Below are 112,924 nucleotides of genomic sequence, written 5' to 3' on the forward strand. Positions count from 1 at the left end.
CTGGCTGAGTCGATGGAGCATTCTACTCTTGATCTTTGGGGTTGTAAGTTTGAGCCCCACGTTAGGTGTAGAGATTACGTAAAGTCTTAAAAAAAAAAAAGAATAAGAATAAGGAGAAGGAGAAGAAGAAAGGAAGTCACAGAGGAACCAGAGCTCAGGATGAGCTCAGGGGACAATGAGTACGCAGCCTGGCACATGACAGGGAGCACGGACAATAAATAAGCTGGGTTCACACTGGAGAGGCTACAAAGTCTGTGCTTAATCCCGTAGGTGTCACAGACTTTTGTAGAGGAGTGACATGATTGGAGTAGTGCTTCAGGGCAATTACCACGGCAGCTGGTGGGGGGGATGGGGCAGCTTGGAGGGATAAGGGGAGTGCGTGCTCCAGTGGGGTGAGGGCAGAGCACGGCCAGGAGATCCTTGCTCCTGGACCCGTCACCTGCCCTGAATCTGAGTCCAATGCTGCTAAAGGAAGGACTTTCCTCCTAAGCACTTACACATTCAACAGTTAGACTTAGCCAAATCTAGTTTTGGTGGGCCTCTTTTCCAAGCTGAGTCCTGGCTGCCCATGAGAGCATGAACTTCCTGCAAACGGGGCCTTTGTTCTGTTCTTCACGCTCCTCTCTGCACCAGCAAACTGATGCCCTCTACACTGTTGTCAGCGGGAGCCCTCAGGGCCAAAAGATTGCTGCTTGGCCTTCAAACCCAGACTGCAATTTCCCTCTGTTTCCCTAAAACATCCAACTAGTTCAGGATGAAAAAGGAAATGGTAGGCAGATGGGGGAGGAGGGGATGTCCTGTGTCCCGGCAAAAGACTAATTTGGGTTATGGTCCTTTGAAAAAATCCAAAGACCACGTTCGTTGAGCAGTAATTATAGTGTCAGGCATCCTGCACTTCAAACTCATCACTCCATGACATCCAGTTGGCAAGCCTACGGGATGGTTACCATTATTTCACAGATGAGAAAACTGACGCACAGGGTTCAATAGTTTGGTCATTAAGTCCTAACAAGGGACAGAGGGAGCATTTGAACAGTGTCTCTCTGCTGTCAAAGTCCATTATCTTAGGGGCGCCTGGGGGGCTCAGTTGGTTAAACATTTGACTCTTGATCTCAGCTCAGGTCTTGATCTCAGGGTCACGAATTCCAGCCCTGCATTGGGGGCTGGGATGTGGAGACTACTTAATAAGAGAAAATAAGAATTAAAAAAAAAAAGTCCATTACTTTAACCACTGTGGTCTATTGGTCCTTCTGCATTATGGACCTAGATACCCAGGTCAGCGTTTCTTCAAGATTGCGATCTGTACCCTTCTCCTCCACACAATGTCCCTGTTACTTGAATGTTTACTGAGGAGTTGATCCCTTTGGATTAAAGACTTTGTTAGTGGAGATTACATTGCAAAGACCTAACCTTTCACTGTTACATAGCTCTCAGGGGTAGATCTCAGTGCTTTGAAAGATTTTAACCTGCCAGATAAATACCCTTTATTGATTAATTCCATTTCCCATAAAACAATCAGGTCTATTACACTGAGTTGACGGGACACCAGATTAAAACAAAGGAATCTGAGTAGCCTAAAAAGAATTGACAATTTCTATTAGCTTCTGAAATGGAGAAAACAGCTCTCAGACCCCTTTGGACCCTTCAGGGTAATGGGGGTGGGGTGGGGGAGTAAAATTTTGGCCTGGACCCCTGTTGGGAAACCCTGCTCCTACCTTCTATGGTAGAATGCATTTTAGAGAGCTCTGTTTGATGGTCAGGGAAGAGAGCAGAGCCCCTGAGGAATGAGGGAGAGAAGAAGGGATGGTGAGAGGAGAGTCAGAGCACCTTTCTGGTGATTCTCCTGCCTTAAGTATGCTTGTAGCTTGTAGCTAATGAACTAAATTAGAGCCAGCCTTGGTTCATTTGGGAAGGCATCCATGGAAAGATCATGGATTCTGAAGAGAGGCACATGTGGACTTTTTCTCACCACCTTGCCTAACTTCTGAATCCCATGGAATAAAATAATTACTTTTTAGGATTATTGTATATGAGATAGGATATGTTTTCAAAAAATCCTGGTATCGGAGTGCCTGGGTGGCTGAGTTGGTTAATCCTCTGCCTTCAGCTCAGGTCATGATCCTGGGATCGAGCCCCTCTTCAGACTCCCTGCGCAGTGGGGAATCTGCTTCTCCCTCTCCCTCTGCCCCTCCCCCTGCATGTGCATACTCTCTCTCTCTCTAATAAATAAATAAATAAAATATTTTTAAAAAACCCTGATATGGGCGCGTGGGTGGCTCAGCAGGTAAGTGGCTGCCTTCCCCTCTGGTCATGATCCTGGAGTCTCGGGATTGAGCCCCATGTCAGCCTTCCTGCTCATCATGGAGTCTGCTTCTCCCTCTGCCCTTCCTCACTTGTGCTCTCTTTCTCTCTTGCTCACTCTCTCTCAAATAAATAAAATCTTTCAATAAATAAATAAAGTCCTGATATTAATAGGCATTGAATAAAGGCCAGTTAGTAAAAATCCTGAGAACTACCAGGGGCGCCTGGGTGCCTCAGTCGTTAAGCGTCTGCCTTTAGCTCAGGTCATGCATGATCCGAGGGTCCTGGGATCGAGCCTCGCTTCGGGCTCCCTCTCCATGGGAAGCCTGCTTCTCCCTCTCCCACCCCTCCCCCACTTGTGTTCCCTCTCTCACTGTGTCTCTTTTTGTCAAATAAATAAATAAAATCTTCAAAAAAAAGTCTTGAGAACTACCATTTTGTACTGATTTAAGAGGTTTCAGAATCAGACAACTTGTATAATTCAGACTTTCTTATGAATTTCAAGTCTATTATCACTAAGAAGTAGTGGTTGAAATAAACTAGAAAGACCTCAGATATTTTTAGTAGACGAATGGCCAGCCAAACAGAAGAGCAAGACCTTAATGAATTTGCTGATCCTCAGGAAGACAGAATGCTGAGGAAGCCGCCAAATCGTCAGAATTTTTCATGCAGCTTTTCTAACACCGTCTGGATTGGTTGTAGGCTGAGAAATAATTATTTTCCACATGAAGATCACCAAGGACATACTAAGTAGCATTATTTCAAGTAAGATCTTGAGACATAATTTTTGTTTATTCCTGTGTGTAGAGTCCTTCTTCCAAGATCTGCTGGGTTGGAGGCTTGATATTTCGAGGGTCTAGTTTTAGCTCCTTAGCTTCTTCCTGACTTTCCTGTTTTATTTTATCCCCTGACAAATGGCCTTATCTCTCCAATCTTTCCAGGGACTGTAGGGAGGAAGGCGAGGGGGGGAGGTTGTCTCTCTTACTATAAGTGCCTCTTAAGCCAGGCTTAAGTGGGGGGGGTTTGGGAAGGGGCTGGTTTTTAATTTTTTTTAAGCATCCTGAGTGGTGACAACATTCACAGAGTCAGTGGATATTCTTGTTGGATTTCTGGGTTCAAATAATTTCAGAAAGTGTAACTTAATATAAAACAACGTACCACCATTGTAACCATTTTAAAAATGCAAAGAATGAGCAAGGTAGGTGTGTGCCATCTGTCTTCTCTACTCCACATGAGGTTTGTCCCTTCAGAAACTGGTTTGGGCAGATAGGGGTTGTCCTATCTCTCTCCAGTTCAGGTGTATTCAGAGACAGGAATTGAAAATCAGTGTATGTTTAGCAGATTTCCCTAAAATTAGGAGCCCCACACATGAATGTTATGAAACAGCGAGACCACCCCCTGTTTCCGGCAGGGTCTCTCTGCCTGAGACCTCCTTCCCTTCTTCAACTGGTGGGAGTCAGCTCAGCCATCCCCTCCTCAGGGAAGCCTTTCTTATCACTTTTTTCTTCATTGGTCTGGGTTAAATACAGGCTTAAATTCCTTCTCATAAAGCCTTAACTTCTGTGTAGCATTGTAATGGACCACTCACAAGTTGATTGCTTTGCCAGAGTATATTTCTTCGGAGATTTTTTTTTCCCCCATCTATAGAAAGTATCACAAGATCTGGTATATAATAGGTATTTAATAATATCAGTTTGCTCGTGGAAGGAGAGAAGGAAAGAAGGAAGGAAGGAAAGGAAGGAAGGAAGGAAAGAAGGGAGAAAGGGAGAAAGGAAGGTCAAGGAAATCCCATCCATACCCCTCCTCACTCCCTCTACTCCACTTCTCCCTCCACCCTACCACCTACCCAGCTCTGCCTGATGAGAGGACCAGTCTACCTCAGTTACCATCAGGGAGCAGCAGTAGAGGTCCTTGAGCATAAAAAATTAAAAAAAAAAAAAAAAAAGCAAATGCATTTTGGGTTCCTAATTCACCCACGTTTCTCCATTTGCTAGGTGTCATTGGTCTGGCATCAAATAATTGAGATTGGCAGAGAGCCCACACAAAAACAGGCAGGATGTTTATGTGCCAAAATAGTATATTTTAAAAATCCTGTTCCAATCAAAGATTTTGTTCCAAGTGGAATCTAGCTCCATGCAGGAGAAGTTGAGAGTTCTAGCCCTGGTTTTGATGCTGGTGGTGACCCGGGGTCTTGCCTTTTATTTTAATTTGTTCATCTGTAAAATGAGTCTGTGTTTAAAAATGAGTTGTGAGCCATTAGTAGGTCGTGTTATCAGTTTATCAGGTTGCACCTGGCATTTTCAAATTGAAACCGTTGACCGGTTGTGGTAAGGTAAGGGTGGTTTCCTGAAACTTGGTCTGGTTATATTTTGTGCCTGTGGGTACTAGGTCAGGGTATAAAATGTACTTCTTACTGTGTTGGCACAGTCAAACATTTGGAAAGAATTGGGTTGGTGATAAATGAGGCCCTTCTAATCTTCGAGTGTGTGAATTTGGCAGGACTGCAGCGGACCCACCAAAAATAGAGGGAAAAGAGGGGCTGGCAAGAATTAAAGAGAGATCAATTGGGATAGCACTAAACAGGAGGTCAACTGCAGTCAGGAGAAGCTGACACAGAGCGCCAGAAAGGTAGCAAATAGAAATCCTTCAGAGAACTGTGCAGCTTGGCTCTTCCCCACCTTCCTTCCCGGTCTTAAGTCTCTGAACTGTCTGTTGCCTTTATTTTGTTGGTTGGGAAGAACATTGGCATTTTCTGGAGCTGTTCCCTCCAGCCCCACCCCTACCCTTCTCCTCCGGTTATGTATAACTCCCTTGTGCGCCTCCTCCCGACCCCATCCCGGTGTGCCCACCTCTGTGCACAGGCGCTGGGCCTAATCACTGCTGGGTGTCTGGCTCACACCTCTTTCTATTCATCTTTGGTGGTCTGCCGCATGTACCCTACACACTCTTGGAGCCAAGAAGCGTGTGTTGGAATGTGGGGTCTGGGGGCTGTGGATAAAGGGGTGGAATGTTCCTCTGCAAGAGCCCAAATCTTCCCAAGGAGGCAGATCAGTATAAATTAAAAACATATATTTTAATCCCAAACATTGTTTCAATTTACATTAAAAAAAGGCATAAGACTTTATTATTATTAGTTTTAGTCAAAGGAGATCCTGAGCTTTAAACATTGGAGAATCACTGCTCAGTAGAGTCAGCAGGGCCTCCCATTCCCCACCAACTCCAATCACCTGGCTCTGCTTCAAGGTGGCAAAGTCGGCAGCATGGGGGAGAGATGGAAATGTTCCCCTGAAACCCTGTTGCAGAGTGACTTATGGGAGAGGTTTGGGCCTCAGAGCAGGGACAATCCGATTTCTACAGTCCCTTCCAGTTATCAGATTCTTAATTTTTATGATTTAATGAACAAATGAGAAGTGATAGGAGATTTTAGCGGGTACCTACACTTCTGTGATTGGGGGAGTCGAGCTTGAGGACAAGGAGATAAAAGACCTTCGTGTACAGCCTAGGCCCCCTATTCTGGCTACAGATGCTCCTTGGACAGTGGTTAACACAAACCCATCAAAGAATGGACTGTTCTCAAGGCCCGTGTTGGGAAAAGATGTATGGACCATGCCTCTAGATTCTTTGACAAGCTTTGAGTCACCGCCAGAAAGCAGAGGTCTGGAGGCTAAATGCTAGCATTCCAGGGTTCTAGTCCTTGGCAACTGACCTATCAAATGACCTTTGACATCTGGCCTGACCTCTCAGTTTCTCATTCTTCCTTTTCTGTGGAGTATTCAGCGAAACAACAATGGATTCCATTGCCAAACATTTCTCAAGGTAACGTACATAAATTCAAAGTAGTGGTAGGAGTAGATAAAGAAGTAGAAATAGAAGAAGCAGTAAATATTACTGCCATCCTGTAACTTAGAGAACTGAGGCACGGAGGGGTTAAGTACCTTGCCCAAGGCTGTGCAGGTATTGGTGTACGTGACTGACTCTGCAACCGCCAGAGGCAATGTGACTGGAAGGTGACTAACTGGTATTGGTTGCTGGGAACTGGGGTAGAAGTTGCTGAAGGGGAAGACTGGTCCGACCCTGCCCTGGAGGAATCTTGAAGTGATTCTGAGTCACAGCCCTGTGAGGTCCCCCTCCGGAAATGACACTGACTGCAGCTATAATCCTCAAACATTTTTGCCCCTGTATCTTTTAAGAGAATTTTGGGAGAAAAACCATGTGCCCCCTTGGCACCTAACATTTTTTTTGTCTTTAGTTCAAGAGTTGTAAAAGTTGTAAAACACAGTGACTGGCCTTTTGTAAATATTAATTAAACTATGAAATCACTCTTTTAAGTATATCTAAAGATTTCATATTAATATCAGTTACTTGATATTATCCTGATGGATTTAGCTAATTCATAATGGAACTCTCTAAATTGGAAGTGCCATATTGTTTCTTTTTTTTCTTTGAAATCATATTTCGATTCCTCTTCCATGTAATCTTAAGATAATTTAGTGATTGAAGGCATTTTATTGGTCCTCTACTATACATACTTTTCTGCAACAAAAATGCATGAATTAAAACTCATTTAAAAATATCTTTCCAGTGACAGAGGTTCTAATTGTTCAAAAATATTATGATTAGTAACATTTATCAAAACAATAGATTTACGGGGCACCTGGGAGGCTCAATGAGTTAAGTCAGACTTTGGTTCAGGTCATGATCTCAGGGTCTTGGGCTCGAGCCCTGCATCAGGCACCCTGCTCAGTGGGGAGCCTGCTTCTCCCTCTCCCCCCACCCCTGCTTGTGCTCTCTTGTTCGCTCTCTCTCTCAAATATATAAATAAAATCTTTCCCAAAAAAACAGATTTATTACAAATGTTTATAATTAGTAAACATGGGTTCACTTCTTTTTTTAAAAAAAGATTTTGTTTATGTATTTATTTATTTGAGAGAGAGAGCACGAGCAGGAGGAGGAGCAGAGGGGGAGGGAGAGGGACAAGCAGACTCCACGCTGAGTGCAGAGCCCTACTCAGGGCTGGATCCCAGGACCCTGCGATTTTTTTTTTTTAAGATTTTATTTATTTAGGGGCGCCTGGGTGGCTCAGTCGTTAAGCGTCTGCCTTCGGCTCAGGTCATGGTCCCAGGGTCCTGGGATCGAGTCCCGCATCGGGCTCTCTGCTCCGCAGGAAGCCTGCTTCTCCCTCTCCCACTCCCCCTGCTTGTGTTTCCTCTCTCACTGTGTCTCTCTCTGTCAAATAAATAAATAAAATCTTAAAAAAAAAAAAGATTTTATTTATTTATTTGAGCGCGCGAGAGAGACAGCATGAGTGGGGGGAGGGCAGAGGGAGAGGCCGAAGCAGAGTCCCCACTGAGCAGAGTCCGATGCAGGGCTTGATCTCAGGACCCTGAAATCATGACCTGACCTGAAGTCCGATGGTTAACCAACTGAGCCACCCAGGCACCCCACTGGTTCACTTCTTAAGAAGTGAAATTTTATTGGGAATTTGTCTCTTAAGGAGATGGAAAGAATGGGGAAATGTTTATGTTTCCTTGATTAGATTAATTGTGGACTTGTCCCTTTACTGTCCCAGAGATTTTTGTACCTTAGAGCGATGCATCAGTTAGCAGGAATAGAGAAGAATGAGCAGTAAACTTTTCAGTGTGTGAAGTGGGAAGAAGGCAATTGAGGGATGGGGCGGGGGGGCGGAAAGGAGGGAAAAGGAAATCAGGGCTGCAGATGCCCTCTGAGGCATGTCGGTTTAGGGAAGAATATGAATGGAAGCGGAGGCCCTGGAAATTGATTCCGTTGAAACTAACCACCATCCTGTAGCTTTTGCAAAGTTTCTGTGCATCGGAACCACCTGCGTATGAGCCGTATGAGCCCTGGGGGAGAAACTGGGCCAAGATGGCAGCAACCAAGCAGTGCTCTTTGTTCTCCATCCCAGGGATTTGCATGACCTACAGCCCCTCCTTCAAGGTCTTCCCGAGTCATTCTGGAGCCGCTGGGGGTGGCTTTCTTGTGCTCACAAGCTGGTCTTCTTCGCTCTTCTGTGGTTTCTGCCCATTTTGGTCCATCTTCTGAGCAGCAGACCTGCTGGCCCCTTAACTGCCAGAGCTAGTGTAGACAGTTCCATATGAGGAAACTGAGGTTTGGACCCCATACCCATAGGCTTTTACTGGCGCAAACAGTGGCTCTCTGGGGTGGGGGGAGTGTCCCCACCTTGACCAACCCAGCATCCCTCCCTGGGATGAGGGGGACTTGGCAGGGAAAGCACCTCCTGCTGACAGTTCTTACAGGGCGGGGCTGGGGGGAGGTCGGTGAAGCATATCATCCCATTTGGTCTCCCTTTTGGTTCTGGAATTGTGATAAATGCTCCAAGTGGGCCAAAGTACCAGGTGCTAGGAAAGGGGCCCCTGACCCCAGTCTGTACTTTATATTTCAGCATTACCCCAATTTTCTTCACACCCAAGACTCAAATGGCTCCTTTTCTTGGCCTTCTAATTTGTCTCCTTGGTGAACTCATATTCACCCTTCAAATGTCAGTGTAACCCCTCCTTTCAGGATGCCTTCCCTTTTCTCTGAGGGCCTTGGGAGGTATTTGCTATCTCCGTGCACTTACTATCTTGGTACGTATCTCATACATATGTGTTAGTCTTTCTCTCTAGGTAAACTGTGGGCTCCTTGAGAACAACATCTAGCTTTATCAGAGACTATATACATCCCCAGTGTCTGCCATGGGGAGTGGACCAAGTAGGTGCTCAAAGGATGTTTGTGGAATTGAATGTCATGCCATGTGGACAAACTTAGAGGGAAAAAGGACAGTAAAGGCACACCACTGATTTTGGCCTATGTCATAAATGGGGATGCGTAGAGGACAAGAAGTGTTCATTGATACTTTTCTCTGTCTTGTTATGTTCTGGTGCATAAACAGAAGTAAGTGGCTCTCTTTCAATCACTGGACATGCCTTCGGGTGCCCACCTCTCTTGAGGACAACCAGCTCATTCCATGGAGCCCTGTGATCTAGAGGCTCTGGAGTCTGGAGGATGCTGGGGAAGGGACAGAGGCCTTTGGGCACAAGCTGTTACACACAGCAGGGTTCTGTAGATAGAGTCTCCATCTCCTGACCAGAGGTGAAGGAGGGGCCTTCTGTGTTTCTCCTGCCAGTTGGGATGAAAGAAACAGTCAATGGAGAACCAGCTTATTATCTGAACTCAGCCCCCTCCAAACAATGCTCTGGTTGATACATTCTCTGCTCTTTTCTAAGGGGAGGGAACAGCAGTAGGCTGATCTATGAGATCTTCTGGCCCAGACTTAGAAGGATCTGGACTTACTATTCTAGGGGGAATTCACCTTTTTTTTTTTTTTTTTAAGATTTTATTTATTTATTTGACACAGAGAGAGAGAGCACAAGCAGGGGGAGCGGCGGGCAGAGGGAGAGGGAGAAGCAGGTTCTCTGCTGAGCAGGGAGCCCAGTGTGGGGCTCCATCCCAGGACCCCGGGATCATGACCCAAGGTGAAGGCAGTTGCTTAACCCAGGTGCCCTTAGGGGGAATTCATCTTAACAGAATTTTATCCAAGCAAGCCAAACAGTATTCACTGCATTTGGTGCACAACAGGGCTACTGAAAACGTGGTCCACCACTGACAGCATTAAAATATCTTGGGAGTGTTAAGAATGCAAATTCTTGGGCCCTTCTCCAGACCTACTAAATCATAACTCCTGGGTGAGGCCCAGGAAACTGTGTTTTAATAATCTCTCAAGGTCATTTTTATGTATATGAAAGTACACATACACACACACACACACACGCACACACACGCACGCACACGGACACACACACGCAGGGCTGCCTACAGCTCCAGCAGCTGCTAATGACACTGGATCGTTTCCCTGTGGCTGCCCTCGGCAGGGCCCTGGGATTTGTTTTCTCTACTGTGGACCTTGTTCATTTCCTGCTGCTTCCAAGAGGTTGGGAGAGGAAAGAGGGTGAGAATGAAGGCCGGAGGGAGGGGCAAGGGGTTAGCTAAGGCAGTGGAGCTTTCCAGAATGAAAAGGAAAATGCTTGGTGACAATGTTCCTTTGTCAAGAGTCAGCTTTATGTTGATGGAGCTGCAAATCATTAGCAATCCAGGCACATGGCAAGAGTTGACCCGGTCATTCTCTGGGGCCAGATCGCCCTCTGCTGCCTACTGATAAATAACACTCTGGGACTCTGGAACTGCCAAGGAAAATGGGAAGAGTCAGTCCCTGGGGCTGGGGTGGGAGAGAGGACGTGACTAAAGCCGAGAGGTCACAAAGTCACCACTTCAGGCTAGAAGAATCTTGTTAGGATCTTGTTTGCAGGGAAGGAAGAAGTAGCCAATTCAGTGGGTGTTTCCAGGATCCATCCAACAAACAGTGGGGTTCTGCCAAGCTCTCCAGAGGCTCCCATGATTCCCAGCTCCCAGCTTGATTTGGCTCTGCAGCTGCTTTTCCCCTTCTTCCTCACCCTTACCTCACCTTGAAAAGAAGGGGCGTTTAAAATCAGAGGAATACAAAACAAGATGGAATTTTTTGGTGTGGAGGCATCTAGGGGCAGTTAGTCAACGCTCAGATCTTTTTTTCAATCTCATTTTCTGAATCCCTTGGTTTCCTTTGTCTCCATGAAAGCACTATGTCTTTCTGTCTTTATTCCCTTGCCAGGGAACTCTTACCCCACAGTTGTGGAGTCAGCCTTTCTTTATTGCCCTACTTTATTGCTGTTGGGAATTATGGTTCATGTGGGTCACTGGTGAAGAGAGCAAAGATTTGTTCCCAGAATAAAAGCTCAGGCACAGCAGTTGCTCCTGCCAACCATGGGGCAGTGACCCACTTCCTCCTGGTTCTCACTTTTGCCCCTTCTCGGCTCCAGTGGGGGCTGGCCACTGGCCGGCTGTCACCCCCTCACCGCCTACCCTGGGATTTCCGCAGAGTGTAGGACTCCTGCTGGGGGAGATAACTTCAGGGTCAGGTCTGGAAAATTACTTAAACTGCCCTAAAGGGGCTCAGATGGAGTTGAGGAAGGGAAGGGAGGAGAGTGTGGGAGACTGAGGAGATGAAGAGTAGGGGCCAGAGATGGAAGTGCATGTGGGGAGGAGATAAGAGCAGTGGTTAAATTTTTCAGGATGTTGTGGTGTCATGAAATACTCTAGCCTCTCCCCAAAACATCTTCATGTACAGAGTAAGGCTATCGATGTGATGCCAAGCCTTTAACCAAAACAGATATTTTTAGATAAAAATGTGGTTGTTTGCTTGGCTTTTGGTCCACATGGGACCAAATATCTGGATCTTTAGATAACCACATTTATATAATTTTATGTATATGACCACAGATATATGCCTGTTGTGTATTTGTATTAAAATCACAATACCGGGGCGCCTGGGTGGCTCAGATGGTTAAGCGTCTGCCTTCGGCTCAGGTCATGATCCCAGGGTCCTGGGATTGAGTCCCGTATCAGGCTCCCTGCTAGGCGGGGAGTCTGCTTCTCTCTCTGCCTCCGCCTCTCTCTCTCTCTCTCTCTCTCTCTCTGACTCTCATGAATAAACAAATAAAACATTTATAAAAAAATCACAATACCTTTTGGGTGCCTAGGTAGCTCAGTTGGTGAAGTATCTGAGTCTTGGGTTTGACTCAGGTCATGATCTCTGGGTCATGAGATCGAGCCCCGCATCGGGCTCCACACTCAGCACAGAGTCTGCTTGGAATTCATTCTCTCCCTCTGCCCCTCCCCCTGCTCATGCTCTCTCTCTCTCTCCAAAATAAATAAATTAAATCTTTAAAAAAATAAAATAAAATCAAAGCACTGTTACTTACAGTTATAAAATAAGTTAAGACCTGGAGATACAATGTACAGCACAGTGAATACAGTTAATAATATGTAATAACTTTGTATGATGACAAGATGGTAGCTAGCTTTAGTGGGATGATCAGTTCCTAATGTATATAAATGTTGAATTACTATGTTGTACACATGAAACTAATATTATTTTTTTTAAAGATTTTATTTATTTGACAGAGAGAGACACAGCGAGAGAGGGAACACAAGCAGGGGGAGTGGTCTGTGCCTACGAGCCGAAGGCAGACGCTTAACGACTGAGCTACCCAGGCGCCCCTATATATATATATATAATATTATATGTCAACTACACTTCAATTAATTTTTTTTAATCAAAGTACATTTACACTGCCTTGTGATTATGATACTTAAAAGACAATTTCATCACTCATAACTAACCTACTTGGTTGTGTTCATTGTGAGCAGTGTTGCATCTCTGGAGCAATTTTGTGCCTGGAGTTGGATCAGAACTCCAGGAAGAAGGGGCATAATCATAAGTACTTTGGCTGCAGACACAGACAGGCCAGGGGTTAAGGAGAAAAATGGTATTTAATAGAGGGTGTGATTGTGACAAGGTATGGTGACAGATGTTAATTAGACTTACTGTGATGATCGTTTTGCAGTACATACGAATACCAAATCACTATGTTGTGCATCTGAAACTAATTTAATATTATATGTTGATTGTATCTTAATAAAAAAAAAGAGAGTGTAAGTAGCTACGTAATTTGCTGGGCTCAATGCAAAATGAAAATGGAAGGCTTCTAGTTTAAAAATGATGAAGAATTTCAAGATGGCAACAGCAGAAGTATGGGGCCATTGTAAGCAAGGGGCCCACAGAGGCAGCTCTGGTAGAGGGTCCCGTAGGGAGGGTATGGATTAACAAATTCAAGGAGGAGTGATGTGTCTCCTCCAGTTTAAGTTTCCGTCCGTTTCAGTGTCATTCCTTCTGCCATCCTCAAGGCATCTGGCAGGTTTTTTTGACACCCACTTGCTGGTCCTAGCTGTATGTTGGGAAGGGAAGGCTGGAGTCTGTGCCCAAGTTGGGGAGACACAGTTGGGGGAGAGCAGCAGTAGTACCAGGGAGGAGCCAGTCCCCAGATGGCATCAGGTGGCCTCAGAGCTGTGGAGACGCACCAGGGTGGCAAATGTACTTGGGCAGAAAACCTGCAAATGCCAGGATCACGCTGGCTTTCTTCCACAAGCAAACAAAGCAAAGGGGCAATCCAGTGAGACTTACAATGAAAATCAGCTTCTCATATTCCAGAGAAGACAACTTGAGGTCACTGAAATGTGTGTATGGAAAAAAGGTGGCCTGATTCTGTAGTCTTAGGCTCATGAAGTCTTGGAACACTTGTTTGCATGATCAGGCATAACTGGTATGACATGCTTCATGGCTTGGGGTATAAACATAGTCTTATCTTTTAATTTTTCATTAATCACTTGAGCCCCCCCCCCCAATGTCTTTATTTATTTTTAAAATTGTTTTTTAAGGTAATCTCTACACCCATTGTGGGGCTTGGACTCACAACCCTGAGATCAAAAGTCACGTGCTCTACTGACTGAGCCAGCCCAGGTGCCCCTCCTCCACCCCCTCGCCCCTGAATTGTCCAAGAACAGGGAGCTTCTGCAGGTCTGGCCAGGTCCTTGCTTGTGGGGGGGAACAGCAGTGACGAGTAACTCAGAGAGTGGAGGAGGAGATGACGTTGTTGTCGGGTGTTCCCTGAGGTTGAGAAAGCAGCTCCCCTCAAGCTCTACTTTACTTCCTTCCCCTCCTGGACAGAATCAGTGCTGTATTTGTGCCGGAATGACCCAACTACATCCTTCCTGATTTCTTTCTTAGAATTACGAAGCCCTGCCTAGCATTCAAATCTCACTTTTCATAGACGTCAGTCATATAAACTATCAAGACCTAGGCAACACACTGATGAAATTTAATATTAAGGAAGATAATAAAACATATTTAAATATGTTTAAAATGTGTATTTTAAAATGTGTTTAAAATATGTATTTGAAATGTTTATTTCTAAGTTTCAATAATTAAAATTGGCTGTTGAAGACAAGAATTGATTGTTGCTGCTTCTTACTGCTAAGGGAGGTGATGAAATGCACTTTGATATGGAAAGAAATCTCTCTCTTGGTCCCTGATCCTCCCAGGGGCTATTGAGGAAGGAAAGAAAAAGATTTCTAAGTGGCCCTGAGGCGTTGACTCTGGGGAAAATGCTTGCCGCTTAGCTGAGCAGAGTCTGCAGAGAAAGGCTGGGGTTGAGTAGGGGGTGAAGAGGTCAATTGTTTTGTATAATAAGGTGAGGGGGAACTGAGTTTCCCAGAGGTCAAAGAAAGGGGGAGCCTGAAAATTAAATAAGCGAGGAAGCTTTGGGGAAGAAATGAAGATCAAATTCAGTTTGTGTTGTGTTTAAGTAATGTAAATCGCTTCCTGTCCTCACATCTTCAGTAAAGTCTGCTAAACACGTAGGTGCCTTGGGCCTACAGTTAATAAAACAACACATAATACTTGCTGTGTATCATATACTCTTATAAGAACTTTACATACACAAATTTCTTTAATCCTCATAACCTTATCAAGTTGGTACTAGAATTCCTTTTTATATGTATTTATTTTTAAAATTTTATTTATTTGACAGAGAGAGAGAGAGAGAGACAGTGAGAGAGGGAACACAAGCAAGGGGAGCGGGAGAGGGAGAAGCAGGCTCCCCGCCGAGCAGGGAGCCCGGTGTGGGACTCGATCCCAGGACCTCGAGATCATGACCTGAGCCGAAGGCAGACACTTAACGAATGAGCCACCCAGGCGCCCCTCCTTTTTATTTTTAATTGGAGTGTAGTTGACATGCAATGTATTAGTTTCAGGTTACAACATAGTGACTTGACATTTGTATACATTACAAAATGCTCCCCATGCTAAATGTCAACATCTGTCATACAACGCTATTACAATATTATTGACTATATGCCTTATGCTGCGCTTTTCATCTCTGTGACTTATTTATTATATAACTGGAAGTTTGTGCCCTTTAATCCCCTTCACCTATTTAGTCTGCCGCCCCATCCCACCCCCTTTCACAATCACTAGTTTGTTGTCTGTGTTTGAGTCTGTTTCAGTTTTGTTTGTTCATTTGTTTTGTTTTTTAGATTCTACATATAAGTGAAATCATATGGTATTTGTTTCTCTCTGACTTATTTCACTTAGCATAATACCCTCTAGATCCATCCATTTTGATGCAAATGGCAAGATTTTGTTCTTTTTTATGGCTGTCTCTATATCATTGTGTATCCGTATATCTATACACCTCCCCGACACACACACCTTTATCCATTCATCTCTGGATGGATACTTGGCCTGCTTCCCTATCTTGGCTATTGTAAATAATGCTGCAGTAATCATAGGGGTGCATATATCTTTTCTAATTAGTGTTTTCATTTTCTCTGGGCAAATACCCAGTAGTGGAATCACTGCATCATATGGTAATTCTATTCCAGTTCTGGGGGGGAACCTCCATACTATTTTCCACAGTGACTACACCAGCTTGCATTACCACCAACAGTGCACGAGGGTTCCTTTCTCTCTGCATCTTTGCCAACACTTCTTATTTCTTGTGTTTTTGATTTTAGCCATTCTGACAAGTGTGAGGTGATATCTCACTGTGGTTTTGATTTGCATTTCTCTGATAATGAGTGATGTGGAGCATCTTTTCACGTGTCTGTTGGCCATCTTTGGAGAAATGTCTGTTCATGTCTTCTGCCCATTTTTAGTTGGATTATTATTATTATTATTTTTTGGTGTTGAGTTGTGTAACTTCTTTATTATTTTGGGTATTAACCCCTTATCTGATATATATCATTTGCAAATACATTCTCCCATTTGGTAGATTGCCTTTTTGTTTTGTTGATGGTTTCCTATGCTGTGCAAAAGCTTTTTATTTCGATGTAGTCCTAATAGTTTGTTTTTGTTTTTGTTTCCCTTGCCAAAGGAAGCATATCTAGAAAAATGTTCCTGTGGCTGATGTCAAAGAGATTACTGCCTGTGTTTTCTTCTAGGAATTTTATTTTTATTTATTTTATTTGTTTATTTTTTCTTCTAGGAATTTTATGGTTTCAGGTCTCACATTTAGATCTTCATCCATTTTGAGTTTATTTTTGGATACAATATAAGCAAGTAGTCCAGTTTCATTCTTCTGCATGTAGCTGACTGGTTTTCCCAAAACCATTTGTTGAAGAGACTTTTTCCCATTGTATACTCTCGCCTCCTTTGTTGTAAATTAATTGACCATATAATCGTGGGTTTATTTCTGGGCTCTCTATTCTGTGACATTGATCTATGTGTCTACTTTTGTATATCACATCTTCTTTATTCATTCATCTATTGATGAGCACTTGGATTGCTTCCACATCTTGGCTACTGTAAATAATGCTGCAATAAGCATAGGGGTGCATCTATCTTTTTGCAATAGTGTTTTTGTTTTCTTCAGGTAAGTACCCAGAAGTGGGATTCCTAGATTCTATGGTATTCTTACTCTTAATTTTTTGAAGAACCTTTATGCTGTTTTCCATAATGGATGAGTCAATTTCCATTCCTACCAACAGTGCATGAGCGTTATTATTCCATTTTTATGGATGAAGAAACTGAGGCTAAGAGGGTAAGTAATTTGTCTATAATCACTCATGGTTAATATATTTTGAAATATCGCTAGATATTAATATGCTATCATTTATTTAAATTCCAGTCATTCAAAAGTTTCAAAAAAGTTATATATCAAATACCTGGTGACTAGGTTTTAGGTTATCACGTTTAAAATTAATGGAGAGATATAACAAGAAGGAATGTGGGCCAGGACTGATTTTTATTTGTTTGTTTATTTTCTGTTTTTCTTTTGCAAACTAAAGAATCACTGAGGTCAAAACTCTGACCACTTCAAAGTAAAAATACATTAGCATAGCAAGTGTAAAGACAAAGAACAACGCTAAGAAGAAATTGGAGTTAGAGAGAATGAGGAGATAGTAAATAAGCTTTTTAAAAATGCCTCTCAAGGGGTCCTGGGCTGGCTCAGTTGGTAGAGCACACCACTCTTGATCTTCAGGTAGTGAGTTTAAGCCCCAGGTTGGGTATAGAGCCTACTTAAAATAAATAAATTTTAAAAATGCCCCCCCCCCCCAATCTCTGGGCCCAGAGAGTTATGTTCCATAGTAGTAAAATGATTTGTGGATGGGATCATGGATCTACCAGCAATTTTCTATCTTTGAGCCAGAAGTTATACACATTTTAACTTTAAATATTCTTGAGAAGTTGTGGTGAAAATAAAAGGGTGTCCAGAGCCTGGAAAACATCATAAATTTCATAAATAAGAGAAGGGCAGATTCCAGAACTTCATACCAGGAAGTAGGATGTTGTTCACAGGGAAAAAAATCCCAGAATAGTGTCTTAAATAGTTGTTTTGTGGATACTTCATAAAGAATGTTGTTGACATTTGGAATGAGTTTGAGTTTTCTAGGAAGATTTCACGTCAAATTATCTATATTTTATTTTATGATAAAATTATCAAATATGTAAATTAGGGAGATGTAATAGTTACACTCCATCTTGATTTTAGCAAGACATTTACAGAGTCTGTTGATGTCATTATGGAAATGATGAAAAATGTGACAAGATTCTAATACGGTTTGCTGGGTTACATGGGTTAAATCGCTCATGTCAACGCAAACTGATTCAGAGCCTTTGATCCTGTCCCTCATGGTGTTTTTATCAAGGACTTAAGAAAGCATTTTTTTTTTTAAGATCTTATTTATTTGTTTGAGAGAGAGAGAGAGAGACCACACTATCTGGGGGAGGGGCAGAGGGAGAGGGACAAGCCAACTCTCCGCTGAGCAGGGAGTCCAGTTCCGGGGGCTCCATCCCAAGACCCCAAGATCATGACCTGAGTGGAAGGCAGATGCTTAACTGACTGAGCCACCCAGGTGCCCCCTTAAGAAAGCATTTTTATTAAATTTCTACATCTAGAAATTTGGGAGCAATATTTAATGAATTAGATAACAGAGTCAGGATTCAAAATTATCTTATTATTTACTCCAAACCAACAAGAATATTGTTGAATCCTTCAATTAAGTCTAGGACTAGATTGAACAGGTGTGAGCGTTTGGATAATGGTGCGAAAGAAAATCCTATGAAAACCAGTGGGGGCAGTGGGGTGGTCTTCGTTATTTTTAGTGTAACTGCTAAAAACAAACCAACCAACCAAAACAAAAAAATTAAAGAACTCTTCCTTTGGTGGCCACTCCTGGAGCTCTGTATATGGTTTGGTGTGCCATTCTTTAGCAGGATCCTTAAAAAACTGGTGGATATTCAACGATAATAACACTGTGCAAGAGCCTTTGGTCTCCATTTTCTTGCTTGTTCTTGCAACAGTCCTGCGCGATAGCTATTACTATCCTCATTTCACAAACGGGGAAATGAGGGCATAATACGATTAAGCATTTGCCCCAATTCATACAGCTATAATTAGGATTTGAACACAGTCTGGCAGGCTTCCCCACCCTTATGCTTAGCCACTATTCATACTACCTTTCAGAAGAATGACCGGTCAGTATGGTCTTAAGTTAAACTGTGCCTTAACAGAAATGTTTAAAGAGTTTGGGTCTGTATTTTCACGTATTCTTAATTTCTTGTGGAAAATGTGGCTCTCAAGGGCTTAATTAGAACAAAAAAGGTGATCAGTATCTGCTACAGGTAAAGACTTTGTAATCATTAGAACTTCCCCAAAATGGAATGAGCTGCTTAAAAAAAAAAAAAAAAAAGTGTGTGTGTGTGTGTGTGTGTGTGTGTGTGTGTGTGTGTGTGTGTGTGTCCAGGCTCTGGGTGCTGGAACATGGCAGAGACCAGTGTCTGTCCTTAGGGAGTTCTTGTCAGTGTTTCAGTTTCTTACAAAATGTGTTCAAGATAGCTCGTGATTCTCACTGGATTCCTGCCAGAAGGGATGACATTTTTTAAAAAAAGATTTTATTTATTTGACAGAGACAGACACAGCGAGAGAGGGAACACAAGCAGGGGGAGTGGGAGAGGGAGAAGCAAGCTCCCCACTGAGCAGGGAGCCCAATGCGGGGCTCCATCCCAGGAGCTGGGATCATGACCTGAGCCGAAGGCAAACGCTTAATGATGGAGCCACCCAGGCGCCCCTAGAAGGGATGACATTTGAGTTAGGTCTATACTAGGTCGGGATTTGGACTGGTAAATCTAAGTTTGCAATTAACCCAGTGATTCCTATTTGTAAATATTTGGATAGTTTGATATTTAAGATTTTAGACACATGTTAACTATACATACTAACAAGAAATAGCCCACAGTTATTGCTATCATTCTACGCACATCCCCTCCTCAGTCACTCATAGCTACTGCTGTTGATGCTTTAACCATTACTCAAATCGGACTGGGTTATATGTCTTCACAGACTCGGACACAAACATTCAGAGCAGTTTTTTTAAAGATTTATTTATTTATATTTATTTATTTATTTATTTGACGGAGAGACAGACAACGACAGAGGGAACACGAGCAGGGGAAGTGGGAGAGGGAGAAGCAGGCTTCCTGCAGAGCACAGAGCCCGATGAGGGGCTCGATCCCAGGACCCTGGGATCATGACCCGAGCCAAAGGCAGACGCCTAACGACTGAGCCACCCAGGCGCCCCCAGGGCAGTTTTATTTGTAAAAGATCAAAACTGGAAATGGCTCAAATGTCCAACAGTGACGAATGGATAAACATAATGAGGTACATCCATGGAGTATGACTCAGCAATAAAAGGGAATGAAATGTGGATACAATAATATGATAATGTGATGGTTCTCAAAATAATTATATCGTGTGGAAGAAGCTACATGAAGAGCTCCTGTTGTGCTATTTACTATTTAATTATTCACATGGACAAAAAATCCGGGCTGTTTTGAGTCCAGAAATTAAGGGATTCAGAAAAAATTCTCAAAATGATTGCGTAGAAGACAAAAAAGGCTGCTTTAAGGAGCTGCACAGAGGTGGCCTAGTTACTGAGATCCTCAAGGCTGAGCTGTAAGCTCTCAAAGCTTTCCTCCACGGTCCTCTTCCCTTGGGGTCAAAGTCTTCGGGACTCAGCAGTAACCAGAGAATAGCGTTCTGCCTCTCTGGAATCAAATTAGAGGTCTTTGGGTTAAGAAATCTGGTTATTGTTCAGTTTTAACAATGTGTACTTAGTCCTTGGAACATGCAGGGCACCAGGATGGGTGCTAATTGTCTTTGCTGTCAGTTATAATCATCTCTGTCACAGCTAACTTGGGCAAAGCACTCTGCCGGAGGACTTTAGATGCAGTATCTTCTTTAATCCTGACAGCCGTCTATGATGTGGAAGTTTTATTTAATCCTCAATCTACAGTTAAGGAAGTTGAGGCCGGGAGATGTTAGATATCTTCACCAAGGTAATAGAGCTAATAAGGGGGAGAGCTAGGATTCTAATCTTGGCAGCCTTCCTCTGGAACCGGTGTACTTAACCATCTCTTTATATTGCCCTACTGGGGATACTGAAATGTAAAAAGGTAAGAGTTGCTGCTCTTGAAGCACCCATGATCTGGTGGGGGAGATAGGCACATGGACACATGGAGCCCAGCATGTGATAAGCACTATAATGAGGGTGTGTACTGTGTACGAGGTACCATGAAAGGACGGAGGAAGGGCCCCTGCCCTGCCTCGGGGAAAATGGGGGAAGTGGCATTGAAGCTGGACCTTGAAGGACAGGTGGGATCTGCTATGGAGAGAAGGGGGAAGGAGTATGGCAGGCAAAGGGAACTGCCTGTACAAAAGGCAATGGAAAATGAAACATGAGGGGCGCCTGGGTGGCTCAGTCGGTTGGGCGTCTGTCTTCGGCTCAGGCTGTGATCCCGGGGGTCCGGGGATCGAGTCCTCCGTCGAGCTCTCTGCTCAGTGGGGAGCTTGCTTCTCCCTCTCCCTCTGCCCCTTCCCCTGGCTGTGTGCTCTCTCTCTGTCTCTCAAATAAATAAATAAAAATCTTATTAAAAATATTTCATTAAAAAAGGATTAAAAAAAAGAAACATGAAAGCAGATGAGATTTGGAGAAGAGTAAGTAGTTTGAAACGAGATGGTGGTGCAGGGGGAGGTGAGCATGGAGGCAGCTTCGAGAGGCCTCCACGGGAGCAGAGGTGCCACAGGAAGTGGGTGAGCAGAGTAACAGGGTCAAGAGCTGTGGCAGCGGGGTGCTGCTTGAACTCACCTCAACAAGTTAACGAGGAGAACCGAAGACTTTTGCCGCAAGTTCAAGGGACCCTGAGCTCCCACGGGTTATGACTTTGAAAGAAGAGGAATTATTGCTCTGTTTATTGTTTATTTGCTTCTGCCCGGGCTGTTGGTTCTAGAAGGGGCAGGAAGAGGCCCTAGCCAAGAACTTGCTGTTTTCCTGTGAGATAGAAAGAACACCAGGTACGCTTGCTTGCCCGAGGTTACTGCTACCCACATAGGGAGTACCCTGTTGGGATGCTTTTAGTTGCAACTAACAGAAAAATAGAGCTGCGTAAGGAATTTATCCACTCATGATGTTCAGAAGTCCAGAGGGAGCTAGTTTTAGGTGAGGCTGGATCTAGCAGCAAAAACAATGCTTTTCTTTCTTCTCTGCTGTCTTCTTACTAAAGCTGACTCCCTTTGGGGTCCCAAGGGGGCTAAACCCAGCTCCCAGTGCTACCTGCTTTCTCATTCACACTCAGCAGGAAAGACAGCATCTTTGTCTTTGTCCAAGGTCACACTGATTACAACAGCTTTGGTCACAGCACCCTTTAAACCACCCCCAGTGGCAGTGGATAAAATGCAATGATTACCTTAGCTTTCAGGATCTACTGCTTGACCTCAGAGGTCAGGAAAGGAGTTGCCTTCCCTCGGGCTACACAGACCTCCAGATAAAACAGGACTACTGGGAAAGTGGAAAGAGGTCACCGAAACTCCATGCTCAGCAGTCAGGTGTCAGAGCTTTGGAGGACTCGCTCATTTAAAGTCTTGATTTGCACAGAACCTCATTCATTGTTGTTAGCGGCCCGTGCAAACTTCATACTCCTGGCAGCCTCTGTTTAATCCAGTGGTTCCTAACACCCTCAGAGATTCTGATTTCCTTGACCTAGACATCAGTATTGTGTTTTCAGCTCACCAGAGGATTCTAGTGGGGACCCCGGGGCTGAGAACCATTGCTTTTGTCTTTCATTAACGCCACTTCTTCGGTCACAGCTTCAGTTTTATGTACAGCTGAACTATGTTGAATTGAAACAAATAAGAATAGGGGCACCTTGGTGGCTCGGTCGGTTAAGCTGCCGACTCTTGGTTTCGGCTTAGGATCGAGCCCCACATCAGGTTCCCTGCTCAGCAGGGAGTCTGCTTGGAGAGCCTCTCCCTCTGCTCCTTCCCCCACGAGCTCTCTCCCTCTCTCTCTGACTCTCAATTAAATAAATAAATCTTAAAAAAAAAACAAATAAGAATATAGGCAAACACATAATACAAATTAGTAGTAACTAACACTAATTGAGACTTACATGTTCTGTGCCCATGGCAAGGTATTTTGCATGCATTATCTCATTTCACCCACTCAACCATCTTATGAGATAGAAAATAGTATCTCGTTTTGACAAATGAAAAAACTGAGGCCCAGAGAACTTAGTTCAGTTGTCCAAAGTCATGCATCTAGAATGTGATTAAAGTAGGACTTGAACCCAAGTATATCTGACTCCAAAATTTCACACACTTAACCTGTTATATATTGTTCCAGAATCATGACTTTTAAGAGACCTCACTCATTGTTCATTTCCTAACCCTTTTCAGTCCCTAGTATACTTTTATCAGGGCCTGCCAGTGACATTTAGGTGGGGTCTTAGTGTCTCTTGCACCATCTATGACATTTTATGCATATCGTATTACACTTACAGAGATTACACCTAGTATATATCTGTAGGTATAAAACGGGGTGTGATCTAAATGTGTTCAGAAATTACACATTGTGCATTTAGTGTTTATATCTATACACACACACACCTATATTTTACACACATATAAAAGTTGGGGATGTTGTATAAGGGAGGGAACATGGACTAGCCCTGTGACCTTAGGCAATCACCTGAATTTGTTAATTCCTTTTTTATCATCTCTAAAATGGGGAAATACCGCTTTGCTTTTTCTAACCACATGATTATCTGAGAATCAGTTGAGATTCCAAACCTAGCAAGGAGTCTTGAGCATACAATTTTATGCTGGCTAATGAGCTATAACTACATATGATGTGTTGGCATTACCTTTTAGAGAGTAATGTTGCATCTCTGTGTGTCCCAGTTGATGAACCCTAAGACCCCCCCCCTCTTGCTTTATTTTTTAAGATTTTATTTATTTGAGAGAGAGAGAACATGAACAAGGGGAGGGGCAAAGGGAGAAGCAGACACCCTGCTGAGCAGGGAGCCCATGCAATGCGGGGCTCTTTCCAGGACCGGGGACCCTGGGATGGTGACCGAGCAAAGGCAGAACAACTGAGCCACCCAGGTGCCCCTCCCCTTGCTTTCTCATCTACGGACAAAACTTTGGATTCTGTGTAATATGCATGGGTCAGAGGTCATGAATTTAATAGAGAGCAGGGGAAAGCACAGAAGGAAAGGGAAAGAGTGGGAGAGGCATTTTTACAAGTTTTGCAATTTACATGGTGGCATCTTGTTTTACTCCAAAACAAGTCACTGTTGGCTCAGATGGGAGGAAACTGGCCCTTTTGTACCCTCTTGATGGGATGTAAATTGCTATAACATTTTGGAGAGCTAGTTATCACATTGAAGATCAGTATAGCAATTCCATTTTGTAATAAATAATAAAAAAATTTAAAAATGAAAGCTCATATTTGTACCAAGATTTAGCAGAAAAGGGCATGAAAAGATAGACCCACCAGGGATGGCCAGTGCTTACTGGAAGTGTCTGGGAGAGGGAGTTTCACTTTTTACTTTATATTCTTCTGTGTGATTTGAACTTGCCTACAAGCATTTATTTATTTGTTTGTTTTTTTGCAAACAAAACAAAACAAAACAAAAACCAAGAGAAGTCCAGAGCAGAGGATAGCTAGATATGCACACATCAGCTGTGCTCCTGTGTTCTTAAGCCTTGGTTCCTCTCTGCAAGGCAGGCCCGCAGTCCCAGAAGGGCGCTGACCCCGGGCCGGCAGGCCCTCCTTGTGCTGTGCTGTTTGTAGCCCGCTATGGGCTTAAGCAGCAAGTTCCTGGTGGCTGGTCAGCTGGAACTGCTTCACGAGGACAAACAGGAAGGACGCAGCTGCCGGTGCAGCTTACCGCATTGGCCTCATCGACAGAAAAAATATATCAGTCCTAAAATGTTGAGGAGAATGTCATGCTATGAATAAGTCCCTTGAGCCTCTGCTAGGAGAGGGGAGTGAGGCGGCGTGAGGTTGCCCAGAGGAAACCTTGCACACCCACGCATTTACAAGCCTCCAGTCCCTGGTCCTGCCAACTTGCCCTCCACACTTGCTGAGGACTTCCGTTCCACAGGCTAAATCTCATGGCGATCCTGATCCCCTCCGTGCAACTGGAACCTCCTCTGTAGCCAAATAAACCATCCCACCCTTCCTTCAGCTCACCTTCTCTTATGCAGGATGCCCTCGGGAGCTCAGAACAAAGAGAGATTAAGGGAGGCAGGGAAATAAGGTGAGAATTCCTGGTAGATGGATAGCAAATCCCTGCTCTGACACTTCCTGTCTGTGTGGCCTTAGGCAAATTACTTCACCTCTCTGAGCCCGAGTTTCCTTATCCGCAAAATGGGGAAAATAAACCTACCTGCCTTATAGGGTTGGAGGTGCTGCTACCCATAAAGGGCTTTGTGCTGTCTGCCTGAAAAGAGGAATGCTCAGCAAGTGTACGTGTGTGTGTGTGTGTGTATGTGTGTGTGTTGCCTCATTAGCTTTCACTTCCCACAATGACAGTGGTTCAGAGTTTGGACTCTGTTATTTATTACACGTGTGACTTTTGGCAAACTCCGCTGGGCTTCAGTTTTGTCATGGGCTGAATGAATAGAAGGACTCTCCTCTCATATGGCTTTTGTAAAGATGAACTCGGATCATGCACATAAAACAGTAAAGTGCCCGGGTGGCACCTGGGTGGCTCAGTCGTTAAGAGTCTGCCTTCGGCTCAGGTCATGATCCCTGGGTCATGGTATCGAGCCTCACATCAGGCTCCCTGCTCAGCGGGAAGCCTGCTTCTCCCTCTCCCACTCCCCCTGCTTGTGTTCCCTCTCTCTCGCTGTGTCTCTCTCTGTCAAATAAATAAATAAAATCCTAAAACAAACAAACAAACAGTAAAGTGCCCGAACACAGGCATTCAGGAAATGGGAGTGATTACAATTTGCTGATGAAAAATTAGCATGTTTCCTGTAAAACATATGAACTTTGCAAACCAATTCCAAATCCCCCTGCCTACTACCCCCCGCCACCCCCCCCACCCCCCCACCCCCCCCCACCCCGCAACGCTCAGGGAATGAACTGCCCGTTCCAATCTGAAATCTACTCCTGAACTCCTGTGCTGTGTGATGTTCCTGTCTTCATCCCCTTCTTTCTCTCCCGGCCGAGGCCTCTCATTAGTCCAATTAATAAAATGTTGCTGTCACTTCAGTTCAGCCCCAGGACCAGGGTCCCTTGTGGATGAGCCGTTATGCTGGGGAAGTGAGGCGATGGGGGAGTTGAAGGGGGCACCCTCATTTCCACGGGGGGAGTGGAACAAGGAACCGGGCTTGGCAGCAGATGGACCTCCCTGGGCCCCGGTCTCTTGGGACATCAACAGGATAATCAATGAGAACTTCATTATACAGAGTGAGAGTCTGGTTGTTTGGCAGAATACCAGGGTCCCATTTAGGGACTGGAAGGTTCTGGCCTGGAGATAATGATCAGCCCCAGGCCTCTGGCTTTCTTCTGTGCACTAGCTTTCAGCTCCCCCTTGAACGTGTGCATGCACACGCGCGCGCACACACACACACGCGCGCGCACACACACACACGCACGCACACACACACACACACACACCCATACAGGCTCGCACACAAGTTCCCTGGCTTTTAGTCAGCTAAAGAGTTTGTGGGTACGTTCCAGGCCTGGAAGGCTGGTGAGCAGGGTGAAGCTGGAGGGCCCAGAAACGCATGACTGCTCCTGCTGATTGCTGAGAATAATCAAACCCTGAGGTTCCCAAGGGCCCATTAAACCATCCCAAGTGTCTCATCCACAGTGAGAGCAGGTCCCCCCCAACCCCCAACCTGGGGAGGATAAAGGAGCAGGCCTGGGGAGTGGGCCCAGCCAGCTGCAAACAAGACAATTGGACTGAGGCTAGCTCAGAGGCTCCCGAAGCCCAGGAACAGCCTGGTTTGCTGGATACACAATGGAGTCAGCATTTTCAACCTCCTCCTCCCCAACCGTGGGGTGTGAACCTGGAGTTTCTGCTGAAGACAGGGGACGGGAGGGGGCATGGTTTGATGGGAAGTTATTTCCCCAGCCAGTTACATCATACGTACCTGTTCAGGCAAGTATTTAGGTAAAAGGGGGTTCCTATCAAACTCACTGCACTGACACCTGGCTCCCACCTGCTGCGCAGTGGGCGCTTCTCTTTGCCACCTAGAGTTCTGAGCTTCCACGCTGGCCTCAGCCCAAGGTGAAGGTAGAGAGTGCCGCATTTTCTTTCACTGCTTTGTCTAATTCCCCACAACCACAAAAACACATGGGCTTCGTGTAATAGATTTCCCTGTAGGTCTCAGAGTGTGGTTCTCAAAGTATGGTCCGTGAGCCAGCCACAGCAGCGTCACCTGGGACGTTAGAAGTGTGGATTCTCGGGGCGCCTGGGTGGCTCAGTCGTTAAGCGTCTGCCTTCGGCTCAGGTCATGATCCCAGGGTCCTGGGATCGAGCCCCGCATTGGGCTCCCTGCTCAGTGGGAAGCCTGCTTCTCCCTCTCCCACTCCCCCTGCTTGTGTTCCCGCTCTCGCTGTGTCTGTCTCTGTCAAATAAATAAATAAAATCTTTACAAAAAAAAAAAAGTGTGGATTCTCCAGTGCTACCGGGGACCTACAGAATCCAAAAGCCAGCCCAACAATCTGTGTATTAACAAGCCCTTCAGGTGATTCTGATACCTGCTGAAATTTAAGGACCCTTGCTGTACGTTTGAAGATAATGTGAAAAAAATTAAAACAGAGGGAAGGGGACTAAATTCAAACAGAATTGTAAACAGGACTGTTTAAAAGCCTATAGGAATATACAAAGTATCCTTCATGGAGTTTTGCTTCCCTCTTTGGAGGCCCACATGCAGAGGCTGATTTCTGCCCATATAAAAACAATCTAAAGCATGTGCTCACACACACATGAACCCATTCCCTACCTTCTGTCCACAGAGGCCACAACATTCTCAAGAAATTCAAATTTGGTGTTTATCATTCACATGCTTTTACTACATATTTACTACATAGTATTTTTTGCATAGTTAAAACTTGGTGTATTTTGGACATACCAGACCTATCTGCTGGCAGTTTGCTTTTTTCATTTGCCATTAAGTTTTGAGATTTATTTGTGGTGCCACTACATCTATCTATTTTCTTGTTAGTGGACTTTCAGGTTGATTCCAATTTTCTTTTTTTTTTTTAAGATTTTATTTATTTATTTATTTGACAGAGAGAGACACAGCGAGGGAGGGAACACAAGCAGGCGGAGTGGGAGAGGGAGAAGCAGACTCCCTGCTGAGCAGGGAGCCCGATGCAGGGCTCAATCCCAGGACCCTGGGATCATGACCTGAGCCGAAGGCAGACGCTTAATGACTGAGCCACTAGGCGCCCCCCAATTTTCAACTATTACAAATAATGCTGCAATTAACACTCACGTATATCAATGCACAAGAGTTTCTCTAGAGTATATACCTAGGAATGGAGTTATTCTATTATAGTAAGGTGCATCCTCAACTTAACTAGATCTTTCCAAGTTATTCTTCAAAGTGGTTATATTAATTTAAGCTGCTACAAAAACAGGGTGCAAGAGTTCCTGTTGCTCATGGCCAACATTTGGTATTGTTAGACTTTAATATTTGTGTTAACTTTCACAATTTTTGGATGTGAATTGTATTTTTGGGGGGGTAGTTTTAATTTACATCTATCTGATTACTATTAAAGTTGAATATTTTTTATAATGTTTACTTGAGCATTTGGTTTCTTCTGTGATTTCATGTTTATTTCCTTTATTTGTATTTCTTTTGGGTTATCTTTTCTCCACTGATCTGAGGCATTTTTTATACACTCTGGATATGCATTATAAATATCTGCTCTCATTTATAGCTTCTATTTTTGCATTATTTTTGGTGCTTTATGGTATAGATATTTTTCATTTTATAATGTAGGCATATTTATCAACATTTTTCCAACTAATTGGTGCTCTTTAAGTCATGGTTACAAAATATTTGTGTCTGTGAAGACGGAGATGCTATAACAAAGAGACGCCAAGATGGTGTGTGTTAAAGAATAGGGACATTTGTTCCTCTCACAAAACAGTCCCAAGATGAGTAGTCCCGATTGCTGAGGTGGCTTTGCTGTATGTAGACATTTGGGGAGCCAGGTTCATACCATCTCGTGAGTTTGCCATCCCCTTGGGCATATCACTGTGTTGTGTAGCCAAAGCTGAATTGCTGCCATATTCAAATTCCAACCAGCAGGAAAGAGAAGGAAAGCATGGAGAAGGCATACCTAATGTCAAGTTCCAGAGCTGCAAGTGGCAGTCAACAGTTCTGCTTACATCCCATTATAAGAAATTAATTTCCTTATGAGACCCATCTGCAGGGGAGGCTGGAAAACGTGCCCAGCTATAATGTGATTATTATGGAAGAATGGGGGAATAGATTTGGTGGGCAAAGAGTAGTTTCTGTCTACTTTCTCTACCCCGAGGTCTTTATTCTATTAGGGTTTTATTTTCATTATAATGTGAGTTGGGGGTTCCCTTTTATTTTATTTCTTACATTCCAGTGTATTTGTTGATTTGTAATATGACCTGAGTCAAGTTTCCCCGTGGGCATGACTTGATTCCCTGTGGGCATGACTTGATTTCTGGACTCTCTATGCTGTTCTTTTTAAAAATTTTTTAAATTGTAATTAATTAATATAAAATATTTTATTTATTTATTTATTTAGAGCATGTGAGCAGGGGGAGGGGCAAAGGGAAGAGGGAGAGAGAGCATCTCAAGCAGACTCTGAGCTGAGAGTGGAGCCCAGTGTGAGGCTCAGTCTCATGACCCTGAGATCATGATCTGAGTCAAAATCAAGAGTTGGGCGCTCAACAGATTGAGCCACCCAGGTGCCCCTCTGTATTCTGTTCTTGTTGTTTATCCCTATGTCTCTCCCCCAGTTTCTTAATAACTAAAGTATTATTATAAGTCTTATTATCTGGAAGTATCAACCCCTTGACTTAATTTTTTTTTTTATAAAAATAATCTTGTTTTTTCTTGGCCCTCTGCTCTTTATGATTTTAGAATCAACTTGTCAAGTTTCATAACATTCTTTTTTGGAATTGTGCTGCACTCTGGATTCATTTTGGCAGATTTGTCAGTTTTAATCTTTCTTATAAAATACAACATATAGAAAAGTGTTAAAAGATAGAAATCCACATTTTGGTTGTAAAGCAAAACCCATGTAACCACTCTCTAGGTCAAGAAACAGAATACTGTGGGAACGTTCCGGGGTGTTCCGTATTATTCACAATCGTCCTCTTCTTGCGCAGGGATCACCGCTCTAGGCTTTTATAGGAATAATTGCCTTGGTTTTCTTTATAGTTTCACTGTCTGTGTATGCATCTCTAAATAAACATTTGTTTTTAAGCCTTATATGAAAAAATAATATAGGATGTACTCTTGTGATTTGGATTTTTGGCTCAGAATTATGTTTGGGTTGTTTCCAGTTTTTGGCAATTGTACTAAGGCTGCTGTCTACATTTTGGTGCATGTGTCCAGTGCATAAGCATGCCTGTCTCTAAGGTGTATATCTAAAAGTGGAATTGCTACATTGTGATATATGTACATTTTCGGCTTTACTAGATAATCCCATGCTGTTTTCCAAAGTGGTTACACTAATTCTGATCCCCATTAGCTTTGATGAGACACCTCATTGCTCCATTTTCTTACCAACACTCAGGATTGTCAGGTTTTGTAATTTTTATCCACCTGATATCTATAGTGGTATTTCATTGTGGCTTTAATATTCCACAACCCTGACACATAATGAGATTAAACAATGTCTCATGTGCTTTTTGGCTATTTGTACTTTCTTTTTCTTTTGAAGTGTACCTTAAAATTTTATGCCCATTTTTCTTTTAGGTTGATTGCCTTTATCCCATTGATTTGCAGGAAATCTTTGCAAATTTGGGATACTTCGTTGGTTATGTATGTTGTATATATCTTTTTTTAAAAAAAGATTTTATTTATTTATTCATGAGAGACAGAGAGAGAGAGAGAGAGAGGGGCAGAGGGAGAAGCAGGCTCCCCACTGAGCAGGGAGCCTGATGCGGGACTTGATCCTAGGACCCTGGGATCATGACCTGAGCCGAAGGCAGATGCTTAACCATCTGAGCCACCCAGGCGCCCTGTTGTATATATCTTTTTTTTTTTAAACAAATTGGCTCTTTTTTTTAAAGATTTTATTTATCCGACAGTGAGAGACACAGTGAGAGAGGGAACACAAGCAGGGGGAGTGGGAGAGGGAGAAGCAGGCTTCCCGCAGAGCAGGGAGCCCGATGCAGGGCTCGATCCCAGGACCCTGGGATCATGACCTGAGCCGAAGGCAGACGCTTAACGACTGAGCCACCCAGGCGCCCTGTATATATCTTTTACTGGTGTCTTTTGTGAATGAAAAATTTGACATATATGATGTCTACATATATCATTCTTTTTTTATTTATGATGAATGATCTTTTTCTGCTTTAAGACACCCTTTTCTATTCCAAAATGAAAAAGATAGTCTTTACTATTCTCTTCTAAAAGCTTTATGGTTTTACTTTTCAGTTTTAGGTCTTAAACTGATTTTTTGTATGTGGTGTGAAAAAGGATCTAGTTTCATTTTTTCCCTGTGTGATTATTTAATGATCTTAGCCCCATTTATTGAAAAGTCTGTCCTTTCTCTAATGATCTGAAGTTCTAACTGGCTCATAAATCAAATGTCAAACTAAGTCTCTGATATGTACCAAAAGTCTATGTAACTTTCCCTGTGGCAATACTACACTTTTTAATCACTATAGCTTTAACACCTATCTTTTTTTAAAGTTCATTTATTCATTTTTTTTAGTAATCTCTGCACCCAACATGGGGCTTGAACTCAGAACCCTGAGATCAAGAGTCACATGCTCTTCCAACTGAGCCAGCCAGGCACTTGCTTAACATCTATCTTGATATCTGGTAAAGCAAATCCATCTACACTTTTTAAAGATTTTATTTATTCATTTGAGAGAGAGAGAGAGAGGCAGAGAGAGCACAAGCAGGGGAAGAGGCAGAGTGAGAGGGAGAAGCAGACTCCCTGCTGAGCTGGGAGCCTGACATGGGGCTGGATCCCAGGACCTGGAGATCGTGACCTGAGCCAAAGGCAGATGCTTAACCATCTGAGCCACCCAGGTGCCCCCATCTACATTTTTTGCTGTTATTTTCTCCTTGCAATACCATGTACATTTAGGATTTTTACTAGGATTGCATTAAGTCTACAAATCAATCAGGGAGAATTGACAACTTTATTATGATGATTTTTCCAATCTAAAAGCAGAGTAAAACTCTCCATTTACTTAGACCTTTTAGGAAATACTTTTCAATAATGCTTTATAATGTTCTCCATATATTTTTTCTCTTGCACATCTTTGATCAAGGCGTCTTTTAGTTCTATCCTAGGTGTCTTATGGTTTTTATTGCTATTGCATGTGCTGTCTTTTGAAAAAAATTGTATTTTATAATTGCTGTTTTACTAATCATTGATTTTAGTTTGTCAATCCTGTAGTCAGAAACTTGTTGAGCCTTTTTACTAATTCCAGTAGTTTACTTGAAGATTCTTTTGGATTTTTCCTTCAGACAATCATAACCTGTTTGAGTAAGGGTACTTTTGTATCTTAAAATCCTTATACCTTTGGGGCGCCTGGGTGGCTCAGCCGGTTAGGTGTCTGCCTTCAGGTCATAATCCCGGGGTCCTGGGATCGAGCCCTGCCTTGGGCTCCCTGCTTGGCAGGAAGCCTTCTTCTCCCTCTCCCTCTGCCTGCCGTACCCCTCTCTTGTGCTCCCTCTCCCTCTCAATGTCAAATAAATAAATAAAATCTTTAAAAAAATTCTTATACCTTTTATATCTTCGCTTGCACTGCTTAGAACCTCTTGCTGCACTGGTTACAGCCTCTAGGACTTACTGTATGGAAGCAGTAATAGTCATCTTTGTCTTGATCCTAATGTAAGGTGAGTATTTTTTTTTAAAGATTTTATTTATTTGAGAGAGAGAGCAAGCCAGAGAGAGAGCATGAGCGGGGGCGTGGGGGAGCAGAGGGAGAAGGAGAAGCAGGCTCCCCACTGAGCCCTACAGTGGGGGGAGGGGGCAAGCCCAGGGCCCAGGATCTTGACCTGAGCCAAAAGCAGACCCTTAACTTACTGAGCCACTCAGGGACCCCAAGATGACTATTTTTAATGTTTGTATTATATTGTATTTCTTTAAGAGTTTTTTTCTTTTTTTAAAGTAATCTCTACACCCAACATGGGGCTTGAACTCAGTCAGTAGAGCATGTGACTCTGAGATCAAGAGTCACGTGCTCTATTGACTGAGCCAGCCAGGTGCCTCTATTTCATTGTATTTTTAATGTTAATATTAAGTATGAAGTTTGCTTCAGGTTTTGGTAAATATCCTTTATCAGCTTAAGGAATTTCATTGTGTTCCAAGTTGGCAAAAAGTTTTTGTAATGAATATTTCTGAAAATGATGTTAAACACCTATATATGATATATTACATATATGATATTTACATGTATCTTACGGTATATGGGGCCTATATTATATATCATATGGGCATATATATGTGTTAAAGAAGAAAAACCATACAACTATTTTAGTATATGAAAAAATATATGATATACAGTATATTTATATATGTAATATATAACATATATAACACGAATATACACACATATTATATCTGATAATGTAGTGAATTGCTGATAACGAAGTGAATGGCTAGCACTCTCTGATTTACCTGTCGAAGAGTACATTCATGCTGTTTGCCGTGCGGATAGTTTTGAGGGAAACAAGATTGGAAAAAGGAGTTCAGTTAGGAGGCTACTGAAGTGGTGTAGGTGAGAGATGATTATGTCTTGAGCTGGTATGGTGGTAATGGAGATGGAAAGAAGCAATCAGTTTTAAGGTATATTTTGGATTTGCTGATGGACTGGATGTGGGGTAACCATTGGGAGCACATGGAGAATAAAGGGAAAGGAAAGACTTGAAGACGAGTCCTAGATTTCTGGTTTTAAGTTTTTTTGTAAAAAAAATTATGGTAAAATATACATAACATAAAATTTACCCTTTTAACCATTTTTAAGTTACAGTTCTGCGTCATTAAGTACATTTATGTTGTTTTGCAACCATCAGCACTATCCATCTCCAGAACTTTTTTCATCATCCCAACTGAAACTTAGTATCTATTAAACAATAATTCCCTATCTTCTTCTCCCCTGGCCCCTGGCAACCACCATTCTATTTTCTGTCTCTATGAATTTGACTACTTTAGGTACCTCGTGTAAATGGAATTAACAATATTTGTCTTTTTGTGACTGGTTTATTTCACTTAGTATAATGTCTTCAGATTTCATCCATGTTGTAGCATGTATCAGAATTCCCTTCCTTTTCAAGGGTGACTAATACTCTACTGAGTGTATATACCACATTTTCTTTATACATTCATCTGTTGATGGACACTTGGTTTGCTTCCACCTTTTGGCTGACTATGAATAATGCTGCTATGAACATGGGTGTGCAAATATCTCTTCAAGTCCTTGCTTTTATTTCTTTTGGGTATATACCCAAATGTGGAATTGCTCAGTCATAGGATAATTCTGTCTTTACGTTTCCATTTTCCACACTAGTCACACCATTTTACATTCTCACCAGCAATGCACAAGAGTTCCAATTTTACATCCTTGCAACACTTTTTTTGTTTTGCTTTTGTTTTGTGGGTTTTTTTTTAATAATAGCCATCCTGATGGGTGTAAAGTGCTATCTCACTGTGGTTTTGATTTGCATTTCCTTAATGATGAAGGATGTTGAGCATTTTTTCATGTGCTTATTAACCGTTGTATATCTTCTTTAGAAAAATGTCTAAGTCCTTTGCCCATTCTTCCTTTTTTTTTATTATTGAGTTGTAGGAGTTTTTTTTTTTTAAGATTATTTATTTGAGAGAGAAAGAGCGTGCACATGCTTGGGGAGGTGGGGGCGATGATTCTCAAGCAGACTCTACACCAAATGCAGAGTCCGATGTGGGGCTCAATCCCACAACCCTCTACCTATCAGAATGGTAAAAAATAATGTGCAGAAGGAATTAAGAACTGGGAGGGGCTCCTAGCTGGTGTGACCTGCACAACTTATTTGGGAGGACACAAGATAGAGAGCATGAATTTCTATTGTGCCCAGAGGGAAGCTCTGAAACCATAATTCAGAGAGGTACTAAGATACTCCTGCCTATGCCCAGTTTCTTAGTGGAGGTTGTTAAGCATGCTTAATAGCCAGGGAAAGGAGGTTAAGAGTAAGTTTCACCCTGCTGTCTTGGTTTTTAAAGTTTGGTTAAGATTGGAGCATTGGGTATGTCTTTGGATATCCAAGCAATGGATATCCAAGAAATATTTCAATTCTTAAAAAATTGAAAAAGGGTTTTAAAAGCATAATTGTGACTCCAAACCTGCCATGGAAAGATTGATTTCAGTTACTTTCTAGGACAACCTTATGACCTAGGCATTATCACTTTTTTAACTTGCTTGGTCTTTCAATTTGCAAGAGTCAGAAAACCCATAGTAATGCCAGTGTGCCTCTGCTCCAGGTAATTTGTTGAGATAGAAAGAGGTCCAAAGTGGAGTCACTTGTGCTAAGCCCCACATCAGCAAACCAAGATTAAATACCTAACCTAATTGCAGTTTCCGCTACTCCCAGGACTGTGACCTTTCATCAGTCTGGAATTACCTGGTCAGCGCTGGTAAGGTGATGTGCCTGACAGACGCCCCCCGCCCACCACCAAAGGAGGTGACTTTTGCTCGAAACTTTGTTTTTTCCATCCACTTCTGCCTACAAAAGCCTTCCATTTTATACCTCTCCTCAAAGCTCCTTTGCTGGGTGGGATGAGGCCTGGTTCATGAATGTTGCATAACACCAACTAGATCTTCAAATTTACTCAGCTGAATTTGTTTCTAACACTTCATTGAACCTCTCTGGGATTGTTTTCTCATCAGCAACAATCGTCCTGTCAATTTTACAGTCATTGAGAGACCAAACAAGGTAACAGATGGAAATGCTCTTTGGAAAGTATAAAAGCACTACATAGAAGTGAGCCACCATATTCTCGAAGTCTTATTCATAAACTTGGATATAAGAAATGGCTGAGTGAGCATAAGGAGGCCAGACTTGGCTCTTCCTAGTAAGTTTTTCATAGCCTCTGCTTCAGGATAAATAACACCCAGCCTTCGCTTTGTTGACTATTTAACATCCTCTTTATAGGTCCCACTTGCTTTTCTGAGTGTGAGCATAAAGGACAGCTTCTCTGAAACAGAGGAAGGCAGGGTATTTTCCTTAGAGACATGCCTTGCAGATGCAGTCCCACCAACATTTATTAAACTCCAAGCTAAAATAGAAGCTGGAGGTACACAGATGAATAGAGGGCCTCTTCCTTCAGGAGCTGATCAACTGATAGCAGTCCATCAACTGATAGCGATAACATGCTTCCTGTTAAGAGAGTGGGAGTTGTCGCCCACTTGCAGGACTGCAGGAGCTGCAGGCAAGCAGGAGGGGGCAGCGGCGGCCCCAGCTGGGCTCTGGAGGCCAACGCCAGGTAACATACCTTCAGAGTCCGCGACTAGGAAGGTAGCCCTTCTATCATTCCCCTTCCTTGGAGCCCAGAAGATCCTTTTCTACTATTATAGAAAATATCCCCTAAATCAAGACTTCGGACTTGCAGAGTTTTAGCCGCTATTCCTCTTAAGAAGCTACTGCGCCCTCCAGCGGAAAATTGGTGGCGGAACACCAAACGGGCGCCACATCCTACCGGACACCTTAAAATCCTCCTTAAGAAACTCCCAATCACCGGCCCCGCCTCCTCACGGAGTCCCGCCCCCGGCGCGACCTCGTTCTGTGGCACCGATTGGCTGGCTCCTGTGCGTGAAGACGTTGCGTCGCGGGGCGGGGCGGAGGAGCGTTGTCCGTAGGGCCTGAGCCGTGTGTCCTCGGCCGCCGCCCCCGCTACTGTGCGTATCCGCCCCTATCCTACCTTCGGAGGGTACAGGCGACAGCCGGGCCCTGGGGTGGCAGCGCGGCCACCAAACGTCTCCGTCGAGCTGTCTTTCTGGTTGGCGGCTCTTCTCGGCTTGGTCCAGGTCGGGGGGTGGAAAATGGCGCCGGCGCTACAAGGCGTCCAGGAGGAGCCGCTGCTGGATTGTCGGTCCACACCACTTTCCCGGCTCCTTTTCCTCGCCCAGGCTGCCCTCCTCTTGCTGCCGGCCGCTCGGGCAGGCCTTTGCCCCGCGCCCTGCTCCTGCCGCATCCCTCTGCTGGACTGCAGTCGCAGGAAACTACCAGCGCCGAGCTGGAGGGCGCTGTCGAGCCCGCTGCCCCCCGACGCTGCCAGCTTGTGAGTAGGGTTGCCGGGAGGGGGTCCAAAGGAAGGGGAGCTCTGCCTCCCAGGGGACGGGAGGGAGATACACTGGGTCGGAGGTCGCGGTCGGGAGCATAAGTTCTGAAGAGAAATGCCATTACAGTGTTGTGAACATTTTTTGAGGTGGGGTGGGAGCCTAAAACACCTGGAGTTAAGGTTCTGGAGACTAGTATGAAAACCAGGGTTAAGATTCTGGAGGCCAGGGAGTTTGTGATTCCTGGGCTGGGGAGGAGTTGGGACGGGGATATTGTGAAGGGCTCAATGGACCTGGGCACCGGCCTTGACTCTGGATGGTTGGAGATCCTCGCCCACTTTGGGCTGCATCATCCAGTGTGTAACTCAACTCGAATGCTCCCCAGGTACGTGATTTTATAACCACGATCGCCAAAGACATAAGAACGGTCTTTTTGTCTCTAGTTCGCGTTTTGACACATTGGGTGTTGTAGTTTTGATACTTAAATTACAGGGTTAAAACAGCATGTGTTGGGAGATCCAGTACTAACCCGAGGAAATATCTTTATAAGTAGCTTTTTTTTTTTATATCTAAGTCAGGATTCACTATAAAGAAAGGAAGGAGTATTCTTTTCCAGATCATGTGATGCTTTAATTGTTTTCAGTGCATTTCCTTGTGGCAAAGAACCTAAAAAATCAGGTCTCTTTGTTTATGTGTGGGAAGCGAGTACTGTGATTGGATGAATTCTTCTGGAGACTCCACTGCTGAGGGCTCATCTTGACAGGCCTGTGTTAGACAGTGGCACCTGGAGAGCTCATTAGTCTGAGTCAGCCTAGTGGCATTAGGAGCAACAGTAGGTGTTAAATGCTGCAATTATGGGGTTTCTTAACCACTAACGTACAGTTACTTCTCTGCTAACTGAGCAACGAATTTATTAATTGACAGACTTTAATGGAGTCTTCTCTAAAAAGAGTGTCACAAAAAAGAATAGTTTGAGGTGCCATTAAAATATGAGGGGCTGTTTGGATTTTCCTTGCAAGTAAAATACAAATAGAAATTCTCTTCTGCTGCAGAGGTTAAAGTATTTAAACATTTACAAATAGGTTAAGATATATGGGGAAAAAAGCTACTTCAGAAATTCTTTGAGAAAATTAAGGTAACTTAAATAACCAAATGTAGCATAAATCAGCAATAAAATAAGATGTTTTCTTTTGTTTTTTGATAGTGACACATGTAGCTAATTCTGGTTCTGCTGACCCAGATTAAATTTAAAAATCGTTACCAGTGAGCAGCATAGTCTGAATTGAACCTAGCACAGCATCTTTGTAATGCAGCAAGTGCCTTTTTCTAAGAAATTCTTGGAACAGCTACCTGATTATGATGGAATAAATCTGGTGCAGGTTTAAAATCAACACTTTAACTGTGATTGAAATAAATGTGGCTTACTTACAAGATCCTACATTGGTAGGTAAACAGTAATTAGGAATAGTTTTATGTACGATACAATTATTTTGTGTCTAGGTTTGATTTTTGTTTAATCTAGACAGATTTCCTAAAGCCAAATGACATCCCCAAATTCTAAATGTCCTATAATGGAATTGACATTTTCAGTTGATGTAAAATGCCTGGGAGAACAGTTCTGTTGTAGAAATGTAATTGGAAGTCTTACATTAGCAGGAGAACTCTTAGAATATTAAAACATCGTGCTTTTATAAACGGAGAAATGTAACATTCTTTAGTCATTGCCTTCAGCTATAAAACCACCAGGTACACATGGATTTTTTAATGTAATTTTGAATGTTTAAAGTAGATGTAATGCTGTAAATAGTGATTCAAACTCAAATGCTGAAACTTGTGGCCATCATCAAAAAGATTATAGATGAAATCCGTTAATCTTGGTTTTTTAAATATATATGTATATCTTTACCCAGTTCCTGGTATAGAGTTTCTGAATCCTTTGTAATTTCCTAAATGATAAGAGCACTAGGAGCATCTTGTGTTCTAACACTCAGTCTTTGACTTATTCCTGACACAAGCTCCTAAATCCCTTGGTATTTCCTGGGTGATGGGAGTGTCTTTTGACCTGAAGAGGTGACTCTTGATAGGCTCCTGCATAGCTTCAGGATGGGAGCCCCTCACCAGAAAGACCAAGCCATGGTTAGAAGCTTGGAACTTTCAGCCCTATCCTGTTCTCCTGGAAGAGGAGCGGGGATAGAGATTGAGTTAATAATTGATCATGCCTATATGATTAGCCTCCATAAAATCCCAAAAGTATGGACTTTGAAGAGTTTCTAGGGTGGTGAACATACCTTGATGCTGAGAGTGGCACACCCCAACTTTACTGGGACAGAAACTCCTGCGCCAGACTCTTCCAGATCTCACCCTATGTATCTCTTCGTCTGGCTATTCATCTGTGTTCTTTACCATATCCTTTATTATGTAATAAGCCAGTAAATGTAAGTGTTTCTCTGAGTTCTGGGAGCTGTTCTAGCAAGTGATTGAATCCAGTGAGGGGGTCATGGGAACCTACAATTTGTAGCCAAGTCAGACAGAAGTTGTAGGTAACATGGGGACCCACTACTTGTGATTGGTGTCTGAAGTTGGGGGCAGTCTTAGACTGAGATCTTATGTCATGAGGTCTGCTGTAACTCCAGTTAGTGTTAGAATTGAATTGAATTGCAGCTGGTGTTGGAGAATTGGTTGGTGTGGGAAGAAAAACCCCACAAGTCTGGTGTCAGAAGTATTCTGTGTGGAGTAAAAGGAAGCAACAGGTAACAAAAACTCTTTGCTTGGGCAGACTTTAGTTAGGCTTCTGAACCTTTCCTGGGCCATATGTACACATCCTTGTAAAATGTAGTTTTAGCAAGACCCTTGCTAAGTCAGTTTAGCAAGAAGCGCTCCCCCTTGATGTCTGATTGGGTTCCTCCTCCTACTACACCCAGAAGATGACGTCTGATTGCCCTTTGCCCGTTTTCAGCAAGAATCCTTTAGGCTGTTTAGTCAGAGCCCCCCTGCCCCTAACCACTGATGTTTCCTATTAATAATTTTCCATTCATTGACCTTACCCTTCTCCTTAGCTATACACTTCCTCTTGCCCATGCAATATTCAGAGTTGAGCCCAGTCTCTTTCCTCCACTACAAAATTTCATAGCCTCACCACCCCCCAAAGTCTTCCTTACCAGGCTTTAACAAGTGTCATTTTTTTCCTTTTAACAGTTAATGGTGCCTCAACTGGGATAGGATCAGATTCATCATTGGACCCCCAGACCTCTCACCCAGGACCCTAAGGGCATACCTTTGAAGACTTTATCTTCACTCCTGACTGATTGATCGGGGATCCATTGGTGAGTCCGACTCCTGAACCATTGCTCCGGACAAACGTCCGTGGAAGCTGGTAAGGGCAGATTTTGATTCCTAAGGGTCTGAGTATACCCCAGAAGATGAGATAGAGAGTCCCAGATAAACACAGGTTGGGTTGGAGTCCGTTTGTCTGTAAGAAGCTCAGAGTGCTAGGCAAACAGCTGTTTGTAAGAAGCGGGGTTAGAGTCCTAGGCTTCTTGGTTTGAAAGCTACCTACCAGTCTGGAAATCTCTTCTTCTTGGCTCTTTTTTTTCTGAGTGGAGATTATTTTCTGACTCTCTGGATTGGAAATCTTTCTTTTTTCCCCCCCTTGACTCATTGTACTGAAGTCTATCTTTCTGGCTCTCTATAATACCTCCTAGTTTTCTTTGTTGGAGCCTGCTTTTTCCAGGGGAACTTCTCGTTTGACTCAAATACCCTTCTTGAACCCCTGCTAGCTGTGTTTTCTGCCAACTCTGTCTTACCTCCATCCATGTTGGCATGCTTTTGCCGAGAATAATAGAGAACTTCATTGGCCTCTTTGGGAAACTTGAGCTCTCCCCAGTCTGGCTCCTTGAAGAGCTCTCCCTTCGCATTGCTGCTCTTCCGCCTCCTCCCTCTTCCCACCTTCAGTCTTCCCTCCAGTTCCGTTGAATCTTTTCTTATGTCCCCCTCCAAACTCCTTCCTCCTCTCCACCTCCGCCAGACCTTTTTCCACCACACTCTTTCTAGTCACTTGAATTTTGGGCCCTCTGCCCTCCATTGGGGGCTGTCAGGGGACTTAAGGACCCCCCAAAGCAACTACTTGACCTGAAAAGGAAAAGCCTAACTGGAAGTAGACAGGATGTTTTGGCCAGTTGGATGGGCTTTGGAGATATCCAGACAGTTGCTAGATGTCTCCTTGGTCACTCACTTGAAATTTGATCCACAGCTTCCATAAAGTGACATATCAGGGCAAGGGAAGGTCTTGAAGGTGGTCTTTACACAATTGGTAAACAAATAACATTAACTTGGCCTGACATTTCCTAGAAACACATTTTTTTTTGTAAGATTTTTATTTATTTGAGAGAGCATACACATGTCTGCGTGTGAGCACAAGCAGGGGGAGAAGAGGCAGAGGGAGAAGCAGACCCCCTGCGGAGCAGGAAGCCCGATGCGGGGCTGGATCCCAGGACCCCGGGATCATGACCTGAGCTGAAGGCAGTTGCTTAACCTACTGAGCCCCCCAGGCGCCCCTAGAAACATAATTTGTATAAAAATAGAAAGTGGAGAAAAGACAAGAACTAATTATTTTGTATAAGCCAGTGAATTTGTATTTCTGTGTCTTACTAACTAGGGCTTAAATTTTAGAATGAAAACAATAGCTATTGGTGATTGTATGTTTGTGTGTGTGTATGTATATGTATGTATGTTGTAGATGTGTGATATATTTCTACCTCTGGATGGTATTACCAAATTAATTTATAAAATCCCTTTAAGGAGCTTCATTCAAGCTGCCTTAGAGATAAATGAGCACTTAAATAAATTAAGTATTCCTGAAACTCTGAGAAGTAGAGAAACTAACCCAATGTTTTGTTTTGCCCTTTTTTTTTTTTTTTAAAGATTTTATTTATTTGAGAGTGTGCACTCCTGCATGAGCTGGTGGTGGGGAGGGGGCAGAGGGAGAGGGAGAAGCAGACTCCCTGCTGATCAGGGAGCCTGATGCAGGGCTCTATCTCAGGACCCCGAAATCATGACCTGAGCTGAAGGCGGACACTTAACCAACTGAGCCACCCAGGTGCTCCAAAACTGACCCAGTGTATTAAGTACACATGATTTGGGATGAATTTTTTTTGTAAATAAAGCTATGTTTTTTGAAATTGATGGTAAAATAAAAATGGGCATGTCTTCAGAGTTGTCAGTGTTAAATATAATGCAGACATATAATTTTTCTTCTACCTAAGCTTACTAGTCAAGCTTACATAATCTCTACTAGATGTTAAGATTATAAAGATATAAATCCAAACTAAGAATAAAACATAAAATAAAAATGAATTGCAGGCGCCTGGGTGGCTCAGTTGCTAAGCATCTGCCTTCAGCCCAGGTCATGATTCCAGTGTCCTGGGATTGAGCCCCGCATGGGGCTCCCTGCTCAGCGGGAAGTGTGCTTCTCCCTCTCCCACTCCCCCTGCTTGTGTTCCCTCTCTTGCTGTGTCTCTCTCTGTTAAATAAATAAAAATCTTAAAAAAAAAAAATGAATTGCTTGATGTATGTCAAGTACTATAGTAAAAAAAAAGGGGGCAGGGGGAGACCATGTATTTAATCTTCCTTGGTTTTTACTTTTGTGATACTTGCTTGTCATGTATATGTTATAAAAATAGTTAATGGGGGGGGCGCATGTGGGTGGCTCGTCAATTGGGTGTCTGCCTTCCGCTCAGGCTGTGATTTCAGGGTCCTGGGATTGAGCCCTGTGTTGGGCTCCCTGCTTGGTGGGGAGTCTGCTTCTCCCTCTCCCTCTGCCTCTCCCCCTGCTCATGCTCGCTCGCTCTCTCACACTCTCTCAAATAAATAAAATCTTAAAAATAATAGTTAATAAGGAAATAACTTCAGATGATGGCTAGCTTAGTTTGGTGTTAATATCTGCCTAAAATAAAAATAAAAATGTAGGCCATTTTTTAAAAATTTTTTTCTTTTCTTTTTTTTTTTTTTAATATTTTATTTATTTATTCATGAGGGACAGAGGGAGAGAGAGAGGGAGAGAAGCAGAGGGAGAAGCAGGCTCCCAAGGAGCAGGGAGCCCGATGCGGGACTCGATCCCAGGACCCTGGGATCATGACCTGAGCCGAAGGCAGACGCTTAACGACTGAGCCACCCAGGCGCCCTCTTTTTTTTTTCTTAAAGAGAGAGTGCAGGGGCAGGGGAAGGGCAGAGGGAGAGGGAGAGAGAGAATCTTAAGTAGGCTCCACGCCCAGCATAGAGCCTGATGCGAGGCTTGATCTCACAGCCTTCAGATCATGACTTGAGCTGAAATCACAAGTCAGGTGCCTAACCAAGTGAACCACCCAGGCACCCCAAATGTAGGTCATTTCTAAGTAAGATAAACTACTAAAAACATTTCATTACTGAACCTGAGTTTGGGTTTATGTATTTTTGGTATTTATCTTCATATGATATAGAAAATCTAAAGGTACTTGAATCTCTTAGTAAACATGTCATTTGCCACATTGAAAAATTACATTGTGAGGAATCATATGCCTCTAGAAATTGTGAGATTGCATATTCATAAGTTTACTAGTCTACAGGATGCTGATATATGACAGACAACAATTGTCTATGTCATAGTTTGTAAAAGAAAGTTTATTAATGGTTAAAAATTGTAATCAGTATATGTAGATAAAACTATTAGAAACCATAAAAATACTATGAAACAACTTTGTATGCAAAGTATGCAAGGCATGAAGGATGTGTTTTTGTTTAGGGAAAAAAAGTAATTTTCTAAGGCAGACTGGTTATTCCAGAATGAGAAAGAAGAAAAAATACAGGACAAAAACTGAATGGATATTAGAAAAACGGTTATAGATGTGCAGAACAGGAATTATATATGCGGTCAAGTTGCTAAGGTTAAGTAGATTTATAAGTTAAAAAAATTAAACTTTAACATCAAAAGTGTACCTGATGCAAAACTAGAATGTCGAAGTTTTCTTGGATTATTTGTCTACTTTTATTAAGAAACTGTAAAAAGATTTTCCTTTACCTTTTATGTAATTTGCCTAGGAAACAAAGATTTTTGTGTCTAATTAAAATAATTTCCTGTGCTTCTTATGTTCATCAGGTCTTTGATTATTTTTTTAAAAGATTCATTTATTTGAGAGAGAGAGAGAGAGAGTGTGTGTGTGTGTGTGTGCGCGCGCGTGCGCTGTGTGCAGGGTTGGGGGGTGCAGACAGAGAGGGAACGGGAGAGAAGCAGACTCCCTGCTTAGTGAGGAGCCTGACTGCTGGGCTCAATTTCATGACCCTGAGATCATGACTTGAGCCCAAATCTCTAAGTCTTTTCATTATTTTAAAAAATTGAGTCTTTTCAGTATTACAAAAGCTAAGATTTTTTCCAACTATGTAATTTTCTGTATTTGCCTTTGAAATCTCTTGTCACTTTTTCTAAATGAATATTGTTTCACGGTGACCTGTTTTCTTAAGTGTTTATTTTTTTAAAAGATTTTATTTATTTGAGGGGCACCTGGGTGGCTCAGTCGTTAAGCATCTGCCTTCAGCTCAGGTCTTGATCCCAGGGTCCTGGGATCGAGCCCCGCATCGGGCTCTCTGCTCAGCAGGGGCCTGCTCCTACTCCCCCTGCTTGTGTTCCATCTCTTGTTGTCCCTCTCTCTCTGTCAAATAAATAAATAAAATCTTAAAAAAAAAAAAAGATTTTATTTATTTGAGAGAGCATGCGCAGGGGGAGGGGCAGAGGGAGAGGGAGAAGCAGGTTCTCCGTTGAGCAGGGAGCCTGACATAGGGCTCAATCCCAGGACCCCAGGATCATGACCTGAGCCGAATGCAGACACTTAACTGACTGAGCCACCCAGGCGCCCCTCAGTTGAATAATTTTAAGACCATGCATTGGACTGAGTAAGAATTTCCAGAACTAATGAAGAAACTGATGGATTCATACAACTGCTAACCCAAGATCAAGCAGAATAAGAATTAATTACATGGGACCGAATGAACTGATGAAGATGGTTATATTTTTTTTATGACTCTTTGTTTGAAACAGTGCTAGTTCTTTAATGTTTTTCAGATTTAAAGAACCCTTTTTTTTTGCTCTTAAACTGTCTGTACTTTACAACAGTCTGATTATACCTTTGTGAACAAAGATGAAACAGTTTTTTCTGCTTATCTGATCCCTCCAGAATTTGGAAACTCTTAGTGCATATTATTTTCATGATACTCTAGTTATTTGTGTAAGTTGAAGAAGAATCTATTCTTGTAGCAGGATACAATTGGAAACATTGGTTTTATTACCAAGGCTTTGACTGGAATGTTATATTTGAGAGTGACATGCATAGAGTCTGGTTTAAGGGACTAAGGTTGCCCTTTTGAAGCCAGTGCTCTTGAAAGAACTGGCCTGCTATCTGGCTTACAGGGTTCCCAGCGTTATAGGTGGGTAAGGAATGTCACTTCCTGGCAGGCCCAGAAATCTCAGGCTATGGACCTCAAGGAAAGAGGAATTCATTCAGACCTATAGGTATGGGAAGATGAAGTCTGGTGGCTAATTCCTGGATTGGCTTCCTAACCTCAAGAAGCTTTTAAAAGTTAGATTAATCTGAGATTTCCTTAAAAGTTCCAGCAAAGCAAACTCAAAAAGAGGCTGTATGGGCGGTCACTATTCTTGCTGCACCTATGTAAATAATTAGGACAAACCGAATGAGACCAGAATTCTTTTTTTTTAAAGACAAAAACCAAAAACTTTATGTTAACTGAAATGTCACAGAAGCAACTTACACACAACTTGACAAACTTAAATATCCCAGGCTTTAAATGAGACCAGAATTCTTTTGTAAAAAAGAATTAAAAGGTTGACTGTAGAGAGAATTTTTTTTGTTTCAGTGCAAAACTGTAGTGCAGCCTTGTGGGTTCTGTCTTGCACATTTTGCCAGTTCTTACCAAATATTCAACTCTGGTTTCCTCCAGTGTCTGGCTATAATTTTCCAAACTAATGTTTCTAGTTATTTCTCCCACCCTCCTGACTTGCTATCACTGAGAACTAAAACTGCCCTTTTCCTGAAACCCTGCAAGCTGAAACTGGATGACTTGATATAAACTTAAAAAAAAAAATTACCACGGCATATCATAATATGGGCAACTCTTATGCCTCCTGCTGTTTGGACCATTCACAGGTTCACCAGAACACTCAGTGCTATCCCCAGAGTTCAAACTGCAAACCAGGAAAATTCTTTAGATGGCCACTGCCACCCTCACTCCACCGTTTAAAGATACTTGGAGCTCAAGTCTGAAGATTTCACCTGGCTCTCCTCTGGACTCAGAAACTAGGTTTCTAATCTAACTATTAACTTTTTTCTTGTATTTTCACAGAAGCTGCCCTCATTAAATGTCTGGCTACTAGCATCATTAAGCGGATATTCTCTAATACCAAGTCCCATCCAAAGCTTTATCTGGTCCTTAATGGATAAAAGGCTACCGAACAAGAGAATAGACTTATATTGTGCAGAGGAAGGAAGAATGCCTCTTTCCTTGAACAAGAATAAGGACTGACAGATTCTTTGCTTAACCAGATTTTAGGCTCCTGAACCACCTTCTAGGCTCATCTGTATACGTTCTTGTAAAATGCAGTTTTAGCAAGAACCCTGCTAAGTCAGTTAAGCAAGAAGCCCTCACCCTCAGTATCTGATCACACCCTTGTTATCTGGTTTTCTCATCTTCTAACGTTCTCCAGGTGATGACTCGTCACCGAGGCCTGTCTTCAGTAAGAATCCGCTTAGCCAGAACCCACCACATCCCTGTTTTTACCTTTTAGTGATTTTCCATCCACTGATTTTGGCTGACCACCCTGCTCCTTGGCTATAAATTCCCACTTGCCCATGCAGTATTTGGAGTTGAACCTGATCCCCCCTTACTGCAAAATGTCACCACGGTGGTCCCTATACCTGAAGAGAAAACCTGCACCACCTTGAATAAAGTCTTCCTCATGAGGTTTTAACAGGTGTCCTTGAATATTTTTTCCTTTTAACCCAGGGAGTTCTTCATAGACATTTGGTGTCACAGAATTGAGATTCACTAGAATGGCCTTGGCTCATGGAAACGTGGTTTGGGAAGAGAGCAGGTAAAAAGATGGGAATGTGGAGCCATTGATTCCTGGGTGGCATGTTCCCCTCTGGAATGGAGCAGCAGCTGTGCTGCTCTCAGTTACTAAAGATAAAAGTTACAAATGGAATTTAGAGATGGATCTAATTCCCAGCACTTTGGTTCACTGGATATGTAAGGGAATGGAAACTAATAAGGAAAAGGTGAAACGTTAAGTCCTTTGGCTATTGTTACGTGTGATAGTGAAAATGAAATTAAAATGGAGTTCTGGATCAGAACTTGATGCTAGACGGAGATCAGATTTCAGTGAGTCTGAGTTTTGGCTACTAGCCTCAAAGCTGCCCCCCCAAAGGGTAAATTATGCAAAGACTACAAAGTTACCTCCAAAACCTCTGGTCACCAAGACCATTGGTGTATGTAGGGGGAGGGCAAAACCAAGAAACTATTGAAACCAGGGAATATTATGTGAAGGAGTTGTTTTCATTCTGTGGATCAGTAATTAGTTTCCTGAAGAACCTTTATTAAAATGGATTGTGAGAGTAATTAACTTAGGAGTAGTATCTGGTTTTAAATGCTGTAATGTGGGAGACCATGTTTGGGTTGGCGCAGAGTCCACAGCTCACTATGGAGCAATCACAGATGGCTCTATGTGATCCGGACCCAAAGCAGGTTATTCCCGAGGGAACAGCCAGCCTGGTGGACTGGATAAAAGCCACTCTAAGGTTTGTTTACCCTGATAATGGGGACTGCCCAACCGGCCCTATAAATGCCAAGCGGAACACCCCCAATGGAGCAGTTGGTATGCTTCATATATGAGCTGTATGGGATTATGATAACTGGAATATTCATCTGCTGAATATGTTACTCCATTGATAGTAAGTGCTGTGATTAAGGGGAGCTCTTTTACGTGAACACCCCATATAACCTTAAGTGCTGCAAAACCGAGGGACAGTTGGGGAAGCCTTATGTATTTGCTGTCTCAGCTTCCCCTCCCAGGTTTTATCACTGTTAATAAAAACATTAGGTTAATTAGCAAGAGAAAGAGGAAAGGCAAAGGAGAGAATCAAGGGACTGGTCTTAGCAAAGTAGGAAATTTTAAATAGTTTTTAAGAAATAAGGTGAATAAAGCAAATATCATTTGGAGCAAAACAAAGGAAAAAGGGAAGAATCACGGGATTCAACCCAGCAGAATGGAAAGCTTTAGATAGTTATTAAGAAATGGGATGAATAAAACAGATATTGATGGGGTTAAAACAAAGATTTTAGTATAACACTATTTAGATTGGGCAGGCCAAAGGGACCTTTTTCTGGTTCCTCTCCACCCTAACATAAAGGGCCCCAAACAAATATATTTACCCCAGTTTGGAGAAATTTAAAAATCTGAAGGCAGAGATTACAATGAGTAATGTGACTAGTAATTGCTTGGGGCATTGGGTAGATAGATTAAATGAGCTAAAAACTGACAAAGGGCTAGGGTCCCTTGGCTTCATCCCTGGGCAAGACCCAAAGCCTTTTGCACAAGAGTGGGTAAAATGGTCAGGAGGTGGAGAAGGAAAGTTCCCAGGATTTCCTTGATATGGGAGCCTCTTGCACTGTGGTACCAAATACCAAAACCCATTGATAAAGCCCTGATACAGTTGAGAGAATATAAACATGTAAGGGTTGATAGGATTTTGAAAGTTGGAATGTTTAAACAAGGCTTTATGTAAAGAAGTCATGTCTCCTTTACCTGAATGTTTTATGGTAATGAGTTATGTCTGGCGTGGGGAACACTTTGCCCTAGTATTGTAAAACCAAAACCTGTTAATAAGGTCCTAATGGAGGCTACAGTTAGGCATGTAAAGTGAAAGTTTGTGAGAATTGGTGTGTTTGAACAGGTTTTTACCTGATTGTATTAGGGAGATGGACCTTATATCTGACTGGGGAATATTTCCTTTATTATTGTAAAACAGAAGTCAGGTAAATCCACCTTTCAATATTAATTGGATACACTAAAGGGGAACCAGTAAGATTGCCCAAGCCCACACAGTGTAGAAGTCCAAGTGCTCGTATGGACAAATTCTCTGTGCGATAGTGGACTGTAGTGTTCCATAGACTGGGGCTTATGGCAGGCACTGTGAGTGCCTGCCAGCAGTGACTTACTGGACTTTGGACTAGAGAATTCCCACTTGAAGGGCAATTATTGCCTTGCTATTGGACAGTAATTGAAACAGCCACTGTGACTCATAAAGTCATAAACTTGAAAACTGAAATACTTATGATGTCTTGCACAATGTCAGATAACACTTCAATAGGTAGGGCAGTGCCCAGAAGAGTTCTGTAATAAAATGGAAAATGCAAGGAGGAGCTACTCAAGGGAGCCTCTTTCCCCCTAAGACTGACTTGGGAGCTGTGTGAGGAGCTGCTGGATTCTGTTGTCACTTGGGCAGTGTCCTATAAACAGCTTATAACTGGCCCAACAAAGAGCTAGTTGGTTTGTGGATGGCAGTTCCAAGGTGAACTTCCTGTTTGGAAGGCCACCATTCTGAATGGAGAAGGTAAAGACAGATTAGCTTGGTGGGCTGAATTGCATGCTGTTTTTCTAGCAGCATGGATGAATTGAACAGTGGTAAAAGCCGCCCCTGTGTTTGGGTTTTTACTGTTTCATAGGCAGAGGCCAATGGCTTGGCCATATGGCTGTGTAGAAGAACAGTGGAAACCTGGCCTATTAAAGGGATGCGCACCTAGGGCACAGCCCTATGGAAATCGCTGCAGGAATTTGAAGTGTGCATTAAGGTAGGACATATCGATGCTCATCAGAAGAACCCTTTTCAGGTTTGTAAGGCAGTTGGAATCAACAGGCAATATCCCTGTGTGCTTACTTGAGGTGGCCACCTGGGCCCATGACATAAGTGAGTAATGGGGCATGCAGCAATGCAAAGATGACCGAATCTAGACATAATCCTCTTGTACCTTCTGAGGCACAAAATGCCCGTAAGAACTGTTTTATCTGCAAGCAAAATAGAGATTGTAGATGGCTAGGTGGCAGATTCCCATTGGGAAGGCCCTGCATATAGGTGGCAAATGAGACTGATGCTGTAACCATGATAGTTTACAAATGGGTCCTGATAGGAGTAGACACTGAGTCTGGACTGGGCTTTGCTTATCTGACAGTAGATGCAAATGCTCAGAGTACTAAAGAAGAACTGGACACAGAAGATAATTATAACAGTTTGGGATGGTTGACCATGACCGAGGAATATACAGCTCATAGTGTCCAGCCAATGGGCAGAGAGATGTCCTCCTCAGAGTACTAGTTTAATAGAGAAGTGAGTGGGCAATGAAAACATTGGTTGTGTAGAATGGGAGGTAAACATCTGAATGTATGGCTTACGTTCATGAGCTCCTGAGAGTGCTCTCATTCATCATGAAGTGGAGCTAAAGGAGCGGCCCCACCAGGCAGAGTCCTCTTTTTTTTCTGGTGGATCTGGGGGAAAGGGGGTGGCAAAGGATGCGGGGCGACTCTGCAGTTCTTACCAAGTTACCAAGTTCTTATCTTTGCTTAATGACTGTACTTTTTCTTCTTCACATCACCTCAACTTTTTTCTTTTGTGCTTGATACACTGGTCATAGGACCAGGGCTGCAAATACAAAGTGCTGAAAACAGGGATGATTCCTTAGCAAGAAACTGTATTTTTAAGCTTGGGTTAGAATCCTAAGGGCCTGATGGGGTGGGTTGTACCTTCACCTTATCTGGCAAAATGGAGGTTAAGAGTGAATGCCACTCTATTGCTTGGTGGCAAGAATAGCCTAGTGGTTCTATATCTATATAACCTTTCCCCAACGGAATGGAGAGGACTGAGGGGGAGGTGGTACCTACTAGACTATTATTGCTGTTTGCAATCTAGGTCAGCACAGTAGCCGAACCTGATGTCTCTTCCAAAGTGGGGAGAGTTTGGGTATAAGTGGAGAGAAGGAGCAATAGTAGCTGAGGGTAAAGGAATGAATAAATGGGTTGGATAATGAGGGAAATCCAATGTTAACACCTCAAAAGGGGCTCAGAGTAAGATATCATCTCTTAGTTATACCAGATGCCTGGCTGAAACTGTGTTTGCCTACACCACTCCAGCTTTTGTGACCTCACAAGATTGGAAGCCTGTGAACATGAGTGGCCTTGCCTGGAAAGCATTTTCATATGAGATGATGATGGACTAGCGCAAATATTAATGACTGAATGGGATTCTAATGTGTCAGTATCTTTTGAGTTGTGTATCTTTTTGCTTTAAGGGGGTCTGTGGCCAGAGACCAAGGTGGGCTGTGAAATAATATAAAAAATATATATTGGTCTCTGACCCTGGTTGGTGGCACAGAGCTCCTGAAATCCTTGAAATTTCCAAGTGATTAGAGCATTGGGAGCATCTTGTGCTCTAATACTTGTTCTTTGACTCTGACTCCTGACACAGTGCCTACTACTTATACTTAACTTTTGTGTCTGTGATATTTTCACCATACTTCTTTTTTTTAATTTTTTTTTTTTTAGATTTTTATTTATTTATTAGAGGGGTGCCTGAGTGGCTCAGTCGGTTGGACCTCTGCCTTCAGCTCAGGTTGTGATCTCGGGGTCTTAGGACCAAGCCCCGCTTCAGGCTCTGCTTGGCAGGGGGCGGGGGGGGAGTCTGCTGCTCACTCTCCCTCTGTGCTTTCTCTCTCTCTTTTTCAAATAAATAAATAAAATCTTTAAAATAAAAAAAAGCGAGCATGAGTGGGGTGGGGGCAGTGATGGTGGTGGAAGGACAAAGGGAGAGGGAGAAGCAGATTTCCTGCTGAGCAGGGAGCTCGACACAGGGCTCGATCCCAGGACCCTGAGATCACGACCTGAGTTGAAGGCAGATGCTTAACTGACTGAGGTGCTACCCAGGAGCTACCCAGGAGCTACCCAGGTGCTCCTTACCATAGTTCTTACGGAGAAGTGAGATGGGCTGTGGGGCTGAATTGGGGGGTAGTCTTCAGGGACTGAACTCTTAACTTGTAGGGTCTGCTCTAATTCCCATTAATGTTGGAACTGCATTGTGGGACAGCCAGTTGGTGTTGGAGAATTGGTTGGTGTGTGGGGGGGAATCATACATCTGGTGTTAGGAGTATTGTATATATGAATAAAGGTAGGAAGAAATGGAATTTTTCCTAGACAGAAACCTATTTAGATTCTGTCTTTATGCTTCTCTGTTATCAGAAACTCTTTTCAAATTTTATTTGGTTATTCAAAATTTGATTGTCCATGGGTGCTAAGCTCTGTATCACATTATTCTGATTTTACACACACACACACACACACACACACACACACACACACACACACACACGCAGGAATTGGAGGACCAAATGTATCAAATTCTTGTTTTGCCAAGTGACACCATTAGAACCCCTATTCTCCAGTTATTTGTTGTCATGGTCATTTCATGACAGCACCAAAAAATTAGGAAGTACATAATTTTAGAAATAAGGACAATTCTGTAGATTAAATATATTTAGCTTTATGGTAAACTTGTAATCTTGTCCTTCCTATTTTCATTCCACTGTGGACTGGTAAAAACTTTATCATGGATCAGTATTGGGGAATCACTGCTATATTAGATTAAATTTCATATGTAGTTACTTCTGGTTTCTTTCTTATCTCTCTGTTTTCATTATGGTAACTTTAAGACTTGTTTGCATTTGTTTTTTTAGAATAGTTGTGAACAGATGAGTTCTTTAGATACAAAGAGGACATTAATTTATATTGAGTAACTCTAGGAAAGTCCGAACTTGGATGTGACTTGAGCTTTAACCTCTTTAGCTGCTGCTCTCTGTAAGTAACATGGGCAGAATGTTTTCACTGTTAGGTAACAGGTAGAGTCAGCCTTCATCCCTTCAAAGGTCCAGAGCTCACTACCAGTGACTTGTGGGACGTCAAGGAAAAATTGCATAGCTTTGTCAATACTTCATATTTCCTTTCTAAAGGGGCAGATAGGGGTTCCTGGGTGGCTTAGTTGGTTAAGTGTCTGCCTTCAGCTCAGGTCATGGTCCTGGAGTCCCGGGATCGAGCCCTGGGCCAGGCTCCCTGCTCAGCAGAGAGTCTCTTTCTCCCTCTCCCTCTGCTGCTCCCCCTGCTTGTGTGTGCTCTCTTTCTCTCTCAAATAGATAAAATCTTTAAAAAAAAAATAAAGGGGCAGTTAATTTGTAGTATCCTTCCTTTCTACGTTTATTGTGATACTGGTAAGGATAATGATACACTTTGGAAAACATTCTTAGGTTTTAGAAAGTGATAGGGAAGTTGATTTGAGGGCCTTTAAGTTCATTGCATATGTATGTATGTTTTTCTGAAAATGAACTCTCAACCTTCCATTGTATGTTGTGAAGAAAACTGTGAGAGGCAGAAACATAACATTGACATAATTTGATACTCTTTAGTTGGATAATCTAGCTGGAATGTGAAAAGAACTTTAATTGCTTTAAACCACAAGGTGGTGAACTGAAAAGGAGTCCTTTTAAAAACAGTACAGATGTGATTTCATTTCTACTAAGGTCCCTCATTTACCTCATTTATTTATTACTATCATCTATTACTATCAACCTTTATTTTCTACTTCCTCCATCCATTTTGTTGTGTCCGTGTTATTTTCACCATACTTCTTACAGAGAAGAAAGATTGGCTATATGGAACTGAGCATACAGTGCGTTTAGAAAGCTGGTTCACTCTGTGATCAAACCTAGGTAGGACTTCCTTCTCTTGGCCTCTAGGCTTCCATAAGGCAGAAGTCAGGGGAAACTCTTTGTGCTCTGGATGATACTACCCTGTTCCAAGTCAACACTTCAGAGTAAAGAACTGGAAAGATTCCCTGTGTCTTCATTCCTCTCACCCTCACATTCTCCCCACCAATCAGTATCTGCCATGAGACCATCAGCACCAGTCTCATGCCCTTGATTCTTGTTTACACCAGTCTCCACAAGAATCTCAGGACTTTGAGGTTATCTCTCCTCTCCCAGAGACAATCCCAAATCCTTGGCCCTCTTTTTGTCTTTAGCAGGCATCATTTTCTGACATGCTACATATTTTACTTTGTCTTCTTTTCAGTAGATTGTAAGTGTCACGAGGACATGGATTTTTGTTCATTGCTGTAGACAGTGATCAGCAGTAAGTACTCAAAATATTTGTTGAATGAATGTAGTAAATAATTGAATTAAAGTGTGTGGTTGTGTCTTCTGAGGAGGGAGAGGTCAAGACAAGTTCAAAGCAGTCTTTTCTCATTTGCTTCTCTAGTCTTTTATATATTTTATTAGAGGGTTTCTTTTCAAGGCACCTCATTTTCCATAGTAAACACTGTGAATGAATCAGGGTATTAGCTAATTAGTTGCATTTTAGCATCATCTTTTTCTTTTTAACAAAAAGAAAAATTCTAAATATAGGCACATTAAGTTACTACTAACTCTAGTTCTCATCTTACTCTGTGTGGGTTGTTTTGTTTGAGTGTACCAGAACTTTTCCATGCACAAATAATCTTTCATTTATTCTGATCATCTTTGTTTTTATAGGGCTTTGCAGCATCTCTTAGATATTTACTAAATATCAGTGAATAATCAGTTGCACACAGAGTGTCATGGCTTGCCGCTGTGGTTTGAGGAGTTTTTAGCCTGCACAACTTCATTCCAACCTGTACAGCAGCTACCTGTTTCTAGAGTTGGAATACTTCAAAAGACATTTCGTCTTTCACATACCTTATCTTTCCAGACTCTAGGAGAAACACTAATTTTATTCTTCAAAAGAAACAGACCTACTGGTAAATTCCTAAAGTACATTGGGGGTAAGGGGAATATGCTACCATGGTGTTTCCAGAATCTAACATATATTGTCCTTGGCTCGCATACTGCTGTTACAATGAACCTTTTCACTTCCAAAAGTCATTTCAAAGCATATACAATATGTTTTTCTTTCATCGCATTAAAGATTTAACATATTTCATCTTTATCCTGGTCTATCTGGGGAAGTGGTAAACAGAAGATGTGATCCCACGAAATCTTTCGCAATCTTCAAGGCATTTTTGGTTAGTTCAGAAGATACCTAAGAAGAAAACCTACAATGAGAGAGCCTTAAGAAATCTGAATTAATACATTATTTGCTGTAGATCGTTTAGGGTTGGTTGTTAACACAGGTCTACCCTGAATTATCTTGATATTTTACATGGAATCCAGCATAAGTTAACAATTTAAACTTCTTTTGGCACTGTGAGAGTGACTATCTTATCACACTTTACCTAGCACTAGTTATTGTTAAAAATTTTGTTTTTTATCATTTGGTAGAAGGAAAGTGTTTTGATTGCTTTTGTTTGTGCAGTCTCTTTGGTTAATAAACTTTACCTCCAGTGCTTGCCTTGCCCTGAGTGGCACTTAATTTTAGATGTTGGAACCACGTGGAAAGAAGAGCCACAGTGTGCTCTTTATATCCCTAAGGATTTTTACCTTCAGCCTTTTCCCTTTCTGATAAGATCTTGCTGGGTGTGGAAACAATAGTTACGGGATTAGGAATAAAACAAGGCTGTAACTGCAAAGAAAAGAAACCTAGGGTAATTAGCTTTGCTATGGACTCTCATACCCAAGCCCAAATCCCACTCCTCCCCAGTGAAATACGTAGTCAAGGGTTATCAAAGAGAATCAGTTGGTATGTCTTGCTGCGTTTATCTACGAATGCATTTTAAAAATCTCATTTTGGGGCGCCTGGCTGGCTTGCTCAATGGAGCATGCAGCTCTTGATCTCATAAGTATGAGTGCCATGTTGGGTGTAGAGATTACTTAAAAACAAAATCTTGGGGAAAAAAAACAAAAATCTTAATTCAAAAAGCATATATAAATTATGAGAGGGCATATATACTCATTTAAAAAGGGCAAAACAAATGTATTAAATAGAAATAAAAGCATCCATTTCTTCCTTTACCCTTTTATCCCACCCTCCTGTGGTACAAATAGGCATTTAAAAAAATTTATTTCAGTGAGAGAGATAGAGCGTGTGTGCGCACACCTGTGGCATTATGGGGGGCAGAGGAAGAGGGAGAGAGAAACCCAAGCAGACTCCCCACTGAGTGCAGAGCCAGATGCGAGGCTCGAGTTCAGGACGCTGAGACCAGACCCCAGCTGAAACCAAGAGTTAGATGCTCAACCAACGGAGCTACCCAGGCACCCCTGGAATTTTTTATTTTTATTTTTTTTTTTAAGAGAGAGTGTGTGTGTCAGGGGAGGAGCAGAGAGAGAAGGAGAGAATCCCGAGCAGACTCCATGTGTTGAGTGTGGAGCCCATGTGGGGCTAAATCGATCCCATGACCCTGAGATCACGACCTGAGCCAAAACCAAGAATCTGATGCTCAACCAACGGAGCCACCCAGGTGCCCCAGGAATTTACTTTATAGGAATTTCATCTTGATAGTGAATAAGATTTAGTAGCATCTCCGTGCCAGTGAGGCTTTAGTTTAAGGTCATTCTATAAACTCCAAGAGGGAGCATATAAACTCCAAAAATGTCTGTTTTGTTCATGTTTGCTTAGTGTGTTGCCTGGCAAATGGTAGGTGTCAAGTCTTTGTTGACAGATTTATTGTAGGGCAAGAAAAGGAAAAGAATTGAATCTTTTTTTTTTTTTTTTAAGATTTTATTTATTTATTTGACAGGGAACACAAGCAGGGGGAGTGGGAAAGGGAGAAGCAGGCTTCCCACTGAGCAGGGAGCCTGATGCGGGGCTTGATCCCAGGACCCTGAGATCATGACCTGAGCCGAAGGCAGTCGCTTAATCAACTGAGCCACCCAGGCGCCCCGAATTGAGAGAATCTTGACAGCATCCTCTGGCCACAGGCTTTGGGTTACTAGATTTCTGGACTAGTGCAGTGGTTCTCAGTGCTGACTGCACATTAGACTGTCACCTGGAAAGCTTTTACAGAATACCAATGCTTGGGCTCCACACTCCAGTGATTCTGATTTGATTGGTTTAGGGTGAGCCCCCAGCATCAGTATGTTAGAGTCTTATGATGCCTGCAGCAGTGATGGAGAACCACTGAACCACAGACAGTTGTTGCTTACTGAATGTTAATTGACATCTGTGGTTTCCTTAATTCTTTGAAAGTCCTTTATGCTTTGAAGGACACATTTTTATAGAAAATATTGTCCTTATGTTTCATTATATTAAAAATACTTTGCATTTCTTGATATACAACATATATATTCAGCACACGGATATTCAAAAACTTACTGGTATATTAAGATAATCATTTCTTCCTGATGCTAGAAAATACATTTCCTTCATCTTTGGTCCATGACATTTTGTATGGTATATTTTATTTTTTATTTATTTGAGAGAGAGAGAGAGAGAGTACATGAGAAGGGGGAGGGTCAGAGGGAGAAGCAGACCACCTGCTGAGCAGGGAGCCCGATGTGGGACTTGATCCCGGGACTGCAGGATCATGACCTGAGCTGAAGGCAGTCGCTTAACCAACTGAGCCACCCAGGCACCCCTGGTATATTTTATTTTTTAAAGGCCCTTCAGTCCTAATGGAATATGGGCATTTGACAGTAGAGAAAACACATCATATTAACAGTTTAGCAAAAATATGTGTATATATTTTTTAGAGATTTTATTTATTTGAGAGAGAGAATGAGAGAGAGCATGAGCGGGGGAGGGTCAGAGGGAGAAGCAGACTCCCTCCAGAGCAGGGAGCCCGATGCGGGAATTGTGGATCATGATCTGAGCTGAGGGCAGTCGCTTAACCAACTGAGCCACCCAGGTGCCCCAAAAATATTTTTGAAAAATATTTGAATTCTTACGCAGTATTCTCTTTTCGATGTCAAAGTGACTCGACTTGTTTATTCTGTAATATTCCAGTCATCAAAAATATTAAGATGTTCAGCTGATGCAAATAAAAAATAAAAGCAGTTTAAGTAACTACATCCTATCTAAATTATTAATTTCATGTTTGGGACAAAAACCAGAGGAACAGAATAGTTGATGCAACCTTTACTTTGCTATAAACCCTTTTTTTTTTTAAATGTGTGTATTCTTTACCTTTCTTCTTTCCTTGTCCTTCCCCAGCTTTTCCCCACAGAAGAAATTGTGTTATTTGTAACAAACTTAACTGCAGGAATAACTGTCAGAATAATTAGTGGTGATTAGCAGTTTTAAAGTTAAATCATAAATAGTGCAACATTAGTGAAGTGTGGTATAAATAAATTTGTAACAAAACTATGGGTTCCTCTTACACATTTTTATTTTTTACATATCTATTTTCAAAATCACTCTTACACCTGGCTTATATAATCAGAATCTTGGCAGATTGCTTCAGGAAAAGCATAACCAACCCTGAGCATAAGTATGGTTATTTGAAGAGATATTAGACTTTGTGCCAAGTTAAACTATGCAGATATTAAGGAATGATGGTTTACATTAATAATGAGAAATCCAACTAGTGCTTGGCTTTGATTAGACCGTCCTTTTCTACCAATAATGTAGGTGATAAGATAACTTGCTTTAATATCCATTCACTCCTAAAAATCTTTTTATTGACTTAAATAAAATATAAATAGTCTGATACAAAGACGTGAACCCAGTTGATATGCAGAAAATGCTTACTAATGATGATGGAAAATGCATAGCTTTCTGTATATTTTCATGTATAAGCAACAGCATTTGTTCTGGTATTGCTGAATTATTATTTTATTAGTATGCCATGATTTTGTACTGCTTGCTAAAACTTAAACTCTGTTCACTGGTTTGGAATTTGAAGGCCAGACACTAGGTTCTGAAATGGAGTTTACTGTTTCATAAATCAGTCCAAAAACAGTCTAGTACATTTGCATTTTCCACTATCTTTCTGAGGTATATTACTGATTAGGAATATAAGAGAACCATCTAGTTACTTTTTTTTTTTTTTGTCCAGTTCATAATTAAGTTGATTTGGTCAACATAGGGCATTCTGAAAACATTCTGTAGGAAGAATTCTAATCTCTTAGAAAAGTAATTGAATTAAAATTTTTTCTAGTCACATTCTTAGTTGTAGATAGATTTTATATGTGAGTTTATTTTTATATTTAGACAATATTTTCCCATGGTAGACTATTAAAACAGTACAGGAGCATATAAAGTGGAAAAATAACAGTTCCTTTGTTCCACCTAAGGAAAACCCACTGTTAACCGTTTCTTGGGTATACTTCTTGAAGTTCTACACACATCTTTTTTTTTCTTTGAAATGCACATGTGCCTGCACATACACGAAGCCGTACTGTGTGCCATCTGTAAATAAATGTGTTATTCTTGGGGCGCCTGGGTGGCTCAGTCAGTTGAGCGACTGCCTTCAGCTCGGGTCATGATCCTGGAGTCCCAGGATCGAGCCCCGCATCGCATCGGGCTCCCTGCTCAGTGGGGAGTCTGCTTCTCCCTTTCCCTCTGCTCCTAGCCGCTTTATTTATCTCAAATAAATAAAATCTTTAAAAAATGTGTTATTTTTTACTGGCTGCAGAGATTTCTATTGTATGGAACTTTATTATTATTTTTTTTTTTTAAAGATTTTATTTATTTATTTAAGAGAGAGAATGAGAGATAGAGAGCACGAGAGGGAAGAGGGTCAGAGGGAGAAGCAGACTCCCTGCCAAGCAGGGAGCCCGATGTGGGACTCGATCCCGGGACTCCAGGATCATGACCTGAGCCGAAGGCAGTCGCTTAACCGACTGAGCCACCCAGGAGCCCCTGTATGGAACTTTAATAAGGTATTTAAGTGATCCCATTTTAATAAACATTTAGATTTTATTTTATGATTTTGCTATTCCAGTAAATTCCTGGTAGATACCTCTTCATAATTATGTGGCCGTATATAGAATAGATCCGTAGAGGTATCACTGGGTAATTATAAAACATCAAATCTTGTGATATAGGTATGTACTTTAATAACTTGACCAAATGTTTGGTGGATTGCCTTGTTTTTGGAATCTTTCTCATAAAATTGGAATTCATAAGCAATATTTAGTTTACTACTTTTAAGTTAATGTAGGGGAGTAGTTCCAATTAATTAAGGTTTTACCTTGGGAAATGGATTGTGTCTGCATATATAATAGATAAATACTCAGAAAAAGTGACAGTGCTTGACCATCATTGTATTTCAATCCAGTAATAAGTTATTATATACATACTCATTTGTATGCTAAGCATTTGATATATATTCTTTTAATTTCCTGAGCAGTTGAGTGAGATCGGTACAGTGTTCTTATTTAATGTTAGAAGATTAGAGAGGTTGAATGCTTTGCCCAAGGCCTCAGACTGGCCACATGGAAACTATTCTTAAATTTAACTGTCCATTGAACACTACATCAGAAACTAATGATGTACTATATGTTGGCTAATTGAATTTAAATTAAAAAAATGTAACTGTAGGATTCCTATTTCCTGTTTTGTCATTGTATTCCTTCCAGTGAAGCAATATTTTCAGTCATTAAGAACCCAGTGAAAATATCATGGAAGAAAATAAAACCTGCCTCTAATTCTTGAAATGAAAGCTGCCATCTCCCTACCACCTCCAACTTTTTGGGTTCATATAAAAAGTGTTGTACAGTGTATTACAAATAAATAGAGCAAATTGAGAGAAAATTTAATTTGGAATCATATGCTTCATGCTATAATAAAATCTCGTTTATCCTAAAGATAATTTACCCAATATCTCTAGCCATCTCTCATTCAGCCAAAAAACAAATGCTTCCAGGAACCACCCAGGTGCCCCTGACCTTTGTTTTGTGAACAGGAATCCCTGTCTTGGGTTCCTGGGTGGCTCAGTCGGTTAACCGGCCAACTCTTGATTTTGGCTCAGGTCATCTCGATTGTGGGATCGAGCCTCTCGCCAGGCTCAATGCTGGAGATTCTCTCTCTCTCCCTCTGTCCTCCCCGCCATCCCCGAGCTCTCTCTCTAAAAAAAAAAAAAAACAAACGGACAAATTATGCTGGATAAATATGTAAAGCATTGACATACCTAAACTGTTGGATATATGTTCTTAACTTTTAACTTTTGTGAAGGGCCCTTTTCACTGAAGTATTGTTATTGTTGAAGTTCACAGCATAGTCTACTAGTGCTGCAGATTCTCAAAAATGAAAAAGATTGGTGATGACTCAAAAGTGTATACACGTGACTGGGCAAAAGAAAACCTCTGTATCTGTGTTGCTGTAGGACTTTTTTGCAATTAGCTTGCAGACCTTGATTCCCCTCCTCAGAGTGTTGTGATTGCTCTGTACATTCTATAAATTATTTACACCCTGATGGTACTAAATGACTATATTAATGGCACCTCTGAGTCCACATGATATCAAGAACTTTAATAATTCAATACTTATTACAGCTACATCCCTGTAAATTAGCATGCGTGGGAGCTGAGTTTATAACATTGAGATAAGACCTTCTCTGAGATCTTTACTCTCCAAGCATCATGTCCATAAATATTCAGATATTAGTGGTGTTTAAAAATAAAGGAAGGATTATTGACTGTTACAAAGCTAGACTCTTTTAGGTTTTGTTTATCAAGCATTAGATTACTTCAAGTTCTTAAGTACATTTTAGGGATATTCAAGTTGAAAATATTTGAAAGACGGTTCTCCATTTTCAGGACTTTTGCTTAAAAAAAAAACAAACCCAAAACCTGACAAACCAGCATTAGCTTATGCAAATTAAATGGAATTAATGATTTGCCACTGGGAGGAATGGTGAGAGACTTTAAGTATCCAAATTCTTAATCTAAGAGTTTTATTTATTTTTAAAAGATTTTATTTATTTGACAGAGAGACACAGCGAGAGAGGGAACACAAGCAGGGGGAGTGGGAGAGGGAGAAGCAGGCTTCCCGCAGAGCAGGGAGCCTGATGTGGGGCTCGATCCCAGCACCTTGGGATCATGACCTGAGCCGAAGGCAGATGCTTAACGACTGAGCCACCCAGGCGCCCCAGTCTAAGAGTTTTACATCTGATAGTCAAAGTCTTCCAGTCTTAGTCTTCTTCAGCCTTTTTGAAGTACTTTATTATTTTTTTATTTTTTATTTTTTATTTTTATTTTTTAAAGATTTTATTTATTAGAGAGTGAGAGAGCACGAGAAGGGGGGAGGGTTAGAGGGAGAAGCAGACTCCCTGCTGAGCGCAGGGAGCCTGATGCGGGACTCAATCCCGGGACTCCAGGATCATGACCTGAGCTGAAGGCATTCGCTTAACCAACTAAGCCCCCTAGGCACCCTTTACTTTTTATTTTTTAAAGATTTTATTTATTAGAGCACACATGAGAGACCACAAGCAGGGGGAGCAGCAGTTGGAGAGGGAGAAGCAGGCTCCCCACTGAGCAGGGAGCCTGACGAGGGGCTTGATCCCAGGACCTCTAGATCACACCCCGAGCCTGAAGGCAGACGCTTAACCGACTGAGCCACCCAGGCGCCCCTTGAAGTACTTAAAAAAGAAATGGGAAGGGCATGGTTATGGAAAGCAAGGGTGTGTCTGTGCACTCCCATATGCACATGTCATGATTAAATTCCAGAGGGAAATTTAGGTATAAAAGAATGCATACATTTCTAGGGAAGAGGGGGAATGGTTAAGTCAATGTTGAATCTATCTTTAGTTTTCCAGTGACTCTACCTGAGTACTTAAATACTGCTTTTCAAAAAGACAAAAATGTGGATGGAACTGGAGGGTGTTATGCTGAGTGAAATAAGTCAGTCAGAGAAAGACATGTATCATATGACCTCACTGATAGGAGGAATTCTTAATCTCAGGAAACAAACTGAGTGTTGCTGGAGTGGTGGGGGTGGGAGGGATGGGGTGGCTGAGTGATAGACATTGGGGAGGGTATGTGCTATGGTGAGCACTGTGAATTGTGCAAGACTGTTGAATCACAGATCTGTACTTCTGAAACAAATAATGCAACATATGTTGAGAAAAAAGAAAAAGAAGATAGCAGGAGGGGAAGAATGAAGGGGAGTAAGTCAGACGGGGAGATGAACCATGAGAGACAATGGACTCTGAAAAACAAACTGGGGGTTCTAGAGGGGAGGAGGGTAGGGGGATGGGTTAGCCTGGTGATGGGTATTAAAGAGGGCACATTCTGCGTGGAGCACTGGGTGTTATGCACAAACAATGAATCATGGAACACTACATCAAAAACTAATGATGTAATATATGGTGATTAACATAACAATAAAAAAATTAAAAAAAAGAAAAAAATGGCAAAAAGACAAAAAGGTTACTAAAATTGACAATTTGTAACCCTAGTACTTAGCATAGGGCCTGGCACATGGTTCAGTAAATGTTTATTGCATGACTACCTGATGATCAGATCAATCCATATAATTTTAGATACCTGATATTTTGATAACTCAAACAGCTATAAAGATTTATACTATAGTAGTCTCCCTTCCCCCATATTCACAAGAGATATATTCTGAGACTCCCAGTGGATGCCTGAAACTGTAGATAGCATTGAACCCTATATATACTATGTTTTTTCTTATACATACCTATGATAAAGTTTAATTTATAAATTAGACACCATATAAGACATTAACAGCAATAATAAACAATTATAACCATATATGGTAATAGTTATATGAAAGTGGTCTCTCTCTCAAAACACCTTACTGTACTCACCCTTCTTTTCTTGTGATGATGTGATGATGTGAAATGATCAAATGGCCATGTGATGAGATGAAGTAAAGTGAATGATGTAGGCATTGTGACCTAGTGTGAGGATCATCTGCTTCCAGAGCATGGTTGACTGAGCAATTGAAACCATAGAAAGCCAAACTGGATAAGGGGGAGTGTGGGAACTACCGTAGTTGCTTTCTACGATGGTGCTACTTTGGGAGTGTATTTTAGTTCACTGTTAGTGTTTTAAAATGCCACCTAATGTGGATTTGTCACAGAAGGGTCCAGAGAGCCTCATTATGGGGTTCTGACCTCTGAGGCATATATTCTTATTTTTTTTTGTCCATAATCAAAACTTTATTGAAAAACTGAGACCAGGGGTGCCTGGGTAGCTCAGTTGTTAAGCGTCTGCCTTCGGCTCAGGTCATGATCCCAGGGTCCTGGGATCAAGCCCTGCATCGCGCTCCCTGCTTCGCGGGAGGACTGCTGCTTCCTCTCCTATTCCCCCTGCTTGTGTTCCCTCTCTCACTGTATCTCTCTCTGTCAAATAAATAAAATCTAAAAAAAAAAACAGACCAAAATAGGAGATCACCATTGTGTACCTTACAAAATTAAACATAATTACATTATTTTGGTAGATTAACTGGAATTACTGAACTGATGAGGCTTTCTGCGATATGGTACAAATTCAGGAGGTTGTGTGGATCATTAGTGTTGCTTTCTTCTAAATGAAGAACACCCTTCTGTGAGTCTGACCTTTCCTCCTGTTGGCTGGCACAACACTGTTGAACAGCCTACTACACAAGTAACCACCATCTGAGCATGGCTGAAAACCGGGGTGATCTTGTAACAATGTGGACATTTTACATCCATAAAATAGGAATGTGGGCTTTGAACTGGCTGTTTCTTTTTATGTTTTTTCTTTTCCAAGGACAGGTATAGTAAATCTCTAGCCAAAAGCCTGTGTTAATCCTTTATCGAGCCGAGCCAGTCTGATCTCTGAGGCAACACCCCTAGCGAGCAGCACGCGATTGGGCTTGCAGCACTGGAGGCATATATTCTTAAGACAGCATTATCCTGTAGAGAGGCTCCAAAGTCTTTCCAGTACCCTTTGGGTTCTGTCAAAAAGCCTTTAGAGGGTCGCCTGGGTGGCTCAGTCGTTAAGCGTCTGCCTTCGGCTCAGGTCATGGTTCCAAGGTCCTGGGATCAAGCCTCGTATCAGGCTCTCTGCTCAGCGGAGAGCCGGCTTCTCCCTCTCCCACTCACCCTGCTTGTGTTCCCTCTCTCGCTGTGTCTCTCTCTGTCAAATAAATAAATAAAAATCTTTAAAAAAAGCAAAACAAAACCTTTAGAGGTTCTTCAAAGAGATAGAGAAAATCTTACCCTTTCCCCCAGTAGAGACAGTGGACAGTTTTCACTGATACTTAATACAAAGTAGGTTATACCATGTGTAAGTTAGGCTAACTTGATTGTTTTAGATTTCTTTAATAATAGTTTTCTTTAAAAGTGATTAGCTGGTCATTGACATCCATGAGAGAACTGTAGATGATTATGGTCAAGAGTTACATTGTCAGAGAGATTAGGGTTTGGGAGGGCATTAGAAGCACTGTTATGATTAAAATGAAAGCTCTTAATCTGTAAAAGGGAAAAAATGAAATTTTAGGAAGCATCAGCAATGGAATTAAATCATACTACGCTAGCCTGCTACACAGATGATAGTTGCCAGACCAGCCACCTTGGAGCAGAATGTGGACTGTTGAACTTAAATTACAAGAGCTGCATTTCTTCTTTAGTTGAAATGCCACAATAAGTCTCTTTTCACTTGTATAAAATCCATTGTTGTTTAGCAGCAAGTGTGAGTTGGATGAAAGCATCTGAATATAAGGTTTTTATGTGGAGCAAATTCCTATTTTTATCTCTAAAATTTCCCAGTGCATACCTCCTCCCTAGTCATGAGTTTTCTTGAGCTGATACCTGGTGCCAGGTGTCTTAGAATAAAGGTGTTAGAACTGTTGTGGAAAAGGGATGGTTTCATCTGCCTTTAGTTATCTTATGGTGTAAACTAAGCTAAATGAAAGTGGCTAAGTTTTACAGATGGACAGACATGAATCTGGCTGAGAGCAAACTGTTCTGCTCTGATAGACACATCACTCAGACCTGCGTGCATCTGTCAGCTGCTTGTGGCGCAGGGAGAGAGAGTGATCGTTATGTTTCTCTGCTGTGCCCCTATTGCTAGCCATATTGTAACGTGTAATACGTCTCTTGGGCAGACAGCTTGTGTGGGCTGGATTCCACTTTGGCCTTGTAAAGGTGCCAGGAAGCATCAAGGTGAATTTTTAAAGCCTATTTAAATATTTAGACCCATGACTAATTTCAGTGAAATCTCTGCTATATCTAACAAACTACTTGCTAGAAGTGAGATGGAATTTCAAGTTTATGGCTTCCTTACTTATTAGCTGTATGACCTTGGATTGACAAATTATTAATCTCTCTGCCTGTTTCTGTCTTAGGCAAGTGAGGACTGTAAAAGTATTTGCGTCATAAGGTAGTGTGTGGATTTAGGCAGTTAATATGTATAAAGTGCATAGGGGAGTGCCTGACCACCAATCATCATCATTAACATAATTTGGAGATGGATTTTTTTCTTCCCCAAAGCTAGATTGCTTTTTTTAGGAAGACCGTATCTCTTTCGAGGATATGGTCAACCTCAGTTCTAATATAGAAGCTCACTATCTTGACTTGTGAAATCGATCTTCTTTTATCTACTGCTAAAGTATAATGCAGTACATTACAGTATTACATAATACAATATATTATGCAGTATGTTACTTTAAAAAGTGTATTTTTTCAAAAATATATACAGTATAGTCCATTACAATAAAAGTATAAGATAATCACTAAAAGGGATGAAAGAACTCTTTAGTGTTGCTGTGAAATGATCTACCCAGTTGTATTATTAAGTGAAAAGACTAAGGGCAAATTAGTGTGTAAATTATTCTACCATTTTTGTAAAAATTTCCTGGTGCATGCATAAAATATCTGGCAGGCTGCACAAGAAATGGTGTATTTTCACTTGTTGCTTTTGGGAAGGGAAATTGTATGACAGGATGGGAGATTTAAACTTTATTTCCTTTTATACTTTTTGATTATTGAACCACGTGAATATATTCCCTAGTTTAAAAAAAAAAACAACCTCATAAAAATGAAGAAAAAATAAAATAGCTATTTTAAAATCTAGGTATTCGTGCTTTGTAAACATTTCTTCTTTTTGTGTGTACTATTCAAATTCACATTTGATAGGGCTTTTAGATTATGTTTTAGTTTAGTTTTTTTTTAAGTCTCTTTTCCAACACTAAATTAAGAATGATCTTTTGTCCTCCATTAGGGATCTGAGTCATAATCGGTTGTCTAACTGGAACATCAGCTTGGAATCTCAAACATTACAAGAAGTGTAAGTTATTTTTATTTGTTTAAATTAAACTCTTAGAGGTGGATTTGATGAATTATGAATTTGAGGATGTTTAATCCAGAAATGCTGTCAAAAAAAATTGACGGAAAAAATTTAAAAGACACTTTTTTAAAAACCTAAACTGTTGTCTTTGGCTTTGCTACTATTACAGACTCCCCGGGCATTGCACCATTAGGTTGGTGATTAGTTGCAAACTGTGTAGAAATATTATTCTGTCTACTTTCTTGGGATCAAAAGTAAGATTTTTTACCCCCTTTTCAGAGTAAATAATTTTGCTTGTTTTTTGCCAGTTTCAGCCAGTGAGATTCTCTGTTGTGTAAATTTTTTTATGTCTTGACTTGTCTAAGATACAAGCATCACGTCTAAAGCAGAGTAACGTGGGGGTACCTGGGTGGTTAAGTGTCTGACTCTTGATCTCAGGTAGCTTCATTATCTATCCGCAGCTTGGAGCCCACTTAAAAAACAAAATAAGATTTACGTGAAATACAGTGTTTTTTGTATTGTCTGTAATGTGGTGGTTAATATAGTTCAGTTTTCCACTTCACTGAAGTTTTTCCTTTAATACTGAGATGTATTATTATGTATTTTTTGGAGGGAATTTTCTAAAATACTATTAGTATCAGTTACTGCGTTGTGATGTTTCCAGAGGCACAACTATTGAGGCCTGTTTGCCTGTACACTAAAATGTCAGAACCTTCAGATTTATTTTTCTTTTTAACTTCTTGCTGACAGGGGTAACTTCTTCATGCTCTCATTGTCCGTGAATTCCCTCTGTCTCTGCTCCAAATTGACTGGTTTTGATCTGCTGTGCACTGAATAAACTATTGACAAGCTTATTTGGCTAAGAGAATAGACACTGAAGAAAGTGGGAAATGCGTGAGCTTTATGACCTGGACTTTGTAACTTTGGCTGGTTTCTGGGAGGCCTTCTACTTCTGGTTTCTGTAGTCTTAGGTTATTGAGGTTGTTTAGTGATTGAAAACCAGGTTAATGAAATGTGATTATATTAGATTTGCTACTAAAACATTGGAGACATTATGTTTAAAGAGCTGCTAGGATCAGAGGGTGACATGTCATGTCATCTGTAAAATTAATCATAGGCTCCATCTCTCACGCAGATTCATCTGTGGATTCAAGCAACCCTCTCTAACTTTGAATAACTTAAAAAATGTGTGTGTGTGTGTGTGTGTGTGTATTTTAAAAATTTGCTTAATTTATAATTTTTTATCTTATTTACTATAAATGTATAAGGAGATGGATAGGTTAATTATTTCTTCTTTAAGAAGGACTGAAATTAGCTGTCAGAAAAGTAAACTATTCAAGAACGTTGCTGAGATTAAAAATACTTGATGTGAAAATAGTGATATCAGTCATAGATCTACATCATGAAAAAACATTTCTTATTAAAATCTTTTATTTCTCAGTATAATGCATTTAGTCTAATTCATTCTGAGTCATCTGCCTTTTTCAAATTTGGCACCTATCCTAAAGAATAATTATTAGCCAGAAACCAGAACTCAAGAGGCAACATTTCCCCCTCTAAACTTTGAAATCTGTTTTTCCCCTTTGCCTAGGAAAATGAATTATAATGAACTAACAGAAATCCCTTATTTTGGAGAACCAACCTTTAATATTACTCTACTCTCATTGTAAGTAAAGCAGATTTCATATCTTTTAAATTATGAATAGTACAGTTTTTAAATTTAAATTTTTGTTTTTGGTACCCTTATTGTTGATCCTGATTATTTAACATCCTCATGGCCTGGGGTGGGTCTCTGGCAGTAGCTTCATTACAATCTTTTTTTTTTATAGAGTCCATAATATAATCCCAGAAATAAACGCAGAAGCATTTCAGTTTTACCCTGCCCTCGAGAATTTAGATCTCAGTTCAAATACAATATCAGAAATCAAGACCTCTTCATTTCCTCGAATGCAGCTTAAATACCTGTAAGTAGTTTAAACTAGATTTATTTTAAAGTGCATGTTTATTATTTATTGATACTTATCTTCCCAGAAATCTCTGTTATTTATTGTGATTTTGATATGCTTATGAGAAACAAATCTGAGGTCAGTTTTTTGGGTTGTTTTTTCTCTCCTGTTGTCAGAAAATATTAAGTATCCAGGGTAATTTTTGAGGTTTAATTCTGGGTGTGTTTTACTAACAGTTTTGTAAAAGGTAAACGGGATTGGTTTGGTAAACAATAGCTTATCCTATATAATGATAATCAGCATGTGTGCTAGTGTTTTACAAAGCATATTCATACTTAACTGTTTGAACCTAAATGAAGTAGGTATTATCCTTATTTTGTAGTCGAAGAAACAGAGCAGTTTAATGATTTGTAAAGTTGGATATAATTGCTAAGTGGTAGAGCTGGGCTCACTCATAGCCTTTGGGGTAGCTGTCAGGTGGTAGAATGTTTTGTTTCACTAAATTTTTTTGTTATCTTGTTCATTTTAGAAATTTGAGTAATAATAGGATAACCATCTTGGAGGCTGGTTGCTTTGATAATTTATCCAGTTCCTTACTAGTGGTAAAGTTAAACAGGAACAGAATCAGCATGATTCCACCCAAGATTTTCAAGCTACCTCACCTCCAGTTCTTGTGAGTAACTAAATAGATGGAATTTAAGAAGATTGTTTTTTCTTTTAAATTATTTTAATTATTATTAGAGCAAATCGGCAAATACCTGACTGGAAAACTACTTTTGTTAAAGGGAACTTAAAAGAAATAGGATTAAAGTGGTGGAAGGTCTGACATTCCAAGGGCTTGACTCCTTAAGATCTTTGAAGATGCAGCGGAATGGTATTAGCAAACTTAAGGATGGAGCTTTTTTTGGCTTGGATAACATGGAAGAATTGTAAGTACTATGAACTAGAATAGAATATTGTTAGGAAATGGGTTTTGCCTGGGACTTGTTAGTGCCAAATGGCTAGGGTAGTTGATTTAATTATATGCAAGTACATTAGTTCTTTCTCCCTTCTCTGATGTGAAATAAGTGTATACAAAGCTCTTGAAGATTTGTTATCAAACTGGTATTTTTCTCATCATTCTTACAAACATTTTGTGTAGGGGCACCTGGGTGGCTCAGTTAATCATCTGACTCTTGATCTCAGGGTCGTGAGTTCAAGCCCTATGTTGGGCCTCACGCTGGGCATGGAGCCTACTTAAAAAACAAAACAAAACATTCTGTCTAAAAAACTTATATCTTCTTAATGTTTGGAGCTGATGAAAATTAGCAGGATTTACCTCAAACAGGTACATCAAACTTCTTAGTGTGTTAATTTTATAGATCTGATGTTTTAGACAGTCTTACTACCTTCTAGCAATAAATTTTGAGTATAATATAAATACTTACTGGATAGAATTTGTTGGCTCACTTGTACTGAGTGAAAGTATATGCCTCTCTGAGCAAGACCTCATGAAGAGTTTTGGAATCTTCTCGGTGCAATGCCTTGTTTCTCCTTTCTTTCTCTCATTCTGCAGAGAACTGGAGCATAATAACCTTACAGAAGTGAACAAGGGGTGGTTGTATGGCTTGCGAATGTTACAGCAGCTGTCTGTGAGCCAGAACGCTGTTGAAAGAATCAGCCCTGATGCATGGGAGTTCTGCCAAAGACTATCTGAACTGTGAGTGTTGGCTGGCATTTCAGTGGCGGCTGGGAGACGAGAGTAGGTTGGAATAAATCACTCTCATAGCCAATAATGAGATCTAACATCCCTCTTTATTAGAAGTTTGTTGAAAACTCTAAATTTAAAATGTAAATAGAATGAGAATAGGAAAGTTGAATTAAAATACAATGAATTCCTTACCTTTCATGTTTCCTGTTTTTAGTGATTTGTCCTATAACCAGTTGACCCGCCTGGATGAATCTGCCTTTGTGGGTCTGAGCTTACTGGAGAGACTGAATTTAGGGGACAACAGAGTCACTCACATTGCTGATGGTGTATTTAGGTTTCTTTCCAATCTCCAGACACTGTAAGTACATCTGTCCTTTATTTTGCTGATTTTTTAAACACAGTAAAGTAAATAGGGGCGCCTGAGTGCTCAGTTGGTTAAGCGTCTAACCTCGGCTCTGCTCATGATCTCAGGGTCCTGGGATCGAGCCCTGCATTGGGCCCCCCGCTCAGCGGGGAGTCTGCTTGTCCCTCTACCCCTCCCCTTGCTCGTGCTCTCTCTCTCTTTCAAATAAATAAATACAATCTTTAAAAAAAATAGTAAAGCAAATTAAAACAGCTAATCAATCTACACATTTATGTTTATGTTAATATTTGCAGTTCTTCTGTCTTATACTTTGGGGCAAGACAGTCTTTTTTTTTTTTTTAAGATTTTTATTTATTTGAGAGAGAGAGAATGAGAGATAGCATGAGAGGGACGAGGGTCAGAGGGAGAAGCAGACTCCCTGCTGAGCAGGGAGCCCGATGGTGGGACTCGATCCCAGGACTCCAGGATCATGACCTGAGCCGAAGGCAGTCGCTTAACCAACTGAGCCACCCAGGCGCCCGTGGCAAGACAGTCTTATTTGTCTCTATCCCTGCACATAAATCTTATATCTTTAGCCAGTTCAGTTTGTACTTTAATTCTGAATTTAATCAAATAAACAAAGCATCTCTTATTGTGCCAGTTACTGTGGAATAAAACACAGTTGCTAGTCAAGAATGCACATTTTCTTGTTCCTCTGACCTTGAACTACTATCAGAAAACTGCTACTTACCATTCAGCAGGATACAGGATGTGTAGTGGGAGCAGCTCTGACAGGAGCGCTGTTCATTGTTGCTAATTTGCTGCATGACTTGAACAGAAAAAACTTATGTTTATCAACGATCTGATGTGTGCTAGGTGCTTTGAGAATACTAGGATATTATTGCTCTTCTCCATATCAGGAGGCTGAGGTTCAGAGAGATTAAAATGATTGTTTAAAGTTACACAACTTGGGGCGCCTGGGTGGCTCAGTCGTTAAGCATCTGCCTTCGGCTTAGGTCATGATCCCAGGGTCCTGGGATCGAGTCCCACATCGGGCTCCCTGCTCAGCGGGAAGCCTGCTTCTCCCTCTCCCACTCCCCCTGCTTGTGTTCCTGCTCTCACTGTCTCTCTCTGTCAAATAAATAAAATCTTAAAAAAAAAAATAAAAAAATAAAGTTAAACAACTTGTATTCCCAGCTGGTCTTTCATCCAAGTACTAACCAGGCCTGACCCTGTTTAAGTTTCAGAGATCAGACAAAATCGGGCACATTCAGGATAAAGTCACACAGCTTGTAAATGTTTGAGCGAGAAGTAGGTCTGTTTGACGCCAAGGCTCATGTGCTACTTACCGTACTGCCAGATGAACAGAATCACTTAACCTTCCCTGGGTGTCATTTTGCTTGTGTCTTCCCCCAGCAGAGGATGGACATAGGAGTAAATGGTTGCTACAGGCAATATCAACTCTAAAATTCTGGGGTTCTGTAAGTTGGATGTTTTACCCTTGTCATGAAACATAATTGAATGAAGAAGTATTTTAATGAAATATAGTGATTTCAAACAGAGCAGAATAAGAGAGAAGGGCTAGGTAGTAGAATTCGTAGATTCTTAAGGGTCCTGAATAGGGGACTTTTTGGTCATCAGGCTCGGAGTTGATAAATGGTCTCAGAAAAGAGGCAGGCTCCCAACTTTGGGACCTAGCCATCAGTGAGAAAGAAAGCATGATAATTTTGTGAAGGTATGTATACCTGCACAAGTTTGATTTTTTTTTTTTTTTTTAACTTAGGTAGTCTTCCCTCAGATTTGGCCTTGAAAAATTAAAAGTGATTTTTTTTTCTTTTTTCTACATTACTAGAAACCTAGAACAGTTCAAACCCAGGAATTTATATCAGATGCAGCTGCAGCCTTTTGGCAATTCAAAGAATGGCAAGCAGTTTCTTTCAGTATACCACAGATTATTACTTTTAGTATTAAAGTTTAGGAAAGTAATTGCAGAAATTAATGATGGTCTAATGCCACAGAGATGGTTAAGGCAGAATTAGGATAAGAGCTGAAAAATTCTGGCTTTAGGCCAATACTCCTGCTAGAGTATATACTTCTTAACTCCTGTTGGTCAGTGAGTTCTCTTTATGCTATACTCTAGAGGAGGGGGAAAAGTCTTGGAATGTTGTTTCAATGTTTATTCCTTAGTAAAATGAAATGAACCTGTTAGCCTTCACTTCAAGTAAAGATACAGGTAAAGGGGAAGAGTGATCTCTTATCTCCTTACTGTTACATAACCAAAAAAATTATTAATAAAGAAAAGAGCTTTGGGTGCCTGGGTGGCTCAGTCGTTAAGCGTCTGCCTTCGGCTCAGGTCATGATCCCAGGGTCCTGGGATCGAGTCCCACGTCCAGCTCCCTGCTTGGCGAGAAGCCTGCTTCTCCCTCTCCTACTCCCTCTGCTTGTGTTCCCTCTCTCGCTGTGTCTCTCTCTGTCAAATAAATAAATAAATAAAATCTTAAAAAAAAAAAGAAAAGAGCTTTGTGTTTTATTATGAGATGACTTAAGGAAGCAAAAGTGATTAAATACCTATAACTGATACTTCTTCCACCAGGACATTGTGTGGTGCAATTGCATTTCCTCTGAGAATGCAGCAGTGGATTTTAAAAAATCCATACTTTGCCTTTTAAAAATAACAGAATGATCACTCTAGTGCATGGGTGTATGGTCTTGCTCCCCAGGAGGGTGTGTTTAATTGCTGTCAAACTGTGAAGCTTTATACTGACATTATTCTTTGTTAGCCATTTTAGGTTTAAGGGCCCATGGGAAGGCGTGGGTCACCCAGAAATCCCATTAGTATAAAATCACATTTGTAAGCCATATCCCTTGTGTCTTGAAATCCTGCTTTTTGCAGGACCATGACTATAATTTTTAATACGCTAACAAAATTAGGGGCTATTAGGTAGGAAGATTAATACTCTTAGCAGGTTGCTTAATTTATTTATCAAGGCCAGCTTAATCCTTTGCTTATGAGAATCAGTTCTTACTTGCTTATTACAGATATTCTTTAAAAAGAAGAATCGAATCATCTTCAGAAATAACTGTTAAAATAAGGATGAAAATTAGCATTGCCATACCAGGATGATATCCTGTGCTATCATGGTCATTTTAACTAATATAACCTGTCTTTCTCTGACATTTTTGTAGAAACTTAAGAAACAATGGAATTTCATGGGCCATAGAAGATGCTAGTGAAGCTTTTACTGGACTTACAAGTCTCACTAAATTGTATGTATTTATAATATTTTTGTATGCCTATATAGGTGTATTTTCAAGAACCAGTTGTAAATGTGATTGGATTATGTCTTTTTGCTATGGCTGGAAAGTCACCCTTTTGACTCACCCACTAAAGGAGGAAGCTTTTTGTTTATTAAGTTTTTTGTTTATCAGTGGCTTTAAATTTTTTTTTATTTATTTAGTGGTGGGACACTTTCTATTGAAAGGGCTTTCCTATGGGTACTCAAAGAGGTTATTCATAGGACTAGAATTTCTGTTCACGTAAAAGAAATGCACTGAGAAACCAGAGTTGAACCAGTATTTTTAATCATATGAGATTTATGGACAATTTATCTAGAAAGAGAGGAATTCTCTCAAGTAAGATGTTAGATCTTCTCACCTGAGAATTTCTCCAAAGCTTCACACTTGTGTGAATTTCTTTGACCTGATCTTTTGCTAAGAAGGGAGAGATTGGGACTCTAATCCAGTTTCTCATATGAAATCTAGCAGTGCATCACGGGTCTGCATGACTGTTCACACCTTGTGTTCTCACCTTGTTGCGCTCCAGCCTCTTAATAGAGGCCTTCATTCTGTGCTTTGCATTGGTTGGTAATAAAGGTTCACAGCTTTCTTAAAAAATCCATGTTAAACGTATTTTCACTTTTTATAGGTAAATGTTTGATTTAATGAATTAAATTTTGCTTAGTGGAGAGCTTTATTAGAAAGGTCTGTTTGTATTTCAGAATCTTACAAGGAAATCAAATTAAGTCAATTACAAAGAAAGCATTCATTGGTCTTGAATCCCTTGAGCATCTGTAAGTATTTTGCATCCATTTTGTTCAGTATATAAATAATCTTTGCTATTAGCAGAGGTTCTCATGACCATTTAAAGTGTTTATATAATTTAATTGTAGAAATGGTGACCAGTAATGTTTCATTTCTCTTCATTTCAGCGATTTGAACAACAATGCTATAATGTCTATCCAAGAAAATGCTTTTTCTCAGACTCGCTTGAAAGAACTGTACGTAATTTAAGTTTTTTTTTGTCACCAGTCATTAGATCATTATCCATGCTTGTGCTTAAAGTGTGATGAATGTGACCCATGTGTTTCCAAAAACACACAATATAGGCAGGAAAAAAAAGAAATGTTAATATTCAGTTATTTTAGCGGCTGGATATAATTTTAAAATAACCCAAGATTGAAAAGCCTAGAGTTTGTGGCACCAAGACCCTCTGTTTTGCCTGTGCTTGTAGTTAAAGAGACCTTAGCATGGCTCCTTGTGCTTTAAGTATATTCTGTTCCTTTTTCCCCCCTGTTTGTTTTTGGATCATTGGAAAAATGTGTTCCTGGGCTCCTTAGGTGGAAACCTTAGGATGGATTACAGTTAAGGTATTAGGTAATTTGTTGGAGATAATTTAGCAGTTTCAGTATCATCAGAGGGAATGTCTCTAATCTGTTTTTTCAAATTACTAAAATGGTCAAACACTGTTAAATAGTTGTAATAGAAAAACACATATTCATGATTTTTAAAAAAAATTGCTGTTATTGTTTTAGAGATTTCCCAGGGGGAGGGGTGGTTAGTTGGGCATTGGTATTAATTTTATACTCTGGTGATTTGAATATTGAACCAGTGTTAAGAATCAGTGGACTAAAACAATTGATCTCGCCTTGCTTAAAAGCCACTCAAAGGACAGACTGTGGACCAGAACTGGTTCATGACGAGATAAGGACAGGAATTCATAGTAAGCATTTAGAAACTTTTAGAACAATTTGACATTACTGTGACACTTCTGTTGAATTTTATAAAAGTATTAATCTACAACAGATTGGAAATTATAAAACTGGTCCTTCATCACAAGTAGTTTGAGATGCACTGGAAGTGTGTGAGTTCAAACTGCCTAGATTTCAAATTTCTGCTCCATTCTTTACAGCTATGTGACATTGGGAAAATTTAGTCTAAGACTCAGTTTCCCTTCTCAAAATGGAAGTTGTACCTCCTTCAGAGTTATGTGAAGATAAAATTAGATAATTTGTTTATTCAAAAAATATTTATTATCCTCTGCTATGTAAGGTACTGTCCTAGATGCTAAAAACACAGTAGTGAACAAGACAAAATCTTTATCCTCATAGCATATTACAATAAATTCTAGTAATGAAGTCAAAGAATAAATCAGTAGAGATATAATATCTCATCAGGTAATAAGAATTCTGGAGGAAAATAAAGGTGGGTCACAGGTATGGAGAGTGACTGGGATTGCTATTTTGGATAAAGTAGTGAGGGAAGGCTTTTTTTTTTTTTTTTTTTGAAGATAATAGCATTTGAGTCTGGACCCTAGTGGCAAAGCATTGAATACTGGGTGAAGAGCATTCCAGGCACAGAAAACAAGTGAAAAGGCCCTGAGGTAGGAGCTTGCTTCTTAGGCTTGAAGAACAGCGAAGACATCAGTGTGGCTGGCAGAGAGCAAGAGGAAGAGAGGTTAGGAGGTGAGGTCAGAGAGTTAAGCAGGAACCAGACCACCTCGGACCTAATGAGTCAGGAGGACTTTGGATTTTTTTTTTCCTCTAAATACATTAGGAAACTTTGGAAGGTTTTGAGAAGATGCTCAGCACAGAGGCTGGCACATAGTGAAAGTTGAGTAACTTAATATTAATAAAAATGTTAATGGGAATCAGTTATTTTCTGCCAGACTTTGTGGCAGAAAAGTGTGGCAAAAAAGTGGCTCTTTTTTTTTGGTTAAGATATTTTGAATTATTTCTCCTAGGCTTAACTTTTTAAAATTTAAATTCAACTAATTAACATAAAATAATGTATTATTGGTTTCAGAGGTTGAGGTTAGTGATTCATCAATCTTATATAATACCTAGTGCTCATTACATTACATGCCCTCCTTAATGCTCAGCACCCAGCTACCCCATCCCCCTCCCCTCCAGCAACCCTCAGTTTAACTTTTAAGGGCACAACTTAGTGCATATCAGTATTACTCTTTTTTTGCCCATGATAATCTGAGGGCCGCCAATAAAGTTTTAACGCTTATTAGAAGAGCTAAGTGTAAAATGTAATTTAGGTAGTAGGTGAAAGCAAATAGTGTAGTTTCAGGGTTCAGTCATTTGGTAATTTGAGAATTGGTTTGAACACACTGCTAATGGAGGAAACTCTAACACATCTTTTTTACTGAGAAATTTTGACTGCTTTTGGTTTACTTTAAATCGAAGTCATATTTATAATACTGTTATTACATCAAGATTTATTAAAATATATCCTTATGCTTTCTGGTATCCTTCACAGTGCTTTTCATAAATATTGGGGGGAGATGGGAAAGTCGTATGTAAATTAAAAAATATTTTGCATTAAACTTAAATAATCATGGTAGAAACATTAGAAAATATATAGTTAAAGCAAGAAGGAGAGCAAGTCCCCAGATCCCCACTACTCAGAGACAACCACTATTAATATTTTGGTGTATATCTGTCCACACACTTTTCGAGAGAATGCAGGGTATTCTATGAGGTCCTTGGGGGCAGATTGGTTAGCATGAGAGGATAGAAAGATGCAAAAGAAACAGAAGTAAAGAGAAGTAATGTGAATTCAGTGGTATCTGTGTCCAGGCACTGTGCTAAAGGCTTTATTTAAAATTTTTTTGAGGTAGGCATTCTCAAACCCATTTTCCAGAAATAGAAACTGAGATTTTGGAGACATTAAGTATTTTGCTTAAGGTAAGTTAGCAGAATTAAGATTAAGTCCAGGTCTCATGAGTCCAGCTTATATCTCAGAAAGCATAAATCAGACCACATCACTCCTCTATTCTTAACCTTCCAATGGCTTCCTTCACACACACGGAGAAAATACTTCAGGTTCTCTTCTTAGTTTGTAAAGTACCTGCATGGCCTGGTCTTCCCTGCCCAGCTCCCTGACCTCATTCCTGTCACTGTCCCCTCCCTCATGTCCCCTCCCTCACTGTGCTGTAGCCTCAGTGGCCTCCTTACTTTTCCTCAAGCACACTGGGCATGTCTGCCTCAAGGCCTTTGCATACAGTTTCCTATGTATGCGACACTCTTACCTCAGGTCTTTGTGGGATTTGTTCTCTCACTTCTTTGCCCAAATGCCATCTCTTCAAAGAATCTTTCCCTGACCACTTATATAAACTAGTAGCTGCCCTCTCTGTATCTTTGCTTAGCTTTGTTTTTCTTGATAACACTTTCTGACATTGTACTTTGCCTTTATTTGTTTATTGCTTGGCTCTAATGAATACGTAAGTTCTGTGAGGCCTATATCCCCACGGCCTGGAACAGTGCCTCGCATATAGTAGACTCAAATATTTGTCTATCAATGAATGAATATAACCTAAGAATTCTTAAATACAAAAGGTAACTTTTGGCCTGATTAATTAAAATAACCCTTAGTCAAATAAGGCTTTTGAGATACCATTGAAGACTGAAACTTCTTTGGAATCAGATCTTAGATACTTAAAAACTAAATGAGGATTTTGGTGATGCACACAAAGCAAGTTACAATGTTCTCAAAATCTTTGCTTTCACTACTTCCGGGTGGACGGGACATTCATGGGGTCATTAGGAGAAAACCTATCTGATTTTTCCGGTATATGTTACAGCCCTACGGTAGACAACAAATAAAATTTCACTGGTTCCTAGTTTAAGTTAAGCAGTACACATTGCCACAGGGCTGAAATGTTTTTGTAATTGTAATGAATAATTTGAAAATAATTCTTAGGGAATTATTGTGGAATATTCTTGTGGAAAATATCTTCTCCACAACAAACATGTCTCTGTGCTGCAATGTATATGGTAAGCTTTCCCCCAAACTTTTCTGGGAAAAATTTTAAACTTCAAAATTGAAAGGAAGGTACAGTTAACATCCATATTTCCTTTACCTAGATTTACTGCTTGTTAACTTTTTGCTAAATTTGTGCTCTGTCCCTCCCTTGCTCCCGTCTCTCTCTCCTTCTCCATCTCTTTCTCTCTCTCTCTTTTCTCTCCACATACACTACTACTTTGCTTAGCCATTTGATAGTAAGTTGCAGGCCTCATGACACTTTACCCCTAAATATCTCAGCATGTATTTCCCAAGAACAAGGGTGTTTTCCTACATATAACCACTTTTATCTCATTCAATTAAATTAACATTGATAAAATAATATTACCTGACATGGAGTTCATACTCAGATATCCCCAATGTCAAAAAATGTTCTTTGTAGATGTTCTTTCCAATCAAGAATCATGCACTGCATTTGGTAATGAGTCTTTAGTCTCCTTTAATCTAAAATAGGTCGCTTACCCTTGTTTTGCCCCTTTTCTTAATGTTTTGGATGACACTGAAATATTTGAGGAATTGAGGCTGACGGTCTGAATTTGTCTTGTAGTTTGACTCAGGTTGAACATTTTTTGGAGAGAAAAATGCATGGGTGTGCAGCAGACTTTTAATGGTGAAGAAGCAGAATGAAAAGTAAAGGGTATTTCTTTTCTTCTTGGCTTCTGCAGGATTCTGAACACAAGCAGTTTACTCTGTGACTGCCATTTGAAGTGGTTGCTTCAGTGGCTGGTTGATAATAACTTCCAGCGTTCTGTGAATGTAAGCTGTGCACACCCTGAATGGCTAGCAGGGCAGAGCATCCTGAATGTGGACCTGAAAGATTTTGTCTGTGGTTTGTATTTTGTTCTAAAATTTTGTATACTACACACTGTCTTCTTAAAATCATTTTATTATTATTTTTTCATCATGATAAGTGTACTCTTTAATCTCCCATCTCCTGTTTACCCCCTCTTCCCACCCACCTCCGTCCTGGTAACCATCAGTTTGTTCTTTATGGCTAAGAGTCATTTCTTGGTTTGTCTCTCTCTCTCTCTCTCTCTTTTTTCCTCTGCTTGTTTGTTTTGTTTCTTAAATTCCACATATCAGTGAAATCTTATACTTATCTTTTGCTGTCTGACTGACTTCATTTAGCATTATACTCCTCTCTAGCTCCATCCATGTCATTGCAGATGGTAACATCTCTTTCTTTTTTTATGGCTGAATAATACTCCATTTTATGTATATACCACATCTTTATCCATTCATCTATAAATGGACACTTGGGCTACTTCCATAATTTGACTATTGTAAATAATGCTGTAATAAACATAGGGGTCCATGTATCCCTTTCAGTTCCTGTTTTTGTATTCTTTGGGTACTTTGGTACCTGGATTGTAGGGTAGTTCTATTTTTGATTTTTTTTAGGAACCTCCATACTGTTTTCCACAGTGGCTGCATCAGTTTGCATTCCCACAGCAGTGCAGGAGGGTTCCTTTTTTCCACGTCTTCGCCAACACTTGTTTCTTATGTTTTTTATTTTAGCCATTCTGACACACGTAGGGGTGATATCTCGTTATGGTTATGATTTGCATTTCCCTGATGATGAGTGCTGTTGAGCATCTTTTCATGTGTCTGTTGGCCATCTGTCTTTTTTGGAGAAATGTCTGTTCATGTCTTCTGCCTATTTTTTTTTTTTTAAAGATTTATTTATTTAGAGAGTGCATGAGTGGGAGGGGCAGAGGGAGAGAGAATCTCAAGCAGACTCTGCGCTAAGTGCGCAGCCCAGTGCAGGGCTTGATCTCACGACCCTGAGATCATGACTTGAGCGGAAACCAAGAGTCAGATGCTCAACTGACTGGGCTACCTAGGCGCCCCTTCCCATTTTTAAATTGGATTATTTGTTTTGGGGTATTGTGCTGTATCAATTCTTTATATATTTTGGATATTAACCCTTTATTGGATATGTCATTTGGAAATTCTGTCTCCCCATTCTGTAGGTTGCCTTTTAGTTTTGTTGGTTGTTTCCTATGCTGTGCAGAATTTTTTTTTTTTTTTTTGGTTAGATTTTTATTTATTTATTAGAGAACAGTGTGTGCACAAGCGGGGAGCGGCAGGCAGGGGGAAAGGGCGAAGCAGGTTCCCCACGGAGCAAGGAACCCGATGCGGGACTTGATCCCAGGACCCTGAGATCATGACCTGAGCCAAAGGCAGACGCTTAACTGACTGAGCCACCCACGCGTCCCTGTGCAGAATTTTTTTATATTGGTGTAGTCCCAATAGTTTATTTTTGCTTTTGTTTCTCTTGCTCAGGAGACATACCTAGAAAAATGTTGCTACAGCTGATGTCAGAGAAATTACTGCCTCTGTTCTCTTCTAGGATTTTTATGGTTTCAGGTCTCACATTTAGGTCTTTAATCCATTCTGAGTTTATGTTTGTGGATGGTGTAAGAAAGTGGTCCAGTTTCATTCTTTCACATGTAGCTAGCTGACCAGTAGTCCCAGCACCATTTGTTGAAGAGTCTTTTTCCTGTTTTATATTCATTTCTCCTTTGTTGAAGATTAATTGACCATATAGTTGTGGGCTTATTTTTGGGTTTTCTGTTATATTCCGTTGATCTGTGTGTCTGTCTTTATGCCATATTAACTACTACCACTTTGTAGTATAACTTGCACGGAATTGTGATATCTTCAGTTTTGTTTTTCTGTGTCAAGATTGCTTTGACTACTCGAGGTCTTTTGTGGTTCCATATAAATTTTAGGATTGTTCTAGTTCTGTGAAAATGCTGTTGGTATTTTGATATAGGGATTGCAGTAAATGTGTAGATTGCTTTGGGTAGTATAAACATTTTAACCATATTTGCTCTTCCAATCCATGAATGTGGAATGTCTTTCCATTTCTTTGCGTCATCTTTAACTTCTTTCATCATCATTTTATAGTTTTAGAGTACAGGTCTTTTACCTCTTTGGTTAAATTTATTCCTAGATATTTTATTGGTTTTGGTTTAATTGTGAATGGGATTGTTTTCTTCATTTCACTTTCTGCTGCTTCATTATTAGTGTATACAAATGCAACAGATACCTGTACATTGATTTTGTGTCTTGCAACCTTATTGAATTCATTTATCAGTTCTAGTTGGGTTTTCTTCGGTGGAGTCTTTAGGGTTTTCTATATATAGTATCATGTCATCTGCAAATATTGGAAGTTTTACTTCTTCCTTACCTATTCAGATGCTTTTTATTTATGTTGTGTGGTTGCTGTGGCTTAGGACTTCTAGCACTCTGTTGAATAAAAGTGGTGAGAATGGACATCCTTGTCTTGTTCCTGACCGTAGGGGACAAGCTCTCAGTTTTTCACCAGTGAGTATGATGTTGGCTGTGGGTTTTTCATATAAGGTCTTTAGTATGTTGAGATATGTTCCCTCTAGACCTACTTTGTAGAGGATTTTTATCATGAATCGATGTTGTATTTTGTCAGATGCTTTTTGTGCATCTGTTGAAATGATCGTATGGTTGCTATCCTTTCTCTTATTGATGTGATGCATCACATTGCTTGTTTTGTGCATATTAAACCACCCTTGCATCCCAGGAGTAAATCCCAGTTGATTGCAGCGTATGATTTTTTAAAATATTTTGTTGGATTCAGTTTGCTAATATTTTGTTGAGGATTTTTGCATCTGTATTCATAAAAGATACTGGCCTGTTCTCTTTTTTTGTAGTGTCTTTATCTGGTTTTGGTATCAGGGTGATAATTGGCTTCATGGAATGAATTTGGAAGTTTTCCTTCCTCTTGTATTCTTTGGAATAGTTTGAGAAGAATGGGTATTAACTCTTCTTTAAATTTTTGGTAGAATTCACCTGTGAATTCGTCTGGTCCTGGACTTTTGTTTTTTGAGAGTTTTTTGATTATTGATTCAATTTCATTGCTGGTAATTGGTCTGTTCAAATTTTTTATTTCTTCCTGCTTTAGTTTTGGTAGGTTTTCTAGAAATTTATTTCTTATAAATTGTCTAATTTGTTGATATATAGATTTTCATAATATTCTGTTAAAATTATTTGTATTTCTGTGGTGTTGGTTGTTATTTCTCTTCTTTCATTAGTAATCTTATTTATTTGGGTCCCTTCTCTCTCTCTCTTTTTTTTTTTTTTTAATGAATCTTGCCTAGAGGTTTATCAATTTTCTTGATCTTTTCAAAGAACCAGCTCCTGGTTTCATCGATCCGTTCTGTTGTTTTTTTAGTTTCTACGTCATTTATTTCTGCTCTTAGAATTTCTTTACTTTTGCTGGGTTTGGGTTTTCTTTTTCTCGCTCCTTTAGGTGTAAGGTTAGGTTGTTTGAGATTTTTCTTGCTTCTTGAGGTAAGTCTGTATTGCTGTAAACCTCCCTCTTAGAACTACTTTTGTTGTATCCCAAAGATAATAGACTGTTTTCATGTAACTTTTTATTTCTTCTTTGATTTCTTGGTTGACCCATTCATTGTTTTATTTTTTAAAAGATTTTATTTTGGGGGACACCGGGATGTCACAGTTGGTTAGGTTTCTGATTCTTGGTTTCAGCTCAGATCATGATCTCAGAGTCGTGGAATCAAGTTCCACATTGGGCTCTGCGCTCTGTGCTTAGTCTGCTTAAAGATTCTCTCTCTCTCCCTCTGCCCTGCCCCCGCCCCCCTCCCCCACATGCACTCACTTTCTCTCAAATAAATACTCAAATAAATAAATCTTTAAAAAGATTTTGTTTTTAAGTAATGTCTACACCTAACATGGGGCTCGGACTTAGAACCCTGAGATCAAGAGCCACATGCTCTACCGACCAAGCCAGCCAGGCAGCCCAACCCATTTAGTGGTTTAATAGCATGTTATTTAACCTCCATATATTATGCTCTTTTCCAGATTTTTTTTGTGGTTGATTTCTAGTTTCATAGCATTGCGGTCAGAAAAGATGCATGGTACACATTTACTGTCTTAACAGAATTAAAAAAAAAATTAAACCAGAATACTTTCTAACTAGCATATCTATTTCCATTTCCCTGTGTTCTTCTCTGAAATTTTTATATTTTGTAATTGTAGATTAAATTTTGTATTCTTTGACTTAATATATCATAAGCAGTTTTTTTCCTCTGGTTCTTCAGTGATCATTTTCAATGTCAGTATAATGGCATCTTTATGAATGGCCTTTCCCTTTAGAAGGTTGTTAACCTTAGAATAAATATCCAGTAAGATTCCTGAATCAAAAATGATTTTTTTAAAATAGATCTTAAAAAGTAGTACATTTTCCAGAAAGATAGCACTTGTTTATGTTGTCACCAACAATGTATGAATGTACCAGTTTCACATTGTTTCTGTTTTTTTTTTTTTTAAGATTTTATTTATTTGGCACAGAGAAAGAGACAGCTAGAGAGGGAACATAAACGCGGAAGTGGGAGAGGAAGAAGCAGGCTCCCGGCTGAGCAAGGAGCCCAATGTGGAGCTCGATCCCAGGACCCTGGGATAACAACCTGAGCTGCAGGCAGACGCCTAACACCTGAGCCCCCCAGGCACCCCACATTGTTTCTAGTTTTGATGCAGTTTCTTAAGACTAAAGTGGTGGCAGGGTTTTGGAGTTTTTTTGGGGGGAGGGGGGACAGTCATGGAAAAGTTGTCATGATTCCAGTACTCATAATTTCAAGTATATATCTGTATTGTTCTTTCTCAGCTTGGGCATTTTTCCTTTACACTTAAATTTCCTTTAAAGTAGAATAACTGATTCCTAGCTTTAGGTAGTAGAACTTTTATATCAGTGCATTTTCTTGCATATCACTAGTATCTGATCATTTAGATACCCATATATTGTCAGATCTGTGTTTATAATCTACTTAAGGATACTTAAGTATCCTGGAAGTTCAGGCCCACAAAATACTTATGTTGCTTTTCATATATTAATAACATACTATTATTTATGAATCTGTAGTTTATTAGCCAGTCCTGAGCCTATCTTTAGTTGGACATTTAACATGTTTGGAACTTCTCACTATTTTAGGTGAGAGTTACACACATACAGAGTATGTTCAAATAATGTTTTATTTTATTTTCTTAAAAAGATTTTATTTATTTCAGAGAGAGAGAGTGTGTACGGGGAGGATCAGAGGGAGAGAGACAAGCAGACTCCGTGCTGAGTGTAGAGCATGATGCGGGGCCCGATCTCAGGACCCTGGGATCATGACCTGAGCCAAAACTGAGTCAGACACTGAACCAGCTGAGCCACCCAGGGGCTCGCAGATAATGTTTTATTAATAGGTCCACCCTGTAAAATATAAATTTATAATCCCCGTTTTCTGTATTGGCACAGAAAAGATAATGGGTATTATCATATGTATGTTTATATATGTAAACTCTACACACAGGAATTAATAGGATTAGAACTTGTCTTGAAATTTGAATATAGGTTTTTCTTTTTTCCCAGTAACTGGTAATACTTAAGAAGTACATTCTAAACATAAGTGACCATGAGTGATAGTAGAAAACATGCTAGATCCTGAAGTCTGAAAACCTGGGTTCCTGTCCAGGCTTTGCTGGGAACTTACATGTCTCTGAACAAGTTGTTTGACCCTTCTGGGCCTCATTTTCCACATCTTTTAACAAAAAGGAATTGGATTCTAGCTCTGTAGTCTCTGTGAATCTTGATATGCCATTTTATAAACAGAACAAGCAATTTTACATTATTTGTTTCAAAATCTGTAGAAGCAAAAATAAATGACTTGGCTCCTGCCCCATTTTTTTCTCTTAGATGATTTTCTCAAGCCACAGATAAAAATGCATCCTGAAAATACAATTGCTCTTAGAGGCACGAATGTGACTCTGACGTGCACTGCAGTGAGCAGCAGTGATTCACCCATGTCTACCATGTGGCGCAAAGACAGTGAAATCCTGAATGACATCGATAGTGAGAATTTTGTTCGTTATCAGCAGCAAGCCAGAGAAGCTCTAGAATATACGAGTGTCTTACATCTTTTCAATGTGAATTTCACAGATGAAGGAAGATATCAGTGCATCGTTACTAATCACTTTGGTTCTAATTATTCTCAGAAAGCCAAACTGACTGTGAATGGTAAGGAATTCTGCTCCCTGATAGTTTTATAGTTGGAAGGATTCTTCATGTTCAGGTTTTGAACCACTTGGCCAAGAAAATGAGGCTAAGCCTGACATTTGAGGGGAGATTTTACTGTTTTGTCTTTAGGGTTGTAATAACGTATAGATTGGATTACCATTTTGTCCAGTTACTGTCCCTAATTGGTCCTTGGTTGGAGGTAAGGGGGAATTCCATGGCCCCAGGAGATAGGCTGCTTTCCTTGTTACTTATGCTTTTGGAAAAATTCTTTTGAAATTTATTCTTTCTAGAACCATAATTCTGTTTGGAAACTGTGAAATGTATTCCTGACACTGTTCACAGGACTTTGTAATAATGGAGTATTTAGGACATTTCTGGGTGCACTGATCATTATCACTGTCTAAATGTGGTCACACAGAATCATTTATTAATGCTCTTCTTCACTGTGGTTGTAAAAAAGAACTTCTCTAAAACAGTTTGATTAATTGATCACCTATCAAATTGAATCACTAAAACATTTTAGGTTTTGTGCAACCAAAGGATATACTTGTGTCTTACTTCTGGGTTTCATGAGATTTTTGAAGGCGTAAACTTTTTGTATTCTGTATTTTATTTATTTTTTGGTATAAATTTCTTTTAACATGCATTTGCCATGACAGCTTTGTAGATGTTAGTTTGGAAAGCACCGTTTAGTCTCTTAAGTAAGGGAGTCATAATAAATGTATGGAGTTCTGAAAGGTTTGTGGCCTTCTACCTTTCCTTTCCCCATCAGAGAGATAGGTAAATGTATCATTCTAGAAGAGTTACCACTGTACTCCAAGTACTCTGAGGTTCAAAGAGAAAAGATGGCCTCTGAAGTTGTATTTACTGTCAATCCAGAGAGCATGCCTTCTGAAAGAAATAGAGTATTACAAGTTGGTACTTTGTGTATGTGTGTATGTGTGTGTGTGCGTGTATTACCACCGCCCCACCCACTTTGTTTCGGGGATCTTTCTTGAAACAGAGATGCCATCTTTCCTGAAAACACCAATGGATCTCACTATTCGCACTGGTGCCATGGCCAGATTAGAGTGTGCTGCAGAGGGGCACCCTGCACCTCAGATTTCCTGGCAGAAAGATGGTGGCACTGACTTTCCTGCGGCTCGAGAAAGACGCATGCATGTCATGCCCGAGGATGATGTCTTCTTCATTGCCAACGTGAAAATAGAAGACATGGGAATCTATAGCTGCATGGCACAAAATATAGCTGGAGGCCTCTCAGCAAATGCCTCACTCACAGTATTAGGTATGTGTACTGACCCATGGGTCCCTGCTTTGGTTGGAGCCTTTTTATTAAGGGTCTACTCTGGTCTTATTGGCAAAAAAAAAAAAAAAAAAAAAAGTCTAAGTTTGAGATTTTAATTGTGATCCTTCTATCTTTGTCACTTTTTTTTGCGAATACATGCAGAGTTATGTCAGCCTAGGATATTAGTGGATCAGATAACTGAAACCTGGGGAAGTAGTGAGGGCAGAATTAGAGATCTTTATCACATGAATTAAAAATTCAAATCCCTTTATCCTGTTACATCGCCTTCTAGAGTTTTCTAGTTCATATATGTTTTTTCTATTCAGCAGTGAGTTTGCAGTTGTTTTATACTGCTTCACAGACAACTCAAGACAATTTTTTTCCTAGTTTATTTAAAAAAAATTTAATGCACAAAAAAATGACCATCTTCTGGTTAGATTTCCTGTTCTCCTTCCAATGTACTCCTCTTGATCCTATGTTCTGGGAAAATAAAATGTTTTTTCCCTAAAGAGTTCCTCTGACAAGCCTATTTTTTTTTCTTTGAGAATACTTGTCTTCATGGGACTCAACTCAAAGGCAGATGCTGCTTTCTAGTTCTGTATTCCCCTAGATGTTAGGTTTTTTAAAAGTTTGTTGATTTGTGTTATTTACTTGTGTAATCAGAAAAATAAGTATATAGTTTTAAAAATTTAGGATATATAGAAAATTAGAAAAAGGGAAAGTCACTAAAACACTGTTAAAGATTTTGGCATATTCTGGACTTTTTTAAAAACACATTTTCATGTAGTTATGTATACCTACTTTTATCCTCTTAAAATATTGTATCACAAGGGTTACTCTGTCATTAAGTCTTCAAAAAATATCATGTGCCTGTACTATGGTTTACTTACAACTTTTCCTGCTAGATTTAAAGACTTTTTCCCTTTATTTTTAAAAATTACAGCTAGTTTCATAACCTGTTTGTGTATAAATCTTTGACTTCCTTGCTTAGGATAGCTTGCCCAAGGTAGAATTAGTGAGATAAGATTTTTGAGGCTTTTGCTTTTCTGAAACACTAACTTCTAATCTTCCCATTAAGTCTATGAAAGTGTTTACTTATTTTTTTTCCTAAGGGTTTATTTATTTATTTTAGGGGGTGGAAGAGGGAGAGAGGGAATGTCAAGCAGACTCCACACTGAGTGCGGCGCCTGACACAGGGCTTGATCCCAGGCCCCGGAGATCATGACCTTGAGCTGTAATCCAGAGTCGGCTCCTTAGCCCACTGAGCCATCCAGGTGCCCCTGAAAGGGCTTACTTATTGCATCATCACCTCATTCATCTGTTTCAGGAGGATTTAAGAAATAAAATGGTATAACATGATTTTTTATACATCTTTCTGTTAGAGACACCCTCATTTATCAGACCCCTGGAGGACAAGACAGTAACGCGAGGTGAAACTGCAGTATTACAGTGCATAGCTGGAGGGAGTCCTGCCCCTCGCCTCAACTGGACCAAAGATGATGGGCCCCTGCTGGTGACTGAACGGCACTTTTTTGCTGCAGCCAACCAGCTTCTCATCATTGTCGATGCTGGCCTGGAAGATGCTGGGAAATACACCTGCATTATGTCTAACACCCTTGGGACAGAACGTGGTCACATTTACCTGAATGTCATTTCATCCCCCAACTGTGACTCTTCCCAGAGTAGCATTGGGCATGAAGATGATGGCTGGACCACAGTTGGCATCGTCATCATTGTTGTGGTCTGCTGTGTTGTGGGCACCTCTTTGATCTGGGTCATTGTTATTTACCACATGAGAAGGAAGAATGAAGACTATAGTATCACGAACACAGGTGAGTGGTACCCAGTCGACACTTATGGCTTGTACTTGAGTCAGGAATGTAGTATACAATTTATTGTAAAATATTAAAAGCTGTGGAGCTTTGATACTTTATGTGTGGTAGGAGGAAGTTTTTTTGTTAAAATGCCCTACTTCCTTGATAATAATGGAACCTCTCTGATGAATAATTTTAAGAATTTGTAGATAGTTCCCCAAAACTTTGCTCTTACAAACACGTAACAGGTGCACCTTCTTTCTTTAATCCTTAAGGCTCATTTCCATCCAAGCTTCTCTGTGGGGGAAGAGTGGAGCCCTTCTGACTGGGATCGGCCTTTCACACCCCCCCTCCCCGAAATTCTGAAAGAGAAGAGGCTCAGTCAGATAGATTGTGAAAGTACTCCTATGGATAAGATTTCAGACTTTAGGTTTTGCCTCTTATAGTAATACTTTTTAAATGAGGCTTCGAAAAGAATTTTAGCAAGAAAGAGTTTTTGGGGGACATTCTAAGACTTGTTGAGTTCCTAGGTACATAACATTTTCCTGGCCAGTAGATGTACCAAAGTGGGCACATTTGCACAATAGTCTTCTGAGTGTTGCCTAATGTTATTTGAAAGTTACAGATGTCTCTTTTACAGAGGAACTTAATCTGCCTGCAGACATTCCCAGCTACTTGTCTTCCCAAGGAACACTGTCGGAGCCACAGGAAGGCTACAGCAACTCTGAGGCAGGCAGTCATCAGCAACTCATGCCTCCTGCCAATGGATATTTACACAAAGGCGCTGATGGTAATGACTCTTTGTTATATATGCTTATAATTTCAGCCTATTCTGTTGAGTTTATTTGTCAATGTATAGTTTTCCCCATTAACCTGAGGCAACATTTTATTTTGTAAAGATTTTATTTATTTATTTGACAGAGACACAGCGAGAGAGAACACAAGCAGGGGGAGTGGGAGAGGGAGAAGCAGGCTTCCCGCAGAGCAGGGACCCCCGATGTGGGGCTCCATCCCAGTACCCTGGGATCATGACCTGAGCTGAAGGCAGATGCTTAACGACTGAGACACCCAGGCGCGACTTGAGGCAACATTTTAAAGTAAGATACTCAATGAAAACATTTGGCTCCATGCAAAATAGGATGGAAATTGACCGAAATCTTAACAGAGAAGAAAATCATCTGACAGAAAGGAGAAACACATCCCGGAACAAGAGATTGGCGTACCCAGCAAAGGCTCCCAAACCCAAAGTATTACTATGAGAAGGAGGTGCTCTAGAAACTTTTTTGAGGTGTCTTAACTTTTTAAGACATGAGCACTCTCCATATCCAGGGGAGGTTTGTGTCTCCTGCTGACAGGTTGATATTCACTGAAGTTTAAAGGGCAGTGGTGATTCTCAGCATATGTTGGAGAAATCAGAGAGATACAAAATGTTCCCTAATTAAATGAACCCAATTTCTAGTACTACTTCTCTTCCCCACTCCTCCCTTCCCTCAGGGAGTGACAGAACTCGGGGAGGTGAATTGAGGGATAGAAGAATTGGGTTTGATTTCCTAGTTCCTGTTTCCGGCTCTGGGACCATGAACAAGTTACTTAAATCTGAGCTTTAACTTTCTCATTTTTTTAAAATAAAGAAACAATATTTTATAAAGGACTTCTCTCAAGATTCTCACAGATCCTTTCAACAAATTGGTGTAGTGCTTCAAGTACCATACAAATGAAAGACCTTTTCTGTTTGTACAGAGATTTTTTTAGGCTGAACGTTAACAGGGTTTATCTGTTTAATCACTAAATTGGATTTTATTTTGGGTACTTCTAGCTTTTAGAAGAATCTTTAAATGCCTCTACTCTTTGAATTGGTGGGAAATAGCACTGCTTTCTGAGCCAAACTAACTTCCAGTTCTAACAGTGTTGCTTGATCAAGAAGTTACTTGCTCTTTATTTCTCACTCTCTTTTCTCTCTTTGAACAGTTTTCAAAGCACATAACAGTCTGGGGAGCTCATTATTAAACTTTACCTCTGCCAGACACGCACATGTGTCAGGCCGGACTCTTGACCATCAGAGGCTTTTTCTCGGGGTACTTTTAGCCAGGAGTGTTGCTTGATCCCTTGACTCAGGAAAGTAATGTGGGCTTTGTGAAGTGCAGTCCTCATAACTCCTTGTTCTCTGCTTTAGTTTGCTTCAGCCAAACATGTGTCTTGTGGCACAGTGCAGCCTTATCTTGGTTCCCTTGAATTGGGCGTGACCTTATCCAGGCTGGACAGAGATGGTTTACTGTAGCATTCAAGAACATGGGCTCTGGAGCCTAGAGTGCCTGAGTGTAGATTTCAGCTCTATATTGTAGCAGTGTCTTGGAGCAAGTTCCCTCATATCTCTGTGTTGTAGTTACTCCATTTGTAAAATGGGGGTACATAGTACCTACCTCATGGGGATGCTGTGAGGATTAAATTAGTTAATTCCCAGAAAGACCTTGAGACTTTACCTGGTTTATCAAGTAAGTGCTGAATCGATGCCAGCTATGGAGATAATGGTGACAGCTGGTGTAGAAAACTGGTGATCGGCAAAGCTGATCCTTAACTGAAGGATTCTTTCCTGCGTTGTCATCAGGTGGCCCTGGTACCCGGGTTATTTGCTCCGATTGTTATGACAATGCCAACATCTACTCCAGGACCCGAGAATACTGTCCGTACACCTATATTGCTGAGGAAGATGTTCTAGATCAAACACTGTCCAGCCTCATGGTCCAGATGCCCAAAGAGACATATTTGGCACATCCTGCCCAAGATGCCCCTACCCTGGAGAGCCTGGTGTCATCAGCAGACAGAGAGATGGCTGCCTTTTCCACCAACCATGAGAGGATAAATGAGAAGAAACTTCCCTCCATACAGATGAGCAGTGGTAAAGGGCACACTGTTTTTTGTTTATTTTGTTTTGTTTTTACTCTCACCTACTTGATTTTTCCTTCCATCCTATAAGTGGCACTTGGATTTGACAGGAAGCAAGCAAATTGGTATAATAGAGTGATTAGCTACTGCTAGCTGGCATAAGCTAGGGCCAGAGATTTTCAGAGATTAGAATTACAGAGAAGTCTGCATCTGTAGGATGGAAACAGCTTCTGTGGGTGTATCAGGATCACACTTCTAGAAATTCAGAAGCCATATAGAAAAAGCTTTTAAAAAGTTTCATATAGGTGTTAATTTTTTCTTCCATCTTTATTTAAATAATGGAGATTGGATATGCCGAGGATATAATTTGGTGGAGAATTTTACTGAGAAGGTTTAAAAATGATTTGGTTGCTGTTCTAGCAGGTAAATACTGAATGTCAGTATCACTTAGCCAGTGTTTGCTTTTGTGTGTGAGGCATTACGATCCAGGGCCCGAGGTGGGGATGCGGTTGTGGGATAGTGGCTGCCCTCCTCCACGGCCTGGGAGAACACGCACAAGTCACATTGGGCAGAGGAGGAAGGTGGTAACACCTCGGTCAGTAAGACAAAACTCTTTCTAGACCGGGAAGGGCACTGCTGCACATGTCTTCCTGTCCATCCAGGGTTTTCATCAGCTGTCACCCTCCTGTCAGCCTAAAATGGAAGGGCACAGGAGGTTGGGTGGGGGTGAGGACTGCACATGCTTCCAGGGGTGGTTCTGGCAGGAGTACATGATCTGACATGGGATTTTTTTTTTTTTAATCTATTCTTTTTATTTTGAGATAATTATAGAGTCCCATGCAGTTGTAAGAACGAATACAGAGAGTTTCCCTTGTACCCCTTACCCAGTTTCCCCTCATGGGAACATCTTGTGCTTTCAAGAATGTGGTGTAGATGGAATCATACAGCATGTAAGCTTGGAATTGGCTTTTTTCCCCTCAGCAAAATTGTCTCAAAATTCATCAAGTTGTTGTATATTAAAAGTCTATTCGTTTCAGTTGCCGAGTAGCATTCCAAGATATAGATGTCTACCTTTTGTTTAACCATTCACTTAATAAAGAGTATCAATGTATAAAGAACTCTCAAAACTGAACAGAAAAATCAGCCAGTCAATGAGAAAATGGGCAGAAGAACTGGACAGACCTTTCACCTAAGAGAATATATATACACAGATGGCAAATGAAAAGATAGTCAACATCATTAGACATCAAAGAAATACAAACTGAAACCACAATAACAGGTCATTACACCCTAATCAGAAGAGCTAAAATTAAAAAAAAAAAAAAAAATTGTGACAACATAAATGTTGGCTATGCTGCAGAGAAACGGGGGCACTCAAACATTGCTGGTGGGAATGCAGAATGGTACGGCCACTCTAAAAACCAGCTTGGCACTTCCTCACAAAACTAAACATGACATGGGACTTTTAAGATGTGCTCTTTTGTTCTTAATTAGGGACCAACTCCAGAGATTTCTAAAGAGGGTACAAGTCAGAGAAAAGTGTGTCTTGGCTTTAAAGTTCAGTGTCCATGAAAGAAGTGCACCAGCACTAATTCCGTGTTCCCATATCCTAAAAGAGTTACACACATAAAAAGACTTTAAGTGGAGCCAGAAATGCAGTGCATCTTTTTCCTAACTTTAGGGATATCTCAATCGTTAACTTGGTCTGTAAGTGAGGAAGTCAGCAAATGAGTGTTTTGGTGCCTTGCTCATTCCTCCCTGGGGTGCTCTAGCTCCTTGCTACTCACAGTGTGGTCTCAGCTTCAGCATTACCTAGGAGCTTGTTAGAAATGCAGACCAAGGTTCCCACCCTGGACCCAGTGAACCAGAATCTTTATATTAACAAGATCCCCAGGTTATTTGTATGCACGTTAAAGCTTAAGAAACCCTGCCCTAGCTTACTTTTCCATAAGGGTTTTGTTTTTATTTCTGAGTGTTTGTTTCCAGAATGTTTTGCCTGACTTTTTCCAAAATGCATCCCCATGAAGTTAATATAGCTTTCAGCAAATATTCTTTGGGGAAAGAGCTCACCACTGCAGTAAATAAGGTGAATGAGAAATGCATATTTTTGAAACCAAAGTACAGATAATCTGATTTAAAATTGCTGCTTTTGGTTATTATTTTGTTGTTAGAATAACTGGCATGCTAGAAGCTGGAGGGAGATGGTTTATTTTTAAAACAATTTTTTTAAACATACTCATTTGTTATTTAAAGATGTAATAGCTGCACTGAATCAGTGATTTTTGTATCATGCAACTTTCACTACAATATGGATACTATTTTTGTCTGTTTCCATGTGTCTAAAGAATTTTATTTTTAAATTTTTGTAGCAGCAGAACCACTAATAATAGATGAAAGCAGAGGACATATCGCAAGGTTTCAGTAAATACTTGGTTAAGCCTATTGAAAGACCATGGTTCCAGTTCCTATTTTGTTTTCTTTTGTTAACTGTTGCTAAGAAGATGACAAGTGTACATTTACTCTAAATGTCCTTATTCAGGAATATTGGGTATCTTTATTTCTGGGAGGATTTGGGTAAAAGAAAATGAAGTTTTAGACCATTAATTTTGAACTTCCATTGCCACTGATTATTGTCTTTCATTCTCAGAAACGTTGCCGCGGCCTCTTTGGAACATAAGCAAAGAACTAGGCCTGCCTCATCCTCCCTTTTCCCAGCAGCCAGTCCTTGAGCCACCACAACTCCATCAGAATGAGGGTCTGGCAGAGAGTGGCCCAGAGGGTTCTGCCTCCCCCACGTCCTGTCACAGGTTGCACGACCATGCTTTTGATTTTAGTAGGACTCGGAACATTCAAGATGGTAGTGAGGGCACATGAACCTCACTCCAGGCTGAAATCTGGGCCAAGACTCCAGTTAATTCATTTTGTATTTACTACCTCAGAGTTCAGAAGAAACCCCAAAGTCAGCATTTGCTTTACCCTGTCTGCAATTACATCTGACCCCACCGAGGTGGGCCAGGCATTTGTTTGGGCTTATTCCTGAGGAAGAAGGGGAAACGGCTGACAGAAATGGGTACATCTAATAAAACATGTGCAACACAGGCAGAGGAAAACATAGGACAAATGTGCTTGCTGATGGTTCCATGGGGTTGTGCCCGGCTGTGCATTGCCTTTTAGGGAGAGCCTCATTGCTGCTTAACATGCTGGATTGTCTCAACCTGCAGAATGATTCTGAGAAAACATCACTGTTCTGTTGTGTCTTCCAAGGAACAGAAATAACTTTGGAGCCCTCTGGGAAGTGTGTCCGGGATTCTTCAGTGGTTTTAAGCATCTAGTTGAGACCGAGGCTTTGATATTCAAGGTCTTTGACAAGAATCCCAGACTTGACCAACTGTTACCACATCAAGGGGTGTTGTATTCTTGTGAATCTTTTTTTTTTTTTTTTTTGGTCCCTGCCACCCAGGGATCTCGTTGTAAATATATGTGCATTTATAAATAATTTTTGTATTCATTGACCATATGTGTTAGCTGCATTGTAAATATTTTTGATATGCCAAAATTATATATAATACCCAGTTATAATATTGACAGCAGCTTCTCAGACCACAGATTTTGTATGACTTGGTTTAGTGAACCTAAAGACTTTGTTTAAAGTTTTAAAAATGTGTTTGTTAAGACGTATATGTATAGAGGCAGGGTACCTAGTGATTGCATACACACAAACACAATCTTGGTAAAATTAACCACTTTCTTCATACATCTGGTCATTTGCCGTCTGTTTACAAGTGCCAGGTAATATTACCTTTCTAGCATAAGAAGACTCAAAAGACTAGCAGTCTTGTCATAGCCATGTGCACATAGACAAAATTTCTTTGGGAATGTCTTTCAGCAAAGTCCTTAGTTGATGAGGATACCAAAGATGCTTCTTTTCTGTTTGTTTTTTTTTTTATCTCTTCTACCAAGGCACAGTATATCTTGGGAAGAGTGCTTTTGGGAGTAAGTCGAATGTGCACAAATTCTTGTACTATAAAGCTTTAGAGTGTTTTCCTTGTTTTATACAAGTGATTATTTAAGCCAAAAAGTTCTCTTGAATTTTTGATAGCAGAAAGCTTTATATGAACAAAGAACTTCTAATGGAATGTAATGGACTAAAGTTCTTCTTTTCTTTGTTCTTTCAGATTTCCTTACTTAGGCTGTCAGATTCTGTCCTCTCAATCTAGTGAGTACTAGTTACGTGCTGGATAACTTCCATCACTTAAATGAAAATATCTATTTCTAAGTTATTGTGCATTTCAAGGCTTCTAAACTCACGTAATGTCTTCGCTTTTTGCCAGAAAGTTGAATTGCATACTAGTTCTCAATCCCAGTTTTTTTCTCCCATAGGCAGTGGCGTCTCTTTAGCGGTTTTGTACCACCAGGCTTTTTCTCTCCTTTCTTTTTCGAACTGTCAGCCTCTGTTCATTTTTACTTCGAACTTCTTAAATATCACTATTTTCCCATCCTTTCAGTTTGTGATTCCTCTTCTTCCTTACTAGGTTCTACTGTTACCTGTACAGGGCTGACGTAGAATCGGGAGACCTGATTTTGTTCCTAGCTCTGCTCCTTACTGGCTGGCTGTGCAGTCAGGGGCAAGTGTCTACTTCTCAGCCTGATTTTCTCATTTATGAAATGAGGGAATTCTACTAGATGCTCTAAAGCCCTTTCCAGCTGTAATGTTCTGTGAATCCTCCAGGAACCAAGGAGGATTCTGCTCCTCTAATAAAAAGCTGCTTTCACGAAATGTTTGTTAGAGTAACAAGAGTGATGCTGCTTACTCTGACTTGAGCCAGATTCACTTCCTCCATAGCAGGAGGGACAGTGTAAGAAATATTCTCGAGGAGAAGAGCTATTCTGCTTTGAAACCATCTCAGTGAACGACGAGTGTTGACTCGATGGAAGCCACTGATGGCTCTCTAGAGCAGCGGCTCTGAATGCTAGTGCTGCCGCACGCCAGAGCATCAGAATCAGGTGAGGGGTGCCCTGCAGCTAATCTGTAGCTGGTTTGTGACTCCCTTACCTTTCAAATGGCTTCATTCGTACAGGTAATCCTGTTACTATCCTGTACTCCCACTCAAATGCTGACAGACTTTTCTTGAGTGAAGGTGTAGTTAGAATGAGGCTGCAGGTGAGCATCGGCTGTTAGGGTGACAGAACCGAAAACCAGGCTGCGAACCAGTGTCCTAGAAAACTTACAATACAGGAGTGCTGCCTCTGCCCTAGCAGTGGTCCTATTCCTCCTACGACTGTCAGAGTCTGGTCTCCTGAATGGCCGGGGTCTCCCTCATGTCAACACCAATGGCTGAGATGCCTTCCCAGATACTTCTAGCTTGCTGAAGTAACTAAAGAACTAGTCAAGAATTTGTTTAAATGTCAAGAGCCTACCCCTGGTTTTAAAAATAATAATTTAATAAATTCTAATCTTAGAACGACTTGGCTGAAATTTTTCATTATTGCATATGTTTTTCACCAAGCAGTGATTTGTCCCTCTACTGTAAACAGGGTTAGTGGCTCATCAGTGTGTCTTCCCCGCAGTGTGATGTCTGCCTAATGCCTCTTTAATCAGGGATGTTGTAAAGCAAGGCAAACTAAAATGCTGAGGGGGATGTGTCTGCCCCTCACCCAGTTATCTCCTTGTATCAGTAGGGATACATAGATTCTCTTAAGTTATGCCCCCCTTAGCCCGATTCTTCAAGTCTACCTGGAAGAAGAAATAGCATCTTCCTTTAACTCCACACCCTACTGGCACATGGTCTCTACATAAGCCATTGGCTTTCTGTCATTCAGCCGCTTCTAAAGTGCTCTCCCTAGTTGTGCAAGTTACTCTATGGGATACAAAGTACCAGAAACCCTCTAATGTGCCATCTCAGAGTGTTTTGTGTGTATTTTTCTGAAACTTAACTTTCATATTTAAAAATAGTTGTCTTCACACTGCCCATTGGGGGGTTGTAAAAGCAACATTAAGATGTCTGGCAACTTAGACTCTTGCCCATTTTCCTAAGAGATGGGAGATAGAATAAGAGTAATTACTTAAAGTGTCACCATGAATTAGGATTAAATTCACTCTTTTTATTCCTGAGGACAGGGGTCATGTCTGCCCCATTCTGTGGGGCAGAACTTAATAGGGAGGGGCAGTATACACTTGCTAGTAATTCTATGTAAACTAATTATCTAACGATTAGGTTTGTCCAATAATTGGAATAATCCATGTTTTGTGGGAAAAGTACACGTGGAAGCTAAATAATCATCTGTTAATAGCACTGAAGAAATTTCTGCATTGAGAATGGAATATGGGCAAGATGACTTTTAGGTCTCTCTCAGTTTTATCGTTGGAAATTTCCAGAAGCAATCTGACAGACTTAAAACTTTCCCCTTCAAAATCCTTTATATACAGTAAGTATAGAGCACTTAAATTTTTTTTAGCTCAAAAGTTTTGGTTTTTGGTTGACAAAAGGAGCCTGTTCTGTGTTAGTGGCTAAAAACATGAAAGTCTGGGCTTACACTTCTGAAGAAATCTATAACTAGTTACTAAAACAAATGGCATTACCATAATAAAAACTTTAAGAGTCTATAGAATGTATTATGACCCTCCTTTTTACTCATTTTTATGCTTGTTTCTTCTTACCAGGCAGGACTTAGTTGGAATGGGGTTGGAATTGTGTTTAGCTTTATACCCAGTATTTTACCCAAGTGCGTTATAGCCTTTTCCAATCATTTTAATATCCACAGAAATACCAGGAGATAATGGAGCAACAGAGGTAAATTTACTGCCATTTTAAATGCTGTGTGCTCCATTTCTGAGTTTGCTTCTTCATGTAGATTACAGAGGTAATTGTGAAGCAGTTGGGCCTTACGAGGTTGAGCTGAGATTTTTGGCATCCTGCGAGGAATGTTTCATTCTTCTATGACGTGGCCTCTTTCCCAGTTCAGTCTGGCAGATGTTTTTCCCTCCTGCTTCTAACTTAAAACTTTTAGAGTACAGTCTCAACCAACATCAGTTAGCCTTAATTTTTTTTTTTCTTTTTTGGACAACTGCCTGGTTTGTTGACAAAAATAACAAGTTCTGAATTAAGAGATATATTACAAGCTGCTCTTTACAAAACAACACCTGCAAGCCCATGAATCATCTGAAGATTTTGTGGGTAATAAGAGGTAGGGACGTGTGTGTGTGTCTGTGTGCACATGTGTGCATGCGTTGGTGTGTGTGTGTGTCAAGAGTAATATTTGGACCTGCTCCCTTAAGGTTGTTTGTTGAGTGTTTCTTAGCAGCCCTAATAATCTCCACCGATGAGTGGGGTGGGGTGAAAAAACAACTTGATTTGAGCCTGTTTTTAGATAAAAAGTAAAGTGATCTTTTATCAACTATAACTGTTTTGAAAGAGAAATTGATCATCAGGTGGTCAAGTGCTCTTGGAGTATCTCTTGGCTACTTAAAGTGGCCTCTTGATCGATAAGACTATTTCTACCCTCTTCTGTTCCCCCTTTTTCCCATCAGAGGATGTCAGTCTGAGCAGCCCTGGTACTAGATGTACCAAAAGAGAGTTATAAGCCAAGTTGTTCAGTGTGGTCCTTTCCTAGTATCTATTTATATTTTCTCACACATGAGAATGTATATTTTATAAGGCATGTGTTTGTCTACCTGTTTGTCTACTGTAATATGTCTCCAATAAAGCTAAAATACATTATGATTTTCTGGTCTTCTGTTGCCTTGAAGTATAGGAGGGAAATGGTGTATTTTTAAGTTTGTGGTCCTTTGAGGGGGTCCCCAAAGAGTTGTATAAGTTATTTCCCCTCTCTTGTTTCTGCTGTGTTTGAGCCCCATACTGTCTGGAGCCTGCCATCGGAACACCCTGCAGCCCTCGGCTTCCCAGGGGCCAGTGCTGTGTGCTCTTCTTTGACTCCCTCATTGTGTCCACCATGGTGCTAGATGCCTGGCAGGACGGATGGAAACAAACACACTTAATAGTTCATGAGAAAATAAGAGTACTTTCTACACAGGGAAAGATTGGAAGGCACCGTTTTCTTTTTTTCTTTTTTTTTTTAAAGATTTTATTTATTCATGAAAGGGAGCACAAACGGGGAGAGGCAGAAGGAGAGCAGGGAGCCTGATGCGGGACTTGGTCCCAGGACCCTGGATCATGACCTAGGTCAAAGGCAGACGCTTAACCATCTGAGCCACCCAGGTGCCCTGAAGGCATCATTTTCTAAATCAAATTTTTTTTTCTATATCAAAATTAACAAAATATTTGAAGAATGTCAGTATTCTGGTCAGCTTCCTCACTGTACTATATTAGGGACTATTTTTCTTTTTTTTAAGATTTTTTTTATTTGACAGAGCAAGAGCACAAGCAGGGGGAGCAGCAGAGAGAGGGAGAAGCAGACTCCCCTGAGCAGGGAGCCTGATGGGGGGCTCCATCCCAGGACCCTGGGATCGTGACCTGAGCCGAAGGCAGCCGCTTAACCAACTGAGCCACCCAGGCGCCCCTGAACTATTCTGAGTCTGTCAAAAGCTCCTATTTTATTCTTTGAAGGCTGGGCCCACAGTACTCATCCCATTACCATCGTGTTCTGCTCTTTACGGGACACATTCCACAGACATTACTTGAATCTCAGAACACTCCTAAGATATAGATTGGGCAGATAACTTTAATCTCCATTTTTTTGTAGTTAAGGAAATTGGCTCGGTGAGATTATCACTTACACGATGTCAAAAAGCTTTTAGGCGGTAAACCAGGGCTTGAATCCCGATTTTCTGTCTCACATTCAGAATTGTCCCCACTGATACCTTCTAGTTCTGAACAGAGTATTGTGTCTGTGGTCTTCAGAAATATTTTAAGAAAAATGCCCTCTGGACATTGATGACTTCCAGTATGGTGAAGTTTGGACTGGAATGTATCCTGGAAGCTGGTTTTTATTATATTCCTGATAAGAAAGCAGACTACCATTTTCTTCTCAAGGTGGAATGAAGAAAAATGCTATGATTTTTACTGTATTTTTTGATTTGGAGGGGGATATACTGGAGCCCAAGTAGCCACATCGTGCTGAATTAGGAGAGAGATTTGTTCACATTCAACTGTTAAGAAGCTTGTAACCCAGCACTGAAGCTGTTTGTGTTGCTGGATTAGTGGCCATGGACCAGTACTTTTGTAAGATACAGTAAGAATGAATTTCTAGGAAAATGAAATAAGACAAAAATAACCATAAAATTTTTATTATAGATTTAATAAATGTAAAATTGTCAAACTGCTGCTAAAGTTTCTAAATGTTACTCTTGATTTCTGTGCTTTGTGATGGACCAGTAGCAAATAGTTTATGGGTAGGCACAGATCTGCAGACCCCTGTTAGAGTAATGGTGCTGTAATCATGTAATGACATGGTTATGTGTCAGGATGGGGACTGGTCTTACTTCTGGAGGTTCCTTTTATCCTTGCTGGTTTGGAATGGTCGAAACTGAGAACCGGGCTTCTGTCCTTTGAGGCCTTCCTGACTGGAAGCAACAATTTTAAAATCCTTTTCAGCTCAGCCAACAACCCCTGCCCTAAAAGGGCTCACTGGCATGGTGGAGTTTTTGGTAGCATGTGGCTTGTTTTCTAGTCCTGCTGTTTTTCTGGCCAGAGCTCTCCAGATGGGCTGCCTTTGACTTTTGTTAGAAAGGAAACTGTCATGAGCTAGGTTAAGGGGAAGAGGAAGAGCCTGGGTCATCATACTGGGAGGGACACGGTCTGATGCTGGGGGGCTGATGTGGACTTGTGTAATCGCTGTAGTAAGGCTCCATTGGGGGAAATTTCAGCTGCCACCTCTGCTGTTGTCTTTATTCAGCCAACCAAGAAATGCTTCTTGAAATCCCTAGGACAGAAATTTCTCACTTTATTTGGTTCACCGGCCATCACCAAGGCTAGCTGCCAAAGCACTTTGACAAAAAGAAGCTAATAGGAGGAAGCATTAGTCACAATTATTGCTAGGAAGAAATAATGCAGTAATAGCAACTACATTCTGCCTACCCTTTCCAGTATGTTAAGCACTTCAGCACTGGATCTTCACAACAATCCCTTTGAGGGAGATACTCTTATGCCCATTTTACAGATGATGAGACAAGCAACGTGCCCAAATTTATATAATTAGCCAAGCAATAGAACCAGGAGCTGAAAGTAATGCTTTATTTTCCTTTTTTAAAGATTTTATTTGAGAGAGCACGAGCATGGGGGAAGGGTAGAGGGAGAAGCAGACTCCCCGTTGAGCAGGGAGCCCAATGCAGGGCTCGATTCCAGGACCCTGTGACCATGACCCGAGCCGAAGGCAGACGCTTAACTGATTGAGCCACCCAGGCGCCCGAAAGTAATGCTTTTTGATTCCAAAGCACAAGTTTTTTCCTTATGCCAAAGACAGGAAAAATGTGACCTTTTATCACCTTTGTCATTTAGTCTTTCTTACAGGCTGAACTGGGTGCCCCCCAAATTCAGATGTTGCAGCCCTAATCTCCAGTACCTCAGAATGTGACTGCATAATGTGTTAAGGAGGTAACGAAGTTAAAATGAGATCTGCAGGGTGGGCCCTAATCCAATATGACTGGTGTCCTTATAAGAAGAAATTTAATCACCAGACATGCATGTTCACAGAGGAAAGACCATGTGAGGACATAGCAAGAAGGCAGCCCTCTGCAGGCCCACAAGGGAGAGTTCTGAAGTAATCAAACCTGCTGACATACTGATCATGGACTTCTAGCCTCCAGAACTGTGCAAAAAGCTGTTGTGTAAGCCACCCCGTCTGTGGTATCTTGTTATGACAGCCCGAGCATACGATCCGTCTTCCAATAACCCAGCCAGGTTGGCTAGGTGATTTGCCTACAGTCACGTACTCCAAAGCCCGTGTTCTTTGTACTGAGCCACATTGTCTTCTGCCCCTGGGTCGGTGGCTTCTAGACCGAAAAGCCCTGTAGAGAAACTGGAGATGAAACCGACGAACCCTGGCCGGCTCGCTTGTCGTTCTGACGCCTGGCACACATGTCATGAGCCTCCCCGACCGCAGCTCTGAATGACGCCGGAACGCAAGAAGCCGCCGCATGTTTACGGTGTACCCATTAAGTTGAGTGCATCTGGGAACAAAGAAGCAGGGTATTTGGACATTCAAGAGTAAGTGCCTTTAAGTTCCTATTTTATTCTTCTTTCCCAAGAAGAAACCAGGTTTTTACCGCTATAAGTAGAATCCCGTGTGTGGAATGACTGGTTGCTCTTGAGTTATATGCGAGATCAAGTATTTTAATTTTGTGTACCTTTTAGATGCTTCATCAAAGCTGATGTGAATTCCTCTGTCTCAAAAACAATAGGCATGTGGTTAAGGTCGGCAGTGATGGAGGCCGGCTTGAATTATTTATTCTTCTGGGTGAGCTCCAGAGCCAAGTGCATGAGTATATGCTCTATGTCAGAAACCGTGCAGAGAAGAAATACGGTTGTTGTCAAACAGTGAATTACTGCTGCTTCTAGGGCCCTGTTCTTTATACCTGTAACCTGGGGATGGCTCGGGGACCACACTGATACGCTTTCACTGAAAAGGAACGTTAAGATTCAAGTGTGGTGCTGAGAATTTTGGAGAAGCACAAAATTGCAATAAACAGCAGATATGGAGAAAAAGCAATGCATCATGTTGGCAGGAGTTTTGCCTTCTGGGCCCACTCCTCAACAAGCACCGGCATTTTCTCACAACTTTTGTAGACATTACTTGCTGGTCTCACCTGCCAACGGTGTACTGTTTCCTAAAGGTCCCTTGAGCTCGAAAGACTAATACCCAGGGCGCCTGGGTGGCTCAGATGGTTAAGCGTCTGCCTTCGGCTCAGGTCATGATCCCAGGGTCCTGGGATCGAGTCCCGCATCAGGCTCCCTGCTCCTTGGGAGCCTGCTTCTCCCTCTGCTTCTCTCTCTCTCTCTCTCTCTCTGTCTCTCATGAATAAATAAATAAAATCTTTAAAAAGAAAAAGACTCTAAAAAAATCTTTAAAAAAAAATACTAATACCCAGTGAGGTAAGAAGTTTGAAACATACTTCCTGATCCTCCCCTGTGGAAAGTCTCAGTGCTCCTTCCTTTGGACAGCCTTCATTCATTTAGAGAGGTCCCAAAGAGCTGGCTGGGTACGTTACTTTCTTCACTTGGGGAAAGGGATTTTATAAAGAGAAACTCCAATTGAGAGATGAGTGTTTCCTTTTGCCCTGAACTCCTTTCTTGTGTCTTAAGTTCTAGCGGATGTAAGACTTGTTAGCGAAATGGTTGCTGAGGGTGGTGGAAGAGTTTCAGAATGGCATAGAATTTCTTCTGTAGCTCTTGAAGGCAGGGTGTGGCTTTTAGAATACCTTTGGTTTAGAAAACAAACCTGTTTTCTTTCTGTCCCTAGTAAAACCTCCAGTCTTGAATGTTTCTTCTTTACTGCTCATCTCACTCTTCCTCAACCTCCCAGTTAAAGAGTCTGGGCAGAAGAAGGAAGAAACTCAAGTCCCCAGTCTGCCACCAGGGTGGAAATGCCCCCTTTCAGCTAGGCAGGGGCTGCAGTTTTTGGCAGGGACAGCAGGCCAGTGCATGAGGATTCCCTGGGGTTGGCCAAAATTTAATTTGAGTTTCCCTGGGCCCTGCATTTACCATATGGTTGTTTGTTTGTTTGTTTGTTTGTTTGACAGAGAGAGACACAGTGAGAGAGGGAACATAAGCAGAGGGAGTGGGAGAGGGAGAAGCAGGCTTCTGGCCAAGCAGGGAGCCCGATGTGGGGCTCGATCCCAGGACCCTGGGATCATGACCTGAGCCAAAAGCAGACGCTTAACCGACTGAGCCCCTACCATATGGTTTTAAAAGTCATTGGTTCAGAGCACTGGCTTTGATGTAGGACAGAGCTGGGCTACAACCCTCCAGTCCTTACTACTCTTACCAGTTGTGGGAGCTTAAGCCAGTGCCTTAGGTCCTTTGGGCCACATCCTCTTTATCTGTAAAGTGGAAATAATCATCCCTACCTGGTATGGTTGTTGAGCGGATTAGACGAATTAATACATATAAAGTACTAAGCACAGTGCCCAGCACAGCGCTCAATAAATTTTAGCTACTGTTAGTTATTGTTATGGGGACTCAGGATGGAAAGCTCCTTCTTCCTTTCCCTTCCTTTCCTTTCTCTTCCCTTCCTTTCCCCAACCAGGACAGCTCAAGATGGGGAATGTCAACAGTTTCCCCAAAGAGTCATTTCAGGGGTAGTGCTGGAGATCTGGATTGCTAGCTGGATTTTATTTAGAAATAAGACACAGTCTCCTAAAACAATGATTAAGTGAAAAGTGCCTTCAGCTAGGAGTCAGTGGGACTGGGATTCTGACCAGCTCTGCCACTCACTGACCACATGATCTTGGGAAGTCACTTGACTGCTGGGTCTCAGGGTCTTCTGCCCAAAGATAATTTGGACTGTTATCAGGTGCTCTCAGAGGCCCCTTCCAGCTCTGCATTTTATAGTGGTTTTTCCAGGTGCATAGACCCGCCCTCATCACTGTCCCCATTGTGTCCGTTTTTTCCAATTGTTTAGCGGTTCTTCTTAACTCTCCCAAGAGGGAACTCACTTTATCATTTCTCAAGAATAATTATAAACATGTGCATGGGACTTTAGAGGGGACAAAGAGCCTGTCTGGCTTAAATGAAAGGAAGGAAGTGGCGAAAAAAGGAGAATTTTGTTGTTCAGTCCAGAAGTTCTGAGCCTCCCAGGAAGTGTATTGTGTGAGCTGACCTCCAGTGAGCATTATTCCTCAGTGGGGGTCTTCCTTGGTCTACACATTCCACCCTGTAACATAGTTCTAATGATTGTGTAAGAATTCTTGCAACAATCTGTGGCAAACCGGATTGCTTTTCAGAATATTCTCTTCAGTACTTAATATGTTGGCTTCATGCCCTGGTAGATGATGGTATTGGGCGAACTGGAAGCGGAACCCTTGGTTCACATCTTGGCTACTTTGCTTACAGGAAAGTTACTCAACTTCTTTTGGCCTCCGCTTCCTTCTCTGCAAGACAGCAATGATCATACTACTCACCTCAAGATCTCACGTCAAGACTGCTGTAAGCACCAAGTGCAATTATTTCAACTGTGGAGAAGCAAACCCTTCAGTTTCAGTAAATCTGACTTATTTGGGAGTATGGCTAAAGGAAACAGCAACTTCACTTCCTCTGGGCCCTTTGGCCCGTCAGTGAGGGACAGCTGTAAGCTTTTTAATAGATTCAAACCCCATTCTAGTTTTCCCCAAGTCTCCTCCGGGTTTACTCTGAAGGGTGCCCCTTGTTTGAATTGTCACTGGCCTGAAGAGGGACCAGCAGCGGCTTGCAGGCAAAGACGTGATGTCACCTCTGAGGGTACTCCTTGGATACTGCGCACAGCTGCTGTCGCCAACAGCATGGACCAGGACGCTTTGATGGACAACAAGACCTTGAATACTTTATGTATCTTGTTTTCCAGTGATACTAAAGAATTCAGTAAACCCAGTTGGTAGGAAACTAAATTGCTGGTCTGGCAAAGGAGTGAGCAGAAAAACCTAAAGTAAGAGGATTTTTTTTTTTTAAACCTCCTTGCTCAGTTTGGGAGCTTGGCTTACTTTTCCTGATACTCTGCTACCATCTGGCTTGGATTTTCTTCAGGCAAAAATAACTCCATGCTGATTTTGAACTCTTGGCTTATTGTTGATGTCTTTATAGACTCATCCAGCGACTACTGAATAAATGGCTCACGATAAATGTGTGTTCCTGCTTGGTGTAGGGTAGCCGATTCCAGAAATGTAAGGAGAATCAAGAAACTCTCCCTAAAAGGAGGGCTTATCCACTGAAAATTCCTTTTGCCAATCTAGCCAGAGAGTAGGAAGTGTGGGATAAGAGATCAGATGGGTTGGGGTCTGGGCTGCAGGGCAAACTGGAGGGTTTTCTTGCATGTTTGTTCCTTGGATCCAGATTTTAGAATCTGTGGGACACAGTGGTGGTCTCATACTGGTCCCTGGCCATGGAGGAGAGCCTGTCTCAGTGAAAAGCTGGGACATTTCAGCCCTCGAATGTCTGTCTCACCGGTGGACGATGCGGGGCTGGTGAAGGGACTGATGGGGTCCTCTGCCATTTTCTTGCCTGAGCATCTCTTCTCCTCTTGTTTCCCCTGCTGAGGCCGATTGGAAAGCGGTACCTACCCATTCGTTCGAACTAGGACTGGCCTCCAGGTGGCGCTTCAGCACAGCGAACAGCAGTGGCTAGCGTCACCTCTGGCCGCCGTTCCTCGGGGGCTCTCTCGTTATGTAAAAGGATTCATGGAAATTGGGCTTCTCCAGCTGCACAATAGAGGGAAGATCTGGCCTTTGTCACTGTTCAAGCTGGGACCCTGGAGAGGTCAGGGAGCAGGGTGGGGTAGGGGGTGACAAAACCTCTTAGCCCCAAGCAAAGTAATATCCATAGGTTTAGGTTCCTGCCAGGACAGAGCCCAGAGTGGCTTGGCCTGGGCAGCAAGGTTTGGGCTTGGCCTGTTGGGATAATAAGCCCAGAGCTTCAGGCTCGGTCCTCTCGCATCCAGGAGGCCCCACCCAGGCTCACAGCCCCAGGCCGAGCACTTAGTTTGGCCAGCTACCTGCCCAAGGTCTGCAGACATGGCAGACAGCATCTGGGTCAAAATCCTCTCCCTCTGCCTCCCCACATGCCTCATTCTCACCCTCTCCTATTTACAAAGCGCTTTCCCCTGTGTGATCATTTGCGGCTCACAAATTCACTGTGGGGAGGAGCGGGGTGAGGCCTTCCCTTGCTCTCAGGAGCCCGGGGAGGGCACCGTGTGTCAGAAGTATCCCCTTCCTGGTCTGTCTCTACCAGCAAATCCTGAGTTCCTTGGAGGCAACTATTGAATTCAACTTAGTGGTTTCAGGGCTTAGGGCTCTGTGCTTGGCATGGTGGAAAGGCTCAAAATGGTTTGCTGAATGAATAAATATTTACAGGTGAAAAAAACCTCATCAAGGGACAGTAGGTGGTAGAGTCCAGTCTAAAAGTTAGGGCTTCAGGCTTCTAGGACCAGTGACATTGTTGCACTGGGTACCAGTTACATCATGTGGTTTTCCAGGCAGAAATAGAGTATGCTAGTACATAAAGGGACCCATGCCAATCTGTCTTCATGTGTGGCATTCAAGAACTTGAAGACTTTACTTCAGGTCAGGCACTGGGGCCCCAGCCTGCTGTCAGGAACACACTAGGAGATGTGGGTGGGTCTGGGGCATGGCTAGCCTTTAAGAAGCCTTCCTTAAAAGTATGGGGGGCAGGGATGGTAGGCACCCTGTGCTCCCATCTATCAAAACCTTTCTGACTCTAACTGCTAGGAAGTCTGGGGGTAAAAAGCTCATCCAGTGATCCACCCTGCCCCACTCCGATCCATGAATTAGCCCTCTGTTGATTTAAATGTCCATATTTCAGGTAGTTTAGGACTCTGCAAGGAGATGACACAGGTTTGAATCCCAGCTCCACCACTTCTTAGCTGCTGCCTTGGGCAAGACCTTTACCCTCTTCGCTCCTCGATTTCTCATCTTTTAAGTGACAATAATAAGAGTATTTAATTCCTAGTGCTATTTTAGGGACTTAGGGAGTGACTGTATAACAATTAAAACAGTCCCTGGCAATAAGTCAAGGCTAGGAAGTGTTCTGCTCATCTCTCTTTATAGTATCCTGGATTTGAGAACTGTGTTCAACCTACGGGGGCTCTTCATGATTTTGTAGCATTCCTTGGAATTACTGCATTGTAGCTTCCAGGCTCTCAGTTTTCTCCCACACAGTTATAGCTCTTTTGAGGTCTAGAGAAGAGAGGAAACAACTTGTAATGCATTTTTCTGCTGATCACAGCAGTAGCATTATCTTTGTCTAATATACATCCTCTCCTGCTGGCTCCAGTCTGAGTTCAACGGCTTTCTTTTCTACAGTGGAGGTCGCCACATAGCACGCAGTAGGTGTTTAATAAACGCTTATGGCAGGAAGAGAGGAAGGAAGATACAGAGGATAACATTAGTACAGAGTACTTTATACAGACAAGGTCCCTATGGAATTCATACTTGTCCCCTAAGACCTACTGACTAAGCATGAAAATCACCAAGGAAATGTGATCAGCTGGAGGAGAAGGAGGGGGAGGAGGAGAGAGAAGAAACTGGAGCAGCCTGTTATCGGACCAAAGATATCAGTCCTTCCACCGTACATGGTTCCATTGCTGATGGTTGCATTGGCTCAGGCCAAGTTGAAAACCTTGCTGTTACTCTGGGACATCGAAAGCATCTCCAATTGCGGTCTGCCCCGGAGAGTTGTTTTTCTAGGGGTAGTTGGTCATTTGTTTTGTAGCCTCTCAGGTGCTCTTCTTTATGTCTAGAAACAAGCCAGCTCACCAGACACTTCTGTGTGGTCTGGCACAAGAAAGACATGGGGGGTGGACAATGCTCCAGGACTATTGTTAGTGGAAGCCTGTCCAACCTTGACAGTCTTATTCCAGGTCTTATACCAAGTTAGACTTCTAATAGATCCTCACCCACAACCCAGATCCTCTAGCCTGAAAGACTTGGAGTAGATGGAGTGTAACTAGAGACCACTCTAGTTTGAGGTTCCACAAGGGAGTTGAAATTGAAACTCAACAGACCTTTTCTAGTAAACACATTCGCTATTTAATCAATTAGGTCATTGATGGTAAGTAGGACTGTCTCAACTGGCATGCCAACTCTGATTGATGGATAATACCTGCCCGGGGAGTGGTGTTGGAGAAGGATTCTGAATCTCTACGCTCCCATCTGGGACTTAGGAGCAAGTGCTGTGATCAATCAACAATGTCTGTCCTAGATGCAGGGAAGGGAGCAGCCCCAGGAGAGGTAGATACTTACCCCAGGAGAGGTGGATATTCACCTGCTTGAGTGGCTAAGGAGAAGCGGAGGCTGTTTATTTGGAAGTTGGGAAAACGCAGATGGTTGAATGGTCAACTATGCTCACTTAAGTAAATCAAGATGGACCTTGAGCAATTCAGCTTTTGGGGGAAAGGTGGTACCAGCTCAGGAAGGAAGGCAAAGAAGGAATAAGGGTGGGAAGAGAGTGGTGTTCTAGCTTCCAGACCTCTGTAGAACCCTGACGGTCTTCAGAAACAGATGGAGAGAGAGCTGGCATGACAACATTAGACGGTTGTTCTGAGTTGGAATTCAAGATCTGAGCAGATTCTAGAATAGAGAGTCAAGCCGTTGACAAACAGATGGAAAAGCATAGAGTGTTTCCCAAACTGAGTATGATGAATCACTTAGTATCCATGAAGTGTTATGGGTATTTTGCCATGATAAATAGGCAGGTGTAGGGGCGCCTGGGTGGTGCAGTTGGTTAAGCCTCTGACTCTTGGTTTAAGCTCAGGTCATGATCTCAGGATCCTGAGATCAAGCCCTGTGTCGGGCTCCACACTCAGTGCGGAGTCTGCTTAAAACTCTCTCCCTTTTCCCCTCCCCACCTGCAAGTGCTCTCGCTCTCTCCCAAAATAAATTTAAAAAAATATAGACAGAGGTAGGGAGAGAGAGTTCCACGGTATACAAGTTTGGGAAACCCTCTATCAAAAAAACTCAAGAGAGTTAACTGTAACCCAAGGTGGCTCTTGGCCAGAGGGGGTTATGGAAGAGAAATGTAATAAACTATGAAAGCAAAAATGTGGGTTGGTTTAGGCTCTGAAAGGCCTTGAGTGACAGTCTGGGGAGTTAGGTTTGGCAGATGTGGAGGGTTGTGTGCTAGAGACATAATGCAATCAGAAGTAACTGTTGATACCATTGAAGAAAAGCCTGAAGAGGAGAGAGCCTGGAGGGCAGGAGATTAGCTATAGGAAACTGTCACATGGTCCAAACAAGAGGTATTAACAGCCTGCAGTAGGGTGGTAGCAGTGGGAATGGAAAGGAAGGGCCAAGGTCAAGAGCCATCTCACCAGGGGTATTGGCAGGACCAGGCCGACTTCAGGAGCCCTCAGGTTCACGAGGGGTTGTGCCGAAAGGCACCCAATAGCTCCTTCCTACAACCCCACGAGCAAAACCCTCAGAATGGGAGGTAGAGTGCTGAGATGGAGTGTTTGATTTGACAGAAAGTATAACTTCTTGCCTCTGGGGATGATTCACCGCTGGAAGAGCACCAAGGGCACTTGCATGACATCTGAAGCTCTCTCACCAGCGACGGTCATTGCCCCAGACCGCGAGGCACACGGCCACGCCAAGCCCCATTCTCCAAGTCTCTAAGTTTGGTTATAGCATGTGAATGTCGGAGGGGGCCTCAGAGCTCATCTCGTCGGGGGCTCTCAAATCTGACTGAATGTCAGGAGCCTCCAAAGAGCGCGTTAAATACTGCAGATTCTCAGTCTCCATGCCCAGAGCCTGGGAATCTGCATTTTACGATGTCCTGAAGTGGTTCTGAGGTATAGTCAAAGTTAGGAATTCTTTCGTCCCATCACTTCATGTTAGAGGTGAGTAACTGAGCCCCGGACTGGAGCAAGGACTTGCCCCAGGCCCTCTTGCACAGGGGCCGGAGTTAGTGGCAGGGCTGCGACTAGCACCCCCGGCTAGTCATGAACCATCCATCATGAACTAATACTTGGTCCTGTTGCTTGGCTCTAGGCTGAGGGTTACACAGTGATTAAGAAGTTCAGAAAGTTCTCCTGTCCCACCCCCTGCCCTGTGAGCCCCTCCAGGAGACATGTTGCTTAAGTCTGGGGTATCCACACAAGTGTGCCCAGAGCAAGAATTATAACAATAAGAGCGTGCCAGGCATTGCCCTAAGCATTTTACCTGGAGAACTCTTCTAATCCTTGCAACAATCCGTGAGGTAAATATTCTCCCCATTTTACAGAAGCAGAAACTGAGGCACAGGGCAGCTACAGGGGCAAGGAGCTGCTTTCGCCATGTCGTGCTCAGGTGATTGTTTTCCTCTGCTTGGGGCGGCGTTCTGCACCTCTACTTCCTTTATCCCACACATTCAGAGCTGGCCCCTTCCCCTCCACACTCCTTCCCTCTCCAGCCCAGGGAGCCATTCAGAACTGAGCCAGGGGGTGGGGGGGTGGTGGTGTTTGGCTGCAGTGTCTCCCCAGTGCCAAGCTCCACTGTGGACCTCCCTTTACTGAGGGGCCGCATGTGCTGGTGACTGGCTCTGGGGCCCGAGTCAGCCTGGGGGGGCCCTGCAGGTCAGCCAGGCAGGCAGGGGGTTGAGGCTGCTTCTCCCTGGCAGCCCTCTGTTGCTGGGCAGGGGTGGGCGTTTTCAGGGAATTCATTTTGTGATGGGGAGTGGGTGGGTGAGGGCACATTCTCAGCCAGCACAGAGCTGTAGAGTCGCGTGTGTGGTGTTTTAAATAAGCTTTGATGCAGCTGAGCCGGCTGTTACATTGTATCACCCTTGGACACGTTGTCTAATTCTGTGACTCAAGGCCCTGTGTTAGGACTCACGCAGTTCCTTATCAGCCTAGTGAAGAGAACTGATCTCTCCTGGAGGTCCTGGGGTAAGTTCTCTTAGCCGTGTTCTTCTTTTCCCAGTGGCTGCTAGGAAGCTTG

The 112,924-nt window shown here is 41.5% G+C and overlaps 2 protein-coding genes across 5 annotated transcripts; one reads left to right on the forward strand and one right to left on the reverse strand.

Annotated features, from left to right (window-relative positions):
- Positions 1–36,065: 36,065 nt before the first annotated feature.
- LRIG2 (leucine rich repeats and immunoglobulin like domains 2) lies at positions 36,066–100,070 on the forward strand. Of its 4 annotated transcripts, none has more exons than XM_027612402.2 (18): positions 36,066–37,041; positions 67,178–67,243; positions 68,835–68,909; positions 69,073–69,207; positions 69,719–69,862; positions 69,975–70,118; positions 70,745–70,888; positions 71,094–71,237; positions 74,409–74,489; positions 75,221–75,292; positions 75,431–75,499; positions 79,976–80,139; positions 86,047–86,367; positions 87,371–87,652; positions 89,035–89,484; positions 90,092–90,256; positions 92,072–92,362; positions 94,997–100,070. In XM_027612402.2, exons 1-18 carry the CDS (start codon positions 36,803–36,805, stop codon positions 95,221–95,223), a joined length of 3,213 nt encoding a protein of 1,070 aa, XP_027468203.1. In that variant the 5' UTR covers positions 36,066–36,802; the 3' UTR covers positions 95,224–100,070. The 4 variants fall into 4 exon arrangements, with proteins under 4 accessions (XP_027468203.1, XP_027468218.1, XP_027468211.1 ...); XM_027612417.2 differs by having other exon boundaries at positions 36,067–37,041; positions 90,128–90,256; XM_027612410.2 differs by having other exon boundaries at positions 36,070–37,041; positions 90,107–90,256.
- Positions 64,501–66,032, reverse strand: LOC113914559 (40S ribosomal protein S27-like). Its single transcript, XM_035727411.1, has 2 exons — positions 65,950–66,032; positions 64,501–64,753 (listed from the first exon to the last, which is right to left on the reverse strand). Exons 1-2 carry the CDS (start codon positions 66,030–66,032, stop codon positions 64,501–64,503), a joined length of 336 nt encoding a protein of 111 aa, XP_035583304.1.
- Positions 100,071–112,924: the final 12,854 nt, after the last annotated feature.

The sequence above is a fragment of the Zalophus californianus genome, chromosome 4, assembly GCF_009762305.2.
Source record: "Zalophus californianus isolate mZalCal1 chromosome 4, mZalCal1.pri.v2, whole genome shotgun sequence".
NCBI classification, from domain to species: Eukaryota; Metazoa; Chordata; class Mammalia; order Carnivora; family Otariidae; genus Zalophus; species Zalophus californianus.

Excerpts from the sequence above, each read along its gene's own strand:
- LRIG2 (XM_027612402.2), top strand. The coding sequence starts at position 36,803 with ATGGCGCCGGCGCTACAAGGCGTCCAGGAGGAGCCGCTGCTGGATTGT. Across the intron at positions 75,500-79,975 it reads CAGACTCGCTTGAAAGAACT|GATTCTGAACACAAGCAGTT; the intron begins GTACGTAATTTA and ends TGGCTTCTGCAG. Across the intron at positions 86,368-87,370 it reads AGCCAAACTGACTGTGAATG|AGATGCCATCTTTCCTGAAA; the intron begins GTAAGGAATTCT and ends TTCTTGAAACAG.
- LOC113914559 (XM_035727411.1), bottom strand. The coding sequence starts at position 66,032 with ATGGCTAGCAATAGGGGCACAGCAGAGAAACATAACGATCACTCTCTC. Across the intron at positions 64,754-65,949 it reads CAGCTGACAGATGCACGCAG|GCTTTTGGCTAGAGATTTAC; the intron begins GTCTGAGTGATG and ends GGATTAACACAG.